The 144,179-nt window shown below is 37.5% G+C and overlaps 7 protein-coding genes across 10 annotated transcripts in view; 1 reads left to right on the plus strand and 6 right to left on the minus strand.

Annotated features, from left to right (window-relative positions):
• LOC136215666 (BTB/POZ domain-containing protein At4g08455-like) overlaps window positions 1–44 on the minus strand; it is an 808-nt gene extending 764 nt beyond the window's left edge. The window contains exon 1 of the mRNA XM_066002947.1: window positions 1–44. This exon is cut by the window's left edge and continues 764 nt beyond it. Coding sequence (XP_065859019.1) covers window positions 1–44 — 44 coding nt within the window.
• A 26,054-nt stretch (window positions 45–26,098) lies between these two features.
• On the minus strand, window positions 26,099–41,393 carry LOC136211056 (uncharacterized). 3 transcript variants are annotated; one of them, XM_066002578.1, is made up of 7 exons: window positions 40,911–41,385; window positions 39,613–40,043; window positions 39,034–39,159; window positions 38,548–38,850; window positions 38,047–38,109; window positions 27,245–27,742; window positions 26,099–26,368 (listed from the first exon to the last, which is right to left on the minus strand). In XM_066002578.1, the coding sequence occupies exons 1-6, from the start codon at window positions 41,280–41,282 to the stop codon at window positions 27,349–27,351; spliced, it is 1,689 nt and encodes a 562-aa protein (XP_065858650.1). In that variant the 5' UTR covers window positions 41,283–41,385; the 3' UTR covers window positions 26,099–26,368; window positions 27,245–27,348. The 3 variants fall into 3 exon arrangements, with proteins under 3 accessions (XP_065858650.1, XP_065858651.1, XP_065858652.1); XM_066002579.1 differs by lacking the exon at window positions 39,034–39,159 and having other exon boundaries at window positions 40,911–41,393; XM_066002580.1 differs by lacking the exon at window positions 27,245–27,742 and having other exon boundaries at window positions 40,911–41,371.
• A 13,860-nt stretch (window positions 41,394–55,253) lies between these two features.
• LOC136219542 (NADPH HC-toxin reductase 1-like) lies at window positions 55,254–70,319 on the plus strand. Its single transcript, XM_066006980.1, has 5 exons — window positions 55,254–55,377; window positions 56,272–56,441; window positions 61,003–61,215; window positions 67,903–68,288; window positions 70,166–70,319. Exons 1-5 carry the CDS (start codon window positions 55,272–55,274, stop codon window positions 70,317–70,319), a joined length of 1,029 nt encoding a protein of 342 aa, XP_065863052.1. The 5' UTR covers window positions 55,254–55,271.
• A 1,182-nt stretch (window positions 70,320–71,501) lies between these two features.
• Window positions 71,502–72,254, minus strand: LOC136219550 (BTB/POZ domain-containing protein At4g08455-like). Its single transcript, XM_066006993.1, has one exon. The coding sequence runs from the start codon at window positions 72,252–72,254 to the stop codon at window positions 71,502–71,504; it is 753 nt and encodes a 250-aa protein (XP_065863065.1).
• Window positions 72,255–78,896: 6,642 nt separating this feature from the next.
• On the minus strand, window positions 78,897–82,351 carry LOC136211057 (uncharacterized). Its single transcript, XM_066002581.1, has 4 exons — window positions 81,752–82,351; window positions 80,733–81,163; window positions 80,523–80,645; window positions 78,897–79,257 (listed from the first exon to the last, which is right to left on the minus strand). The coding sequence occupies exons 1-4, from the start codon at window positions 82,115–82,117 to the stop codon at window positions 79,002–79,004; spliced, it is 1,176 nt and encodes a 391-aa protein (XP_065858653.1). The 5' UTR covers window positions 82,118–82,351; the 3' UTR covers window positions 78,897–79,001.
• A 3,589-nt stretch (window positions 82,352–85,940) lies between these two features.
• On the minus strand, window positions 85,941–92,580 carry LOC136211059 (uncharacterized). Its single transcript, XM_066002582.1, has 4 exons — window positions 92,070–92,580; window positions 90,657–91,090; window positions 90,447–90,569; window positions 85,941–86,969 (listed from the first exon to the last, which is right to left on the minus strand). The coding sequence occupies exons 1-4, from the start codon at window positions 92,445–92,447 to the stop codon at window positions 86,336–86,338; spliced, it is 1,569 nt and encodes a 522-aa protein (XP_065858654.1). The 5' UTR covers window positions 92,448–92,580; the 3' UTR covers window positions 85,941–86,335.
• Window positions 92,581–126,326: 33,746 nt separating this feature from the next.
• LOC136211060 (probable WRKY transcription factor 41) lies at window positions 126,327–133,697 on the minus strand. Of its 2 annotated transcripts, none has more exons than XM_066002583.1 (4): window positions 133,141–133,697; window positions 128,731–129,170; window positions 128,514–128,636; window positions 126,327–126,842 (listed from the first exon to the last, which is right to left on the minus strand). In XM_066002583.1, exons 1-4 carry the CDS (start codon window positions 133,504–133,506, stop codon window positions 126,548–126,550), a joined length of 1,224 nt encoding a protein of 407 aa, XP_065858655.1. In that variant the 5' UTR covers window positions 133,507–133,697; the 3' UTR covers window positions 126,327–126,547. The 2 variants fall into 2 exon arrangements, with proteins under 2 accessions (XP_065858655.1, XP_065858656.1); XM_066002584.1 differs by lacking the exon at window positions 133,141–133,697 and adding an exon at window positions 132,783–133,114.
• Between the last annotated feature and the right edge of the window lie 10,482 nt (window positions 133,698–144,179).

The following is a 144,179-nucleotide window of genomic DNA, read 5'->3' on the forward strand; positions in this document are numbered from 1 at the left end:
TCGATTTCATTATGGGCTGGCTCGTACCGGTGACGACCTCTCATGGCTACTTTCAGGAGGGTACAAGTTAACCTTTTAACTTTAAAATAAATCTTTTACCTTTATATATTAAAATATTTTAAAGGGTTACACTTTTTTTTTCAGATAGAGGACTGTGGTATTTTTTGTCAAAACGAGAAATGTGCTTGTCGACATTTACAAATCCAGAACTGTTAGGTTAACATTGCCAAATTTGACCGTTATCGACCTCAAAATGATTTTTTAAAGAACTTAATGGTATTTTAAGCAAATTTAACTCTTCAACTTTTTAGTTTTGAGGTCATTTAGGTATTGTTTAGGTAAAAGACAAAGCTCCAAGAATAATGTTTTTGAAAAATAAAAAATGTGATTCCATAGTAAATATGATATTAAAAAACTCTAATTCTTGAAAATTTTCATTTTGAGTTTGTTAACCGTCAAATTTGACAATGTCAATCCAAAAGTCATCGATTTACAAATGTCGACAAACACAATCCTCATTTTCATAAAAAAAGTACCACAGTCCTTCATTTGCAAAATATTGTAACCATAGGGTTTTCTTTTGAAACTAATCCTACTTTTTTTTTTTTTTATGGAAAAACTAATCCTACTTTTCAGTAGTCATAAATAAAACGGAAATTAAATATTAAATTTATCAACTCTCTATGTTTCATAATAGATGCCTTTCAACATTAATGCATAAGAATTAAGAAATATAATTAATTTTAATTGGAAAAAATCATTACTCTTATATTAGTCGCATCTACTAATAAATTTTTACTTATTCCCTTTTTTTAGGAAAAAAAGTAATTGTTATTAGGCATCTCGAAAAATTACAATAAAGAAGTACATCAGATTAGCTTGAATCTGCATCGTCGTCAATATCATAGATCGTGATAGAGCAATAATAGACAGTGTTTGAAATTATTTTGGCACAACATCTAGAAGCAAACTCCACCCAGAATCGATTTGAGAGTCTTTTTCTCTGAGAATGACTTCATAATATTTAGATGAGCTAGATCTATGTGATGTCAGAAAAAACTCTTATGTATTTCAGAAGGAAAACATAATAATACTCGTATAGGGAGACAAACCACAACCGCCCATATAGAGAGACACACCACGCCCATCCATATAGGGAGAAATACAAGAAAAAAAATAAAGAACTTCAAATAAAAGAGAAACTATCAAACCTACTATAGTAGTAGAATGATAAAAAAAATTAGGCTTAATATATCATTTGCTCCCTGAGCTTGTCCAAAAAGCTTGATTGACCCCTGAGCTTTTAAAAAATCCTGATATCCATCTCAACTTACATAAAATATTCAGATAGTCCCCTTAACTTGCATAAAATGTAATCAATTATCACTCGGTTGCAAAATAAAATAAGTTACATGCAGAAGATGTGTTGCAAGTGTCTTGAAAAAGTAAAACGACCAATATCAGGTTATGAGGTTCTAATATCAGATATGACAAGTTTTACAGTTGAACAAGTAAGAACTTCATTTTTTATATGTTTTAATCTATTCTGTGAATTAAGTATAACATTCTAAGGCGCATGCAACACACCTTCCTCATGCAGCTTACTTTTTTTTTAACAACCGAGTGATTAATTGATTACATTTTAGGCAAGTTAAAGGGGCTATCGGGACATTTTAAGCAAGTCGATTTGGGATATGCTGAAAGTCCAGGGGGCCAATCAACTTTTTTGGACAAGTTCATGAGCAAATGATGTATTAAGCCAAAAATTTATTCAAGAAAGAAAAAAATTAAAGCAAAGTAAAGAAGGGCTTATCTTCCCGCTAAAAGCCGAAAGAAAAAATCGAAAACCTAGATAAAGTACTCGAGAGTTTTCTTAATAGTTAGAGGTTTTTTTAAAAAGACAATTTAAATAAGTGTATATTTAATAAAAATCAATTGATGTGTATGAATTGAATCAAAACGTTATATCCGATTTGGATTTTTGTCTTACACACGACTGATTTGTTGATTAATGAGTGAATTTGATTTTAAAGTCATGGGTGAAGTTAGAGAAAGTAGCATATTAGAAAAAAACATGTGATTTGACAGATTTACAATTAAGTTTTGGTAGATTTTTGTTGTTGTAAAATGATTAGTGAGGTCAGTTACAATAAAGAATTGAGTTCGGTCATAATAGAATTTCTTTGTTTCGGTTCGGATCCAAGAGGTTGACATAAAAAAGTCTACAATAAAGAATTGATGCAAATGACGCAAGTTAAAAGAAGTTCCTAGTTTCCTGGCGATGCTAGTGGTGGTGGAACACGTTAATTGCTTCGGGAACAAATGTGAACGCCTTGGTATGAAACCTTAAGAACCTAAAAAGGGTCTAATCTTCATCTCCATCTCCATCTCCATCTCCATCGGATCTTTGAAATGTATATCATTTTATAATAGTACCAGCAAGTTATTAATAAGTTTAGGAGGTGAATAGATTATTTTAAATAAATTTAAATTTTCAACCAAGTTCGAAAAACTAACAAGATACTCTATAAATCCACAATGTCATTCGAATGTTTGAGCCATGTTCGATATTTTATCTTAAATAATTTTATCATTTACGGTGCATAGCTAGTAAATTTTAGCTGTGAGCATGAGCTCTAAGGTAATCAAATATTCCAAGAAAATCCTCATCCTACGTATCAATAGGAAAAAATATTTCCTACAATAATATATGTTGAAACACCTTTCCACATGATTTTGATTTGACAAAATTATTTAAGTAATGATAAAAATATTCTAACACATTAAATTTAAATGCTTTGATTTATTACACTAATGTGTTTGTTCAATGTTGAGTTTAATTGTTTATAAGACATTGAGATTAAAAAGCCCAAAGGCCCATAAAGTGGAAGTCAAGCCCAAATTAACACATCAAGACCATTCGGCTCAAGAGTTCAAAACGAAGCCGTATCAAGTAAAACGACGACTCAGCAAGAGAATGATCGAGAAGCCTTCGTGGCAAAAGCTTCAAGTGGAAGCTGCTGAGTTGGACGACAATGCAGTCTGGACAGCGGCAGACAATGTTCAACTTCCAGACAAAGTATTTCTACTTTGGTAAAAGTTCAGAAGGCGCAGGAAGTTGTCTCGTGGACTTTTCCTTAAATGTCGAAACATTCTGCCGAAGACTGACGAAGACAGAAGATGCGTGAATCCTATTGGCCAACGACGCTGAGCACGCCCAGAGTGATAACGACAGGAAACCGTTTCCCTCCAACGGTTATTTCGAAATTCGAAATGACCAGGTGCCTCAAGTGTCACTATATAAAGGCCATCCATTTGCTTCAATCGACGCAGATCTTCAACCAGTCGAAACGCTGACCAAATTCATACTTGAAGTTTCTGTGAGAAAAGCAAAGCAAATACCTTACACCAATTCTTAATCTTTGTATAAAAGTCTAGAGTGATTTCAAATCATCTAAAGTGTCTTAGCAATCGTTGTTTAGGACAAACACTTTATCATTTTTAGAAGAATAGAAAGGAGAGGCTGAGTACTCGGTTATAGTACTCAGCGTAGATATAGGAGTGAGTAGAGGTATAGAGGAAGGTACTCTTGTTATACTCAGCTTCTATCTGTAAAAGGTTTCGTGCTCTACCTTTAAAGAGCTCAGTAGAGAATTCAAAAAGCTCGGCGCGAGTTCCGGGGACTGGACGTAGGCGGAGAGGCCGAACCAGGATAAGTCTGCTGAGTAACATCTTTCTAACCCTTAAACTCCTTTAATATATATTGCTTGCTATAAAACTGACTAAGTAAAGAACTCACGCTGAGTTAAGTTTACTAAGAAGCTGAGTTCAGGAATAAACTCTAAGTGCTATTTCCTGACTCAAGTAAAGAAGCGGACTTAGTCACAAGTTGACTAAGCTTGTGTCTTGAATCTACTTAGTGACGCTGTGTAAACCTTTTCATAAGAAAAGAAGTCAGCCTCAACGGACAAATTTTTTAAATAGTTCCTATCCCCCCCTTGGAACTAACTTGTCACGTTATAAGGGACCAACAAGGGGTATCAGAGCTTAAAAGCTCACTGTGCAAGGTTTAACTACCTTGAGCTGATCCCCACTATAGCTGAGAACATCACTCGGTTTCTCCCAGGAAATCTGACAACTCAGATTTTGTCTGAGGGTCTGTCCATAACTCGGCCTCCTCTATTCTTCTGGTCTAACTATACCTTTTGGAAGAATAGAATGAAAAATTTCATTCAGGCAACAAATATGAGTGCATGGCTATCTATAGTCCAAGGCCCATTTGTTACTGTTGAAACTATTGATGGCCAAACGGTTGTCAAAGCTGAGACTAGATGGACAGAGGATGATCTCAAGAAGCTACAAAATCATGCTTCGGCTATAAACATGTTTCACTGTGCTTTAGATGCTGCAGAATACAACAAGATTTCAGGTTGTGAGTCAGCGCAGGAGATTTGGAAGAAGCTGGAGGTCACCTATGAAGGAACCAACAAGGTGAAGGAATCCAAGGTCAACCAGCACAAAAGGTTGTACGAGCTGTTTGAAATGAATGATGATGAAGGAATCTCTGACATAAACGCAAGGTTCACAAACATCATCAACGAGCTCAAGAGACTTGGAAAGATCTTCACTGAGGAAGAGCAAGTCAAGAAGATTCTTAGGAGTCTTCCTAAAAGCTGGCAAGCAAAGAAAACTGCTGTTGAGGAAGCTCAAGACTTAACCACCTATAAGTATGATGAACTCATTGGCTCGCTGCTGACCCACGAGATATCAATGAAGAACTTCGAAGTGAAGGAGAAGTCTGAAGACAAGAAGCAAAAGTCTCTTGTCATGAAAGCTGACTCCACTGATGGGAGCTCAACAGACGATGAAGAAATGGCTATGTTCAATAGAAAGATGAAGAGGCTGTTCAGAAAGAATGACAAATATTCTAAGAAGCCTTACAAGAAGTTTGATAAGTACAAAGCTGAGTCCAGCGACAGCAAGTACAAGAAGGACAACTCAAAGCCCATTACATGCTTTGAATGTCATCAAACTGACCATATCAAGTCAAGCTGTCCCACGCTAAGGAAAGAAAGAAAGAACAGCAAGAAGGCAATGGTGGCAACTTGGAGCGACAGTGATGAGTCTTCATCATCAGAAGCTGATGCCACTGAGTCAGCAAAGATTTGTTTCATGGCTGACAAACTTGCTGAGCCATGTGTTTCTGAGCATGCTGATCCCTCTATTGCATCTGACGATGAGGAACACTCAACTGCGGTAAGCCTGAGGTGTGCTGAGAAGTCAAAGATGTGGTACATTGACAACGTATGCTCGAGGCATATGACTGGTGATGAAACTCAGTTCATCACGTTTGTGCGTAAATGAGGAGGAAGTGTAAGTTTTGGAGACAACAAGAAGGGTAAGATAGTAGGGTCAGGAACCATTGGTGGTAATCCTACTATTGAGTCAGTCTCCCTAGTCAGCGGACTCAAATATAACTTACTCAGCGTAGCTCAGCTATGTGACAATGGGAGAAAAGTTATATTTGATGACACTGGATGTAAAATATTCGAGGGTAAAACAAATGAGTTAATTTTAACTGCCCCTCGTATTGATAATGTCTTTATGCTGAACTTAGAAAAGAAGTTTTCAAAAACTGTATGCTTAGTGTCAAAGGAAGAAAATTCCTGGCTATGACACAAGAGACTTGGTCATGTAAGCATGGACCTCCTGGCCAAATTAGCAAGAAAGCAATTAGTTGAGGGACTGCCAAAACTTAAATTTGAAAAAGATCAATTATGCCACGCTTGCCAAGCTGGAAAACAAACCAAACAATCTTTTCATAGTAAAAATATTGTCTCAACTAAGCGTCCATTAGAGTTACTACACTTGGATCTCTTCGGTCCAGTCCAGCCGCTGAGCTTGGGTGGAAGAAGATTTTCCTTGGTCATTGTAGATGACTTTTCTCGGTACACTTGGATCATCTTGCTGAGTAGCAAGGATGAAACTTTTGAGACGTTTTCAAATTTAGTAAGAAAACTTGAAAATGATAAAGACCTTAAGTTAGCTCACATCCGAAGTGATAATGGTGGAGAATTCAAGAACCAACAGTTTGTTGAATTCTGTGAAACCAACGGCATTGACCATAATTTCTCTGCTCCTAGAACGCCTCAACAAAATGGGATTGTTGAAAGGAAAAACAGAACCTTGGTTGAAATAGTCAGGACAATGCTGAGTGAGCATAGGCTTCCAAAGTACTTTTGGGGAGAAGTTGTTAACACAACGTGCTACATTCTTAATAGGTCCCTAGTTAGACCTATATTAAAGAAAACCCCCTACGAACTTTGGAAAGGACGAAAGCCCAACATTGGATACTTTCGTGCTTTTGGTTGTAAATGTTTTATCTTAAATACCAAAGACAGCCTGGCTAAGTTTGACTCAAAAGCTGATGAGGCTATCTTTTTAGGCTACTCAACAAACAGCAAAGCATACAGAGTTTTCAATAAACGAACTCAAGTCTTAGAAGAGTCAGTACATGTTGAGTTCGATGAAACTAACCCTGCAAGAAGATACCAGCCGCTGACCGAGGATGATCCACACTCAGCACCCGCTAACTAAGAAACTGCCGCTGAGTCATTTCCTCAAGGGCTGACCAAAGGTAAAAGTGAAACTCAAATTACTTTCACTGACGAATCTACACCTGCAGAGATTGTTGAAACACAACCAGCGCAAGACATCAATCTACCAAAGGAGATTAGGATACCAAGAGGTCACTCAGAGAGTGCCATTCTTGATGCCGCTGAGAATACCCTGATGACGAGGAATCAACTCAGGAGATACCTCAGCAACGTAGCATTCGTCTCTATCCAGGAGCCAAAGAATTTCGCTGAAGCTGAGTATGATGAATTCTGGATGAATGCAATGCAAGAAGAACTTGATCAGTTCAGACGAAATGAAGTATGGGATCTAGTGCCAAAACCAAGAAGCCAGAAGACCATAGGAACAAGATGGGTCTTCCGCAACAAGCTGGATGAACAAGGGAACGTGGTCAGAAACAAAGCAAGACTTGTAGCTCAGGGCTACAGTCAGTAAGAAGGTATTGACTACGGTGAGACCTTTGCCCCAGTGGCAAGGCTAGAGGCTATTAGAATTTTATGTGCATATGCAAGCTATATGAACTTTAAACTGTTTCAAATGGATGTTAAGAGTGCATTCCTTAATGGAGTTATAAACGAGGAAGTTTATGTTAATCAGCCTCCAGGGTTTGAGGATCCTAAATTCCCAAACCACGTTTATAAGCTCAAAAAGGCTCTGTATGGCCTCAAGCAAGCACCACGTGCTTGGTATGAGAGGCTGACCAGTTTCCTGTTGACTAGAAATTATGTCAGAGGTAAAGCTGATACAACCTTATTCATTAAGAGGAAGGGTAAAGATACCCTGCTGGCTCAAATATATGTTGATGACATTATTTTTGGTGCCACTAACGAGTCAATGTGCAAGGAATTTAGTAAGCAGATGCAGACTGAGTTTGAAATGTCAATGATAGGAGAACTCAATTTCTTCCTTGGACTTCAAATCAAACAAGGGAAAAATGGCATCTTCATCAGTCAAACTAAGTATGCTAAGGAGATATTGAAGAAGTATGAACTTGAGAATTGTAAGTCAATGTCTACCCCAATGGGCACTGACACTGTCCTCTGCACTGATGAGAATGGCAAGTCAGTAGACAACAGATTGTACCGAGGTATGATTGGTTCTCTACTTTACTTAACTGCTAGTAGGCCGGACATTCAGTTCTCGGTATATTATTGTGCTAGATATCAATCTAACCCTAAGGAATCTCATTACATAGCAGTAAAGAATCCTTAGATATTTGCAAGGCTCAGTGAATGCAGGTTTGTGGTATCCCAATACTCATGACTTCACACTCATTGGATACACTGACGCTGACTACGGACGAGACAAGCTTGAACGAAAAAGCACCTCAGGAGGATGCCACTTCCTTGGGAGCTGTCTTGTGTCCTGGTTCAGCAAGAAGCAGGCGTCAGTAGCCCTGTCAACCACTGAAGCTGAGTACGTTGCTGCTGAAAGCTGTGTTGCTCAAGTCCTATGGATTAAGCAACAGCTTGAAGATTATGGCGTTCGGACCAAAACCATTGAAGTCAAATGTGACAACAAAAGTGCCATTGACTTATCAAAGAACCCAATCCAACACAGCAGGATGAAGCATGTCAACATAAGACATTGATAGGGGCGTTTCGTCCCTATCTTTTAGCGTGATTTACGGTTTAATTTTAGAAGAAATAAATAAGTTTAATTACAAAAATAAAGCATTTTGATAAAATAAAGAAATAAGAATAAATTTCGTACCTTCAGTTAATTTTCCGTGTTTTTGATTAGTTTAGAAAATAAAAACGTCAAGCTAACTCGGCTCTTAAGATTTGTATTTCAGGTACGAGCAAGGAGCAAAAATCTACTCAAATACGCGGGGCGTATCATCCTTTACGCGGGGCGTAAAACATGGTGTCAGCAATAATTGCCTTATCCGCAGACACCATGTGGAATTGACTCAGCATACGCGGGGCGTATGCCACCCTACGCGGGGCGTATGACACATGTCAGAAATAATTGGCCTAATCCTGAAAGTCAGACTGCATTGTCTCCCGGAGTCAACTCTCCATACGCGGGGCGTATCATCTTTTACACGGGGCGTATCATCCTTTACGCTGGGCGTACTTCAGCTACGCACGGCGTAAAAGCTCCAATTCAAGCTATAAAATCTCAGAAACTCATTTACGCGGGGCGTACTTCAGCTACGCAGGGCGTGTTTGAGACAACAAGACATAGAATTGGTCCACATGCAGGAGATTTCTGACGGAATGGGCATTTACGCGGGGCGTATCATGGGATTTATGTACCAAATAATGTTGCTCCATACTTTTGCTTTGTGAAATTACAAACTTGCCCTTGCTTGATGTCTATAAATAAGAAGCTCTTGAACTTCATTTGAGACGCAAATTACATACTAGAGAGCTACACTATACTCTTTTCTTTCCTTGTAATTTAGATTCAGATTTTGTAAGTTAAACTCTCCCCCTCGAGAGCTTGTTCGTTGTTCCGGCGTTCCATTGACGTCCCGTTCCACCATTCATCACCAAGCTCGAGAGTTCCACCTCCACGACCTAGGAGACGGCTTTGAGTCCGTTTAGCTAGTTCCAAGGGCGAATTCTCCCTTTTTACTTGCTAATTAGCTTGTACTCTTCCTATGTACTAGGCTTGGTTGTATCTCATCTAATCACTTTCCATATTTATAATTTATGATTTATAATCTCTATTTTCCTTTATGTGTTAATGTTTATTGCTTGTTTTGATATTGATAATTGATTATTGTGTAGGAGAACGCGATTACCGCCGCCATTCGGGCTATCTTTAGGGAGTTATATAGGTGTTGCCTTACCGGAAGTGACAAACCGGAAACCGTAGGAATTGACAAGCCACGAAACTTACGGGCCCTAGTTTCTAATTCCCCCGCATTAGACATGCCTTGACTAGGAATCACGTAGTCTAAGTGCTTCACGGGTCAGTTCTACTACACTTGGTCGTCTTTGCAAGAGTAAACTATTATCCGTATACGTTTAGAGTCATTATTTATCATGGCTATAACTTATCATATTCATCCCACTTCATAGAGTTTTAGCTACATAAATCTGTGTCGCCAATAGTGAGGAATAGTGTGTAGTTGTGTCTTACTTAACCCCAAAGTAATTACCGCTTAAATAACATACGAAACCGAGTCGTCTAATACTTGTAGTTATAAATCCCGTGGATTCAATACCTGGTCTTAACCGGATTATTACTTGATACGACGGGGTACACTTGCCCCTAAGTAGTGACGTCTAGTGAATTTAGAGCAATTAGAAAGACCACATCCATAGTACCATAGCACACTCATATCACACTACATCCGTAAACACAGCTAGACGAACCACACATCAGACATCACTTTATTAGAGATCACGTACTCAAAGGAGAGATCAAGCTGACCTATGTCCCAACGGATGAGCAGCTTGCTGATATCTTCACAAAGCCACTGGCTCGTGAGCAATTCAACATACTTAGAGAAGCCATTGGTATGTTTAATCCTCTTCAATAAATTTCAAGTATAGTATGCATGCTGAGTGAATTATCATGCTGAATGATTTATGTTATTGCATGCTGTGTGTTTATCTTAAGCTGGGCAACTAAGCATAAGAATTATTCCTTTGCATAACACTGACTACTCAGAATTTTAAACGCTTGAAATTCTTAACACTGAGTGAAGAGCCGTTGCAAACTTTAATGCAAAGCACGCGAATTAAATAGCCACCTAGGATGACGTATAGGCTATAATTAGAAAATACACGCGCCATATGTGTCATAAATGCCAGAATCTTTGTCGATTGAGAATCTCGAGGTAAAACGGACAACCCAACTCCTTGGATTAACTCAACATCTCTATAAATAGTGGATGAATTCCCACTTTTATTTCTTTACGCTTAGAAATCTTTGGCATTCATACTCTCTCTCTAAAAAATTCCCAAACTTCCCAAAACTTCTCTGAGAATATGACGAACGGTTCTCTAAACATCTCCGGTGCCGGTTGTTGGTCCCTTGTAAGGTTGCAAATATAGTTCCAAGGGGGGGGGTTAGGAACTATTTGACCTTTTTTAAAGATTAGGGCAAATTTCTTTTTCTTAAGAAAAGATTTTATGACAGCGGCGCTGATCAATCGACAAGACTCTGGCTTAGTCAACTAGTGACTAGGTCAGTTCCGTTGCTTAGGTCAGGAAATAGCACTTAGAGTCTATTCCTGAACTAATTCGTTGGCAGCGCACAACTCAGCTTGACCTCTTTTACTTGGTCAGTTTTAGTTTGTTTTAAGCAAGCAGTATAAATAAGGAGTTAAGGTTTAGAAATACTTCACTCAGCAGATTTATCCAGGTTCGGCTTCTTCTAAGCCTACGTCCTGTCCCCGGAACACTTCCGAGATTTCAAATCCTCTACTGAGCTCTTTAAAGGTAGAGCCTCAAACCTTTTACAATATCAGCAATTGAGTATGACAAGAGTACCTTCCTCTATACTTCTACTCAATCCTAATCTCTCCGCTGAGTACTTAAAACCGAGTACTCAGCCTCTCCTTTCTATTCCTAGAAATGATTAAGATTTGTCCTAAACAACAATTGCTAGAACACCTTAGATGATTGAGGATCAATCACTCTAGACTTTTACACAAATGAATAAGCTTGTGGTGTAAGAATTTGCTTTGCTTTTGATGAAGAACTTTTGTACACGTTTGATCAGCGTAACGGCTTTTGCTCAAAGTTCTCTGTTGAATGTGGATTCTGAATGCTCTATTTATAGAGAGCTGTGAGAGCTTCTGGTTATTTCGAATTTCGAAATAATCGTTGGAGGGAAACGGCTACAGGTCGTTTTCACTCAGTCTGTCAGCAGTTCTCTTGGCCAATCAGATTCCAGCATCTTCTGTTCTTCGGTCAGTGTGACAGTATGTTCCTCCATTTTAGGTAACGTCAACCAGACAGCTTGCTGCGTCTTCTGATCTTTACTAAAAGATGAAATACTTTGTCTGGAAGCTGCTTTGTAGTCAGCGGCTGTCTTGTACGTTTTGTCGAGACAGCTCAGCAGCTTCATACCGAAGTTGTCTACGTGGATCTTCTCGATCCTTCATTGGTGAGCTCCGTTTCAATACTCAACGGCAGCGTTTTGAAATACGCGGGCTGAGTGATCTTGGGCTTGTTTGACTTGGGCTTTGACTTCCATATAGGGCTTGGGCCTTATGATCTTTATGTCTTATAACAATTATAAACTCAACATTGAACAAACACATTAGTAACAATAAATCAAAGCATTTAAACTTAATGTGTTATAGAATATTTAATTTCACTTAATTAATTTTGTCAAATCAAAATCCTGTGGAAAGGTGTTTCAACAAACTCCCCCATTTTGATGTTGGCAAAACTAATCAGCAAGGAACTCAGCGTTGAGCTCCTCCATGATAGTTGACCTCATTGATTAAGTGAACTCCCCCGTTAGGGCTGAGCTACTGACTTAGTTTTATTCTAAACATTCTAAGGTTTAATTGAATAAGTCTAAGATCAGTTTTCAGGTATAGGTCAGCTTATGGGTCATATTCTATTTTACTCAGTATTCAGCGGAAGTAATGTATAGTGACAGAGCATAGCGCTGAGTAATTTATTTGTTCAATGGTTTATATTAGACAAGTTCAAACATTAATTTTTATACGCAGCATGCATTCAGATAATACTTAGCATGTAGGATATATAACCAGGATAAGTAACCAAAAGAAGTTAGACATATTTAATTGCTTTCAAAAAAAAAGATAAGAACAGACACATAAGGAATTCTTAACTACTTCTAAATTCCTTCCTAACTTCTTCCCTAACTTCTAACGTCTAACGTTGAGTTCCTTCTCCTGAATTGCCACTTTTCTCCCCCGTTTTGCCAGCAGCAGTAGGCAAATTGACGGATGGGGCAGTGGACTTGGTGAGTTCTTGCAGCAGACGAATTTGACCCTCCAAAGAGTTCATGTGATTGACCATAGTCAACATGAGTTCGGTCATTTTGGTCATTTGAGCTTGGGTTGGTTGCTGCGTCTGAACCGAAGAGAAGTGGTTGATCAAGTCATGAATTTCACGCAGAATTTGGTGAGTTACAGATGGATGAGAGGACTGATCGTGAGTGGACTGGTTATGGATTGGTGGAGAATGAATTTGTTCTTGAAGCAGAGTGTTAACTGAGGCAATGACATGCCGTCCTGATTCAGTAGCACCTAGGTGTGCAAATTTGGTAGGAGTGGGCTCGCACTGAGTGCCTTGAGTAGCATCAGGACTATGGGGTGTGTTGACTTCAGGTGCTGAGTTGCTCTGGTATTGAGTTGGAGGTGGGATTTGAGCTTCTTTTGGACTAGCAGGGGTTTTGGCTTGTTTCTCACTTTGAGGAACAGAGGCTTGTTTTTGTGGAGAACCTTCTTGGGTAATGTGGGGCTCAAGAACAGTTTCTTCTTCTGTTCTCATTTTCTTCTGAGCTGACTCAGCTAGGTCCTGATCAGCTTTCTTCTTGTTTCCTTCCATTAGCCTTACCTTTCTTGGGACAGTACGAATATCCTTCGAGCAGGTTCCCTTTTTCTTCTTCTTCTCAGTTTGAGCAATCTCAGATGGCACAGTAGAAGTATACTCAGTTTGAGGTTCATGTGTTGGTTCTGTACCCTCATCAGATTGAGCAGTTTCAGCCATAACATTAGCTATAGCATTATCCAGATCTGTTAGATTTTCCATTTCTCCAATGGGTTGCTCAATCTCAGCCATAATATCCTCCTTCTCAGTGCTTCCATTTTCGTCATATCCTTTCAGGGGTTGACTATGTGATAGTCCATTCAGCAGACCTGCAGTGATAACATTTCCTGATGAACTTATTTCACCTATAGTCTCTATATTCTTGTCATGTATTATCTTTGTGATGAGAGAACCCAAACAGAGCTTCCTTCCACTTCGTTGAAAAGCTCCGACCAGAAAGACAGGGAGATTGAATGGAGTGCTGGTCAGCATGTGCCAGATGAAGCATTGTTCAAAGTTGGAGGCGGATGAGGGTGAGCTGAGTTTAGGAAAGATGAAGTTGGTCAGCATGAAGTGGACCATCTTCTGATTTTTGCCCATGCAGGTGCTGGGTACTTCTCCTTTGTAGTCTCTGGGTTTACAGAACCCTTTCATCTTTTCTGCGATGGCTTTTGGTATTGGCTCCTTTGTTGTCCTGAACTGGATCCCTGTATTTGGTATATCTAGCAGTGTTGCTAGATATTCAGGAGTTATCACTATCTTTTGACCTTTAACTGTGGTCTCTAAGTAGTCAGAGTCATCTGCATCAACGTGCAGGTTGGAGTAGAACTCTCTCACTATCGTGGGATAGATTTGTCCGGAAAGAGAGAAGAGACCTTTCCATTTGTTCTTTTTGATCCATTCACAGAATGGTTTCTCAGAAGAGACGAAACCAGAGTGAAAGTATCGACTCCTTAGTACTTCATGATTCTTGGCCCAAGAGTGTACCTTGATCATCCTTCTTACCATGCTAGTTGAAGGACCAGCCTGATCAGTGGATTTGAGGATTGGAGAGAAGGTACTTTTGTTTAAGGACATTTTTTTTTGAAGTTCTGAAGCTCTTAAGTGCTTAAGGAAAATTCTGAAGCTTTCTAAAGTTCAGTGCACATGAAGAGAAGGTAGTGGGTTAATATCCACTATTTATAGATTTTTAACTTGGATTTCCATTTGAATTTTGGTCGGTTTTGCCCTTGGGTTGTCCAATCGGCAGAAAATCTGACATTTATGACACTTTAAGACGTATTCGGCGCATGAGCAGTACAGGTGTCATTACGCGTGTGGTGGCATTAAATGCTAATAATTACTTTTACTCAGCGTTTGTTGATATAAACGTTTCATATTCTGAGTAGTCAGTTTTGTTCAACGGATAGTTTTAGAGGTTAGTTACTCGGCATGAGATAACTCACTCAGTGTGCATTTATTTCTGGGCATGTGATTTTGAATAAAATCTTTAGACACAGTATGGTATCACTCATTCAGCATGCATCATATCACATTTTTACTTAGGAATTTAAGACAGTGGATTAAACATACCAATGGCTTCTCTCAGTATGCTGAATTGCTCTCGTGCTAGAGGCTTTGTAAAGATATCAGCGAGCTGCTCATCTGTTGGTACATAAGTCAGCTTGATTTCTTCCTTGAGTACATGATCTCTGATGAAGTGATGTCTTATGCTGACATGCTTCATTCTGCTGTGCTGGATTGGGTTCTTTGAGAGGTCAATTGCACTTTTGTTGTCGCATTTAACTTCAATTGTCTTTGTTTGAACACCATAATCTTCAAGCTGTTGCTTAATCCATAGGACTTGAGCAACACAGCTTCCAGCAGCAATGTACTCAGCTTCAGTTGTGGACAGGGCTACTGACGCCTGCTTCTTGCTGAACCAAGATACAAGACAGCTTCCTAGGAAATGGCATCCTCCAGAGGTGCTTTTTCTTTCCAACTTGTCTCGGCCATAGTCAGCGTCAGTGTATCCAATGAGTGTAAAGTCATGAGTATTTGGATACCACAAACCTGCATTAACTGAGCTTTGCAAATATTTAAGGATCCTTTTTACAGCTATGTAATGGGATTCCTTAGGGTTAGCCTGATATCTAGCACAATAACATACTGAGAACTGAATGTCCGGTCTACTTACTGTTAAGTAAAGTAAAGAGCCAATCATACCTCGGTACAACTTGCTGTCTACTGACTTACCATTTTCATCAGCACAGAGGACAATGTCAGTGCCCATAGGAGTGGATATTGGCTTACAATGTTCTAGTTCATATTTCTTCAATATCTCCTTGGCATATTTAGCTTGACTGATGAATATGTCATTCTTTCCTTGCTTAATTTGAAGTCCAAGGAAGAAGTTGAGTTCTCCCATCATTGACATTTCGAATTCAGTCTGCATTTGCTTGCTAAATTCCTTGCACATAGATTCATTAGTAGCACCAAATATAATGTCATCTACATATATTTGAGCCAGCAGGGTAACTTTACCCTTTCTCTTAATGAATAAGGTTGTATCAGCTTGACCCCTGACATAGTTTCTAGTCAGTAAAAAGTTGGTCAACCTCTCATACCAAGCACGTGGTGCTTGCTTGAGGCCATACATAGCCTTTTTGAGTTTGTAAACGTGGTTTGGGAACTTAGGATCCTCAAACCCTGGAGGCTGATTTACATAAACCTCCTCGTTTATTACTCCATTAAGAAATGCACTCTTAACATCCATTTGAAACAGTTTAAAATTCATGTAAGATGCATATGCACATAAAATCCTAATTGCTTCTAGCCTTGCCACTGGGGCAAAGGTCTCACCATAGTCAATACCTTCTTGCTGACTGTAGCCCTGAGCTACAAGTCTTGCCTTGTTTCTGACTACGTTTCCTTGTTCATCCAGCTTGTTCCTGAAGACCCATCTCGTTCCAATGGTCTTTTGGCTCCTTGGATGTGGCACTAGCTCCCATACATTATTCCTCCTGAATTGGTCGAGTTCCTCTTGCATGACATTCATCCAGAATTCGTCATGCTCAGCTTCGGCAAAGTTCTTCGGCTCATGAACTGAGACGAAAGCTACATTGCCGAGATACTTCCTTAGTTGATTCCTTGTCATCAGCGTATTTCCAGCTGAGTCAAGAATTGCATTTTCTGAATGCCCTCTTGGGACTCTTATCTCCTTGGGTAGATTTATGTCTTGTTCTACTCGTGTTTCAACATTCTCTGCAGAAGTAGATTGGTCAGTGAAAGTAATTTTAGGTTCACTCTTACTCTTGGTCAGCCGTTTAGTGAATGACTCAGTAGCTGGTTCTTGATCAGCAGGTGCTGAGTTTGGTTCATCTTCTATCAGCGGCTGGTATCTTCCTGCAGGGTCAGTTTCATCGAATTGCACATGTATAGATTCTTCTAATACTTGGGTTCTCTTATTAAAAACTCTGTATGCTTTGCTGTTTGTTGAGTAGCCTAGAAAGATAGCCTCATCAGCTTCTGAATCAAATTTGGCTAAGCTATCTTTGGTATTTAAAATAAAACATCTACAGCCAAAGGCACAAAAGTATCCAATGTTGGACTTTCGTCCTTTCCAAAGTTCATAAGGGGTTTTCTTAAGTATAGGTCTGACTAGAGTCCTATTTAGAATATAGCATGCTGTGTTAACAGCTTCTCCCCAAAAATACTTAGGAAGCCTATGCTCATCCAGCATTGTCCTGGCTATTTCAACCAAAGTCCTGTTCTTCCTTTCAACAACCCCATTTTGTTGAGGCGTTCTAGGAGCGGAGAAATTGTGGTCAATGCCCCTGGCTTCACAGAATTCAACAAACTTTTGGTTTTTGAATTCTCCACCGTTATCACTACGGATATGAGCTATTTTTAGGTCTTTTTCATTTTCAATTTTTCTAACCAAGTTTGAAAATGTCTCAAAGGTCTCATCCTTGCTGGTCAGCAAGATAACCCACGTATACCGAGAGAAATCATCTACAATGACCAAGGAAAATCTTCTTCCACCCAGACTCAGCGGCTGGATTGGACCAAAGAGATCCAAGTGTAGTAACTCTAACGGACGTTTAGTTGAGACAATGTTTTTACTATGAAAAGATTGTTTGGTTTGTTTTCCAGCTTGGCAAGCGTGGCATAGTTGGTCTTTTTGAAATTTAAGTTCAGGCAGTCCCTCAACCAATTGCTTTCTTGCTAATTTGGCCAGGAGGTCCATGCTTACATGACCAAGTCTCCTGTGCCATAGCCAGGAATTTTCTTCCTTTGTGACTAAGCATACAGTTTTTGAAAACTTCTTTTCTAGGTTCAGCATGAAGACATTATCTATCCGAGGGGTAGTTAAAATTAACTCATTAGTTTTACCCTCGTATATTTTACATCCAGTAGCATCAAATATAACTTTTCTCCCATTGTCACATAGCTGAGCTACGCTGAGTAAGTTATATTTGAGTCCGCTGACTAGGGAGACAGATTCAATAGTAGGGTTACCTCCGATGATTCCTGAGCCTACTATCTTACCCTTCTTGTTGTCTCCAAAACTTACACTCCCTCCTCGTTTACGTTCAAACGTGATGAACTGAGTTTCATCACCCGTCATATTCCTTGAGCATGCGCTGTCAATATACCACATCTTTGACTTCTCGGCACATCTCAGGCTTACCTGCATTGTAACTAGTTACTTTTAGGTACCCAATTCTTTTTGGGTCCTGACTTGTTAGGTGCAACATGTATAGCATCATATTTTATTTTATGGCGACATACATGGACAGTATGGCCATTCTTTCCACAGAAGTCACAACTGACCTTCTGTTTAGGATTTTTTACTGACTTGTCAGCACCCCAGTGCTGAGCGTGCCAGCACACTTTAGTAGTGTGTCCTAACTTTCCACAAAAGTCACATTGGACTCTTCGCTGGGGATTTCGTCTCTGCTGAGTACCTTGGTACTGTGTACCTTGATATTGAGTTCTCAACGGAAAATTGTTTTTGTTTGGAACCTTTAATTGGTTCTGAATGGTTGTGACATCCTTTCTCAGTTTCTTTGAAACTGACTGGACTTCAGAGACAGACTCATGAATGGTTTTCATATTTTCATGCAAAACTGAGTTGTCCTGAAGAAGATATCTGAGGTCACTCAGTTTGACCTCTTCTACTTCATCACAGCGCCGGCTGAGTGCTTTAATCTTCCTGTTACACTTTTTAACAAGTGTATAGAGATCACTCAGGGCGTTACCCATTTCATTTATGAGTTGAGAGAGTGAGATTACCTCATTAAATTGCTCTTCATTATCTGACTCATCAGATTGGTCAGCATGCTCAGAAATGCATGGCTCAGCAAGTTCGTCAGCCATAAAGCATATCTTCGCTGACTCGGTGGCCTCAGTTTCTGTTGATGAAGATTCATCACTGTCACTCCAAGTAGCCACCATTGCCTTCTTCCCACTTTTCTTGTCTTTCCTCAGCGTGGGGCAGTTTGACTTAATATGGCCATCTTGATGGCACTCAAAGCATCTAATGGGCTTTGAGCTTTCCTTTCTGTATTTGCTGTCGCTTGAGTCAGCCTTATACTTATCAAACTTTTTGTAAGGCTTTTTAGAGTATTTGTCGTTCTTCCTGAACAGCCTCTTCATCTTTCTTGTGAACATGGCCATCTCCTCATCATCAGTTGAACTCCCGTCAGTGGAGTCAGCCTTCATGACAAGTGACTTCTGCTTCTTGTCATCAGATTTTTCCTTCACCTCAAAGTTTTTCATGGATATCTCATGGGTCAGCAATGAACCGATGAGTTCGTCATATTTGTAGGTGGTTAAATCCTGAGCTTCCTCAACTGCTGTCTTCTTTGCTTGCCAGTCTTTTGGAAGACTCCTGAGTATCTTTTTGACTTGTTCTTCCTCAGTGAAGATTTTTCCAAGTCTCTTGAGCTCATTAATGATGTTGGTGAACCTTGCGTTCATGTCTGAGATGCCCTCATCATTGTTCATCTCGAACAGCTCGTACAGTCTCATCTGCTGATTCACCTTGGATTCTTTTACTTTGTTTGTTCCCTCGTAGGTGACTTCCAGCTTCTTCCAGATCTCCTGTGCCGACTCACAACCTGAGATTTTGTTATATTCTGCAGCATCGAGCGCACAGTGAAGCATATTGATAGCCGAAGCATGATTTTGTAGCTTCTTGAGATCATCCTCTGTCCATTCAACCTCAGCTTTAACAACTGACTGGCCAGCAACAACTTTCACAGGTACAAACGGGCCTTGGACTATAGATAGCCAGGCACTCATGTTTGTAGCTTGAATGAAGTTCTTCATCCTATTCTTCCAAAAGGTATAGTTTGACCCGAAGAATAGGGGAGGCCTTGTAATGGACAGCCCCTCAGGTAATATCTGAGTTGTCTGGTTTCCAGGGAGAAACCGAGTGCTGTTTTCACCCATGATATGGATCAACTCAAGGTTGTTAGACCTTTAGTAATGAGCTTTTAGGCTCTGATACCACTTGTTGGTCCCTTGTAAGGTTGCAAATATAGTTCCAAGGGGGGGGGGTTAGGAACTATTTGACCTTTTTTAAAGATTAGGGCAAATTTCTTTTTCTTAAGAAAAGATTTTATGACAGCGGCGCTGATCAATCGACAAGACTCTGGCTTAGTCAACTAGTGACTAGGTCAGTTCCGTTGCTTAGGTCAGGAAATAGCACTTAGAGTCTATTCCTGAACTAATTCGTTGGCAGCGCACAACTCAGCTTGACCTCTTTTACTTGGTCAGTTTTAGTTTGTTTTAAGCAAGCAGTATAAATAAGGAGTTAAGGTTTAGAAATACTTCACTCAGCAGATTTATCCAGGTTCGGCTTCTTCTAAGCCTACGTCCTGTCCCCGGAACACTTCCGAGATTTCAAATCCTCTACTGAGCTCTTTAAAGGTAGAGCCTCAAACCTTTTACAATATCAGCAATTGAGTATGACAAGAGTACCTTCCTCTATACTTCTACTCAATCCTAATCTCTCCGCTGAGTACTTAAAACCGAGTACTCAGCCTCTCCTTTCTATTCCTAGAAATGATTAAGATTTGTCCTAAACAACAATTGCTAGAACACCTTAGATGATTGAGGATCAATCACTCTAGACTTTTACACAAATGAATAAGCTTGTGGTGTAAGAATTTGCTTTGCTTTTGATGAAGAACTTTTGTACACGTTTGATCAGCGTAACGGCTTTTGCTCAAAGTTCTCTGTTGAATGTGGATTCTGAATGCTCTATTTATAGAGAGCTGTGAGAGCTTCTGGTTATTTCGAATTTCGAAATAATCGTTGGAGGGAAACGGCTACAGGTCATTTTCACTCAGTCTGTCAGCAGTTCTCTTGGCCAATCAGATTCTAGCATCTTCTGTTCTTCGGTCAGTGTGACAGTATGTTCCTCCATTTTAGGTAACGTCAACCAGACAGCTTGCTGCGTCTTCTGATCTTTACTAAAAGAGGAAATACTTTGTCTGAAAGCTGCTTTGTAGTCAGCGGCTGTCTTGTACGTTTTGTCGAGACAGCTCAGCAGCTTCATACCGAAGTTGTCTACGTGGATCTTCTCGATCCTTCATTGGTGAGCTCCGTTTCAATACTCAACGGCAGCGTTTTGAAATACGCGGGCTGAGTGATCTTGGGCTTGTTTGACTTGGGCTTTGACTTCCATATAGGGCTTGGGCCTTATGATCTTTATGTCTTATAACAATTATAAACTCAACATTGAACAAACACATTAGTAACAATAAATCAAAGCATTTAAACTTAATGTGTTATAGAATATTTAATTTCACTTAATTAATTTTGTCAAATCAAAATCCTGTGGAAAGGTGTTTCAACACCGGTCTCTCCCATAACCGCTCCGATGACAATCCCACTTCTCCTACTCAGCGTGACCACGCTGGAGTTACTACGCCGAGCAAGAAAGCTCAAGCTGCCCAAGCCACCTCTTCCAAGGGGAAACAACAGCAAAAGGACAAGGGCAAGAAAGTAGCAGAACGCACCTACACTCAGGTCTTCGAGAGTGTGAGGGGGTTTAAGATTGATCACTCACGATGGTTCTCACAGGGATTCGTGAATGCCGAGCAACCTTTTTGTGAGTGGATCAAGAACAATGGTTGGACCGAGCTATTCTCAGTTCGCGATGCTACTTACCCTGAGCTGGTAAGAGAATTCTATGCCAACCTAAAGGTCACCGATGATGACCGGAACTACCTAGCTTCCCATGTTCGAGGAAAGGACATCTTCATCAACCCTGCATATCTTGCTTCACTGTTCAAGCTGAAAAACGAAGGAGTTATACTTCGTAAATCTGGTGACCATGAGAAACCCGACTACGTTCAGACCTTCTGTAAACCTGAGGGTCATGTAGGTGAAATCTCGAGCACTTCCATAGGTCGGCATCAAAAGATGGCCCATTACATACTGACCAATTTCCTTTTCCCTAAAATCAACTGCACCAACTCAGCAACCAATTTTGAGCAGTGTTTTATATGGCACATGCTGACCTACACACCGATAAACATGCCCGTATTCATAATCGGTGGGTTTCTACGAAGTACAGGAACCCTTAGGTTAGGCTCCTTCATCACCCGAATCCTCAAGGATCACAATGTGGACATGATTGCGGAAATCCAAGTTCGGGGAACCGAGATTATAGCTGGTGCCCTATTCGGTTTGGCATATGATCAACCTATTGTGCCGAAGAAAGGAAAAGGGGAAGCTGTCCAGAACGCTGAGGGGGCAGTGACTCGAAAGGGATGAACTCAAAGAAAGAGGAAAGCTGTCCTGAGCACCTCTAAAGCTGCTGCTTCTGCCCCAAAGAAGGTTAAAATTTTATGTGGAGGAACTAAGCCTCAGATTCAACAAGGACAGGGTGGATCTAGGTCAGCTGAGAAAAGACCTAGGCAAGCTGAGCCTGAGATAGAAGAAAGAGAGGTTGATGACCAACCATTAAGGAAGAGGAAGAAGCAGCTCAATTTTGAGTTGAGACCTATCGATGCACTACCAACTGATGTCGTCGTTCCTCCTAACTCACACTATGTACAAAGTCAAGATGTTGACGCTGAGCAACAGTTAGATGATCAGGAAGAACAAGACCAACTGGGTGGTCAGTTTGTCGAGGAAGAACTGGAGGAACAGTTTGAGGAAGAAGAACTGAATGATGAGTCTGAAGAAGAAGAAAGTGGTCAGGATGACACTGAAGAAACAGCTGATGATGAGCACCTTGAACCAATCAACACTAAGTTGGTTGACGAAGAAGAAACTGAGCACACAGCAAATGCTCCCGCTGTTCAAAGGGAAGCTTCACCCACTGACTCCATTGAGTCCATTCCTTGTGAACCTACTCCTCCAAAGCTAAAGAGACTGAGGAAGAAGAAGGCTTTTCAAGCACCCGTCATTGACCTCATGGGTGACTCACCACTAAGGGATGAGATCTCTGACCTTACAGATGTACATCTTCGGTACTTCTCAATCCCTCCTGAGTCTCAACCAGAGCAATAAGAAAATCAAGCCTCTGTTTCTCAGCCGAAGGAACATGCCGACTTAAATGCTTCCGCCAACCAAAGTAATGTTGAGCAAGTGCTCGAAGATTCCACTCCTCAACACATTGAGCAAGCCAAGTAATTACCTGCTCAGGTGCACACTGAACTTCCTCAGCTTCCACAATCCAGTCAGCTTCAGCCTGACACTGAGCAAGTAACACTTTCTACCGATCCTCCACTTCCTTCTAATGATGAGCAGAACCAAACACCGCCTTTATTCGGTTCTACTCCTCCTCCGGCATCTGGGTCAACAAATGATGGATCCTTAAGCTATTTGGATGCCTCTGAGTCTGGTCGAAGAATCGTTGACTTAGCTCAAGCTCTTATCCAAGACCTCCATCAAACCAGTACCAATGCCGTTGGGTTTACTACTGTTCATCTGTCACTCAGCTTCTAACTGAGATCAAAGGTTTGAAGGATCTTCTGAGTGTCATGACTTCGTTGCAATCTCAACAGCCCAGGCAGGACTCTATAACAAAGTTGGCTGAACTCCAGCTGACCATGGTAAACCACATGAACTCACTGCAAGGGCAGATTCATCAATTGTCAGCTGCGAACTCAGCATATGCCACTTCTGCCGAAGTCCATCATCTCTTCAGCCAGCTTCATATTGAGCAAGAGAAAACAAATCACCAGCTTTCCAACTCCTCCCAATGCTCCATTAAGCAAATTAGCGAGGCTGTGCGTCTGCTGAACTTAAACAGGCAAGAGATGGCAACTGACGAGCTTAAAACCAACGAGATTCTGAAGTATTCTCGAGTGACTTTCAACCATGTGCGCCAAATCAACGGTCAGCGTGAGTATTTTGATTCATCTTTGCTAAAAATGTTTCATCAAGCTTTTGCAATGCTCACCGAAACCATACACTGGGTTGGCAAGTCTCAAGCCGCTGTTTTGAGTATGCTGAGTGCGGCATCTATCGGTATTCCTCGAGCTATTGTGGATGACGGTGTCCCAATCTTTGACGGAATGAATGAAAGCACAAGAAGGCTAAAGGCATTTTCTAAACGCCTAACTCAAGCTGCCATTGAAGAAACCTTCATTGCCAAAACCGATGCTGGCAAAACGGGGGAGAAAGAACAAGCCCCAAGAACTCAGCAACCTGAAGAAGCTCCAGGAAGTCAGCAAAGACACAAGGGAAAGGGTAAGCTAAAAGAGCATGAAGCCCAACTCAACTACAAGAAGAAATAGCTTTAGCTTTTCTTACTAGATTTCTTTTTGCTAAAACTTGTAGTCCTTTCCTTGTGTATATCTTTTTTGTGCTGACCTGAATACAAAACCTTGATGCATCTATCCTTTTAAATTAACCAATCTTATGTGATGCTTACTTATGTTTTGTATTGAATAGTAAATCGCATCTTCACTAAATCAACAGTGCTACTTGTCTACATTGCTTTATGACTGCATGCTGTGTTGACCGCTTTTACATGTCTTCTTAAACACATTGAACAAAGAAATACTCAGCGCTCTCTGATATATAAATCTTCCGCATAAAACTGAGTTAAATAGAATATGTTCCATGAGCTGACCTATTTCTGAAAACTGACCTTAGACTTACTCGATTAAACCTTAAAATGTTTAGAGTAAAACTAAGTTAGCCGCTCAACCCTTACGGGGGAGTTATTTGATAAAATTAGGTCAACTATCATGGGGGAGCTCAACACTGAGTTCTTCAACTGAATATTTTTGCCAACATCAAAATGGGGGAGTTTGTTGAAACACATTTCCACATGATTTTGATTTGACAAAATTATTTAAGTGATGATAAAAATATTCTAACACATTAAATTTAAATGCTTTGATTTATTACACTAATGTGTTGTTCAATGTTGAGTTTATTGTTTATAAGACATTGAGATTAAAAAGCCCAAAGGCCCATAAAGTGGAAGTCAAGCCCAAATTAACACATCAAGACCATTCGGCTCAAGAGTTCAAAACGAAGCCGTATCAAGTAAAACGACGACTCAGCAAGAGAAGGATCGAGAAGCCTTCGTGGCAAAAGCTTCAAGTGGAAGCTGCTGAGTTGGACGACAATGCAGTCTGGACAGCGGCAGACAATGTTCAACTTCCAGACAAAGTATTTCTACTTTGGGAAAAGTTCAGAAGGCGCAGGAAGCTGTCTCGTAGACTTTTCCTTAAATGTCGAAACATTCTGCCGAAGACTGACGAAGACAGAAGATGCGTGAATCCTATTGGCCAACGACGCTGAGCACGCCCAGAGTGATAACGACAGGAAGCCGTTTCCCTCCAACGGTTATTTCGAAATTCGAAATGACCAGGTGCCTCAAGTGTCACTATATAAAGGCCATCCATTTGCTTCAATCGATGCAGATCTTCAACCAGTCGAAACGCTGACCAAATTCATACTTGAAGTTTCTGTTAGAAAAGCAAAGCAAATACCTTACACCAATTCTTAATCTTTGTGTAAAAGTCTAGAGTGATTTCAAATCATCTAAAGTGTCTTAGCAATCGTTGTTTAGGACAAACACTTTATCATTTCTAGAAGAATAGAAAGGAGAGACTGAGTACTCGGTTATAGTACTCAGCGTAGATATAGGAGTGAGTAGAGGTATATAGGAAGGTACTCTTGTTATACTCAACTTCTATCTGTAAAAAGTTTCGTGCTCTACCTTTAAAGAGCTCAGTAACATCTTTCTAACCCTTAAACTCCTTTAATATACTGAGAGGCCGAACCAGGATAAGTCTGCTGAGTAACATCTTTCTAACCCTTAAACTCCTTTAATATATATTGCTTGCTATAAAACTGACTAAGTAAAGAACTCACGCTGAGTTAAGTTTACTAAGAAGCTGAGTTCAGGAATAGACTCTAAGTGCTATTTCCTGACTCAAGTAAAGAAGCAGACTTAGTCACAAGTTGACTAAGCTTGTGTCTTGAATCTACTTAGTGACGCTGTGTAAACCTCTTCATAAAAAAAGAAGTCAGCTTCAACGGACAAATTTTTTAAATAGTTCATATCCCCCCTTTGGAACTAACTTGTCACGTTATAAGGGACCAACAATATACTCTTTTCATTTTAAAAATTAATAAAATTGAATTTATATAAAACATAATTATAATAATTCAACATTTTAAATAAATATATATAAAATTTTGGACTTGTATTATAATTAGATTTATTTTGTATAACCTTTAATATTAATATAAAATAGGGTTAATTTTTTTTTTAAACACATGGTTTGACAGATTCACAATTAAGTTAAACACTTGTAATTTTTTTTTACAAAACGAGAACAAACATCTACATTGTTAGCAAATCAAGGATTTCGACTAATGAAGACTTGTTTTAAACATTTTCCAACCTTATACAAGCTCGGGGTTGTTTTAAGGGTGCTAGCCTAGCTGGGATGCCTAACAAATCTCCCTCATTCCCAAACTTTTAATAAAAAAAACATTTTCCAACCTTATGCAACATATAAAAATTGGAGCTTTGAATTTTTTTTTTCAACTATACACAACTTTAATTCATAATAATATCTCAATACAATTTCAAACTAATATAAACTTTTTGTTTATAAAGTATTATCCTTCTAACACTTTTAAAGCAAAACCATTAATCAAGTTTTCATATTCTACTTTCTCTGAAAGATTATTTTCAATTGCTATCACCACTACTGCATGTCTTTCTTATAGCATTGTAGATCACAAATAGGACTACAATAGCTTTAATTTTGAGAATCTTCTTTCTGCATACCCAAAAATCAGAAAAATAGTCAATAAAATTATATATGCAATAATTGTATTAAAAAATAGGGAAAAGTACGAAAAAAATGCATGTTGTTTGCTCAATTTGAAAACAGAGGTATGTGATTTAAAAATTTATAAATAAAGGTTTGTGATATGTTTTATTTACAAAACAAAGTATCATAATTACACAATTAAGTTCTGATTACAACCAAAGACATTTTTATCTTAAAAAAAAATTATTCTTACATATCGGCAAAACACAACCCATGAAAAAAACTTTCTAAATCAAAACAATAAATAATATGGTGGAATATTACGTTTTTTTACTAATTTGACAGTTTATGAACTGAATCGATATTAAAGTTCATTTTACACAGTTGTAATTTGATTTTGGGATCCGTGTTTTGTCAATATATAAATGTAATTGAAAAAATAAAATAAAAAATGTTTTTATTGTCATCAATTACTCAAACGTTTAATTTTAAATACTTTGTTTTGTAAAAAAAAGTATATCACATACCTCTATTTGCAAACTTTTAAACCACATACCTCTATTTGCAAATAAGGCAAACCACGAGCATTTTTTTCGTACTTTGTCCTAAAAAATAACTAAGTCTTTCAAAAACATCAAAATATCAATACGTCCTATTTTATCTCAATACAAAAATTCTCTAAGTAACTTCAACTCCATAAATAATTCATTCCCATCAATATTAGACTCCTCACTAAATTAAAATGCATTTTCAAATTGAATTCAAAAAGACTTTAAACTCATCATTCTATGACTCCAACTTGTGAGAAGTAAACATAAAAACAAAGATATTTTTATATTCTACACATTGCTCAATCGGACACTAGATGCCAAGCTTGCTTACCAAGCAAGGCGAGATTAAAAGCTTCCAGCTGTCGAAATCCAAGACCCCCACACCAAAGTGAATTCTGCGTTTGTCGCTTTTCGAACCCCACTAAAATGAATTCATCATTTTCTACAACATATAACAAAGGAAGATTGGGAGCAGGAAGATGTTCGTGGAATAGGATTGGATAGCTTGGCCAACAGCTTTACGAAACACTTCCCAGCCTTTTTAGGAAAGAAGTTTGCCATCCCAATTAAACAACCTTTGTGAAAGTCTATCACAAAGAAACTGAAAGCTGACCGCTTCCTCCAACCTATCAACGAAGGCAAACCCAAGTATTTACTTGTATTCACTAGAGTCGAAACCCCCAGAATTTCCCTGATATCCTCTTGAAGCCCTATCGAGACATTTGTGCTAAACATAATACCCGAATTTTGGAGGTTAACTGCTTGCCTTGACAAATTTTCATAGAAGTTTAGAATACCTTTCATAGCATGGCTCTCCTCCACATTAGCTCTGAAAAAGAAGAAACTGTCATCAGCAAATAAAAGATGGAAAACTCTAAGTGAGTATCTACTCGCCTTGCAGCCATACAACTCACCCTGCGATTCCGCAAGCTTCGATGGAGCAGACAAGGCTTCCACACATAAGATAAACAAGGAAAGAGAATGTCTAACCGTCGAAGGCCTCGTTCTGGAGTAACAGGTCCAACTCTATCATTATTCACCAGGAAGTGGTAACGAACCGACTAAACACACATCATGATCTAGGCAATAAATCGTTGGTGGAAATCCAAGCGAGTCAGAACCTCCCGCGGGTAGGGCCATCGAATACGGTCATAAGCCTTACTAATATCAATCTTAAATGCCACATCCCCATGTTTACCTTTGATATGTCGCTTCACAATACATACAAGCTCAAAAGCAATAATCACGTTATCGATAATGGAACGACTACGAACAAAGGTAGACTACTCAACATAACTCACTTCAGGCAACATAAGCTTCGACCGATTAGCCAGAACCTTGGCTAGAATCTTATATATGACGTTATAGAAAGAAATATGATGGAGATCCTTCATATTAGTTGGAGAGCTAATTTTGGGGATAAAGGTCACATTAGTTTAGTTCCCATAAGGTGGTGTGGGAAGCACTATGATTCAAATCATTGAATACAACTTGTAATAATGTTCGGGCCGAGCTGATGCCATAAGGTATGAAAAAATATCAGGTTAAGGCCATCCGAGGTCGGGGCCTTGTTTGGGTGCATGGAAAAAGCTACCTCCCGAAACTCCCTCGCCTCAAACGAGGCTATGTGGCATTCATACTATCTGAAATGTAGGGGCTCAAGACCCCAACATTAGCCTCACTATTGGTGTTCACATTAGAGAAAATGTTAGAAAAATAATTAATTACCGCATTCTTCATCTCAGATGGAGTTTCAAACCAAGGATCATTGTCGATTTGAAGTTTAGAAATATAGTTGTGATTTCTTCTTACCGAAGCTACCTGATGAAAGAGCTTACTATTTCGGTCACCCTCCCAAAGTCACGTGACCTTCGACCCTTGCCTCCAATAGTCCTCCTCATGAAAAAGTAGGGCATCCAGCTCATTCCATTCCTGAAGAAGCAAGAACTCTCGGAATCTTTAGCATCAGTCACTAGTGAGGCCAAAGTGTGCTTGCATTGGTTGATTCTAATTTGAAACCAGCCACAATATTCTTCCCCCATTTAGACATTGCCTCATACCTTCCACCAACCTCGAGCACATATCTCCGTCCTTCGACTGATCCCACTCCTCAATAACTAAATGTTTGAACTCACTCTCCCGAAGCCAGTTATTCTCCATTCTGAATTGGCGAGATCGACTAGGAAGTTGTGCATAATTCCAGGGATAATGATCTGAAGCACTAGTGACACTTAAGTTTGGAATTAGGAAATAAGTCTGACCAGTTTGAGTTAACTAGGGCCCTATCCAACCTTTCCTCCACAAAGTTCTCTATACCTCTTTCTTGTTCTCAAGTAAACCCATGTCCAAGCAAAGGAACATCAAACAATCCACATTAATTAATCACATCCCGGGAACCTCTAAATAACCACTCCGGAGCGGGTGCACCCCCACGCTTATATGAAACTAACAATAAATCATTGCAGTCCCTGAAGACACACCAAGGGAGTGAGGACCTCCCTTTTAGAGTACGAAGTAAGTCCCACACAATGTCTGTTGGACCCATCAGGTTCCATAAAAGCCCGAGCACGGCCAAGAAATCCTCGATTCATCAATAATAGCAAGTCAATGTGGAAGAAGAATACATAAAAATAGAAATATCGATTTTATTAATCCAAAATAGGGCTAGGCCTCCACTACGACCTTCACAATCAACATTGAAACAATTCTGAAAACCAAGATTACATTTCAAGCTATCTATTTTATTGAAATTAATAAGAGTCTCCATCAAGAACACAAACGAGGGCATTCGAGTTCGAATAATATCCTTAATGGCCAACTTTGCTCGGAAGTTGCCAAGCCCCTAGTAGTTCAACGAAACACCTATCATGGCGTTCGGCAGGTTTCCCCTTAGGACCTGACCGATTTAACAGTACTAACCAGCAAGCTCAGTGTCTACATGTCCTCTCTAACCTTCTCCTTACCCACTATCATATCCTCACGAGAAGCCCGCTTCCTTTTTCGTTCTTCAATCAGAGCTATTTCTTCCTCCTAATTATTGGGAGACACAACATGCCCCTGTTATTTGTCTCAAAAACAGTTTGCATCATTAATTTATTGTTCATCACACACACGACTACAGTACCATACCCACCAATCATATTCGAGCATGCTCCAGTATTCGAGTTAACCGTTTTCTGGTTGTCAGTCTCCATCTCTATCGAAGCCTCTCATGATCCCCCAACATCCACACCATTGGCAGCCTCCTCCTTCAGCCACTTCTCGTCACCTCCCGCATTCTATGTTCGATCAGAAGCTCTGATCCACTGTCCCCACTGAAGCTTGATCTCTCATTCTGGATGTGCAAACCTCTTAGGGAACATGGAGTCATTGTGCCCTAACAATCCACTAGTGAAGGATAATTCGTACTTGAACCGCACTATGCTCCTTGTCTCATTAGCCAATTTCAGTTTCTTCCATCTCTTCAACGGCAGGCGGGTATCTAGTTCTACCCGTAGGCACATAAAACTTCTCCAGCCTCTTGTGTAATTCTTTGCATCGTAATTGATGAAGGAGCCTAGGATTTGGCCCAACAATCTACCCCACATTCACAGACATGTACCCTAAAGGGACATCATGCACCCAGATCCGGATTGACATGATGAGTAAAGGTACATTCAACGACACATCCACGGTGGTGAACAATGAGGAGATGGCCATTGAAAGTAAAAAGGCGTCTATTAATTATTCGTTTTAGATCCAAAGAGTGGTACCACTAAAACAGAACCTACCTTCACCCATACCTCTGATGGTTATACCCTTACCGGACGCCATATCCTTGCCAAGAAACTTGATGGTTCGATTGACTACGAACCAATTCACTAAGGACATCCACCATCTAACCCTTTTTATTTTAGAAAGCAAAGAAAACAATTCAGTAATAATAAGAAAAATAGGCCCCTTTTTGGTTGGTTGGTTTGGTACCCAATCGTTTGACCTTATAAGGTTGGAAGAAAGGGTTATATAACTAATAATATATTATGTGGAAATTAATAGAGTTTTTTTTTTTAAACAAACAACAACTTTTATTAACTTAAATCAGAAGATAACACATCAATAATAAACGGTGGTGGACAGACCCACTCACCACGAACAGAACTAGAAGTAACAGCTTTAGCTAGGCTATGGGCTGCTAAATTCGCTGATCGTTTAATAAAAGAGATCGAACAGGAGTTCAAATCTCGCAACAAATCACAACACTCACGTATCACATCAGATAAATAAGATAATTGACTTTTTTGGAGCTGAATAGCCCATACCACCATCAGGCAGTCAGACTGAACTTCAACATGGCTTAAGTTATAATTCTTGATCCATTATAGCGCTTCGCGGATTGCCATTGCCTCAGCCAAAGGTGGATCCGTTATCTCAGCAAGGTAACCCATGCTTGCCGCAAAGCATCGCCCCTGATAGTCGCGTAAAAGGAAACCAAAAGAGCAGAAATTATTTAACCCATTTACCCCTGCATCGACGTTACAGATGTAGCAGCCTGCAACCGGTTTCTTCCATTTACACAAAACACTCGTGTATTGATTTTGTTGATCAGGGTGATGTCTTTGCGCTGCCTCCCAAGCCGTCAGTTCAGCAGTGGCGGTTTGAAATATTTCCTCAGGCGTTCGAATTTTATCATTCCAAACTTTTTCGTTTCGTGCCCTCCATAGTTGCCAACAGATTATCGCAATAAGGTTACAATCCATCGTCACATCACCAAGGATATTTGTAAACCAATGGATAAAATTCGTGATTAGATCCAACCGATTGTCTTTGAACAATAATTTCCATACCTGAGCAGCTCGAGGACACCCTATGAACACGTGAAACTCGTTTTTCCCGAAAGCTCCGCACACCGGACAGCAGTTAGGTAGCGAGCTATGACGAATTGCAAGATTATTCAAAGTTGGCAGACAGTTGGTAAAAAATCGCCATAAACAGTTCTTGACTTTCGGGGCAACCTTCAAATTCCATATCAGCTTCCAATTTATTCCGTTCGGATTTATTTGATTCGACGGTGTGAGTCCCCTTGCCCGAAAATATCCGCTCCTAACTGTATAAGCACCAGATTTATCAGATGGCCAGAACCAACCATCTTCAACACGCGTACGCCTGGCCGGTATGGAATAAATGAGTTTGGCATCCCGTGGGCAAAACGAGCTGTTAATAACCTCCTGCTTCCAATTTCCTTGATCATCCATAAGGTCTTTGACAAGTCATGAGGGCAAAGTCGTTATAGTCGAGCTTATTGGGAAAGGGTTTTGATCGTCCGGCAGCCAAGGACTGTTCCAAATGGAACTGGATTCTCCATTGCCTATTTTCCTCCTTAATCCATTGATCAAGATCCCTCGACCCGTAATGATGCTACGCCACACGAAGGAAGGGTTATGCCCCAGGGTAGCCTGTAAAAAATCAACATTAGGAAAATACCTTGCTTTTAGAGTTCTTGCTATCAGAGAATCCGGATTCGTAACAAGGCGCCAACTTTGTTTTGCTAGAAGAGCGAGATTAAATTTATGGATGTCCCGGAAGCCCAATCCTCCGTTAGCTTTCGGCCAACAAAGTTTATCCCATGCCTTCCAGTGGATTCCATTTGATGTTGAGGAGGATGAATTCCACCAGAACCTATTTAGCATATTGTTAATATCATTACAGAACTCCATAGGCATGAGGAATATGCTCATGACATAAGTTGGAATAGATTGCAACACAGCTTTGATGAGGATTTCCTTCCCCGCACGGGATAAATATTTCTCCTTCCAATTATTGATCCGCTTCCAAATTCTATCTTTTAAGAAACTGAATGCTTGCATCTTACTTCTTCCAACAACAATTGGTGCCCCCAAATAGAATCCCATATCCTCAACTTCAGCAACCCCAAGTTCGTTGCATACATCTGACCGATCTTCTATTGACGAATTTCCGCTAAAAAATACCGAAGACTTTTGGAAATTCACGCACTGACCTGGAGCTTGTTCATAGCACCTTAAACAGTCTTGAACCACCCTTGCCTCTCTCTTATTGGCTCGAAAAAACAGATAGCTGTCATCTGCAAAGAATAAGTGAGAGATTTTTGGGGCATTTCTAGCTACCTGAGCACCATGAATTAAACCAGCCTGTTCCTTAGCTGATAATAATGCAGATAATCCTTCAGCACAAATTAAGAATAAGAAAGGAGATAAAGGGTCTCTTTACCTCAGTCTCCGTTTAGGGATAATAGGTCCAATCTCCCTGCCTTCCTGCACGATTTTATATGAGACAGTAGTTACCATCATCATAATCCATTGTATCCATCTTCCGTTAAACCCCATCTTGATAAGCATATTCTCCAGAAAGCCCCATTCAATCCGATCATATGCTTTACTCATGTCTAACTTCATAGCAGCGGTCCCGTGTTTCCCTTGTCTTAGCCCTCTTAACTTATGGATTGTTTCATATGCCACTATAATGTTGTCGGATATAGTTCTTCCTGCAATAAATGCACTTTGAGTTGTAGAAATTATAGATGGGAGGATTACCTTGAGACGGTTAGCCAACATTTTTGACAGAATCTTAAATAATACATTGCAAAGTGCAATGGGGCGTAGATCAGAGACAAATTCAGGCTTGCTAATTTTTGGAATGAGCACGATCAGAGTGTCGTTAAGCGTTGGTGGAAGCCTATTAGCTCGGAGAATAGAGAAGCATGCTTCACATACATCATGTCCCACAATGTTCCAAAAGTGCTGAAAAAAGGCCGGATTGAGCCCGTCAGGTCCCGGACTTTTGTCTGGATGCATTGAAAAGCATGCACTTTTAACTTCTTCCCTAGAAAACGCATGAGACAGTAATTCGTTTTCCTCCGGAGAGACCCTAGATCGAACATACGACAGTAAAGCAGAATCATTGTTGCCCGTACTGGTGAAAATTCCATTGAAATACTCAGACAGTATATCGTCCATCCCATTACATTTTGTGCGCCATATCCCGTTAGAGTCCTTTAGTGCCGAGAAACTGTTTCTTTTCCTTCTGTCAGATGCGTATGCATGAAAATACTGAGAATTTGCGTCATCGTCTCTCATCCAGAGCAACTTAGCTCTTTGCTTCCAAAAGTCATCCTGTTTTTTTAAAGTTGATAAATACGCTTGTGAAGCTTGCTTATATCTCTACATACCATATACATCCCTCCTACCTTTATAGCCTTGCATCTAGGTCCTATAAATATCCAGGGATTGCTTGAAATTCGATTCCAGCAATGAGCTCCACCCCTTAAGAGCCTTAGTACATATCGCAATTTTATCAGATATCGAACTACTCGACTCAGACATCCACGCCTGATGTACAACTACTGCGCAATTAGACTCCCGAAGCCAGACATTCTCGAATCGGAAGCGTTTAATCCCAAAACAACGAAGCCACATTTTACACTCTAGAAAGATAGTTGAGTGATCAGAAGACACAGTTGCAAGGTTCCGGGTTCTAGAGTCAGCAAACAATTCTTTCCACTTTGCGTTGACAAGGGCACGATCGAGAGTTTCTTCAATCCATCTATCCGTGCCGCGCCCGACTTCCTAGGTGAAAGGATGACCGTCCATAGGGATTGGACCTAAACCACTCGCTTCTACTGCTTCCTTAAATCCCTCAACAAGCCAATTAGGTTGACTTCTTCCCCCTCGTTTCTCACGCAAACTCAGCACATCGTTAAAATCCCCAATACAGCACCAGGCTAAACCGTCTTGGTCTTTGAGGGATCGCAGCAAATCCCAAGAGGCCCTCCGTCGCTGTCTTTCCGGGAATCCATAGAATCCAGTAACACGGCAAATTGGTATGTTTGGAAAAGTGATAAAAGCATTAATATGATTAAGAGATGAAGATTGTATGTTGACCGAAATATTCTCTTTCCATAGTAAAGCAAGACCACCCCCATGACCAGGCCCATCGATAATAAAGTATCCACTATAACCAAGTTTTTTAGAAACCGTTATCACTTTCTCTTCTTTAATCATAGTTTCCATTAAAAAAGTAACTATAGGCCTATGAACCCTAACCAGGTCCACAAGAACATTAACTGTACGTGGGTTGCCTAGCCCTACGACAGTTCCAGCTTAGGATACTCATTGGGATAGGCGGGCCTGTGTACCAGGTCCCGCCCCAAAAACTTAAAACTTCTCACAGAGAGAAGACCAAAAACCACTCCACGCGGAGAGACAATTTCAGCTAACTAAATTCCAAATCATTAAATTACGCAAATCAGAGGAAGCATCGCCTCATCGCATGAGCCAATTAATTTTAACCATGACAAGAGTTTAACATACAACAAACCTTCATGCAATGAAATAAGCTAAAACCGATCAAACAGTAAATACTAATTCAAAATATTATAGATCCAAAAAAACAAGCAATCAAATCCACCAATCAGTGATCAGGAGCAGATTCAGATCCCGATCAAATCACAGTTAATCATAAGCATATTTGCCCTTGTAGCAATACATGGTTGGATTAGAAGAAGAGGATGAAGAAGAAAACTAGAGATCTGCTGCTCTTTCTCTTTACGCAGCCGCTAAACCCTAGCAGATCCTAACTCAATTTTTTATATTAATAGAGTTTAGTTGTTTAGGTTTCAAATTGAAGGGGTGCAAAGTCTCTAATTGAGTTTGGTGGCCCTTTAATTTTTGGGGCCTAGGCAAAAGCCCACTTTGAACCTTGGTTTTACGGGCCTGGACTAGCGTCTTTAAAAATGCTGACTTGACAAGCAGTAATTTTGTATTAAAAAAAAATATTTGAAAAGTCAAAATCTTATGTTGATTGGAACCTTACGAGCCTGGACTAGCGTTTTTAAAAATGCTAACGTGACGAGCAATAATTTTGTAAAAAAAAAGTGTTTATTTTATTTGAAAAGCCAGAATTCTTTTGTTGACTGGAACCAACATAAGAAAGACATTACAGGAGCAGAACAAAGCTAAACATAAAGAAGATAACAGGAGAAAAAAAAATAGAACAACGAACAAGAAATTAAGACTGCAAAGGAAAAAGGGGAATAAGAAATAAAAAGATCCATGCATAGATTACAAATTCACTACAAATATTTCTCATGAAGAATAAGAAAGAAGAATTGCAATTCAAGAAGGAAAAAGAAAAAAGAATTGCAATTCTGAAAGAACAGAAGAATCACAAAATTGGAAAAAAGAACAAATGAGAGAGGAAGAACACGGGAGAAAGAAAAATTTAGGACAAAAATGTCCATCGTCATGTCATCAAAATTAGTCGCCAATTCTGTAACGGCAACAACCTCAATCTTGGTTTCGCAATAAAAAAAAACCTCAATATCATTGTGAATCCGGCAAATACTCTTTTTAGATGGAGTGTAATTAAAGTAAAATAATGTAAGGTGAAGTGAAGTGAGGTGTATGAAATAACTTGTTGTTGTGTTTGGATGGAAGGTAAGATAAGTGATGGTTTAATAATGTAATTATATATAAAATTACTTTTATATCCTTTCATTTGTATAAGTAAAATAAAAGACAAAAGGTAATTTTGGAAGAAAAATATATATACCATGATTCTCTATTGCAAGGAAAATTACCCAAAATTCACTCTCACTTACCCTCTTTTACTATGCTTTTTAATTACACCTCAAAACAAACAAGGTTAACTAATTACACTTACCGTCACCTACCTTCAAATAGGGCTGTAAATGAATCGAGCCGCTCAGCTCGGTGGTCGGCTCGATTTGTAAACGAGTCGCTCGTGAGCATGATTTACTGGCTCAGTTCGTAAACAAGCCCAGTTTGAGCAGACCAAAGTTCGCGAGTAGGCTCGATTAGAACATTTATGAATAAATTTCAATTTTGTAGAAAACTATATAGTTTTATGTATCGTTCACAAACATAATAAATGAGTAATAGACGAACTATTTGCAAGCATTTTGTTTATTTATTCACGAACTTTGTTTGTGAGTTTATTTATGTACACAATTAAAGAGCTATTTGCGACCAAACTTCATAAATATAATTAACAATTTACTCGCAAACATTTCATGGTTAGATAATTTTTCTAGAAAACCAGGTTCAAAGAGCATTTTAGGCTCGAAACAAGCTCGAAGCTCGGCTCGAGCTCGTTTATTTTCTAATGAGCTGAGCCGAGCTTGAGCAAGCCAAATCTCGGCTCGGGTTCGAGCTCGTTAATTTTATAGCAAGCCGAACTTGAGCAGACCAAAGCTCGGTTCGACTCGGCTCGATTATAGCCCTACCTTCAAATACCATCATCCGAACAATCTCTAAAAGTAAACATAATTTTGTCAATAATTTCAGGGATCTCCACGGGCAGAGAGGGTATTTCTCTCTCATAATCCCAACTTCGAGAAAAAAAAATCTCCATCCCATTAACGTGGGGAACTTTTTCAGGATTCCTCTTCCGCGTCGAAGTGGATTCCAGACACAAATAAAGTAAGGAGTCCCTACCCTATGACCAATCCTAATATATGGTGAAAAAATAAAGTAAGGCTTACTTTGTAAAAAACAAAGTAAGCATAGTCTAACCCTATATATATATATATATACAATTTGGTTCGGTTTCATTTTAATAACTAGAAAAAGTTTGGTTCGATTAACTGCAAGTTCAGTTCAGTAACTGAAAGGAACGAGCAGAACTGGTATATTACATTTATGACCACTTAATCTTATCCTTACTAACATAATGACTACTCAACTTTAAAACCAGACAAAAATTCACTTAACTTTGCTCTGGGCCAAGTTAGAAACCTCAAAACAATCTCACCACATTTCACATAGAACCACATTTTTGTTTTTGCAAATCACCATTTTCGAAGATTTCTCACTTCAAACAATCACATTCTCTCTTCTAACCAAACAATACCTAAATGATCTCAAAATTAAAAAGTTCAAGAATAAAAATTGATTGAAATATTAATTCCATAAGCTCTACAACGGAGGGTTACTTGTTAGTGGAGTGGTTAAAGGTTAACGTATTTTTATGTTAATAAAAGGCAAAGTTGAGTGACTATTATGTTCAGCTTCGAATTTGAGTAGCCGTCATATTAGTAAGAGCAAAATTGAGTGACCATGAGTTTAATTTACCCGTCGAACAAGAAAAGACTTTCCTAACCTGGGATATTTAACGCCAATAATATCTTTCTCTCCATATTTTATCCAGCTTGGCAATGTGTCTCTGCAAAACAATAAACTGCTCAGCTATGGAATCTCATTAATCCGTACAAGAAAGAGAGAAAGCTTACTATGTGCCAAATTCTAACAATGAAGAGACTTAACTGTGCTTGTGCAAATTGAAAGTTCTAACAAATGCAGAAACTGTGGGGTATATAACTATATCATTGCATGTTGTTTGTATGAAAAATATTTCACAAGCATAACAACCTGATCCAGAGGAGGTGGCTCCAGAATGGAAGGAATGAGCAAGGAGCAGCAAAGAACTGAACTCCACATCCGAAATTGAGAGAGAGTGTGACTAGGCTATATTAGTAAGATTTGTTTCCAATGCATGCAACGCGTTTTAAAGCTCTAAGACTCGAGGAATAGGACTTGGTTTGGACCAGGCTGTTACAATGCTACTATAACTGTTCTCGTTTTACACAAATTCTGTACTTACTCCACGGTTGGGAAATAGGCAGCTGAAGCATTGGTGGTATTTTGAAAGGCAAACAAGAGTTCTTCTGATTTCTGTTGTACAGAATTTTGAAAGCCCAACAAGAATCCTTCTGATTGCTGTTCTTCAACGTTGCTACTGATATTATTTTGCTTCTCTTCTTGTTCTACCGGCAACATCGGTAGTGAACAAGTGTGAATTTCTTGGTATGTAACCTCAAAAATGTTGGGATCCTCATCGGATCTCTGCACTTCCTTTGTAGCCCAGCAGTTCTGGGTGAATGCATAGCTGCATGTGAAATAACATCTGCAAATAAAACATTTCCCATTAGATTTCCAAGTATCACATTTTTCTGACTGAAAAGGATAATCTTGTTAGGCGGATTATTTCCATAAATCGTGTTGTCCCGTCAAAACAGATGATTTAAAGAATACATTTTAGCCACTCTATCAAAACTTCACACGTGTCAAACATGAAAGGAATTGTAACCTGGGATATTTAGTACCAACACCTTTCTGTGCATACTTTATCCAGCTATGGCCATCATCAAGAGGTTCTTCCAGTCCATTCATAGAGCTAATTCTAACATGATTTGTCCATCTAAGCAATCCCTTTCTGAAAAACGTTAGACTTAGCCTTAATTTTGCTTTATATATGTATATAAACATATACATAGGGAGAAATATGGCTATCCGCTATTGGAGGAGAGCAAATTCAGACTCCACATATAGAACCTTGTGACGTTAGCACTAATGTTTTGTTGATGAAGCAATTTTAGACGCCACTAACTACAGATCTAACAAAATCTCATTTCCTGTTAATTTAGTTTCATGTATGCGTCATATAAACTCCACTGGAGTTTAAAGTTGTTCTTCCCCAATAACCGTAGGGCGAGATCTGTACCTTATTAGGTGCCGCAAACGTGGAACCAAATTAACGGAAAATTGACTTCCCTTGGATCTATCAAATTAACAGTTAGTGCTAACATTATACAGTTTTATACATGGAGTCTAAATCATAACATAGCTCTAAATCTGTACTAAAAACACTAATAAACTCATTATGCACCTCTTCTTTGCAGCATGACTGTGAACTGCATCAAAATTCAAACTTCCAGGAGTACCATACATGTAAATTGGAGATTTAGTAGGATCATTGGTAGCAGTAACAGTAGGGGCAGCATCATTTTGCAGCTTATTGATTGACTCACTCCAGTTAAGAATTGATAGGGACTTCTCAAAAGAAGATAAAATTCTCTGTACTAAGTCTTCTCTAATTATATCTGATGATTCTGAGCTCAAATGTACCTTTAACTGTTTCGCTAGCTCCCTCCCTTGGATCAGCTCTCTAACATGATTAGAATTCATGGATTCATCACGTTGTTGCTTATGAATGTTAATTTCAGTATTATTCTTGGAATCCGAATGGACTTCTCCATCTTCTCTGCTTGTGTCTCTCAACAGCAACAGTAATGGGATGTAGGATGAGCTGCTATTTTGCTGCAAGTGAAACATAAACATCATCAGAGTATTGTCTGTCATTTAATTCAAGTAAAATGATAGTTTACAAACTGAAAATGGGGTAAATTACACTGACCGTCATTGAAATTTGGGTATGTTTCATAAGGTCAATTAACTTCTTTTTCTTTCAATAAAAGAACCTCACATTTGAGTTTAATAAAGTCATTCCGACTAATGTCTGCACAAAAACTCACTTGAATACATAAGACGTTTGACTATGTGCCGATGAAGCATCATGTTGGACATATCTGATTTTTTTCTAGCTAACATAGCAGAAACGTGGCACATAGTTGGTATATAGTCAAATGTTTTCTATTCCGGTATATAGTCTAATGTTTTCTATGACGGATTAACGTTCTGTGAGTTTTCTATGACAGGTTAACATTCCGGTGAAAAACATCCCGACCAGAATAACTTTACTTAAAATAAAAAGTGATGTTCAATTCTCTTAGGCTAATCATCAAGGGCCCTTATAGTTGGCCCAAAACACCGATTGATGCATAGACTTCGGTGATGAAAACACGATTGATAACTTATTTAAAGTGACCATGGACTCTATGAACATCCTTAAAGTTCAACGTGTCAATCGATCTTTTAGGTCAATATCAGAGCTGAGTGACTTTTTTTGAAATAGACTCAACTTCAGTGATACTAGATGCATTTTCACCCTGAAAAATGCTTAGCCACTTCCATTTATTTGTTCAAAATCGAACTAATTAGCTAGGATGTAAGACGAGTTCAATTTCAATTTAAAATTTAGTAAATGATTGGTGATATATTGTAAATTCAAACTAAGTAGCTCAGATTTACTAAAAAGAAAATAGAGAAAAAACTAATATGGCGTACCTGCAGGAAGCTAACGACATTGCTAGATCCAAATACGCTATCAACGACGGAAAATCGATGAACATCATTTGGAGGAAAAAACGAAGCTAAGTAACATTGCTCGGAGCATCGCCGGTTATGGAATTTGCAGGCAGCGCAAGGGGCAAAAGCAGCAGGCGGGAAATTACTGGAAGAAGAATGTGAAAGTGGTGGTCGGGGAAGACTTAACGAAGTCTTAAAAGGAGAATTGAAACTGGAATTAGACTGAGAAGAGAAAAACGATGGTGTTGGTGGTGATGATGGTGACGACGGTGGTGTGGATTCCGACGGATCGGAAGGGGACTGAAAGGTAGAAGGAAAGAGGAACGGACTGGCATCGTGATTTTTTGCCATCGATTAGAGATGAATGCAGGGAGAAAAGTGAATATAAATTCGGAAAGTGGTGGTGGAATAGTAGAAATTCCCCCATCCTTTTCACGATCGCTATCAATTAAGCCGTGTTGAAGCTGTGTTCTTCCTCTTTCTCTTTCAAGCTACACAGTACACGCCTGTTTTGACTTTTCAAGTTCTGATGATTAGACCTTTTATTTTTGTCTGTGTGATTGTATGTCCTTTTATTATTAAAATTATAAAAAAAAATTAATATAAGGGACTCTAAAAAAAATCAACCGAACTGAATTAAACTGAACTGAAGGCTATTGAATACTGAATTTAATTTAACTAAATGCTACTAAATTTAACTGAATACTACTTATAGTTTAATAATGGTTTTAATAAATTTAATAATATCAATAATAAATAAATATATTATTAAAGATAAAACTAAATTGAATATCAAATAAAATCCTGGGTTGATAAAATTTTGGCTCGATAAAAGTCTATGAAATTAAATAAAAATGAGTATAATTTAAATTAAAAATACAAATTACATACAAACACAAATTTACATATAATTTAAAGCCTATGAAATTAAATACAAATCTTCATATGAATACAAACTCTTAACTTTTTATTTTAATTAAGGGTTAAAGTGCAAAAATAACGTTTTGGGTCAAGAGTAATTTTACCTCTAACGTCTAAAATGGTACAATTTTATCCCTAACGTTGATAAATTCGGTAAATTTGAGAAATAATTCATAATATGGATGCAATTCCTAATTTTTAAATATGGATGCATATTTTAGTTTTAATTTTTTTATTAAACGATATATACTTTAATAAACTATCATTTTTTGACTTTTATCTAATTTATAGATAATGATAAACTATAATAATAATAATAATAAATAATGATAAATTATAGATAAATAATAATAATAATTATAATAAATTATATATAAATAATTATAATATAATAAATAATGATAAATTACTAAATACTGAAACTGAATGCTGAAACTGAACTGAACTGGACTGGATTGAATTGAACTGAACTGATTGTTACTGAAATTAAGTGATAAAGAACAGGGTCTGAGTCCATTAACATATTTGATACATTTTGTTTTCATTTTAATAAATTTGACGCTTTCATCAATTTCGGATAAAAATACCCTTAATTTTTTTGTTTTTGAAAGAAAAAATACCCTTAATTTTATATAAGCTATCCTCCAACAAAGTCATTTATTTTAATTTTTACAACAAAATTCATCAACTCAACTCAAGCTCTAAGTTCATGTAAATATTTTTTCTTCATTTTTTATATACATTATTCGAATACGCAGTTAGTTAGTTGAATGTCATGGGGGTAGGTGCTGGCTTCGCATCTTGCATGCCGTGTCTTTCAAGAAGGTCCAGAATGTACTTCCGTTGACTGAGAAAAAGCCCTGTAGATATTGGCATCACTTCAACGCCTAGAAAGTATGATAAGTCTCCAAGATCCTTCAAAGAAAATCTGTTAGCCAAGTTTCTGACAAATAAATCAAGGTTAGAAACATTTGGGCCCGTTACAATTATGTCGTCAACATACACAATGAGATAAATGGGATGAGGCATAGAGTGAAGAATAAACAGTGAGGTGTCGGAAACTGCTCTTTTGAAGCCAATACCAAGTAGAAAATTTGTTAGCTCGGTGTACCATGCCCGTGGGGCTTGTTTAAGACCATAAATGGCCTTCTTTAGCTTGCACACATGAGTAGGAAATTTAGAATCAACAAAACCAGGAGGTTGTGACATAAATACTTCTTCATGTAGGGTACCATTCAAGAAGGCATTGTTGATATCGAGTTGGCGAAGATGCCAACCGTTAGTGACTGCTAAGCTGAGCAACGTGCGAATTGTAGCTGGCTTAACTACTGGGCTGAAAGTTTCTTGGTAGTCAATGCCCGGTCTTTGTTGAAAGCCCTTTGCCACTAACCGAGCCTTGTAACGCTCTATTTCTCTTTTCTTGTTGTATTTAATACGAAAGACCCATCTGCAATTTACAAGATTATGAGTTTGTTCCGGAGACACCAAATCCCAAGTGCCAAGTTTCCGAAGTGAATCAAGTTCCTCCTCCATTGCTGCTTTCCAAAGTGGAACCTTTAAAGCTTGGGCTACTGTTTTGGGTTCGATGGGGCGAGGCTGAACCGAGATGGAGTGTGCGTACTTGGGATTAGGTTTTCGAATGTTATTTTTGGACCGTGTAATGATTCCGGGTTGAGTGGTGTTTAGGGTAGTAGTTGAAGTTGGAGGAGAAGGTGGGTTTTGTGGAGTAGTGGTAGTGGAGTGAGATACTTCGGTATGGGAAGAACTTTCAATGGGTGGCTGTTCAGCGAAGGGCATAGAGGTTGACGAGGTAATGAGGCTGTTGACATCGGTGCTAGAGTTGGCAGGTGTAGGAGTGGGTGTTGGGCTAGGGGAAATTGGTGTAGGAGAAGGACTGAAATTAGTATTTGGATGAGGTGGTGGTGGAGGCAGTGGTGTAGTATGTGTAATAATGGGTAATAAGACAGGAGATGGGCACCAAATATTAAGCGAGGGTGTTGGCGGAAGTGTAGGAGACGCAGTTAAATGAATGTACGGGAATTCAGTTTCGACAAATCGAACATGACGAGAGGTGTAAACCTTATTGGTGGATGGATCTAAGCAATGATAAACACTTTGAGTTTTAGAGTACCCAATAAAAATGCATGGTTTGGACTTTGGGTCTAGTTTATGGGAGGTATAAGGTTTAAGCCATGGGTAACATAAGCAACCGAAACTACGAAGTTTGAGATAGTTTGGCGGAGTATCAAATAGACAGTGGTATGGAGACTTTCCTTTAAGAGTGGGCATAGGAAGTCGATTAATAAGGTATGAGGATGTTGTGAATGCGTAGGACCAAAATTCCATAGGAAGGTGAGCATGAGACAATAAGGAAAGACCTGTTTCTACTATGTGACGGTGATGGCGCTCAGCGAAGCCATTATGTTCGGGAGTGTGAGGTGGTGAAGTGAGATGAGAGACTCCATCAATGGTGAGGAAAGAGGCTAAGGCTACATATTCTCCCCCATTGTCAGAGTATATTGTTTTTATTGGTTGTTCAAAATATTTCTCAACTAAGGCCTTGAACCTAATGAACACAGGTTTTGTATCAAATTTCTTTTTGAGAGGATAAAACCAAATGTATTTTGTAAAATGATCGACAAAGATGACATAATATTTGAATCCATCTAAAGAATAAACTGGACAAGTCCATAAATCTGTGTAAACAAGTTGAAGAGGAGCATGAGAAGTTAAAGTTGATTGACTAAAAGGGAGCTTATGGCTCTTATTACATTAGCAAGCATCACAATTAAATGTGAATGAACTGGAAACATGAAGGTTAAATTGAGAAACTAAATTTTTGAAAGTAGCTAAAGATGGATGTCCAAGACGATGATGTCAATCAATGGCCGGAGCTTTGACGGTGGATAAAGCTAGAATAGAGGAGGGAGTTGGTAACTCATACATGCCCTGCCTAGTTGGTCCCTTCAAAAGATGAGCCCCTGTGAGTCGATCCTTGACAACAAAAGAATCAGAAGAAAATTCTATTAGAAGATTATTGTCTGAGCATAATTGAGAAATGGATATGATGTTTCTAGTCATGGTTGGGGCACATAAGACATTAGAAAGACTTAAAGATTTAGAAGCGGTAGGAAATTTGAAGGAGCCTATATGAGAGATGGAGACACCTATACCATTGCCTATAACAATTTCTTCCGAGCCATCATAGGGATGATGCAAAGCAAGATTGTCTATGTCATTGGTGACATGATGAGATGCTCCCGAGTCAAGTAACCAAAAAGGAGAGGAGTTCCCGAGAGTGGTTGTGGCCACATGAGCCTGAGGTGATTTGGAGGTGTTGGATGATGGGGGTAAAGTTGGTCTAGCCTGAGGAAAACGTTCCTGAAATATGGTGCAGCAAAAAAGAGAGTGACCAAAGGCGTGACACCATTGGCATTTGCCTTGATAACCTTGCCCCTTGGGATTGGTTGGTTTCTTTTGGTAGCTGACAGAGGGTTTGGGGTTGTAGTTGGGACGGTATCCAGTATCAGATTGGCGAGGGTAGTAGATTGTGAGTATCGAGTGGTAGTAGCATGGGCAGTAGCCGGTAAGGGAGTTGAAGTCAAATTGGATTGAGTACGCACAATTACCTCTTGGATGAGCAGCTTTTCATGTAGTTCATCAAAAGTAATCAATGTGTCACGAGCATTGACTGCATCTATAATAGATTGATAATTAGAATCAGCCTGTAAACCTTCAAGAATACGTTCAATTAGATCTTCCGGCTTAACTGGATCCCCAAGAATAGCTAGTTGATTGGCACACACTCGGATAGCATTCATAAATTCAGACACTGATTGACTGCCTTTATTGATGAGTTTGAAGTTGGCTTTGAGGAGTTTAGCATGACCACGAGATTGGCGAGCAAATGTGTGTGCTAAGATGTCCCACACTTCCATGGCCGTGGAAGCACGAGAGACAAGTGGTACGATAGTAGAGTCTAACGTACCAATGAGAGCTCCGAACAATAGTTTATCCTGGCGAACCCAAGTTGTATGGGCTGGATTCTTTGTAGCAGCAGCAGTAGTTCCATCACGGATGGTGGAAGGAGGTGGTGGGTGAGAGCCATCAAGGAACTTGAACAAGCCATAGCCCACCAAGGTTGCTTCAAGCTGCAATTTCCATGATAAATAGTTGGTGGTAGTCAATTTGAGAATGTTTGACAGGGAGACAATGGCAAGGGGATTGCTGGGCTCAACATCATTTGGGATTGTATTATTTGCCATAGTGAAAAGCGTAGGCAGATAAAGGGGGAAAGGCAAAGAGGGGGGAAAAAAATTAGGGTTAGGTCGTAACCTGCTCTGATACCATGAGAATGACGAAAGCTGTATTTCATTAAGTGTTTGTAAACATATAAATAGTACAGAGGTTGGCTGTAGGTAGACTTGATACAAAGACAGGATTGCTTAACAAACTAAAAGATATACAGAGATAGAATTGCTAACAAACTAAAAGATATATGCAAATCCTATATTTACGGTTAACAGCAGTAACAGAAGAGATAAAGTTAGACTTTGTCAACTCTTATCTCCAATAATCACCAGGTTGTTATCTGTATTATTCATTATTTTATTATTTTGTTTTTTTAATTCACCTTTCACTTGATTCGAGTTGGTTTGAGTCCTGATACTCCTTCCTTTGTTTCTACCTTCAATCCTGGACAGGTTTGTGATTTCAGGGTTTATGTGTTTATGTTTTTTAGGTTGGGTTTTTAGATTCTTTGTTGCAATTTCAGTACTGATCATTAAACCCTTTTTATTAATCAATTTTATTAATCCAACTAAAAGTTGATGTGAATTCAATTTAATTTCTTCAATTCCACCATGGCTATATGCATATTGAATTATGACTTGGCTAATAAAAAAATATTGAAGCAATTAGGTATTATATCAAATTTCAATCTATTAAGTTTAGCAGCAACATATGCATATTGAATTCTAACTTGGCTAATAAAAAATATCTCTCTTAGTAAACCTTCCTGCTCCTGTACAGTAAAACAATTGTAAGCTCATATTTTCTATTTGGATGTAACAGCCTCATTGTTAGAGTGATCATGTCATCCATATTTCGGGATGTTGTGTAAATGAACTCAGTTTATTTAGGCATTTATAACTTTCAAAAATGGTACCAATTTATGTATTGAGAACGGATTGGACACGCTATTGATATTACTCCGTTAAGTTTTGATTTCTCCATCTGCGTATATCAATTGATAGAACTTAACGAAGTAATATCAATGACGTGTCTCGTTCCGTTATCGAGGCCTAAATTGGCATATTTTTTAAACGTTAATCCTATATTTGTGCTATTTTATACGTGGAGCCTAAATTGATACTTCTAAAAAAACCCGTAAACCTATTTTAGTACCTTATCCCTATTTTTTTTAACAGGCAATAAGACGTGAGAGCAACATCTATATAAGTGTAACATTAATTTCAATTTGTTGAATTTGGAGGTATTGCCTCGTGGAATTTTGAGGCGGTAACTAGATACTATAAGTGTAACATCACTGTTTTCAGCATCCTTACCACAATCTAGCATTTTAATTTATTTTAAACGGTGCTTTGATTTTGTTCTACATTTTTATTTATTGCCTTCACTCACTGATTTTTCTTCGATTTTCATCAATTTACTTCGTTGTTGGATATTGCTTGATTATCATGTTTCACATTGTAAATGAATTGTTGTTCATTTCTTGATGAAGGTTCTGTTTCGGTGTTTTGTGGGGTTGGATTGGTGAGCCTTATAACATGATCATTATGATGAGCGTTACGATAATGATTAATGTTACAAGAATGATGATAATGTGGAAAATGAGGTAGATGTCCCTCGGAATCAAACTCTTGTTAAAGGTGTTCATGAAACATCCAAACAATCTGATGAGTTATAAGGTAGTGTATATAAGAGTGATGATAAAGCTAAAAGGAAAACGATGACTGGTCCATTTTGATGGCTTCCAAAGATATGTTCCATGTCGGTGATTCCGATTGTATTAAAGCAATCAAACCGGGAGTCTACTTTGAGGGTGAATGATACATTCTCAAACAAAGTAGAATGACAAGATTCACTTGGGAAATATGCAATAGAAAATTCGTTCGAATGGAAAATTGTTAGCACATAAGGACATTATCTTTATCTAAATTTTAATAGCCAGAGGGATCTAATTTCTTAATTGTAATTTTTGTCATAATCAAAACTTCATCAAAATTGGGTTGCAATAGGTGCATCTCTAGATCATAAAGGAAGGGAAATTCAATTGATAGATCTACTAGTTGAAAAGATGTAAAGCTTGAGCCTTGATCCCAAACCTTTAGTATCTATTTCTTCTTAACCACCACCCTCTTTCCCTTACTAGTTTCTCCTTTACTATGCTTTCACAGAGGCATGTCCTCAAATTCTCTGGAGGACGTCAGAGTAATCTCTTCTGAGGTCGATGACTTGTGAGAATTCTTTCATTTCAAAAGGTCCATGCAATAAAAAAAATCTGGGAAGAAAAGAACACATACGGTTTGCTAAGGGGAAAATGGAAGCTCTACACACAAGAAAAAATAAGGAAAATTGGAAAGTGAAACTCATCGCCAAAAATATGCTTTTATAAGCATTTCTTGGAGAGGCAGGTGAGAAGTCACCATAATTGAAGAGACTATTAGCACCATCGCTCCTTGGAAATCGTGAACCTTTCTACATTATTTCACCTGAGTTAAAGAGCTCTAACACATGTGTCAAACATTCAGTGCTGGAAAATAAATAGAATGCCTAAAGTAACAATTTCGACCTTTGGTTCGATATTGCTGGAAAATAAATCCCCAACAACAACGCCAAAAACTTATTATCCAAAAAACTTATTACACATGCATAAAAGTGCGAGAAATACTCGTTTATTACCCAAAAACTAATTAAAACTACCCTAAACACCGTACCTAAAGATAAGGGTTTTCGACCCCTATCAAACCTCCTCACCCTTAAAATTTTACTTGTCCCCAAGTAAACTAAAAACTAAACCCGCAATCACAACTATGTTTCCATAGGTTTTATTAATGTCTCAAAGTCAAAGTACAACAACATTTAATAAAAAAATTATAACTGTATTTTATTTATAACTTCTTTTCTTTTTTCCCTTTGATAAAAATATAACTTCGTTTTCTAAGTATAATGTATTCAAATTAAATGAGAAGAAATTTCAAAAATTCAGAAATTTTGGATTTAAGATTCATCATTTCTTTCTCCAATTTTGCAAAAAAAAAATTATAATTTATTTATTTTCGATATTATATATCCTACTTAATTAATGTAGTAATATTTTCCTTAAAAAATGTAGTAATATTGAAACTTTGAATTGCAATCTATTTATAAGAAAGGTAAAAAAAATTATTAATTTATTAATTTTCTTTCATAAAAAAATTTATAATTTTTTAAAAACTAATTTTATAGTATGTACTTTAATTTTGTTCAACTCTTATATCATTCCCTTCAGTTTTGTCCAATTTTAAATATAAAAATTGTTTTGCAGAGGCAATGAAATCAAAATAGATGTAAAATACTTAATGAATTGTATCCTAATTTTAAATTAATGTGTATAATTAATTCTATCTATATCAGCTAAATGTCACTCTAAATTTTACATTTTTTTTTAATCTTTACTATATCTAGTTGAATTTCTCTCTATAGTTATAAACGAATCTCCCAGAGCTTGTTATAGCCACATCAATTCTTACTTTGGGAAATATGGATTTAAAGTCCATATGATCATACTCTCTACATCAAAGGTGATGCTCAAGGAAGATTCATGGTTGTCAATCTCTATGTTGATGATCTTATTTTCATAAGAAATGATGATAAGATGTTAAATGAATGGAAGAATTTGAGATGATAGATTTGGGAGAACTTCATCATTTTTTTGGCATTTAAAGTCATCAATCAAAGAGAATAATCTTTATTTCACAAAAAGCTATGCAAAAGAAGTTCTAAAGAATTTTAAGATAGAGAATGCTAATCTAGTCTCTACTCCATGCATCACAAGATTGAAGCTATCTAAGGAATGTAAAGAAAGGCTTGTAACCATGTTCATTAGTCTTGTTGGAAATTTGATGTATCTAACTTTCACAAAGCCTGACATCGTGTATGATGTTAGCCTTATGGGTAGATTCATGGAGAAACCTTATTCCAATCTGATACAGATCGGGTAACGGGCGATAGTTTTCAATCGTAAACTACCAAAGATATTCTCAAGCTAAACTTGAAGGAGCCGTGAAACCCCCAGATTTACAAGCTAAACTTGAAGGAATTAGAAATCCCTATTGTTAAGAGGGATGAACCCTAAAAACACTCTCAAAGAGAAGATATAATTTGATTGATAAAAAGTTGCATATCCTTACAAAGATGGGGTTTAAATACTCCCCTAAAGAAAACTAAAGACATAATTACCCCTACTAGGGTTACAACTAAAGAAAGAAAATAAAGGGTAAAATAGGTAAGTGTATATTCTTCCTTGTGAAGGAAAGAACTTAAATAGGCAGAATGTATATCCTTCCTTGTTTAAGGAAGGAAAGCTTGCAACTATCCTTCCTTAAATAAGGAAGGAAAGTTCACTCCTTGTAAAGGAAATAATCTCTAGGACCCACCTCCGTTATTCATCTGGTATACGCCATTAGGTGCACATGTTGTTCGTATTGCCCATATCTGAATATGATCTGCCAGGATTCAATGTAGAGTGAGATCCGCCAATCTGGGTCGAAGTAGATATAATAGGTAGATCCGTCGAAGTAGATATACATCGACAGAAATACAATGAATAGATATGCCAAGGTAGATCCACTCAGGTAGATACTGGAAGTAGATACGTCGATGAGTAGATACGCTAATGTAGATATGTCGAAGTAGGTCCGCTCAACTAGATACCTGAAGGAGATACATCAACGTAGACACATCGAAGTAGATCTGCCCAAGTAGATACCTGAAGGAGATACATCAACGTAGACACTTCGAAGTGGATCCGCCCAAGTAGATACCTGAAGGAGATAGGTTGAAGTAGATCTGCCTAAGAAGATACTTGAGGAGGATACGTCGAAGTAGATACACTGAAGTAGATACGTTGAGGAGATCCATCGAAGAGACCCGTAGAGTAGATCCGTCGAAGAGATCCGTCGAGGGGGATCCATCAAAGGAGATCCGTCAAAGGAGATCCATCGGAGAGATCCATCAAAGGAGATCCGTCGAAGAGATCCTTCACAGGAGATCCATCAGAGAGATCCATCAGAGGAGATCCGTCGAAGAGATCCGTCAAGGAGATCCATCGAAGAGATCCGTCAAAGGAGATCCATCGGAGAGGTCCATTGAAGAGATCCTTCAAAAGGAGATCCGCCGAAGAGATCCATCAAAGGAGATCCGTTAAAGGAGATCCGTCTAAGAGATCCGCCCCAGGTAGATACACTTAAAAGAAAAAGATATACTAGAACTTTAAGTGTGTCTTCCTCCTCTTTTGAATCACTTTCCCCACATACCTGATGAAATTTGTTACCTTGCTACTTCCCTAACCTGGACTTGGAATTTCTTGAAAAGATGTCCGCATCATTAGGAGGATTCCAAAAGAATTTTGAGATATGTTAAAGGAACCATTGATCATGGAATCTTTTATAAACCTAATGTACTGGTTAATCTCATTGGTAATACTAATAGTGACTTATTTGATAACATTGATGATGGAAAAAGCACTTCTAGTATGTATTTCATCTTGGTAGTGGTGTAATTTCATAGAGCTCGAAGAAGCAACCAATTATGGCGTTTTCTACTACAGAAGCTGAATACATAGATGCATCTTATGCATGATGTCAATTAATTTCATTATATGAAAATTTGGAAAGTCTTAAGTAGAAGAAAAACAACTCAACCACTTTATTTTGTGACAATATTTCTACTATTTTGATCATAAAGGATCCAGTTCTTTATGGAAGGACAAAGCATATTCGCACTCAGTACCACTTCTTGAGGGAACTTTTGAATCAAGGTGATGTTCATGCTAAGTATTGCAAGATGGAGAATCAAATGGCAGATATTTTTATAAAGCCACTTAGTAATGAGCAAGTTTAATCGATAGGAGGTATTGTTGGTGCTATATCAAATTAACTAGGATAGAATTACAATGAAGAGTCGTGTATTCAAGGAATAGTCGTTTTATTTAATGAAGAATCTTATGTTTTCATAAATATCCGTGTTGTTTAATAAAGAATCATTAGTTTAGTGAAGAGTCGTGTGTTTTTTGTGACAAGTCTTTTATCTTAGTAAAGAGTCATCTTAGACTATAAATATATGCTTTTTAATTAAGTTTAGTAGATGAAAAATACTAATCAGTAAACAGTCCATTTTTCTACTTTGTTTATCTTCAACAATTCTATCATTTCGATATTCACTAACATATAAAGTTCTATTTTGATTATGAAGGATTATCTAAAATCAAAGACAATAGCAGAGCATGAGATCTTGAGATACAATGAAGTTGAGAATGCTAAGCTAGAAGTGGTAACTTTAGCTTGTGGGTTAGTAGGGGGAGATAGTGATCTTCTTTCTTCAGTGCCTTTGAGTGTTTCCTCCATAAGTTCACAGATTACAAGGTTTTTATTTGGGTATAATCATGGATTAATGTTTATGCAACAAGTTTTAGGTTATTCCAATTGTGCACATTGATGATGTTTGTGAAGCACATGTTTTCTGCATTGAAACCCATGAAATTAAAGGAAGGTTCCTTTGTTCTGTCGCTAATCCAAGTAGCTTGGAAATTGCCACTTACTTCATTTCCTGAGTTGAAACTTAGATTTAATAAGCTTATATCTAACGGTGAATGAACAAATTCACTTGCTCATTAAGGTGCATGTGAAAATTGATGGCTTTAACTGAGTTAACAATAATTAACTCTATATTTACTGTAACAGAATAGGGTAAAAAATTTGTTAGAAGTTTGTTAGATTTTTTTTTTTTTTTTTGAAACTAAGTTTGTTAGACTTTAAGTTAGCATTAATGTGCAAACACACCATAAAAACGCAATTCTTTAAATAATGAAAACAACATTTTTATTTTTGTTTTTGTGTTTATCTTTCTCAAACTGAATCCTGTTACCAAGTTGATCATTTTATCCATTAACAAATGGGTAAATTACACCTATGGCCACTCAACTTTACCCATTTTAACATTGTGATCACTGGACTTCAATTTTTAATATTATGGCCACTTAACTTTACACTTTTAACGTCGGTGACCACTCAATTTTAACTAACTCCTCAAAGTGACCGTTAACGACCTCAAAATGAAAATATTCAAGAATTAAAATTGTTCAGAATGACATTTACCATAAAACCACATTTTTTATTTTTCAAAATTATATTTTTTGGAGCTTTCTCTCTCTAAAAATTCACTCTATCTCCTAACAATGGTCGTTTTGAGGCGTTGAGTGACTACCGATGTTAAAAAAGTGTAAAGTTAAGTGACCATAAATGTTAAATGGGTAAAGTTCAGTGGCCATGGGTGAAATTTTCCCATTAACAAATATAATCTGTAATACACTCCTGCACGTGAATGTTAATTGAACTTAAAAGTGTGTACAACATAGACTCGCGTTGCTATGTGTTAAAATTGTTTTTAATGAATGAGAATTGTAAGATTCGAACTCTCCATCACCTAGACTAAGAGACTCTTTTTTTTTTTTTGATAAAATAGACTAAGAGACTCTGATACCATGTAAAGAATTAGTATTGTACATAAAGACTCTTATACTATGTCAAAGAACTGTTAGTACGAAAAGTTTAAACTGATAGTTAAAGCCTAATAATAATTTTTGTTATAATGTCTAACACATTAAACAACAAAGCTTAGAGATTTTTATATGCAAGTTTGAAGTTTAGATGCCATATAGAAAAAAAAAATTGAACGGACATTATATTTTACCTTAAAATAAAATCAATGATTAAATCCAAAATGTCGGTTTTCCACCTATTCACCAATTATTTTGTTACATTTATCCTCTGATCTATCTGTCAGAGATTAATATAAGATATATGATTGAGCCTTAATTATTAGCTCGAACTTTTAGTTCAATCGGTTTCATGACATGGTATCAGAGCCGCTAGGACCAAACGGTCGAGGGTTCGAGTCCCGACAACCTCATTAATAGAATTTATCTTCGAGATTAAAAATTGGTTGAGTCGCCTATTTATTATGAATTACAGGTTTAAATCACTATTTGGACATTGATTGATCCAAGGAATCTTGTCATTTGGCGCTTGATCTATCCAAACTTAATAGAATTATTGGCATACGATGATATTTTTGATAACTAGACTTGATAAATTTTAGTTTAGAAATTTGTTTTCTTGTTTTAATCTCATTAATTATTTGGGTAAATCAATTTTAAAACGTACGGTATGTCAAGCCCATATATCAAAATATCACCACATATCATAAGGAAACAATTTTATTAAGACTTCATCAAAATTAAATAGAATTTCATCAATTTGAATAGTTTATGGTCCAAATGTGACCAAATAATAAATTAGTGGCCAAATATTAAAATTTTAAATAAATCAGAGCCTAAATAACATTTTATACCAAATTACAAATTGTAATTTATAAGTGCATTTGGTCTTGTAATTAAAAAAATAAAAAAAATTTAAAAATCAGTACAATAACAAAATAATAGTTTATACATTGTTTCCAAATATGAAAAAAAGTTAAAAAAAATAAGTACATGTGTTGTCAAAAGAAAGAAAGAAAAAATAAAAGAAAAAATGAACCAATAAATGTTGATCCAAGGAATCATCAAAATTGAGTGAAATTTCATCAATTTAAATAGTTTATGGTCTAAATGTGATCAAATAATAAATTAGTGGCCAAATATTAAAATTTTAAATAAATCAGAGTCTAAATAACATTTTACACCAAATTACAAATTGTAATTTATAAAAAAATAAAAAATTTAAAATTAACTACAATGACAAAGTAATAATTTATACATTCGTGTTGTCAAAGAAAGAAAGAAAAAATATGAGAAAATATGAACAAAAAAAACATTTTCACCATATCTTTACTATTCAGTCTAACAATATTTTTTGTTATATATCTAAATCTATATATCATTTAACCATAATGTTTTTAATAATTATCAAATTTAAAAAAATTCCGATCGGAGGCCACCGTAAGTCGGAGGGCCTAGGCGGCCGCCCCTGGAGCCGGCCCTGCATATAGCCCATTTCAAAAGTCAACATAATATAATATGATCATTATTGTTTTTAGTTTGATAAAGACAAGAAAATAAAGAATTGCTTAATGAAGCTTAATATTCTGCCATTTAAAGAACACATTTACAGAAAAGCAGAAAAGACACAGATCAAAGAGATGAGGAAGGTGTGTGTTACAGGAGGATCTGGTTATATTGGTTCCTCCCTTGTTAAAAAGCTACTGGATAAAGGCTACATTGTTCATGCTACTCTCAGAAACTTAGGTCTTATTCTTCTCCTTAATTCATTATTGTTTATTGCTTTTTTATATGTTTGTATAAATGACAGATCTCGGATTCACTGATAGGGGTGTTTAATTGACTACTGATGTTATATTGAATTTTTTTTTAGTGTTTTTATCGGGAAGAGTTAAAACTCCATACACACATTTAATAGGTTTTCTGACAACCAATGGGTGCTAAAACCCAGGGAGCCATACAAGGAAGAGCTACTGGGTTTGAGCATCACTGGTCGGCGGAAAATATGGAGAAACTTTATGGAAGCTGTGTATGGAACTTTAACTTTTTGGTATAGAAAAAACATCCAAAAACATATTAATTGAGAGCCCATAAGTAATCAGAGAGCACCCAAACATTAATATCAGTGAATCGTGGATCTGTTACTTCTCAAGCTTCCTTCCGTATCTCCTGTGATGTGTTTGAAGAGCAAGCTTGCAAGTTTATGGAAAGATTTAATATGCAATGATAAATTCGTATTTCTGCCAATTTTGAGGTTTCAGTTTTTTTGCGTTTTTTGATCTTATTTTCATTAGAATCGGGTTGAGGATTATAAGTTATGAGCTTTTGCTCATGAACTACAGTCTTTTTGGTCAAATTTCATTGCTTAGGCCTTAAAAAATTTACTACTTTAATGTTATTTTTCATACTTTCCTTTTGATCTTTTTGATTCGGTTTTTCTTTTCCCGTTTAGGATTCTACTTTAGGGTGTTTTGCGTATTTAAAGGATTTTTTATTGTTATAAGGTGCAACTTAGATATTATTAATAGAACAATTTTATGTTTTCCAAAGTTGTATGAATTTTATCATGGGCGATTCAATTATTAGTAACGAATTCTGCTACAATATAATTAATGGAAGTTTTCTTTGAATTAATTGTAGAAGATGAATCCAAAGTGGGGTTGCTGAAATCACTTCCAAATGCAGAAACTAACCTTGTTCTATTTCAAGCTGATATATACAATAACAATGATTTTGAGGCTGCAATTCAAGGTTGTCAATTTGTGTTTCATGTTGCTATTCCTTGGGAAAATGGCCCTCCAAACTCTCAGGTTTTTGGACTCTTTCTAATTTGATCGCAATTTTTTTTAAACCTTTTTGTGTATATATGTGTTATAATTTGAATGTCAATAACCAATTTTTAAGTATTAATTTACAATTTTTTCAAAATTAAACTAGGTTTTGTTTAAGATTCCTAACATGTAAATACAATTTAGATTTAGGGATGCGCGAACAGGTAAAAAAAATTAAAAAATTTGATTTGAGAGGGCTTATCAGGCCAAAAAAAATTAATAATTTGGAGTTAAGGAGAGCCTAACAAGCCAAAAATTAGAAATTTGGATTTAGGGAGATCTAACAGACCAAAAAAAATTAGAAATTTGGATTTAGATAAGCCTAACAAACCTAAAAAAAAATTAGAAATTCGGATTTGAGGAGTATCTAATAAATCCAAAATATTAAAATTTTGAATTTTGGACAAGCCTAACACTTAATGTACCATTTTGGTTAGGGGGGGAGCTAATTCAACATCCCAATAATTTTTTTTTTTTTTTGAGACAGGGGGCCGAAACTACCCGGGATCAAGGTGGTTCCGGCGGCCAGAGGGGCCCGGGCCCCCTGTCTACACCCCTGTATCTAACCGACCCCGGTCATTGTGATCCGAGACCCAACAAAATCACTCAGGTTGGAGCGTCATATTTTTCGTCTAACCTACCGTAAAATCTTGCTACAAACATGTTGTAAGCTACATTGTGCTTCCAAATTTGAAGGTAGACTAGGTTTCTAGAAGAAAAATATAATTATTTCATTCATAGAAAAATAGTAAAAAATTACGATCCATCTTCAATATCATAGATCGTTAGTAATAATATATATTGTTTGAAACTGTTTTTGGTACAACGACGAGAAACACACTCCACCGCAAATAGCAACATGAATGAAACATATAACAACCACGAAGGAGACAGACTACTAAAACTACTCATGTAGAGGAACAAGTCATAGTCACCCATAAAAAAAGAAAGAGAAAAAAAAACTACTAAAACTACCAAATCTACTAAATGAATCAAAAAGGTATTCAATAAAGAAAAAGTAAAACAAAGCAATTACTTCCGACTAAAACCGAAAAAAATCGTAAAATCCGAATGAAGAAAACGAAGAGTTTCTTAGTAGCGAAGTTTGTTTATTTTGAATTGTTCTGGAAGTACATTGTTGACGCAACATTTTTGCTGCATGTAATTTTTTAATTTTATTTTTTTATAATAAAATAATTATTTTTTTACTTATATATTGATGATTTTTTTTTTTTGATCAGCCATAGATGATGTTTTATTTGTTTTAAAATGTTGTTTTTTTTTTATTTGTTTGGTGAACAACTGCACATGCACGTATGCATTTGACATTTCAAATATTATATAATATTTCCAATCTAAGAAACTTGTGTTTAATTTTATAATAAGAAACTAATTAATCATAAGGGTTAATATTGTGACTATTACTAAGAATTTAGCTTTTAACTATTAAATGGTATCAAAGTTTCAATAGGTGGATTTCTGATAACTTCATTTGTTGATTTAATTAGTGTCTCTAATTTAGTCAAGCCCAATTCAAATAGGTGCCAATATAGCGTAGGTTCAGTTCGAGTTGAACAAGATAGTTACATATTAAGTTCGGTTAGATCCATCCAATCGATAAAAAGTCTTTTTCGAGGTTCGGTCAGGGGCGGAGCTAGCCCAGTACCCAAGGGGCCCGAGCCCCCCGGCCATCGGCTCCACTCTTGAATATCCATAGTTTTGCCTCTCGTAGCCCTCCTAATATTAGTATATATAGATTCTATGTAGTAATATTTTATTGTTTAAAAGTAGATGAGATGGTTAAAGATATTTATTTTTTTTTAAAGGTCCTAGGTTCAATTCCCACGACCTCAATTTATTTTAGAAAGTGTTTATTTATTTGAATTTTATTTTTCAATAATTATAAAACTATGTTACCATTATTAATTTATTTATTTATTTTCATAGCACTTTTAAACTCATTTTTATTATGTCTTTTCCATTAAAAAAAATTAATTTCTTATTTTTGAGACTCAATCAACTTAATTTCTAAAATAAATTTTAAAACTAAAAATAAAAAAAAGGTAAAAATGTTATATTTTTTTATAAACTAGCATTGAACTAATAAAAAAATTAAATACATTTAATCTTTTTACGTTGAACACTTTTAATATTTTAGCGAAAACACAAATATGATGATCTTTTAACGCGCTAGAGGTTAAAAATTTTTTGCCAGTCCTTGTAACCCCCGTCCCGGGTCACATTAAAAACACATAAAAATCAACCAAACAATTTAACCCGTCAATAATGTTTACTTAAAATTAAACAAATAATCAAATCCAATAGTATAATAAATCCTACTGAATGTCTATGGAATTGTTAATGGGAATGAGACGATTGTGCTGACCATCCTGAATGCAGGGTAGATCTGAAAATCTAGTAAATAGGAGAACCTCTGAATCTAGCCTGAAAATTTCAACATGTCAATTGATGAGCTGCCTACTCAATAAGCATAATTAGGGATGTTTATATACATATACATATACACCTACAGTTCATATATATTATATATCATGAAATCATTAAAATTAAATAGATGACATCCCAAACCGGACTCTTTATTACACGTAATACCCTAAAGTTATTATATTTATTTTAAGAGCTCTAGTTAAACTTAAGTGAAATATGTCTACTAGTCTTATGGTGTCTAACATCAAAATAGGTATGTGCTATCGTCTACTCTTGCAAGACACACAACCTTGAGACTTCATAATATAAGTACTTTTATAACGGTACTGCTATCGTCTAATCTTGCAAGACACAGTACCAAGCTCAATCCAAAATTTAATATGACCTTATCGTCTGCTCTTTCAAGACAGGTGTATGCGATCACAGTATCAACAAACCTCCAGACCATTGTACCTATCCACTTAAGTTAGCTATTTATGTTTTGTTCTAACTCAAACATAATCCAACACAATTTCATAATTCATAATCTTCTGAACTCATATACACTCACCTTTCTACCACGGTATAATTTCATAACTAATTATCTCGATAGGTAAATCCATGAGCAATCCGATTTTAAGAGAAACAAAACCTTATATTAATAAATTCAACTATAAAGATAACATTTGAAACTCCAATCTCAAATCACCATATATATACATCAAGTATCAATTAAATGATAATCAAATACTCATCATTCGTTCAACATATACTTAATTATTCAATGACAATATATCAATAGACACTCACATAAATATATATAGAGACATATGTATATAATCATAAGCAATTAAGTTTACCTCTCGTTCCAAAAAGCTAATCAAATTATTCGGGTTCTAATTGACCCGTTACTGGTTCCCCGGAGGTTCGCCGGAGCATGGTGGCCGGCCGCCGGAGGTTCGCCGGAGATACCGGAATCGCGAACCGAGACTATCTCGTGATAGCCAACGATTAGGGGAGTCCAAAAGTACACGCCATTCAATATTAAAATTGCCTAAAAGGTCTGGATCTAATACTTTCACGGTGCAAAATACCCGCTCCGGCCACCATATTTTTCAATCAGAAAAATATCAATAGTGGTCTCAAAATGTTCCTCACGAAACAATGAATTTAATGATATAATTTTCGTTTCAAGAGGTGACCGGAATATGGAGTTATGGAGAAAAATATAATCAAAGAAAATAAGAAAAAGAAAGAGAGATGCAGGTCTTCGTTTTTTTCATTCCCCAAAACCTTGAAATCGCCCCCTGTAACTCAAACTAACAATAACTCTATCATTAATTATTTTCATTCCAAAATTAATAATAATACTAATAATAAATATAAAATAATAATTAAATAATTAAATACGTTCACTTAATATAATAAAATTAATAAATTTGCTCTTTTTAATATTATAATAATAATATATACTATAAAATTTATTTTGAAAAATACTCCTTTAAAATTACGGATGTTACAGTCCTAATGGGCTGGATTTTGAAAAATTAGTCCTCCAACTCTAATTTCATGGCTTCGCCTATATAAAATCATAAGTGCATTTATCTTGTATTTTGAAATATAATTAATATATTATTGCTACATTAAGATTCAAATTAATGTAAAGCTTTACCAAAATCCATTAAAAAAACTTTACCAACTAATAAGGTAAAATAAATATTAACCAGACTATAATCTAGTCTGATAAGGATAAAAAGGAAATATAATCAAATTTGTTCATATCATCATTTCGTCTTTCTTACATATTTTTGTTGATTAACTAGATTTAAATAGTATAATAATATAAAATTGAAAGATTTTAATATCAAGATAATAAAAATAAAGCGTTATAATATTAATAGCATTATAGTTTAAGAGTTATATATTTTTCTAGTTCTAACAGATTGGTATAATAATTATTTAATTAAAAAATTTATTTTCGTTAGTAAATTTTCAAAATTAGTTTTTATTATCTCTAACCGAAAAAATATATAATTTATATATAATATATATTTTATTTATCTGATTACTCAATTTATATATACTTATTTTATATATACTTATTTAAAAGCAGTATAAAGACAAAGTTGAAGCAACAGTGAAAGGAGCAAAAGCCATAGTTGAAGCATGTATCAGGTCAAGAACGGTTAAACGTTTAATCTACACAGCAAGTGTTTTGGCTGCTTCCCCATTAAATGAAGATGGAAAGAGCTTCAAATCATGTATCGATGAATCTTGTTGGACCCCTTTACATCTCCCGTTTTCTCATGGAAACGACTGCGTATTGGTATATTTTCTATATTGATTCTTAGATGGGTAAATTACACCAATGGTACCTGAATTATACTCCAATTCACACTTTGATACCTAAATTACATTTTGTTATAAAAATATACCTCAACTAAGGGTAACTGGACAATTTAATACGTTTAACCGGTCAACACCGGTAAACACAAGAGTTTGACCTTTTTTTAAAAAAAAATTGACCAAATTTTTTCTTCCATTCTCTCTCTTAAATTTTCTCTCTCTACACAGCCATGGAAACCACTCTTCTCTCCTCCTCTTCATCTACTTACCATCTCAATCTTATTTCAAAACAAGATTCAAAAACCCAATTTCTACAAACCCATTTCAATCCAATCCATAATTTTTGGCAACAAAAAAAGAAACCGCAGATGCAGTGAAAAAAAATCGGAAAAGAGGAAATCTGAATCTGCTACAATTATGGAGTTGGAATAGCATTTTTTTATCATTTATTTGGTTACAAAAATCAGGTTCGCAAATACCAGTAATTCATTGATAGTCTAATATGAAGCATTTTTAGATCTTGTACACGACGATCAGATTTCAAGATCTCAATCCCATTTTTTGGTAGAGATTGCCACAACTGGTGTTGCTTGATCTTAATTAAACGAAATTAATTTCAAGAATTATTTTTTGTAAATTTCTGATTTGGTCTCTCATTTGAATCGATCCCTCCCTCTCTTCCTGCCTCTCCCTTTGCGTTCCTCTCTCTTTTTGTCTCTCCCACTCTTTCTGTCTCTCTCCTCATCCATGGCTATTGTTGATTAAGAAGCTGCTCATATTGTAAATAAATAAGGCAGCGAAGAAGGTGTGTGAACAGGGAGCCTGGTGCTTACTCCTCGTCGTCTAAACATTTACCCAGCTATGTAAATTATCCTTTCAATTTTCATAAGTTAGAGAGAGAAGGATTATGAGAATTTGAGAAGATGAATGGACAAGATGAATAACGATAGAGAGAATTTGGGAATTAAAAAGATTCAAGGGTAGTATTTATTTTAGTCAAAGGGTATTATTGTATTTTTATATAAGTGGAGTGTATAATAGGTCCCTATTTTTAGTTAGTAATGGTCAAACAGCAGTTGACCAGTCATAAACCGGACAACCACACTTAAATGTCAGGTCACCCATATTTAGAGTATATTTTTGAGACAAAATGTAATTCAAGTACCAAAGTGTGAATTAGAGTATAATTCAGGTACCGTTGGTGTAATTTACTCATTCTTAGACTTGTTTAAATTTCTTTAATAAATTCATATTAGCTGAAATATCTCAATTCTAAAAAAACTTCAAAAAAAAAAAAGAAAAGAAAATGAAAAATAGTTGGTACAAATGTGTCAATTTCTCACATTAGCTCCTAAACTTATATATTTTGGATAATCTAACCCCTGACTGATTGTTATACATATATCACGCTCCGTGAACTGGAATGTGATCATCCACATAAGATGTAATCATCTTTTGAGCCAATTAACGAAGACCGATAGATATATCAGAAAAATTTGTTATTCAATGGCTAGAATATCCAAAATTTACAAAGTACATATGAGTTTTTCCCCCTCTCAATCGCATTTTTGTTGGAGCTAGATTAAATTAATGTGGATAGAAATATAGTGAAGAGTCGTGTATTTAATGAGAAGTCGTGTTGTTTAATGAAGAGTCGTATATTTTAAGGAATGGCCGTGTTGTTATATAAAGAGTCATGTTGTTTAGTGACGAGTCATGTGTTTTTAATGAAGGGTTGTGTATCTTAGTGAAGAGTCATCTTAGACTATAAATATTTGCTTTGTACTTGAGTTTAGTAGAGTGACAAATACTAATTAGTAAACAGTCAATTTTTCTCCTTTATTCTCCTTTGTTTATTCTTTAAATTTCAGTTTATCTTCAATAAATTGGTATCAGAGCTCTGTTCGATTAGAATGAACAACTCTATTCCCCTCTCTTGTGTCCCTCAATTAATCAAAGAAAATTAAGGTAAATAGAGCATCCAAATGAGCCTCATCTTGGATCTTAAGAAGAATTGAAAATAGTTGAAAAATGGTATACTTAAGTTGTAGTTGAAAATGAGGAAATATTAATACAAGTTCAAAAGGAGGGTCCAAGAAAATCAAGGAAGAAAAATCAGCAAGCCTTGTTTTGGATATACCAAGGAGTACAATCATAGGAAGCGAGAGAAAATAGCTTGTGCCACTTCGACGAAACAAGCATGAGAAATTTTGGAGAATGCATTCAAATGAAAAGGTACAAAAGGTTTGGTTGCAAACTCTTCGAGGGGACTATGAAAGTTTGCATAAAATGGAGTCGAAATCTATTTCAGATTATTTTTCGCGGGTATTGTCTATAGCCAACTAGTTAAAAAGGAATGGTGAACCTATGGATAATATTCGTGTCATTGAAAAATTCATCTGACTTTCGAATTCTAGATTTGACTACATTGTGGTAGTCATTGAAGAATCAAAAAATTTGAATGTCATGGCCATTAATGAACTCACAAGATCGTTGCAAGTTCATGAAGAAAGATTAGACAAGAAGAAGAAGGATGTAGATTTGGATCAAACACTTCAATCAACATTGTCTTTACATGAATGAAGATTTCAAAATCCAAAGAGGTAGAAATCGTGGTTGCGAAAGAGGAGGAAATTTTGGAGGCATAGGCTCAAATGCTCGTAGAAGAGGCTATCATACAAACAATGAGAATGGATGGATCGAAGCAAATCAAAGTCAGAATTTTAGAGGTTCACAAAGGGGACTTGGATACGGAAATCAAATAGGAAGGGGTCGTGGCTTTTTTTAATGCTATAATTGCCACAAACTTGGTCATTTGACATATAAATGTTGGCACAAGGAAGAAGAAAAACATGAAGCTAATATGGTGCAAAACAACAAAGAGAAAAATCAAGACACACTTTATTGCTCGTACCTCATTGTGGAGATTGTGAAGATGTATGATACATAGAAAATGGGGCTATCAAACATGTGACCTGTAACAAAATTTCTTTGTTTGATTCTGATTATGAAGAGGTAAAGGTAGGTTGAAAAGCATACAAAGATAGTGGTGTTTGCGAGTTAGAGTTCAAAACAAATCAAGGAAAAATTGAATGATTCTATTTTCTTCATGGTCTAAAAAACAATTTGCTTAGTGTTGGGCATCTTTTAAAGAAGGGGTTTGACATTCACTTCTGTGACATGGCCTATTATTTGTCAAAGAAAAATCAGATCATTGCTAGAGTTGGATTTGCTTCAAATAATCTCACCTCACTTACTCTCCAAAATAAAATATGTCTCGCTTTGTTGGTAATGATCAAAGGAGTTTCAAAATTATGGCATTTGAAGGAAAATGATGGTAATAGTTTTGCCTAAAATTGATCATCTTGATGTTGTTTGTGAAGCTTGTCAACTTGGAAAGCAACACAAAATTCATTTTTATTCTCAATGTTTTCAGAAAGCAAAAAGACTAATATAACTTATTAACTCAAATCTTTATGGTCCGATGACAGTTTCATCTCTGGATGGTAACCATTATTTTATATTTTTCACTAATGATTACTTATGAAGTGTTTGGGTGTATTGTGTGAAAGAAAAATCATAAGTTTTCCATAAATTTATAGATTTTAAGGCTAGAGTGGAGAATTTTACTAGATTAAAAATCAACACATTGAAGACTAAGCGTGGAGGTGAATATCTCTTAAATGAATTTCAAAAAGAGACAATGGTATTCAGCATGAAATGATAGTCCACTATACACCACATCAAAATGGTGTATGTGAAAGAAATAATAAAACAATTATGGAGATGTCTAGTTGTCTTCTCAAAAGGAGGATTGTCAAGAAGATTTTGCATTGAAGTTGTTTCTTGTGTAGTTTATCTTATGAATAGGTCACCAATAAGGAGCTTGGAGAATTGCACACCACATGAAGTTATGGTAGAAAGCACGATGTTCATCATTAAAAAGTATTTAGGATTGTTGCTTACTCTCATATTACAAATGCAATGAGAAGCAAGTTGGATGAAAATTCAGAGAAATGTATTTTCATTGGCTACAGTGAAAGAAGCAAGACATACAAGTTGTATAATCCGGTGACAAAGAAGATTTTGATAAGCTGAGATGTTTGGTTTGATGAAAATTCATTGTTTAAGGAGATGGAAGTTGGAAAGAAAATTTGCCAATTTTTCTGTTTGAACTAGAAGAAGAAGAAAAAGAAGAGGCATTGTTTGACAATGATAAAAATAATGCTCAAACAGGAAGTCCTCTAGCTACACCACGTCCTTCATTAAGTTCATCTTCATCCAGACCAATAAAAAATGAGAAGTCTCCAAGAGATATATGATGAAACTAATCAAGTTGAGCAAAATGATGTATTTTTTGCTTTCTTTGCAGGAGAAGCTCCAATTTCTTTTAATGATGCTTATCAAGAAGAAATAAGGAGGAGAGCCATGAAAGAAGAAATTGACTCGATTGAAAAGAATGATACATGAGAACTTATAGATTTCCATCACACAAAAACTTTATTGGAGTAAATTGGGTGTACAGGAAAAATATGAATCCAAATGGCTATATAAACAAGCACAAGGCAAGGTTGGTTGCAAAAGGGTGTAAGTAAAATGAAGGAGAAGATTTTACAGAGGTATTTTCTCCCATTTCAAGACTTGAAATAGTTTGATTACCTATTTCTCTTACTACTCAAAATATTTGGAAGTTATTCGAAATGGATGTAAAGTATGCTTTATTGAATGGTGTTCTAAAAAAGTATATGTTGATCAACCACTTAGTTTCGTTAAAAAAAAAGGAGAGGAAAGTAAAGTGTACAAGTTGAAGAAAGCTTTGTATGACTAAAGGAATCTCCTAGAGCTTGTTATAGCCGCATCAATTCTTACTTTGAGAAATATGGATTTCAAAAAAGTCCATATGATCATACTCTCTACATCAAAGGTGATGCTCAAGGAAGATTTAAGGTTGTCAATCTCTATGTTGATGATCTTATTTTCATAAGAAATGATGATAAGATGTTCAATGAATTCAAGCACTCGATGATGGAAGAATTTGAGATGACAGATTTGGGAGAACTTCATCATTTTTTTTGGCATTTAAGGTCATCAATCAAAGAAAGGAATCTTTATTTCACAAAAAGCTATGCAAAAGAAGTTCTAAAGAATTTCAAGATGGAGAATGCTAATCTAGTCTCTACTCCATTCATCCTAAGATTGAAGCTATCTAAGGAATGTGAAGAAAGTCTTGTAACCATGTTCATGAGTCTTGTTGGAAATTTGATGTATCTAACTTCCATAAAGCCTGACATCATGTAAGATATTAGTCTTATGGGTAGATTCATGGAGAAACTTTATTCCAATCACTAGGAGGATACCAAAAGAATTTTGAGATATGTTAAAAGAACCATTGATCATAGAATCTTTTATGAACCTAATGCACTGGTTAATCTCATTAGTTATACTAGTAGTGGCTAATTTGATAACATTGATGATGGAAAAAGCACTTCTGGATATGTATTTCATCTTAGTAGTGGTGTAATTTCATGGAGCTCGAAAAAGCAACCAATTATGGCATTTTCTACTACATAAGTTGAATAGATAGCTGCATCTTATGCATGATGTCAGTTGATTTCGTTATGTGGAAATTTGGAAAGTCTTAAATAGAAGCAAAACAACTCAACCACTTTATTGTGTGACAATATTTCTACCATTTTGGTCATAAAGGATCCAGTTCTTTATGGAAGGACAAAGCATATCCATATTTAGTACCACTTCTTGAGGGAACTTTTGAATGAAGGTGATGTTCATGTTGAGTGTTGCAAGACAGAGGATCAAATGGAAGATATTTTCACAAAGCCACTTAGTAAGGAGAAATTTAATTTAAGGGAGGTATTGTTAAGGAAGAGTCGTTTTATTTAAGGGATAATTTCAAATAAAACCCATGTGGTTTCACTAATTTTCAGATAAAGGACTGTGGTTTACTTTTTGTCAAAACGAGGATTGAGGTTTCGGACTTTTAAGAAAACAATGACCTTTTAGATTAATGCTATTAAAATCATTTTTAACGACCTGAAAATGAAAATTTTCAAGAATTAAAGTTGTTCAGTGTCATATTTTCTATGGAACTACATTTTCGATTTTCGAAAATCATCTTTTTTGGAACTTTCTCTCTCTTTACCAAACATCATCTAAATAATCTCAAAATAAAAAAGTTGAAGAATTAAAGTTGCTTAGAATATTAGTAATTCTTAAAATATGTCATTTTTGAAGTTGTCAATGGTGATTTTAATAGTATCAATTGAAAAAGTCTTTATTTTGCTAAAGTTGAAAACCTTAGTCCTTACTTTGAAAAAAAGTAAATCACAGTCCTTTATATGAAAATTAGTGAAACCACAAGGGTTTTATTTGAAACTTACCCTTTATTTAATGAAGAATCATATGTTTTAATAAATATCTGTATTATGTAATAAAGAATCATTAGTTTAATGAAGAGTCATGTGTTTTTAGTGAATGGTCTTTTATCTTAGTGAAGAGTCATCTTAGACTATAAATATATGCTTTTTAATTAAGTTTAGTAGATGAAAAATACTAATTAGTAAACAATCCATTTTCTACTTTGTTTATCTTCAACAATTTTATCATTTCCATATTCACTAACATATAAATTTCTATTTTGATTATGAAGGATTATCTAAAATCAAAGACAATAGCAGAGCATGAGATCTTGAGATACAATGAAGTTGAGAATGCTAAGCTAGAAGTGGTAACTTTAGCTTGTGGGTTAGTAGGGGGAGATAGTGCTCTTCTTTCTTCAGTGCCTTTGAGTGTTTCCTCCATGAGTTCACAGATTACTGGGTTTTTATTTGGGTATAATCATGGATTAATGTTTATGCAACAAGTTTTAGGGTCTATTCCAATTGTGCATATTGATGATGTTTGTGAAGCACATGTTTTCTGCATTGAAAACCATGAAATTAAAGGAAGGTTCCTTTGTGCTGTTGCTAATCCAAGTAGCTTGGAAATTGCCTCTTACTTTATTCAAGAGTATCCTGAGTTGAAGATTGCCAAAGAGTAAGCATTTCTTTCCACTATGTTTTATTATTTTGTCAAAATAAGTATTGAAAAGTTTAGGTCCTGTTTGTTTTACCTACTATTTGTTGTTGCTGTTTGTTGTTTGCTGTTGTGCTTGCTATTGCTAGTTGTTGTTTGCTGTTACGGTTTGCTGTTTGCTGTTGGAAAAGACTGCTTTTCCAAAAAGCAGAGATTCTCTGCTTTTGTAAAAGGCTGCTTTTCAGGTGTAAAAAGCAAACAGGAGGTCACTAACCAAACACTTAATGCTGCTTTTCAAGTGTAAAAGGCAAACATGAATTCCACTAATCAAACACCTAAAACTCTCCATTTCGAACTGAAAAGGCAAACATGAACACGAAAATGAGCACCCAAACGCCCCCTTAGACTTAATACATCGATAGCCTTTTAAATTCGTCTAAAATAGACTGGCTATCGATCTTACTTGAAAGGCCTAATATACATCATTTGCCTTCTGGACTTCTCAAAAATGTTTGATAGGTCTCTTGAACTTTCAAAGTGTCTCGATAGCCTCCTCCCCCAACTTGTTTTACTGTATTCAATTAATCACTCGTTTCCAAAGAAGTAAGGTCCATACAGAAGGTGTGTTGCACGCGCCTTGAAATGTGATTACATAATTCATAAAATAGATTTAAATATATCAAAAAGGAAGTTATTATTTTTTCAACTATAAAATATGTCCTACCTAATATTATAACCTTATACCACGATTTTGGTTGTTTTACTTTTCTAAAAGGCATGTGCAATACACCTTCCTCGTGCAGCTTACTTATTTGTAATCGAGTGATTAATTGATTATATTTTAAGCAAGTTGGGGGGCTATCAGGTCATTTTAATCAAGTTGAAGAGGCTATCAAGATACTTTGAAAGTTCATGAGAGCAGTCAAACTTTTTGGACAAGTTCAGGGAGGAAACGATGTATTAAACCTACTTAAAATGACCTATTAAGTTTGACCGGTTTTGATCACATGAACCTTAATGACCATGAAGTATCTGGTCATTCACCATTAGATCTAGGCTTATTAGAAACCTAAGGTGGAGATTCAATTAGATTTAACAAGCCTATATCTAATGATGAATGACCAAATTCACTTGGTCATTACGGTCCATGTGAACATTCCTGTGAGTTTCATACCCATAAAACTGCTTAAAGTTATATATTCATCTCATAAACTTATTTACAATGATCTACTTACCCTTGAATTTGCTTAAAGTGATACACGCTTTGATTTCTTCAAATCCCCTTTTGTTGGGTCGCATAGGACATTGGGATGGTTAGTTATATTCATGGTTCTCTAAGTATCGCCAATGGAACGATATTATAGAAAATCTTAATTTTACTCATCATCCATTTGCTTGGATTTCAACATATATAGGCATCGAAGATGACACATGGGAGACATCTAATTTTTTTGTCATGTTCACGTGGAAATTTTTTATTTAAGGTGTCACTCACGTGTCATCTTCGATGACTGGAATTTGCTAGAATCCAAGCAAAACGACAACAATTGAAATTATATTAAGATCATGATGGATTTTATGTTAAGAAATTAAGATTTTTTGGTAATAGCGTTCCTTTTCTGATACTTAAATTGCTAAGCATGTAATTAACCCATTAAAAGATAATCATATATCGTTTTATGCAATGTTAAAGAGCTATTTGGTCGTTTTCATAGTTTTAGGGGCAACTACGCTTCTAATGAGTAGATATATAATTAATTAGTAAATTTTCATTTTAGATTTATGGGTTAATCGTATCATTTTAAACAAGAGATGATAGGTCATTTTCAAAATTTTAGGTTGAATGTGCTTTTTATTATTGATACGATATGTAATTAATGAAGGAATTTTGCTTTTAGATTCATCGGAGAAGCTGGAGAAAAAATCACATTTGACTCCTCAAAGTTAATAAAGATGGGTTTTGTATACAAATATGATATGAAGAAAATCTTAGATGGCAACGTAAAATGTGAAAGGCGGCTTGGAGCTCTATCTCAATTAAGTGTAAATTAATAATTGTACATATTAATTACATTGCGGAAAGTTCTCGCAATGTGCCTTTTCAAGTGTTTTCACAAAGTTTTCGTGGAAAAAGGGCAAAGTCGGGAGCATTAGAATGAAGATTTGATATCCGACAATTCTCTTTGGGCAAGATTAATAATGATCTTGATAAGATCACAATTAATCTCTCCGAGATCATCGAATTGTAGCAAGCTCATCTTTTACCCAACAATCCCGATGAGATGGGCAACATCTTAGCGATATTGCTACAGAATTGTAGGCGGATACTTTCTTCATTACACGCGTTTTCAGATCTCGTTATTTAAAATGTTCCTTTTTTCCTCAATAAAATTTCATGAATTATTCACTTAATGAAGTATTAATTTTACTGAATTTAATTCATGTTAATGATAATTAAAACCAGTGGAACCAGTAAAACATTACACGTAATTAATAATAAACATTAATAAGATTTCATTCTCTAATAACCATCATCTAGACACTTTAAATGCATTTACTTTTTTTTTTTTGAAGTCTTTAAATGAAATTACTTTGTCTCCACAACCATGTCAAGTGTTTCAATTAAGTATCAATTCCTCATTCATTATTTTAATCAGTGTGAACTTATAATATACCATTAGCAAGATCTCGTAGAGTAGCCACACTGACATATGAGCAACTCCAATGCAAGTATCTCCAAAAGTTGTCAAAAATTTAACACATCGTCTCAAAATATATTATTTTATTTTCTCTTTAATCCAATCACTTTTGACAATTTTTATTAAAAAAAATGCTCCAATGTTAAGCAACTCCAAAAGTTGGCACTATGGTACTACAACTTATTATTTTATTATTTTATTGAAAAAAAGATGGAAAAAGTGTCAAAAAGTGACAATATTGCGATCAAAAAAAGCAAGTACACATTATCCCTCGGATGCATGACATTACTCCAAGCATCTCCCACCTCACTAAGTACTCATTTAACCACTCCCCCTTAGAGATGGGCTTACAAACTATTTGAAACTCCATCTATCTCTAAAATATTTGACCCTCAAAATTAACAAATTAAATTATCATTTTTCCAACAAAATTTACTAATAAAAAGATTAAATTCCTAAAAGCAAAAATCTATAGCAACATTGGGAAGTGTCAAAATAACAATATCATCCAAAATTCCATCTATCTATCAAATAATTATTGTAACATTTTGATGCATTTAACAAAATAAGCTTCATAAATCTTCACGACGAGGCAAGGATCCTTTTCGAAGAGCTCGATATACTCTTCCCGATCAGTAAGCTTGTTCATATTCTTTGTTATCAATGTCAACGATGCTTCAACCAAATGCTTAGCATTGTATTTGTGTCCAAATGCATAACTCGTAACCGAGTTATCCCAATTCAATTTAGATACCAAAAACTTCTCACACTCAGTCTTAAGATGTTTCACCTCATATTTTTCAGCCAACACTAAAACATCAAAGGCCAATTGATCATCAAAACATGTTTCGGCAGTGTATAAGTAGTTCAGAAAGGCTCTCAGGGCAGCATAAGATACATCGTCAATTTGTATAGTAGCTTCTGGAGTGACCGTGTCCTCATTCTCCTTCTCGAGTATTGACTTAAACACCGGAGAGCGGTTAACTAAAATGGCCTTATGAGCGGGGATTGGGATAGTCGAGTCAGAAGAGGCGATTAAAACGACATCGGTGTGGTTAAGTGGAGAGCAAACTCGTAAGAAGGCAAGTTTAGCTTTAAGATCTTCTATTTCTCGCTCGAGTTCTTCTTTTTTCTCACTCGCTTCGTGATAACATTCCATGCACATGCCGATGTCAATTGTGATGTACTCCTCTTTGCACGATATGCACCACCGTATTTTTTCAGATTTAGATTCTGTTTCGGTGTCGATTTCAAACTGGGCTAGCTCGTACCGGTGATGACCTCTCATGGCTACTTTCAAGAGCGTACAAGTTAACTTTTTAACTTTAAAATAAAGCTTTTGCCTTTATAGATTAAAATATTTAAAGAGTTAATTCCCAAAGAAACCGATGTGGTTGCACTATTTTGCGGATGGAGGACTGTGGTACTTTTTTTTTCAAAACGAGGAATGTGCTTATCGACATTTGCAAATCAAGGACTTTTGGGTTAACATTGTCAATGTTAACCCAAAAGTCTTGCAAATGTCAACAAACATATTCATCGCTCTAAAAACAAAAATACCACACTCCTTCATCTACAAAACAGTTTAGCCATAGAGCTTTCTTTTGGAATTAACTCTATTTTAAAATATCAAACTTTCCTACCTTATACTAGTCAAAACATAAATTAAATATTAAATTTATTAAATTTTTCTACTTCACATTAAATGTCTTTTAACATTAATATACAAGAATTAAGAAATATAATTAATATCAATTGAAAAAATTTGTTACCCTTATATTAGTTATATCTACTGATAAAATTTTATTTATTTCCAAAATAGAAAGACAACTTGTTTTTAAGAAAAAAAAGCAATTCTTTCATTCATGGAAAGAATAGGACATCTCGAAATAATTAAAAAATTACAATCCAAAAGTACCATCAGAATAGCTTGAATCTGCATCTCTAATATTATAAATCATGATAGAGAAATGGTAGACAATGTTTGAAATTGTTTAGGACACAACAACGAGAAACAAACTCCACCCAAAATTGATTTGAGAGTCTTTTTTATCCGGGAATGACTTCATAATATTTCAATAAGTCGGATCTATGTGATGGTAGAAAAAACTCTTCTGTTTTTTAGAAGGAAAACATGATAACACTCACATAGAGAGACAAACCACAACCACCCATATAGAGAGACACAACACGACTACCCATATAGGGAGAAATATAAGAAAAAAGTAAAAAATTCAAAAAAAAAAAAAGAGAAACTATCAAATATACCATAGTAGTATATTGATAAAAAAAATTTAGGGTTAATACATCATTTGCCCATGAGTTTGTCCAAAAATGTTGATTGGCCCCGAACTTTAAAAATATCTCGATAGTCTTCTCAACTTGAATAAAATGTCCATGTAGCACCCTCAACTTGCGTAAAATGTAATCAATCCGTCACTCGGTTGCAAAAAAAAAAAAGTTACATGCAAAAGATGTGTTGCATGCGTCTTGGAAAAGTAAAATGACCAAAGTCGGGGTTTGAGGTTCTAATATCAGAGAGGACAAGTATTAGAGTTGAGCAAGTAAGAACTTTATTTTTAATATGTTTTAATCTATTATGTGAATCATGTAATAATATTTTAAGGCTCATGCAACACACCTACGAAATTCAGCTCACTTTTTTTTACAACTGAGTGATTAATTGATTACATTTTATGCAGGTTGAGTTGCTATCATGACATTTTAAGCAAGTTTAGGGGCTATCAGGATATTTTGAAAGTTAGGGGGTCAATCAAAATTTTTGGACAAGTTCATAGGGCAAATGATGTATTAAACCAAAAATTTATTCAATAAGGAAAAAAATCAAAGCAAAGTAAAGAAGGAAGCTTATCTTCTAGCTAAAATCCGAAAGAAAAAACTGAGAACCTGAATGATGAACTTGAGAGTTTTCTTACCGGTTAGAGGTTTTTTTTAGAAAAACAACTTAAATAAGAGTATATTTAGTAAAAATCAATTAATGTGAATAAATTGAATCAAAACGTTATATATTATAAAACGGATGGAGTAATTTTTATCCTACCCACAACGATTTTCGTTTCTAATCTGTAGTTCCAATTCCATTTGGCGACGGATTTGGAGAACCTACCCTGGACCTTGTAGGGGCGGTTTACACAAAAGAAACTACCTCCATAGACCATTTTTGTTATAGTGATTAATGAGTGAATTTGATTTTAAATTCATGGGTGCAGTTAGAGAAAGTAGCATATTGAATTCATCACAATTAGATTTTGTATACAAATATTATATGAAGAAAAATTTATATGACACCATAAAATATAGGAATAAGGTGAAAAAATACCCTTAATGTTTACAGCCAAGAGCAATTTTACCCATAATATTGGCAAGTTTGATCAATTTAGGCATCATTATAAAACATAGATATTTTTTCTTTATTTTGCACCAATTGTATATCAGTTGGTTCTAAAAAATCATATTTTTGTGATTATAATAGAATTGGAGATTAATATTTTTAAATCCAGTGAAATATTTGAATTTTTTTTGGTTATGATTACTCTTAGCAACCTCTCCTCTTCTTTTGTTAAAGCGTTGTGCCACCCATGTTTCCTTGTTTCCCAGGGCCGGCTTCCAATTCATTTGAAAGGAAATCCTCTAGGATAAGGACTGTTTGGGGACCCCATCCTCGGTCCAACCAAAACCATTTATTTTTTAAGACCTTTGATGCTATCTGATTTCCTAGTCAGGAAAGAAGGCATGCGGAGTCCCGATGATAGATTCATTAGACTCTAGTAGCAGAAATATTCTCCTTTCCTCATGACGAACCTCGATAATTAGCAAACAAAGGCAAAACTCATAATAACGTTTAAATTAGAGCAAAACTTGTGCAGTGTTAATAACTCCAACTAGGTGTTCGGTGACAATTGGCATGGGCACAGATGGAGTTCTTCCAATACGTTAATAATGGGGTCCAAGATAGAAAATTTCATGCATGCACGTAAAAAAAACGGACATAAATTCCAATAAAATCTCCTTCCCCTTTTCGAATGCCATCATTAACGGGTTGTCTCGGGCCACGAAGGTGATATTGGTCTCTAATAAGGCGAGTTAGTTCTAAAGGGGGTGAATTTAACTATTGAGTGATTTACGCCTTTAAAAAACTTTTCTTACTCAAGTCAATGGATACAAAGGGCAATTCTCACCGTTAGAGGCAACTTCAGTATACTGGGCTTTTCAGCACGTTAGTCTACTAAGATTGTTTAAGCTTCTGATAATTCCACTCAGAGGACAACTCTTTAACAGAGGCTCTAAAGAACTTAAGGCAAATGATATTAAAGTTATGCACAGAATATTCAGAATGTTAATGTGAGATAAATATTAGAGCATGCAATATTCAGTAGGAGTGAAAGGTAATAGTATAGAAAGAATTTACACAGCAAATTTATACTGGTTTAGTCTTTTGCCTACGTACAGTCCTTAGAATACCTTCTTTTGAGCTTTAATCCACTATTGAACTCTTTCGGAGGTAGAGAACAAACCTTTTACGATATAGCCTAAGTTTGAGTAAAGTACATTCATTTACTACAACACTCAACTAAATCACTCTTTGCTACTTATAACCGAAACAACAATATAGCTACTAAATTTACAATTGAATAATAACATATTCAGATGTGAAGTGTGTTTTAACTAATCTCTCTCTAATTGATTACACAAATAAGAACTTGCTTTGTGTTTTTGCTCTTTGCTCTAGTTTTTCACTTTTGTAAATCTCTTTTAAGTTTGATTATCAGTTGTGAATCTTGAGCTCGAATTGGCTTTTATAGGTGGAGATTTCAAACTAGCCGTTTGAATCAGAAGGAGACCGTTGTGAATAAACAACTTCTGTTCTTCTCTAGAGCTTCTGGTTGCTTTGCACATATTACCATTTGATGAAACTAGTTGTTTCCTGCCTTCAGAAGATCGTTGACCATTGAGAGCTTGAACCAATAGTCTTCTTTTGAATTCTTATTCCGCAGATTGCAGATTGTCGTTTCCTTTTTTGTGATAACTAAGAGAAACGGGTTTCTCACGGAGTCATCTGTTTCTATATTTTATCCAGAATAAGAAAGTCTTATGTCTGACTTTGCTCATGGGCTTCTGGTTCTAGTTGTAGCCTTTTCGGTTGGCCTTTTATTCTTTTAAGGCCTTTTTTCTATCTTTTGGGATTTAGCCATTAATGCCTTGTACAATATTAATCACCTAAACAAAACATGTTAGAACATAAGGACATTATATTTATTATGAATCTTAATAGCTAGAGAGATCTATTTCCTTAATTGTAATTTTTGTCATAATCAAAACTTCATGAAAATTTGGTTTTAACAGGTGCATCTCTAGATCATAAATGAAGGGAAATTCAATTGATAGATCCACTAGTTGAAAAGATGTCAAGCTTGAGCCTTGATCCCAAGCTTTAAGGTTCTATTTCTTCTCAACCACCACCTTCTTTCCTATACTGGTTTCTCATTTACTCTGCTTTCACAGAGGCATGTTCTTAGATTCTCTGGAGGAGGTTAGAGTAATCTCTTCCGAGGTCGAGAGCTTGTGAGAATTCTTTCATTTTAAAAGGTCCATGCAATAAAAAAGAAATCTGGGAAGAAAAGAACACTTACGCTTTGCTGAGGGGGAAATGGAAGTTGTGCGCACAAGGAAAAATAAGGAAAATTGGAAAGTGAAACTCATCGCCAAAATTCTCCTTTTATAGGCATTTCTTGGAGAGGCAGGTGAGAAGTCACCATCATTAGCATCAACGCAATGATCCACCGACTCCAAGAAGGTAATGTGTCACATGTGATGCAACACCCCTTTTCCTGGTTACAAACGGAAACATCTGAAGAACCAAAGATCTACCGAATGCCAAACCATTCCTCAATGGATTGGGTATGTTAGGGTTTTGGGGATGTTACACTGGGCCTCACGAAGCTTCTGGAAATCGAAGCATAAAGAACTTCGGGAGTCAAATGAGGGATATATGATATCATGCAAATAATATATGTGTACATATGCCCTCTTCTTATTGGTAGAGACGTTTGAATCAATGGGAATCGTGAGATCGAACTAATAAGGAATATCAACCTCTCTCTAAACACGTGGACCAATGGGATACTACTTGAATCCTCTTTGGATTAAAATCCTTCAATCCCGCCTAGGATTAAAGAATCACAAGTTGAGTATGATGGTAATTACCTAAAGCATGCCCATTACTTAGCTATCTTCTGAGGGTTCAAATGAGAACTTGGACTCACAGATTTACCTGGGGTGTCTTATAAATATAACATAACACCATAATCAAGATACATACACACATCTCTTATGATTCACTTTAAAATTCTTAGGTTTTTGTCCTAATCTCCTCTAACTTAGGCATCAGAGTGAGGTTGCAAGTCGACGACGTCACGCTGATCTGCATTTTGTCTTATCCCATGCAACAAAGTACTACTTCATAGATTCTCCCGTATCTAGTCACTTTCTTCACTACTTCCTCTTTCCTTTCCCTCTTCTTCTTTTTCGCTACGGAATCCCCCAAAACCATCAGTGTAAATTGGAGAAAGTTTTGAGTTGGAACAAAGAAGCGAGATTCAACATAAACAATATAAAAGAATTCATGTGTCATTATTTCACTTTTTTTTCTTCTATTTTTCACATTTTCTCGTTTTTCTTATTTTCTTGTTTTATCGCTTTACTCGTCTTCCTTTTTTTTCACGAATCATGTGTTAGATCATTTCTTCACCAAAAAAAATTTCTCCATTTTCTTTTATAGGGGTTTGAATTAGATTACTCCATAACTAGTTAAATCATGTGATCTATTTGCTATAATTTGTTGATTTGATTAAAACCAATCCATAAATAGGTTGTTTTTTAGTTGAGTCATTGAATTAATTTGATTTTTGAAGAATCCAACAATACAAGAATACAGTCTTGATCACATACACCTTAATGAGCATGTAGAATTTTCTCATTTACCATTAGATCTAGACTTATTAGAATCCTAAGGTGGAGATTCAAAGTATCCTAAGGTTTAGATTTAATAAGCCTAAATCTAACGGTGAATGAGTAAATTCACTTGCTCATTAAGGTGCATATGAAAATTCCTGGACAAGAATAATATAAAGAAAAGAAGCTCGCTGGTAACCCCAAAAAACGAATAATGAAGTACAAAAAAAAAACAAAGAAACAAAGACTTGGATTGGGCAAATTTAATTCTTCCGTTCAAACGCTGTAATTTCCAGCGTTTGAAACTCTGGAAATTCCAGTGTTTATGCTGGAATTCCAGCGTTGTTGGATTTTTCCAGCACAAACGTTGGATTTTCCAGCATTTTCTATTTCAGAAAATGCTAGAAAAATCCAGAATTATATTCTTAAAAAAATAAGAAGAAAAGGAAAAGAAGAAGGTCAAAGTCAACATTTTTTTTCGCAAGATACCCCTATATCACGTCACCAAGTTAACAGATTTCATCCATTTGTCTTGATTTTGATAACAGCGACAACCATAGGATTGTGTATATAATTAACCCTATCATTTAAATACAATGATTGAACAATGTGTTAAGTAAAAAAGTAAGGAATAATAAATTATTTACCCAAAACTAAAAATAAGAAAACTTGGAAACAATTGACAATCTTATTTTACATCTTAACCGGCGGATCGCCGGTCTTATATACCAAGAAAAAGTAAGTCTGCCCGGTCCTAATATGAATGAGGAACTCGAAAACTCAACCTCCTTTCGGAACTCTTCTACTCAATTGAATACAAGCTATTCTAATGTGGTAACTTTAGATCAAAACCTCAATCTCCCATCTCTTATCTTTAGTTTCTTTAAGTGTAAAAACTTAAAAATGCGGTTTAGTTTCTTATAGAGGGACAAAACTAGACTATGTAATAATTCCAATATTGAGGGAACTAAACTGTTGAATGAAATAAAAGCTAAAGGACTGAACAAAGTATTATTAGAATATGAAAACTAAACAGTTTGTTAAGTAAGTACTAATAAATTATTTACAAAATACGTAGTCTGTCAAAGTTGTAATCCAAGTGGAGTGGTCGAAGTTCGGGATGCAGGAAACCTGAATCCACGACAGAAAAGTTTCGGATCGGAATAAAAGAAGCAGAAGAGTTTGATTGTTGGCCGTGAGAACAAGTGTGAACTCCGCGGTACGTGATCTCGAAAACGTTCAGATCCTTGTCAGATCTTTGCACTTGCTTTGTAGCCCGACAGTTCTGTGTTTTGCTATATGTGCATCTGTAATAGCTTCTGCAAATACAACAGTTTCCTATTGGTTTGCTAAATATGATAAGTTGATGATCCAAAAGATTGGTATAAAAGATCAATTTTATGAACATCAATTTTTGTTACTACGATACAAAAATTTACAACGACAATCTATTTAACTCGAGTGGACCTTGAATGACCAACATTATTAGATCTAGACTTATAGGGATGCAAATTATAAGGATGCAAATGCAAAGCACCTTTATACCATGTTTGTTTTAGAGATATTGTAGAGACATAAGGGATTGATACAGGTCTTATCCCTCGTATCTTATACAAACGGGATGATATAAGGGGGTGAAATAATTTATTAATGTTAGTCTTCATATTTTAATAATACATTGTTTAGTCATTACTTTTTGTCTTATTCAAGAGTTTAATCCCTTATAAATGGATTGAAGTGTTTAATGATTCAAATATTTGAGAAAATAAAATGTTGAATTGAATAAAGGCTAAGGACTAAATAGTGCATTATTAAAATACGAAGACCAAACAGTGTTTTAGGTAAAAATGTAGGGACTAATAGATCATTTTGCCCTAATTTTAATACGATGAAAAAGTCCATCTTATCCCTCAACTCAAATCAATGTTCTGTAATTTAAGTATAGTAAAATATATTATTTTAACAATAATTCTCGACTATCTTATTTGTATCTCTTTCCTAATCGTTTATCTTTATCCCTAACTCAGCCTTTATTCCTATCTCTATCCCATCAAATACCAAACGCCCCGTTGAATCATAATGAACTGGTTAAGAAACTTGAAAATCTTCTAAAATAAGAAAGTGACTAAAGTTGTTTCTCATTTTTCTTAAATTAATCTCTTGAACGTGCTTAAACTGAGCGTGCTAGGACTTGTTCAAAATCTCTACTAGTTAGTAGATTAATCATGTCACTTTAAGCAAGTTTAAAAGTCTAATAAGACATTTTCAAAGTTCAAAAGGCCAATCGAATTATTTGACCAGGTACACGACACCCCTTGATGTAATTAAGCCCTCTATGGAAACTTTCAAACAGAAAAGGATTCTGACCTATTGGTTCCCTGAAATTGTTTAAAGTGACTTAATGGACTCCAGAACGTGATTAAACTGATATGTCCTCGAACTTATCCAAATTTCTACTTTGCTTTGACACATCGAACTTAGTGAGTTAATCATGACACTTTAAACATGTTCAGAAAGCTAATAAGATATCTTGAACAACTATGAAACCCTCTATGGGAACTTTCAGAAAGAAAAGGATTCTGACCTGGGATATTTGGCACCAAGAATGTCTTTCTGGCCATAGTTTCTCCAGCTATAGCCATCATCATTAGGTCCTTCATACTTAGAGCTAACTCTAACATGTTTTTTCCATATTGCCGATGCCTTCCTGCAAAAGATTAGACTCCCAAGTTAACCCTAATTTTGTTTTATATATATCAAAATTATGACTATTAAACTCAATTAATCTCTTTACCTTCTCTTTGCAGAATCCTTAGGAACTGCATCAATATTAACAGTCGCAGGACTAGCATCCATGTAAATTGGTGACTTAGTAGGATCATTGCTAGCAGAAACAGCAAGGGCAACATCATTTTGCAGCTTAGTCAAACCACTCGAGTTAGGAATCGATAGAGACTTCTCAAACGAGGATAAAATCCTCTCTACTAACTGCTCTGCAGTTGTATCTGACGATTCTGAGCTCAAATGTTTCTTTAGCTGTTTTGCTAGCTCCATTCCTTGAATCAGCTCTCTAATATGATCAGAATCCATGGATGCACCAAGTTGCTTCGTAATGTCGGTTTCAGATAGAGTATTATTTTTGGAATCTGAAAGGAGTTCCCCATCTTCTAGAGTTGTGTCTCGCAACAGCAACAGTAATGGAATGTAGGATGACTTGCTATTTTGCTGCAAGTGAAACATAACATCATCAGAGCATAATCTTCTTTCTCCATTAATTCAAGTAGGATGAGTGATATTTCATATGCCGAAAAATGCTTAGATACTTCAATTCAATTGTTCTAAATGGTGATTGGTCACATAAACTAGTATTCTACAACACAATATGACCAGACTCGGGTATGCTAGTTGAAATTTTATTTCTGATTTCAGTGGCCAAAGGTATAATTCTAAAGCTTAAATGGAAAATCTCTTACCCCATCCCAAGTTTTAGGAACTACATAGTTCATATTCACATATGCCCTTTTCTAACCTACTTGTTTTTTCTTTTTCAACTGAATATCAAAATTCTATTGAGAAACTAACACTTTACGAAAGAACCAACAGAAAACAAGGGCACTCAAGCCCAACTGTCCAAAAATTGCATCTCCAGTTAATCCCAGAAGCTAATCATTTTCCCATCACCAAGAATATAGCTAAAATACTGTTCAAAGAGCTTTGAGTTCAATTTCAATTTCAATTTTCAAATTAAGCAAAATGATTGGCGATCTAATTTAATTTCAAACTAATTAGATCCGAAAACGCTAACATGCGTACCTGCAGGAACTTATCGACATTGCCAGATCCGAAAACGCTATCAACGACGGCAAATTTATGAACATCATTTGGAGGAAAAAACGCAGCTAAATAGCATTTCTCGGAGCATCGCCTGCCATGGAATTTGCAGGCAGCGCAAGGGCCACATACAGCAGGCGGAAAATGGCTTAAAGAAGAATGGGAAACTGATGGTCGGGAACCACTTGACAAAGAGTCATAAGGAGAATTGAAACTGGAATTAGACCGAGAAGAGGATGGTGATGGTGATGGTGGTGACGACGGAGGTGTGGATTCCGACGGAGCAGAAGGTAAGGACCGTAAGGTAGAAGAAAAGAAGAAGGGACTGGAAGCATGATTTTTCGCCATGGATTAGAGAGATAGAGAGAGGAAAGTGAAAATGAAATCGGAAACTGGTGGAGAAAAAGATGCGCCAAAAATTTGACATGATTGCTTCGTCGTCAATGAAATCTGGAACTGGAATCATGATTTGACATGAAGAAAATTGCTCGACACTGTTCATGAAGACCTGAAGACTGAGTCGAGTCTTCAACGTTCCCTTTTCTTTGATCACTGTTTAATAAATCATTTCATTTGCTACTCAAATTGTCCAACAAGTTTGATTCGAGGACTAATACATGACTGGTTCCGAACTTGTAGCAAGGTAATTTTAAAAATATAAAATATAAAAAAAACTTAGTCAACATCCTAAAAATATATTTTTATCTATTCGACATGTGATTTTTTCTCTTTTTCTACCTTTTTAATTTAGGGTAAATAATTTATTAGTCTTTGTATTTTTATCTAACATATTGTTTAGTCCTCTATTTTGGAAAACATATTATAAGGTCTCTATCTTTTGTCAATATTAACAATTTGGTTCTTTTATCTAGTTTTTTTTTTAGATTTTTGACCGAACATATCTTAGCTTTCAGGACAGCTATAGTAGATACAAAATAGTCATGTTACTCTGTTATTTTCTGATTGTCTGTTTATGCCAAATATATCGGTTAAAAAGCTAAAAAAAAAAAATTAGACAAAAGGACTAAGTGGTTAATATTGATAAAAGATAGAGATCTTATAATGTGTTTTTAAAAATAGAAGGACTAAACCGTGTGTTAGGTAAAAAGATTTGGACTAATAAATTATTTACCCTTTAATCTATTATAAAAGTTAATGTTGCAGATTTGAAAGCTCAAATGGATGAGAATCGAGATTTAGTATTATAGTTTTTGTATTTAGTTGTTATGGAATAAGCAAGTTCAGGAAACTGGTGAGACATTTTCAAAATGCAGGGAGCTAATTTACTTTCATGAATAAGTTTAGAGAGCTGGTGATACGAAATAAACAAGTTTAGGAAGTTGGTGAGCCACTAACGAAGTTCATGGAGCCAATTTATTTTTATGAACAATTTCATGGAGGTGGTGATGTATTAGGTCTTAATTCAACTTCTCAACTTTTAAAATGTCCTTATAACCTCTTCAATTTGCATAAATATCCAGTTAGCTCTTTGAACTTGCATAAAATATAATCAATTGCAAAAAAAAAACTAAATTAAATTCGTAAAATGTATTAGACGCATCTTTAAAAAAAAGTAAAACCACCAAGGTTGGTCGGGTATGCGGTTCTAATATTAGAGAAAACAAGTTTTACAGTTGAGCAAGTAAAAACTTTATTTTTAATCTATTTTATGAATTATATAATAACATTCTAATACGCGTGCAATACATCTTCTTTTTTGTAACCGAATGATAAATTGATTACATTTTACGCAAGTTCATGGGCTAACTGAATATTTTATGCAAGTTGAGGAGAATTTCTGGACACTTTAAAAGTTCAGAGGTCAATCAAACTTTTTGGACAAGTACAAGAGACAAATGATGTATAAACAAAAATATTGCTAAGGTAGAGGCTATAGTTTTGACAAAGTAACCGTTACTTTGTGTATTTTTACCATTAGATGATTGAGTATAAAATTAATCCAATGGTAAAAACACATAAAAATATGTACCTTCTAATGTATTTTTCAAAATATGAAGAGTAAAAAGTATGTTACGTAAAAAGATGTGGACTAATAAATTATTTACTTTTCATTTAATATTGTAATTCTCCATTTTTTTTTAATGTTTGTAACTTCTCAATTTATATTCATAAGCCTGTAAATAAAAGTTTCTTTCATGTAATACATACAAATGAAATACAAGAAATAGGCTTACTTCTCTCAATTGTTCTTATTCCATTGCATACGCACAAATTTTGCTCGTTCAATTAATTCTTATTTGAATTTGTTCATCCATTTAATCTCAGATAAATATGTCGAATCTTACAAATGTCGAATTTGTGGTATTTGACATTTTCGGGAAGAATTATTTTATGTGGATGCGGGATGGAGAAATCCATTTAGAGGCCAAGAGTCTCGAAAATACCATCAAAGAAAAAAAAATATGCAAATTTACAAAAGCGACGATTTTTTTCAATTATTATTTTGATGAATGGCTGAAATCAGAATATTTGACAATTAAAGATCCATATATTCTTTGGAAAATTTAAGCCAAAGATATACCCACCAAAAATTGGTTCTTTTACCAAAAGCCTTTTATAACATGATGCAATTAAGATTGCAAAATGTTAACTCGGTAATAAAATATTATTTTGCACTTTTTAAGATTGCATCTCAATTAAAATTAGGTGGAGATTGTGTTACGGATGAAATTATGGCTCTGTTTGAGAAATAGCTTATTGGGTCGAAAAAACTAATTTTCAAAAAGTTGGTTTTAAGAGCTTTTTTGATTAGCTTATTGTTTCATCTCGTTTGAAGGAAATTTTTACCTCTAATTACTACAATTTAATCCCAAATAAAGGTTTTACCATGTCCTTATTTGTCATTTTACACAAACAGCTATTAGCAATCAGTTAAGTTTTACCAAACAAGTTTACATAATCAACTAGTCAAATTAGCTAACCAAAAAGATAATCAGTTAACAGTTAACAACTATTTACCAAACGGGGTCTATGTTGGAGAAAATTTTCTCTACTTTTCATGCATCTAATATGTTCATGTCGCAGCAATATAGATAGAAATGCTTCAAAAGGTATTCATGTCGCAATAAAATAATGAACTTTTTATGAAAAACCACAAGTCTCGTTCTATTAGATCGATTCCATTTCTAAAAGTGAATGCAATAAAAATAGTAGCTGTAAGTATGATCGTGAATATAATCATGGCCGTTGGTCATAAATATGACCGTAGTTATAACTCTGACGCTAATAATAAAATATAAATTCACACAAAAAGTGGAAAATAAATTGATAAATTTAATAAAAAAGAATAATCAATCTAATAAAATAAATTAATTAATAAAATAGGATATTTTTGGATTGAGTCATTGAATTAATTTGATTTTTGAAAAACCCAACAAAACAAGAATAACATGGAGAAAAGAAACTCACTACTAGCCCCCAACAAACCAAGATTTTTGCAAATTTAACTCTTACCCAATTTGTATTGAATTGAAGCTATTATATATCACCTCACTATTAAAAACTAATAGATAAATAATATATTAATCCTATATTTTTTATCTACACGCTATTTAGTCCTTATATTTTAATTATATATTATTTAGTGATTAACTTTCATTCTATTCAACAATTTTATCTTTCTAATATTTGAATTATTAAACAATTTTGCCCCTCCATAAAGGACTATAATGTTGAATAAAACAAAAATTAAAGAGTAAACAATGTATTCCCTTCGTTCCACAATGGATGTATTTCTAGATAATGTTTTTTTGTTACATAATACATGACGTTTTGATTCAATCTATACACATTAATTGACTTTTACCCAATATACTCCTATTTAAGTTGCATTTTTACTTTGAAAATTGATAAAAAAAATAATAATAATTTGTGAATGCAATAAATACAAAGGTAACAAAGTCTTTTAGTTAAAATAAATTGCATTTTGTTACATAATACATGACGTTTTGATTCAATCTATACACATTAATTGACTTTTACCCAATATACTCCTATTTAAGTTGCATTTTTAGTTTGAAAATTGATAAAAAAATAATAATAATTTGTGAATGCAATAAAAACAAGGGTAACAAAGTCTTTTAGTTAAAATAAATTGCATTTTTTAATTCTTGTATCTTAACCTTAAAAAATATGTATTGTACAACAGATAGAGTATTATAATATGTTAAGTAAAAATATAAGGACTAATAAATTATTCATCCAAAACTAAAAATGAGAAAACTTGGAAAAAAAAATTACAATCCCATTTTACATCAACTCTCATACTCACTTGAATACAAGCTATTCTAGTGTGGTAACGGAAGATTAAAACCTCAAATCTCCCATTTCTTAAGTGTATAAAATTAAAATTATATATAGGGGTAGATAATTTATTTGTCTCTACAACATATTGTTTAACTCTTGTACCTTTTAGCTCGATTGTTTTAATGCGATCAAAATCACCGGTTCAGAACAACCCTTTGGAACCCATCGAAATGGATCAGTCATCTTTTTCCTTTTAGCTTCATCATCACTCTCGTATACACTGTCTTGGACCTAATCAGATTATTTAGATGTTTCATGAACACCTTTTCTGGGATTTTGATTATGAGAGACATCTACCTCATTTTCCACATTATCACCATTCTCGTAAGAATAATTATGATCAAAATGCTCATCATAATGAACATTATTATCATAATTCTGATAATCATCATCATCATCATTTCCACTATCATTATCATCATTAACATGCATACGAGTCTCAATTTCGATAGTGGGATCATAACTTACTTCCGGTGGTTCGCTCGGATCAACATGCTCGTCCTCATGACACCGCAATACTTCTGCATCTATTGTTCGCAGACTTAGAGTAACATACAGTGGAATCAAATCGGTTGGATTCATTCGGCAATATTCTATGAATCCCATAACATCATCATCGTCATCAATAGGTGCTACTCTTCCACGCACTTTATTTGGGCCGTATGTTGCTTGCATGGACATTTGTAGGTCGTATGAGGTTGAATCAACACGCATGGCAGTATAAACTCTCTCTTTTAACTTTTGCAAATCAATTTCTATTGACAAAACCATCAACTTCGATTTACCACCGACGTATGTCATCACATTTCTCAATGTGTTCCATTGGCCGTTCCAAGACAAAAAACACGTACACTTCTCTTTGATTGACATACTTCTGCATTTATGAAACAAACACATAATCAAAACAATGTTGTCGCAAATGCTACAAGGAACAAGTAAATGTTACAACAAGCAATTGCCAAAAATGCGCTTAGATGCGACATCAATTGGATGGTATTGTTGTTGCAATTGCACTTGGATGTGACATCGAAATAGGCTGGTATTTGTTGTCGCATATGCGACAGAAGCAATGTTGTTGCAAATGCGGCGACATGTGTCACATTTACAACAACTAAATGCGACATATCGAGAGAAATGGTGAAATTGGAAATGACGGGTTCAACGCAACAACATTCAATGTGTATGTAAAATGAAGAAAGAATGCTTACATGAACTTGAATAATGTATGAATATGATTAGATATTGGGTTGGATTGATAAATTTTGTTGTAAGAATTTGAAATAACTGATAAGGAAAAGGAGATTGTTGGAGATTAGATTATATAAAACTAAAGGTATTTTTATCCAGAATGGATGAAAGTGTCTAATTTGGTAAAAGAGAAAAAAAGTGTATTAAATATGTTAATGGGCCTCATCAATTGGTCTAGATTTGTTATTTGCCCTAGAAAAGAATAGTTAAATAACTCAAATTCCTATTGTATACTACCTATTTTAATAAAAAAAAATTCTATCTTTGTAAATGGAAAAAACCTTAGATTCGCGTTTGCAAACTTTTAAACTATTTCGTGTTTACAAAACCTTTAAACAACATGAATGTCTTTACAAATGTGGAAAAATATAAGGATCCATATGTAATTTTTTATATATACAAAAAAAAAGACTTGGAGGGTGTTTGGTATAGGGAATAAGGATAAAACTGCAAGGCACCTTTATTACTGCGATTTGTTTTAGAGATATTGCAGAGAGATAAAAGGAGGAATACAGGTCTTACTCCCTCAAATCTTATACCAACAGGGTGATGTAGGGTGGTAAGGTCCCTAACCTTTTCCTCAGTGAACTGTTTAGTCATTCCGTCTGTTTGTTAGATTTTGTACCATTTATGACTTCGGAAATGACTAAATTACCCTTTACTAATTACCTTCAAACTTCAGAAGAGGAAATCCAATTTAGATAAAGAAGCTATTTGTATGGAGAACAAAAAAAAGAACAGACCCAATGCTTACGAATTTGAACGATTAAGAAGAAAATCAAGAAGAAGAACACTCAAAGTTGATTTCAGATGCATTAGAGTTTAAAGGAAAGGAAAATAAAGGAAAAGAAGAACACAAATCCAAATTGACTAACAGAATCTTCATAAGAGTCTAAAGGTAGGGACTAAACAGTTTACCGAGAAAAACTTTAGGGACTAAACAGTTCACCGAGAAAAGCGTTAAGGACTTTACCGTGTGTTTTTGAAAATACAGGGACTAAACAGTATGTTTTGTCAAAATATAGGGACTAATAAATTAATTACCCATAATTTATTAATTCCTAAATTTTTACCTAAAACACTGTTTAGTTTTTGTATTTTAACAATACATTATTTAGTTCTTGAACTTTAGTTCAAGAGTTTAATCCCTTATAAGAGCATGTCTAATGGGTGTGATTTGGTTGTTACCAAACTCAAATTGGTAACAACTAACCATTAGACCTCATGTAACTTAATTTAGTCTGTTACTCTTCTTCATAACAACCAAAATATCAACCAAAATTTGCATTTGCCCACGTAAAGAGATAGGAATTGAACATCATGCAGGCAACCCCTAGAGATTGAACATCGCCAGAGCGTCTAACCCACTAAAGCTTCAACTTTTGGCTTTTCTTTTTCTATCAAATTACAATATCAGTCCCCTATTATGAATTAATATTTTTTTACCCTATACAATTCTGAAATAAAATAGCTCTTATTAGGTTGTAACTTTTGATTGTAGTCTATCCTATATGGCACCCCCAAGTTGTAGTCTATCCTATATGGCACCCCCAAGTTATGATCTCCCATTAGAGATGCTCTAAAAGGACTAAACTGTTTAATAATTTAAATATTTCAAATATTAAAATGTTAAATAGAACAAAAGTTAAAGACTAAATGATGTATTATTAAAATACGGAAACTAAACCGTGTTTTAGGTAAAAATGTAGGAACTAATAGATCATTTTGCCCTAACTTTAATAAGATGAAAAAATCAATCTTATCCCTCACCTCAAATCAATGATCTGTAACTTAAGTAGGGTTAATATAGTAAAATATATTATTTTATCTAGGTAAATTATACCAATGGCCATTGAACTTTACTCATTGTAACACTATGACCACTGAACTTCAATTCTTAACGGTATGGCCATGGAACTTTATACTTTTTATCACTGGTGGCCACTCAACTTTAACTAACTCTTCAAAATTACCGTTAACGACCTCAAAATGAAAATATTGAAGAATTAAAGTTGTTCAAATGTACCATGAAACCACATTTTTATTTTCCAAAATCACATTTTTTGAAGCTTTCTCTTTCTAAAAATTCCTTTATCCCTCCTAACTAAACAACACCTAAATGACCTCAGAACGAAAATTTTCAAGAATTAAAATTTTTTAGAATAACTCTTTGAATTTTTTATTTTGAGACCGTCAACGGTCGTTTTGAGGCATTGAAAGGCCACCGATGTTAAAAAGTGTAAAATTCAATGGCTATACCGTTAAGAATTGAAGTTCTGTGGCCACAATATTAAAATGGGTAAAATTCAATGGTAATGGGTGTAATTTACCTTATTTTATCTCTATCTCTGTCCAACATGCCAAACCAACATACCAAACATAGAAAAATAATTCTCGACTATCTTATTTGTATCTCTTTTCTAATCATTTATCTCTATCCCTACCTCAACCTTTATTCCTATCTCTATCCCATCAAATACCAAACAATCTGTTGAATCATAATGAACGGGTTAAGAAACTTGAAAATCCATTTTCTTCTAAAATAAGAAAGTGACTAAAGCTGTTTCTCATTTTTCTTAAATTATAGAAATGTGACAAGAACATAAAATTTCTGTTACCAAGAGTTTCAAAAACCGTAACTTCTCCAAAGCATGGAAACTCTTGGTGATGGATTTGTGTAGTGGATCCTATTTCATGTTGAGTCATATATAAATAGCAAAAATGCATAAAACGTGTCACTGTATCAAGCGCTTAATATATCAAGGGCCAATAAGCAGATTTGACTCTTTGAACTTGGAGATTTTTCATTAATCTCCTGAACGAGCTTAAACTGATGCGTGCTCAGACTTATTCAAAATCTCTACTAGTTAGTTAGTAGATGAATTATGTCAATTTAAACAAGTTAAAAAGTCTAATAAGATATTTTCAAGGTTCAAAGGGCCAATCGAATTATTTGACCAGGTACATGACACACCCCTTGATGTAATTAAGCCCTCTATAGAAACTTTCAAACAGAAAAGGATTCTGACCTATTGGCTTCCTAAACTTGTTTAAAGTGACTTAATGGCCTCCAGGACGTGATTAAAGTGAAAAGGATTCTGACCTGGGATATTTGGCACCACGAATGTCGTTCTGGCCATAGTTTCTCCAGCTATAGCCATCATCATTAGGTCCTTCATACTCTGAGCTAACTCTAACATGTTTTTTCCATATTGCCGATGCCTTCCTGCAAAACATTAGACTCGCAAGTTAACCCTAATTTTGTTTTATATATATCCAAATTATGACTAATAAACTCAATTAATCTCTTCACCTTCTCTTTGCAGAATCCTTAGGAATTGCATCAATATTAACAGTCGCAGGACTAGCATCCATGTAAATTGGTGACTTAGTAGGATCATTGCTAGCAGGAGCAGCAAGGGCAACATCATTTTGCAGCTGAGTAGTCAAGCCAATCGAGTTAGGAATCGATAGAGACTTCTCAAACGAGGATAAAATCCTCTCTACTAACTGCTCTGTAAGTGTATCTGACGATTCTGAGCTCAAATGTTTCTTTAGCTGTTTTGCTAGCTCCCTTCCTTGAATCAGCTCTCTAATATGATCAGAATCCATGGGTGCACCAAGTTGCTTATGAAGGTCGGTTTCAGATAGAGTATTATTCTTGGAATCTGAAAGGAGCTCCCAATCTACTCGAGTTGTGTCTCTCAACAGCAACAGTAATGGAATGTAGGATGAGTTGCTATTTTGCTGCAAGTGAAACATAAACATCATCAGAGCATAGTGTTCTTTCTCCACTTGAAGTAGGACGAGTGATATTTCAGATGCCGAAAAATGCTTAGATACATCAATTCAATTGTTCTAAATCAAGATCAAGGTTATAATCAATGGTGATTGGTCACATAAACCAGTATTCTACAACACAATATGACCAGACTCGTTTACGGGTATTCTAGTTGAAAACTTTCTCTGATTTCAACGGCCAAAGATATAATTCTAAAGCTTAAATGGAAAATCTCTTACCCCATCCCAAGTTTTAGGAACTCCATAGTCCATATTCATATATGCCTTTTCCTAACCTACTATTTTTTTTATCTGAATATCAAAATTTTATTGAGAAACAAAAACTCAACAAAAGAACCAACAGAAAACAAGGGCAGTCAAGCCCAATTGTCCAAAAGAATATTGCATCTCCAATTGGAATCACAACAGTGTTCACTACTATATGGACCATCATATCTAGACTTTATTAGAATTCTAAAAATTAGAATTCTAAAGTGGAGATTAAAATAATGCTAAGTCTTGAATCTAATAAGTTTAGATCCAAGGGTGACCGTCAGGGGTCGATGTGAACACTACTATATGGAATACACCCCTATAAACTACCTCTCCACACTACCTATTTTCTGATGTGTCATTAACAGTGACGTTAGAAACAACATTCCAAGATTGGACGGTAGTTTCATCACTTGGGTCAGGAACCCCAAAGATCAGCGACCTTACAATCCCGAGAAACATCAGTATCTGCCACTACAATATCTGGAAATATATCCCTAAGACTATGTCCTGATCATCCCAGAAGCTAAACATTTTCACATCACCAAGAATATAGGTAAAATACTGTTCAAAGAGCTTTGAGTTCAATTTCAATTTTCAAATTAAGCAAAATGATTGGCGATCTAATTTAATTTCAAACTAATTAGCTAGAAGAAACCCTAACATGGCGTACCTGGAGAAACTTGTCGACATTGCCAGATCCGAAAACGCTACCAACGACCGCAAATTTATGAACATCATTTGGAGGAAAAAACGAAGCTAAATAGCATTTCTCGGACCATCGACGGCCATGGAATTTGCAGGCTGCGCAAGGACCACATACAGCAGGCGGAAAATGGCTTGAAGAAGAATGGGAAAGTGGTGGTCGGGAACCACTTGACAAATAGTCATAAGGAGAATTGAAACTGGAATTAGACCGAGAAGAGGATGGTGATGGTGATGGTGATGGTGATGGTGGTGACGACGGAGGCGTGGATTCCGACGGAGCAGAAGGGAAGGACAGTAAGGTAGAAGAAAAGAGGAACGGACTAGAAGCATGATTTTTCGCCATGGATTAGAGAGATACAGAGAGGAAAGTAGAAATGAAAATGAAATCGGAAACTGGTGGGGAAAAATATGTGCCAAAAATTTGACATGATTACTTCGTCGGCCAAGAAATTGCTGCTGCTCGACTGTTCATGACGACATGAAGACTGGGTCGAGTCAACTGATTGATAGCTCCTTAAATTTGTATAAAATGTAATTAATTAGTAATTTAAATTTGGAAAATATAATAGATACGTTTTAGAAAAAAAAACAAGCAAAATCAAGTAGTAAAAAGAAATTAAGAGAGAAAATCGCGATGAAAGAAAGAGAGCGGCCGAAGGAGCGTGAGGGGGACCGGCAGCGTGAACGTTCGAGGTCTGGTGGAGGGCCGGCGATGGCGGCAACGGTGCGGACGGGGTTGACGGCGGGAGGGGCGTGCGGCGCTGGGGCGGTGGAGGTTAGATCCGAAATCATGGAGCGGCTGGTGGAGGGGATCGAAGGAGGTAGGAGTGTTTCCCTGCGATCGGCCGACGGTCCGCTGTTTGCGGCATCGGTTTGCTCCGATCTGCGGGATGGGATGGAGGGCGGGGCGTTTATGGCAGGCGGGATGGCGTCGACAAAGGAGGTAATGGTTGTAGGCGGGAATGGCGGATCTGGCGAAGGAGAAGGGGGCGGGGTCGGATCGTCCGGCCAGTCGGGTGGGGAGACAGTGGATCCGCGAGGTTTAGGGTTGTGGGTGACGGAATCTGAGATTTTTTGCAATGACCAGGAGGCTGCCGTGGGTGACATTGCGGCGGCATTCAATTCCTCCTTGCGCCCGGGAATTACTAAAATGTCTTGGAGGGATACGGTCATGGGTGTTGTGGAGGAGGAGCCATCCCTTCACGGAGGGATGAGGGATGAAGACTTGGAGGAAATTCTGTCAGATTCGGATGTGGAGGATGAGGAACAAGACGATCCGTTGTGTCCGGTGATTCATTTGTCCTCGGCTGATAAACGATCCCTGCGTTCTAAATGGAAGTTGTCTCTAATAGTGACTGTCTTAGGGAAAAAAATTGGCTTTAATTATTTTGCTCAGAGAATCCGTGCACAGTGGGCTAAAAAAGGGAAAGTCAGTATCACTGACTTGGAAAATGATTATTATGTGATTAAGTTTACATAGGCTGAAGATTATGAAGCTGTTATTAATGGGGCCCCTATATTATATCTAATCATGTTCTGGCCATAAGGCTTTGGGTCCCTAACCTTAATCCAAGGGATTGTTCGGTTAATAGGATTCTGACTTGGGTGAGATTCCTGGGTCTCCCGATTGAGTATTATAATGAAATATTCCTAAAGAAAATTGCTGGACTTGTTGGTAAAGTCCACCATGTGGATAAAACTACTATTGGAGCTGAAAGAGGCAAGTTTGCTAGAGTTTGTATTGATATTGACCTAGCAAAACCCCTTTTGTCTAAATTCTGTTTACAACATACTATATACTATATTGAGTATGAAGGGATCCATAATATCTGTTATGAATGTGGGATGTTTGATCATACTTATGAGGGTTGCCCTAAAAAGAAGAAGGTAAGTGAGGATGTAGTTGAAGCTGTCATGGCCAGGGAAGAGGGTACCCAAGGGGATGGGAGGAATTCCGGCCATTGGATGGTTGCTAAGCGTGCTGGGAGACGAAGGACACGCGCTCCTATGGCCCACAATCTTCCTCCTGACATTAATAATGATCAGATCCTGCTCTAAAATGATTATGGAAGGAAGGAGATATCTAGTCTAAAGAAAGGTGATGCTACCGGCAACCCTTTGGAGGTATGTTCTGGATCTAGATTTGGGGTTCCTCCCGTGGATGGAGATCAAGACCCTAGACCTACTGATGATCAATCAGAGTTGGAAATGCTGGACTTAGAACCTGTAGATCCAGTAGGAAATAATGTGGAGACTGTCAATCCTCTGTTTGAATCCAAAGAAGTGTCCTAGAATTGTCCTCAGGTTCAAGATCCTTAAGTATCTGAGATGAATAAAGAGGTTAGTTTTTCTAAACTCAGTATTGAGGCTAGAAATGGGAAAACCATGGGGGTGAATAAGATGAATATGAAGAAACTCAAGGGTAGTCATAAGAATAACCAAAATTCTTTTGGTTTCTTGGAGAAAAGGGGGTCTGCATGTACCTCTTCTAGGCTCTTAGGAGCCCCAAATAAATATCTGGTTTAGTTGGGCTGGGCATGTGTTTGATGTCCTCTTTTGATGGATTTGTTTGTTTGGAATGTTAGGGGAGCGGCAAGCAAGGCGACCCGTATCCATGTGTTAGACGAGGTGCCGCGGCCTAATCTCCCGGACGGACCGGGGGGTGGACAACCTCATGGCGACGTAAGCGGTGATTGGCGCCGAAAGCAACCAATCATGGAATCAAGCTGCTCGGCAGGACCGGAGCTCGGAGATATGGAAGAGTCGCCACCCACGAATGGGAAAATGAACACCGATCCCTTGCGGGAGACCGGTGTGGGTTCGGGAAACTTAGGTACGAGCCGAGAAGGCTAGCTCCTTTTCGGAGAAAGGCTACTAGGCACCCCGACATCGCCCGGTTATGAACCACCGGCCTCCTACTCAGCATGTTAGGCGATAACGGACTAATCGTATACTTCTTTAAGTTTAAAATTCATTTGAAACCCTTTTCTTTCTCTTTTTAGAAACCATTTTGAGCATATATTATTGAAAAGCCACATCAGTAAAGAATCACCCATTTATGTTTATACATACACAGAGAGGGGGGGGGGGAAGAAGTGATTTATTTACAACCGTATTTAAATGTTATGTTGTGTGTTTATTCTACGCTAACTTATTTCCCCAAAACGAGTTTATTTACATGGTTCGCACCTTAATCGCCGTTGGAACGATTTAGGTGCGTTTTAAAACCCCGTTTGATGAAGCTTACCCGAATCGCCGTTGGAACGACTCGAGTAATTGAAAACGTTAAAGTAAAAGCCTTTTAATAAGAAAACGTGGTTAAACATACAAGTCAATTTTATTTTGTACAAATTCATTAAGAAAGCGATTCAAAATCTCCATTATTAACAAAGAAAACGATTTTGATTACAATGTTCGCTTAATCCGTCGTTGGAACGGACTAAGGTTTTAAAACGTGGTGTTTTGAAGACGATTTGAAATATCAACCAAAATGACTCTATTTATCTACATTAGAGATCTAAGAAAGCTCATTAGTTTAAATAATTTAATTGAAAACTCTTTTTTTGTGATTTATTTCCCCAACTTATTTAATGGACCCTCTAACTATTATAATTACAATAAGACACTTATTTAAAGCAAGACTTATAATCAAACAAGGCCCATTTGAGACATGGACTCATGAATGGGCCCAAAAGAATAGAGAAAATAATTTAGATATATATATATATACAAGTAAATCAAAAAGGAGGATATGAAAACCCAAAAATTAATATAAGAGGAACTTTATGTATATGGAAATAATAGGTACTATATACTTATACTTTAAAAATGCTAAAACAATAAGTAAATCTTATGGATAAGAAAATAATATTTACCCAAAAATAACTTCCTTCAATAATCAACAAAATAACCCAAATGTTCCCAAAACTATACATATATATACATAATTAATATAGTTTAAATACCAAAAATGACATATACTAATATCCATCCATTATTTCTCAAAATATCAAATAACTAATATTTAAACATAGCCTAAGTTAATAAAAAGGAAATACTTATATATATATTTATACTTATATTATAAAATAAAATAAAAATGATATACCAATATTCTAAAATAAATGTATATACTAAAATTCTAAAATAATTTGAAAAACAGGTATTACATAATTATATATATATATACTAAGGATTAAAAGTCTAAAAGTTAAGAAAAAGGGACCGAAATGACATTTTTTACATTTTGGCAGATTTACCGACGGAACATCCGTCGGTAAACAGCATTTAGTGACAGAATTGAAAAATTACAGCAGCACTCCAATATTTTCCAGATTTATTCAAAATCTTTAAATTAAATCTAATTCAATCGTTTTGGACTTCCGAACTACCAAAGATGGATCATAGTCGAAAACGGAAGTTCCTAAAACGATGTTTTTATTTTAAAACGTTATTTGGAAACCTCTTTTAAATTAAAAAAAAACTTATAATTACAACATTTTTGATACCCGGACTACCTTTTTATCGGATCACGGTTCGTATTGGGATATCCAAAACGAGGTTTTTATTTTAAAACGAAACCGAATTTTATTTAACACGAAACGAAAATTAAATAAATACGCTAACTAAATAAAACGTGACAAAATAAATAAATAATTAAAGGAATAAGAACTATAGCATAAAAAAAATAAATAGGAGAGAATAAATTAAATAAAATAAAGAGTCTAGTCCTCGGATAATACCTTTAATTCGGTATCTGACAGTCGAAGCCGATTGATTCCACGAACCGCGAGCTCCCGTTTTTTATGAAAAATTTAGTAAAAATTGAACTTAGGAAATTTAGAGATTTTCAATTTTAGGAAAAAAAAATGTTTTTTTCCCAAAAAATCCACTTCCTCTCTCTAGAAAAATATCTAGTGTGAGAAAGCTCTCCCAAAAAATCCTCCCCCCTCAAAGGCCTTGGGATCCGTGCCCTTATATAGGGAAACGGATCCCGGAACAATGGGCGACGCCCAAAAAAATTTGGGCGTCGCCCATTGTGGTTGGGCGGCCGCCCAACCTAGTGTTGGGCGCCCGCGCCCAACCCTCGTCGGGCGTCCGCCCGACGCGTTGGGCGTTCGCCCGACGTGGTTGGGTGCCCGCCCGGCGACCCTCGGGGCGTGCCCCGCGCCGTCGGACGCGTGCACACCGTGGCCGCCAAGCGCGCGTTCCACGCAGCCAGACGCTCGCACGTCGCGGCCGCTGAACGCGCGCCTCGCGCTGCCAGGCACGTGTGCTCAACGGCCCATGAGGGCGCGCACCGCCAGCGGTCCCAGGCATTGCTCGGACGTCGAGAGCGTGCCACTCGCGGTGCGTCCGACGGACGCCGCGCGCACGTCTCGAGCCGTCAAGCGGGCGTTCGACCATCGTCGTTCGCGTGCGGGATGCCGTTGCGTGCCCGCGCCGTGCCGTTAATTTTCCTCCGCTTATTATTCTTTATATATTTTTCAAAACTTCCGGAATCAATCGCTTCGACCGTCTTGTTTCAGGTTTTCGTCACAGGTCCTCCGACTCGGTGTCTACACTATGTTAAGGATTTAATTAAGCAGTTCAACCCGTCTTGTTTTGCTTTACTGGAAACTAAGATCAGTGGAGCTAAAGCAGATGAGGTGGTTAAATTATTTAGAAGTTGGAAGTGTGTCAGGTCAGAGGCTACTGGCCGCGCTGGTGGTATTTAGCTTTTTTGGAAGCTTGATCGTGTTCATTTTGATATCGTAAAGATGGATAAACAATTTATTCATAGTAAAGTTACTAAAGTTACTTACCCTGGTAATAAACCCCTCTTTATCATTATTGTGTATGCTGATCCTATTCTGGCCAATCGTAAACGTCTTTGGGAGGTTTTGTTTACTTTAAGTACGAGTATGATGGATGACTGGTTTGTTGCTGGAGATTTTAACAATATTGTTATTATGAGTGATCAAAGAGGGGGAGGGAATCACTATATTAATATGTGTCTTAATCATAAGAAGAATATGGATCTGTGTGGACTGACGGATCTTAGTGCTGCTGGTCATAAGTTTACTTGGAAACGTAATAGTACCTTTGTTCGGTTGGACAAAGTTTATGCTAATATTGTTGCTCAGAGCAGGTTCCCTGAAGCAGCTATGTTGAATCTCCCATTCCGTCATTCTGATCATTGTCCTATCTTAGTCAGGTTAGTGAGAGCTCATCGTCCTAGAGGGGAAAGACCTTTTAGGTGTCTAGTGGCTTGGGAATCTCATCCTGAGTTTAAGAACTTTGTTCATGATAATTGGAAACCCCATTCTAATGTCTTACTGGCTGCGGAGGGTTTTAGAAGTAATGTGGAGGGCTGGAATAGGAACATTTTTTGCCATATTATCAGGAGGAAACAGAAAATTCTGAGTAGGATTGAAGGCATCCAACGTATCTTGATGATCAGGTTTGACCATAGTTTGAGTTGTCTTCTTAGATCCCTCCAGAATGAGTTGGAAGCTGTGCTAAGACAAGAGGAGTTACTTTGGTTTCAGAAATCAAGGAAAGCTTGGATTAAAGATGGCGATCGTAATACGAGGTATTTCCATCTTTCTACTGTTATCAGAAGGCAGAAGAATCGGATTGATGCTATCAAAGATCCTAATGGTAATTGGGTTTATGAGGATGAAGAAATCTGTCTCTTGGCCCTCAATTTCTATAAAGAGTTATTTAAAGAAGACCCGGTGGATTTGGTTGGATCTCTGTCTAGGTCTACGTTTCCGACGGTTTGTGAGGATAAGATTATTGAAGCGTTTCACCCTATTGATCAGAAAGAGATTGGTCAGGCGGTGTTTAGCATAGGTGCTACTTGATGGGATCCCGGTCGGCTTTTATCATAAGCATTGGGAAACTGTAAAAGAGGGAATTTACAGTTTTGTAAAAGGGGTTTTTGATGGGTCTGAGGATATTAGGCTTGTAAATAAAACTCTTCTGGTCTTGATTCCTAAAGTGGAGAAGCCTTCCTCTTTCTTACAGATGAGACCTATTAGTCTGTGTAATGTGATTTATAAGGTGGTTACTAAAATCGTGGCTAATATACTTCGGTGTATTCTCCCTGATATTATTAGCCAGAATCAAGGCAGTTTTGTCCCGAGGAGACAGATGATGGATAATATTGTTATCGCTCAGGAGATGGTTCATTCGATGAAGGTCAAAAAGGGTAAGCGTGGTATTGTGGCTCTGAAGCTGGATCTTGAAAAAGCTTATGATCGGATTAACTAGAGTTTTCTTCTAGATAGTCTAGAGAGAGCTGGGATTCCGGATAATTGGAGGAAATTAATTGAGGTTTGTATTTCTTCTCATGTCTTCCAAGTTTTGATTAATGGGGATTTGTCCGAGGAGTTTACTCCTTCCCGGGGTATCCGTCAAGGGGACCCTATGAGCCTGTTCTTATTTGTTATTGCTATGGAGAGGCTAACTCATCTTATCCAAGATGCTGTTAGCACTGGGAGGCTTCATCCGGTTTCCATTAATAAATTATGTCCCCCGGTCACTCATTTGTTCTTTGCTAATGATGTGATGATCTTTGTTGAAGGAAGTGAGGAGCAAATTGGTGTGATTATGGATATCCTTACTAACTTTTGTTCTGCTTCAGGTCAAAAGCTTAACATCCAAAAGTCTAGAATGTTGTGCTCTAATAATATGGACCAAAGGGTCTATAAGAAGATGAGTGAGATTTCCGGTATTCCTCTAACCAAGGCTTTTGGTAACTATCTAGGGGTTCCACTCCATAGTGATAGAGTTTCGAAAGCTTCTTTTAAAGAGATCTTCGATAAAACTAGTAATAAGTGTGCTAATTGGAAAGCTAAATCCCTTTCCCTTGCTGGCCGTCTTACCTTGATCCAATCGATGAGCTGTGCGGCTCCCAATCACATAATGCAAGCTTGTAAGCTTCCGGAGCCTATTCTTAATGGCCTTGATAAAATCAATCGTCGGTTCTTGTGGGGGAACTCGGAAGAGGGGAAAAAAGTTCATCTGGTTCCGTGGAAGGAGGTTTGCCAACCTAAAAATATGGGAGGTTTAGGGATTAGACAAGCCAGGGACAATAATAAAGTGCTGTTAATGAAGCTTCTTTGGAGAATGTGGCAATCCCCGTCAGCTCTTTGGATTCGGTTATTGTGTGGGAAATACAGAAAGGATAGGATTTTTGGGGGCCCAAAAGAGAGAGTTCTTAATTGTTCCTTCTTATGGAAAGGGGTTAATGCAGTGTTTTCTGAGTTTTGCTCTGGGATTGGTTGGTCGGTGGGCAATGGTAGATCAATTAGTTTTTGGAATGACATCTGGCTTGGGAAGAAGCCTTTGTTAGAGGTGTGTACTTCTCCGCTGCCTTTGGAGATTTGTAATTGGAGTATTGCTGATGTGGTGGACTCGGAGGGAGAGTGGATTTGGTCGAGATTTGATGCTTACCTTAATCTGGAAACACTTCTGAAGATTCGGGGAGTTAAAGTTAGTAGTAAGGAGGAAGATGGGGATAATCACTGTTGGTCCCTTACGAACAACGAGGCTTATTCTTGCAAATCTGCGTTTGAGGCCTTCAATCTTAATTTGGATACTCCTCCTTCAGTCGCTTGGAAGAACATTTGGGCCTTGAAAGTTTCCTATCGCATTAGGAGTTTCCTGTGGCTTGGTGCAAAAAATAGGTTGCTTACGAATGTGGAAAGGAAAAGACGCCATTTAGTGGAGGCTGATACTTGTAGTAGATGCAGAGCTCAGGCAGAAACCATCTGCCATGTTCTTAGAGATTGTGCGAAGAGTAAAAATGTGTGGAGGAAAATTCGCCCGGTCCATTTGCTACCTGATTTCTTGGCCTATTCTGATCGTGATTGGTTTATAGATGGTGTTAGTGGTTTGTTATTGCCTGAGCTGGAGCATGGTGCTATCCTCTTTGCCGTTGTCTGTCACCAGCTTTGGCAGTGGAGGAATGTTGATATCTTTGGAGAATGAGCTATTGTTATTCCTAATTTACTTGCTTTTTTCTCTAAAAAAATTAATACTATTATTAAGAGCTACAAGGAGGATAATTTATCTAGTACTATCCAGAGGAATGTGGTTCATCTATTTGGTTGGAGTAGACCGGGTGAAGGGATAGTGAAGTTAAATACTAATGGCTCGTGTCTTGTGGACGGCAGAATTGCAGCTGGAGGTGTTTTGAGAGATGCTGGTGGTGCTTGGGCGTCTCGTTTTGCTCAGAATCTAAGGGTGGGTTCTTCCTTCACTGTTGAGCTCTGGGGGATCTTCTCTGGGCTTAGGCTCGCCAAAAATCTGGGTTTGAAAAGACTACTCGTGGAATCTGACAACCTCGAAGTGGTTAAAATGATCTCTGATAATAAGGCTTTGTGCTTAGGTAGCCAAAATTTAGTTAAAGGGGTCAAAAGATTTTGTTCTTCCTTCGATACCATCAACTTTGGACATGTCTTCAGGGAGCAGAACAGGGTTGCAGACCGCCTTTCTACTGAAGGCCATGTGAAGATGTTGGGAGTCTCAACTTTCTCGTCTCCTCCGGACTTCCTTTTTTCGATGCTTTCGGATGATCTGGTGGGGGTTAGCTTTCCTAGGCTAATCCCGGGTTAGTTTGTGGGGCTGTTTGTTTGTTTGTTTTTCTTTCCTTTTCCTACCAAAAAAACAGAAAAAAAACAACCAAAATCAGATATGATGTTCTTTTACAAATTTTACGGTTATGCAAATAAAAACTTCATTTTTATTCTATTTTGTAAGTTATGTAATAACATTTTAAGAAGTGTGCAACGCATCTTCTACATGGAGTTTGTTTTTTGCAACCAAATGATGAATTGATTACCATTTACGTAAGTTCATGAGACTAACTGAATATTTTATGCAAGTTGAGAGGGTTGTCGGGACACTTTAAAAATTCAGGGGGGTCAATCAAACTTTTTGAACAAGCACATGAGACAAATGATGTATTAAGCCAAAATACTACCAACTAAGGTAGAGGTTATGGTTTTGAGTAACCGTTACTTTTTGTATATTTACCATGATGAGATGTAAAATTAATCTAATAGTAAAAGCATATAAAAATATGGGCCTTATAATGTATTTTTTTTAAATATGAAGACTAAAATAGTGTGTTACGTAAAAGATGTGGACTCATAAATTATTTACCTTTCATTTAATATTGTAATTCTCCATTTTTAACTTCGCAATTTATATTCTTATGTAACCTATATGTTCATAAGCCTCTAAATATAGGTTTCTTTCATGTAATACATATAAGTAAAATACAACAAATAGACTTACTTATCTTCGTTCTTCTTATTCCATTGCATACTTTCTTTCTTATTTCACAACACATTATCAACACGACTTTTGCTCATTCAATTAATCTCTACTTGAATTTGTTCATCCATTTTCGGGAAGAATTATTTTACGTGGATGTTGGATGCAGAAATTCATTTAGAGGTCAATAGTCTCGGAGATACCATCAAAGAAAAAAATTATGCTAATTTATAAAATCGTGCAAAAGCGATGATTTTTCTCTAGACGAAGAGCTGAAATCAAAATATCTGACGGTTAAAGATCCATATGTTCTTTAAAAAAATTTAAGTGAAAGTTGGTTCAATTACCAAAATTCTATTGATCCAATTAAAGTTACAAGATTTTAAATCGGTAACAGAATATTATTTTTCACTTTTTAAGATTACATCTCAATTAAAATTAGATGGAGATTATGTTACTGGTGAAATTATGGCATTGTTTGGTATAGAGTTTTTTGGGATAAAATTAGAAGTTTGAACCACTTTAAAGGTTTGAACTAGTTAACCTTCTAATAATTGTGTTTTGTGAAGAGATGTTTGAAATAGCTTATTAGGTCCAAAAAAACTAATTTTTTTTATAAAAAAAAAACTGCTTTTAGAAGATTTTTCAATTAGCTTATTGTTTCATTTCTTTTGAGTAACATTTTTACCTCTAATTATTACCATTTAATTCCAAATAAAGGCTTTACCATGTCTTTATTTGTCATTTTACAAAAACAGCTATTAGTAATCAGTTAAATTTTACCAAACAAGTTTGCAAAATCAGTTAATTAAATCAGTTAACCAAAAAGATAATCAGCTACAGCTATCTGCCAAACATGACCTTTGTTAGGGAAAACTTTCTCTACTTTTCGTTCATGCATCTAATCTGCTAGTGCATCAACAATATAAACAGAAAGGCTTCAAAAAGTATTCTGAAAATATTTTTTTATATACTTATAGCAGACCAAAATAATGAACTTTTAAATGAAAAACCGCAAATCTCATCCTACTAGATCAATTGCATTTCTAAAAGTAAATGCAACATCATATAATAATAAAAAGGGTAATTAATTTATTAGTTCCTATATTTTGACAAAACATACTGTTTAGTCTCTGTATTTTCAAAAACAAACGGTAAAGTCCCTAACGTTTTTCTCGATGAACTATTTAGTCACTAACGCTTTTCTCGGTGAACTATTTAGTCCCTGCCGTTAGACTCTCGTGAAGATTCTGTTAGTCAATTTGGATTTGCGTTCTTTTTTTCCTTTATTTTCCTTTCCTTTAAACTCTAATGCATATGAAATCAACTTTGAGTGTTATTCTTCTTGATTTTCTTCTTAATCGTTCAAATTCGTAAGCATTGGGTCTGTTCTTTTTCTTGTTCTCCATACAAATAGCTTCTTCTTCTAAATTGGATTTCCTCTTCTGAAGTTTAAAGGTAAATAGTAAAAGGTAATTTAGTCATTTCCGAAGTCATAAACGGTAAAAAGTTTAACAAACAGACGGAAGGACTAAATAGTTCACTGAGAAAAATGTTAGGGACCTTACCATGTGTTTTTGAAAATATAGAGACTAAACAGTATGTTTTGTCAAAATATAGAGACTAATAAATTAATTACCCTAATAAAAATGGTAGCCATAGACGTAATCGCGGTCATGGACATAATCGTGGCCGTGGTCATGGATATGACCGTGGTTTGGCGCTAATAATAAAATGGGTAAATTCCAAAAACAACCCCTGTGGTTTCATGTTGTTCAAAAAAAAAAACCCTTGTGGTTTGTTTTTACAAAAAAAAGGACCGTGGTTTACGCCGTTACCCAAAAAATAGAAAACGGCTTAACAGTGTTAAAATAGAGGGGTAAAATTGGAAATTCCAGATTTTTTTATTATTTTTTATTTTTCTTTACTCTTCTTCTTCTTCTTCTTCTTCTCCTCCTCCTCTCTCTTCCTTCTTCTTCTTTTTTCTTCTTCTTCCTCTCTCTCTCTTCTTCTTTTTTTCTTCATCTTTTTTTTCTTCTTTTTTTTTAATTTCCAGAATTCTGAAAAATTCCAGAATTCTGAAAAATTCCAGAATTCTGGAAATTTTCCAGAATTCTGGAATTTTCCAGAATTCTAGAAAATTCCAGAATTCTGGACGTCTGAAACCCAGACGTTAACGTCTGGATTTCAGACGTTGAACGTCTGAATTTCAGACGTAACGTCTGGATTTCAGAATTTAAAAAAAAATAGAAGAAGAAGAGAGAGAGAGGAGAAGAAGAAGAGAGAGAGAAGAAGAAGAAGAAGAAGGAGGAGGAGGAGGAGGAGGAGGAGAAGAAAATGAGGAGGGGAGGAAGAACAAGAAGAAGAAAAAGAAAAAGAAAAAAGAAAAATAAAAAAAAAAAAATAAAAAAAAATATTTTTCCAACTTTACCACTTGCCACGTCAGCAATTTTAACACCGTTAAGCCGTTTTCCGTTTTTCGGGTAACGGCGTAAACCACAGTCCTTTTTTTTGTAAAAACAAACCACAGGGTTTTTTTTTGAACAACATGAAACCACAGGGGTTATTTTTGAAATTTACCCTAATAAAATATAAGTTCACACCACAAGTGGAAAACAAATTGATAAATTTAATAAAAAGATTAACCAATCTAATAAAATAAGTTATTTTTGGGCTGAATCATCGAATAAATTTGATTTTGGAACATCCCAACAAGACAAGAATAACATAGAGAAGAGAAACTCACTAATACCCCCCAACAAACCAAGATTTGGCAAATTTAACTCTTACCCCAATTTGTATTGAAGCTCTTATATTTCACCTCAAATCTCCCATTTCTTAAGTATATAAAATTAAAATTAAAGGGATAAATAGTTTATTAGTTTCTACATTCTTACCTAACGCATTGTTTAATCCTTGTATTTTAATAATACATTATTAAGTCTTTAATGTTTGTCTATTTAACAGTTTAATAATTCAAATATTTAAATAACTAAATTATTGAATGGAATATAAGTTAAGAAGTAATCAGGTATGCGAACACAGTGATCCTGATCTTCGGTGATGTCGTCTGGCTTGCCGACGGCTCGTCCCTGCGCCGGGAAGGGTCCCTGCGGATACTCCGACGAGCAAGACAGTTAGTGGCTCGAGAAAATCTATTAACTGAATGTGCAAGTGATAGAAAGATTTACCCGCCCCCTAGCTTCCAATGTGAGCTGTGTATTTATAGAGGGTGCTTGGACCCTGGGCCCTTCTGCCTTTTGGGCCTTCCTGGGCCTTTGGGCCCATGATTCATATCCCAAATCAAGTAGTCCCCGCCACCGAAGAGCTAAGTCGAGTATTTAATGCGAGAAGATAGGGTTGTTCATCCGTTTCCCGTAGGGATAAATGGTTGTCAGCCGTAAAGAGGGCTCCTCGGATTAATGTGGGAAAAACCTTTGGGATTACTGCATGCGTTTCTTATTTATAGCGCCGCATTGATTGCGCCTGTACTTTAATTACTCATGCGCCGTAAGAATTTATTGCAAAATTAGAGTTGTGCCGGCGCCTTTTTTTCTCCCCCAACTATAAATACTAGCAGGGATGAGGCGAAATCTCTTTACTTCATTCTTTAAATTTGTTTGAGAGGAAAAAAATCTGCTTGCTTTCGTTTTCTGCGGTCTCTTCCTCCTTCGATCGTGTCAGCCTGTCCCTACTTGTTCGCGCGGTAAGCATCCGGCGGTTATCCGATACCTGTTGCTCGTCGGGAGTTTTCTTGCGTCAGAGTTTGTCGTATCTTTTGCTGAGGTTAGTCGTATAATCCCTTAGCCTTAGTTTTTGCGTTTTTCTTTGCTTTATTTCGACTTCTGGGGAGGGGTATTATGTCAGAGGGTTCTTCATGGGGAGCTCTAAGCAGACTGCCGACGGTTGCCCCTGGTGACTTCATGCTTCGAGATTCTTCGCGGACGCGAACGGTATCGCAAAAAAGGCGAGCTGAAAAGGATAGTGGAGATAGCGCAGCGGCCGGTGCGGTGAAGAAAAGGAAGAAATCCGTTGTTCGCCCGCTGCCTACCGTCGATCGTCCAGCCGGAGGCGTTGCCGCCAGCGTTCTAGAGGTGGTGGTGGTTGTGCCGGAGGGTTTGATTACTGCAGAGCGGCCCCTTGCCGCGATTTACGAAGAAATGCGTGAGAGAGTGTGGACGCGATCTCCAGGTACTTCCGGTAGCGAGGGTAAACGTTTTGAGAGAGCCGAGCGTCCTAAGAGGCCGGAGTCCCTTTCGGTTGAAGATGCCTATAGTATAATCATCACAGCAGACCTGCCGGCGATATCTGCGGTGTACCGACTCGGAGAGCCCTATGAATTAGTAGCTTTGGGTGAAGAGAATAGAGCCCATTCTGCGGGTAGCGCGAATGAGTTCATCATTTACAAAGAGCAATTAGAATCGGGGATGCGGCTGCCGCTCCTGCCCTTTTTTGTGGAGGTATTGAAGGAATATGATTTGTGTCCTGGGCAAATACATCCGAATGGCTGGAGAATGATGGTCGCCTTCTATTCGCTGTGTCGATCTGCCGGGTATCGGGCAACAGGTCTAGTCTTCCGTGAGTTTTTTAAACCGAGCAAAGGGCAGAGATCTCAACATGTCACGTTCTCCCACCAGAAATTCAAAGTGATGGGTGGGTTGAAGGATAAACTGTCTGAATACCGTCACCGCTTCTTTTTGGTGAGGAAGCTTGATGGGGATTTTCCCTTTCGGGTTGTGTGGAACGATGACCCCATGGATTCCAGTCGGTGGCTGAAAACCCGACCGAAGCTCCCATTCGAGGAGAATTTGGTGACGCATTTGAAAGGTCTTCCGACGGACAAAGATCATAAGCAGGACGTAGATGAGTTAGTTCGTCATTTTCTGGCCGCTGGTTACTATATTTGGAATAAATGGTGGATGGCCGAACTCAGAGGGTGGTCGGCTACGGATTTTGAGAAATGGAAACGGGGCTATAACTTCAAAGCTGGGGAGTTGGCGGAATTGGAGGCGATCTCCGTAAATGTTGCCGTTGTAGGTGAGGGGCTGGGATCTTATTCTGCCTTGTGAATTATGTCGTATATAATATGTTGTTTGTTATTCGGAAATCTGATGCTTTCCCCTTTTTGTGCGTGCAGGTCCAGGAGATCCCCGTGTCAGTATGGATTTTGACCCTAACGAATTCAGTGTCGGTCTGGAGACCGCTGATGAGGCATTCAGAGGAGCTTCAGGTTCATTGGTTTCGTATTCCTCGCTCGAGGATGCGAACCAAGTGGTGCAAAGCATGGGGGGGTTCTCGATCCGCGGGAAGATGCTGATGGGGTAGTTGATGTCCCGTAAGGAAAGCCTGTGGCTGATCCAGTTGCCCAAGAACCTGAGGGAAATGTGGGGATGATCGCTCTTGAAGAAGAGACAGGTGGTAGTCCGACCCATGGGGTGCTTGCTCGGAAAAGAAAGAGGGATACGGGGAAAGCCGTTGATGAATACGTGGCTGGGGAGAAGTCCGCTAGGGAAGATGTTGCTGGGGCTAGCGAGGGTGTCAAGAAACCCTATTCTGATGGCGGGACCGAGCTATCCGCTGATGTGCCGGATCGAGTAGGGGATCATCCGGAAATGGTCAAGAGGATGGAAATGAAAATTTCCAAGTTCATGGATTATGTTATGAACTTGTCAGTGCATTCCGATATGATGACTTCCGATCTGGCTCGCGCGATGGCCCGTGTGGCCAGGGTTCCCGGGGAGCATCAGCGGATGGAGGGGGCTTCAAAAATGAACTTGGTCCTTGAGACCTTATCGGCCCTTGGTGTGGTGAGTTCTCCTATTCGCACTTTCAGCCTTGTTTTATTTCTTGCAAGCTTTTTGTCTTCTAATTTTTGTTCTCGTATGCAGTCTATCCAGAACGCAACCCGAGTTTTCGACATGTGCGTTAATGACGAACAAGTTTTTCGTGATATGGAAGAGGGTTTGCGGAGATCTGTCGGTGATCTCGAGGAAGCGAATAAGAACTTGGCGGCTGCGCGGGAGCTTTTGGATCGTCGCGAGGCTGAGATTACCGTTTTGTCTGAGAAGCTGAAAGTAGAGACGGCTGGTCGAGTGGAGCTTTCTCAGAGGTTGAAACAAGATGTCGATGAGATTTGTGCATACTGGGTGTTGCTCAGGATGGCAGTTGGGTGGATTCGTCGAGTAGCGGAGATTTTGAAGGAGAAAATGGGACGGGCGGCAGTGCTGGCCGAGGAGAACGACTCTCTTAAGCGACAACTGGAAGCTGTGCGCAAAGAAGCTGCTGATCTTCACGCTCTCGCTGGTCAGCGCGAGGAGAAACTCATAAAACTGGACCGCATGATGCTGATCACCGCAGCTCATTCCGCGGGTTACAACGTTCCTCCGGAGGTGATTTTTGCTCCGAATGTCTATAATAAGGCTGCCCAGGTGAAGGTTGTTGAGTTTTGTGGTCGTTTCAAGAAGCAGTAGAGGAGAAACTCATAAAACTGGACCGCATGATGCTGATCACCGCAGCTCATTCCGCGGGTTACAACGTTCCTCCGGAGGTGATTTTTGCTCCGAATGTCTATGATAAGGCTGCCCAGGCGAAGGTTGTTGAGTTTTGTGGTCGTTTCAAGAAGCAGTAGGCAGTCTGTACTTTGTTGATTTTGCTTTTCCAAGATGTAATGATGATTCGTACAATCTGAATCTTTTTTGTGATATTGTATTGCTCCTAATTATGTTCTGCCTGTTGATGTGATTGTAGTTCATTGTGATGTCTTTCATGTCTTTTCTTCGTTGTTCTATAAATAGGAGCCGGATTTTTCGGTATGGACTTGCAACACGTCTTTCACCCCTTCGCTTCCTTCTTTAGATAATTTCTTCGGGAGAATGTCGCTTCGGGACGTCGTCGATCCAGCCCGAGTGTTGGAGGTGCAGAAGGCAATATCGGCGATGCCGCATCCCTATGTTTATTGCCCCCCGTCTGAGGAGAATGATACGGAGAGGAAGGTGAGGTACTCGTCCCCTGTCTGGATGAATCGGGACTGGGCCTCGCAAAGGAGAAAAGTGGAGAGTGAGAATTCCGTTCCTTATACCGGATCTGTCACCGATTCCTGTGAGGTTGTTGTCAGCGCATTTTCTACAACAGAAGAAAATATGGTCTCATGAGGGCATTGGGTATCTCCTCCCCGATGAGACCGTCGCTCCGGTGCTCAATCCGCATCCTTCCTGGATCAAAAGTCTTCTAGCCGATGAGATGGAAAGGGTGATGAACTTGCCCCATGAGGTGGAGTACCATCGGGTAGGACGTCATGCTTCACCAACGCGTCCATATGGACCGACGTTCGTCGATCCCATCAAACCGCGAAGCGTGGTTTTCCTGGAGTTTGTGAGGCAGGGTAGCCTGGGTCCCGTTCCTGCTAACCCTAACCATCGCGTGACCCATGTGGGCAAAGCCTGTTTGTATCATAGGCAAAACGGCCATAATACCGATGAGTGCGTGGACTGGAGAGCGATGCATCAAGATTTGATGGATGAGGAGGCAATCCCGGACCCTGATCGTCCTAAACCCATCTGAATGTTTTAGTGTTGTTTATCCGGTTTGGTGTAGCCCTAGTAGTTTTTGTAATGGCTCTATGTAGTAGTGCCTTTGTTTGTGGTGTAAGATCGTCGTTGTCTTTGTAATTTTGCCATTTTATTTCAATCTATGCGTCATGTGAGATGACCTGAAAGTTGAGAGTTTTTTATGTTTATGCTTGGATTAGGCGTATTCCAACTCGTTTGTATTAGGCGTTCGATATGATCGAAAAGCCGTAAAGGTCAGCACTTAAATGCTTGGTTGGCGGAGAACACGATAGGGTTCTTCTCGCCCAAAATCGTTAACCAAATGATAGTTAAATGATGTAGGAGGCGTTTGATATGATCGAAGAGCCTTAATGTTTAGCATTTGAATGCTTAGTTGGCGGAGAACGCGATAGGGTTCTGTTCGCCCAAAATCGTTAACCAAATGATAGTTAGAGGATGCAACCAAAATATTGTGAAACATGATTTGCGTATGTCATTGATAATATCTTTTTAACGTTTGGACATTCCAGCTATTGTCGTAAACCAATCCGTCCAGAGAGGCAATTTTGTAAGCTCCGTTGTGGAGAACAGTGTCGATTTTGTACGGACCCTCCCATGATTGGCCGAGCTTTCCTTGAGCTAAAGGGGACTGCGCAGCTGCGGCATCTCTGAGCACAAGGTCCCCGACCTGAAAAGTGCGGGGGCGAACTCTTCTATCGTGATAGCGCGCGATATTCTGCTTATGGGCCGTGATATGTAACAAAGCATCAAGGCGCTCTTCTTCGAGTCGGTCGCCAGCTTCCTTGAGCTTTGCACTGTTGTCGATCTCTTCAAAATTGGTCTGTCGGGGGGAGCGAAGAATGACTTCAGATGGTGCCATTGCTTCTGACCCATAGGCAAGGAAAAAGGGGGTACGGCCTGTTCCCGTATGCGGGGTGGTGCGGTATGACCATAAGATTGCCGCAATGTGATCGGGCCATACCTTGCCTTGGTCGGTTAACCGTGCTTTGATCCCTCGAAGGAGCGTTCGGTTGCTTACTTCCGTGAGGCCGTTGCTCTGAGGGTGAGCTACCGATGTGTATCGGCCTTTGATACCCTAGTCCGCGCAGAAATCGCGAAACTGATTACAGTCGAACTGCTTCCCATTGTTAGTGATGAAGGAATGGGGGACCCCGAAATGGTAAATAATAGCTCGCTTGAGAAAACTGATGAAGTTGTCAGCGGTTATCTTCGCAAGGGCTTCCGCTTCGATCCATTTGGTAAAATGATCGACTGCCACAACCACGAAATGCTTTTATGCTAAAGCCATTGGAAAAGGGCCGAGCAGGTCAATAACCCATACTGCGAACGGCCATGGTGTGATGATACCTTTGAATGGGGCCGCCGGGGCGTGATGGGTATTGACGTGTAGTTGACATGCCTGACAACTGCGGACCAGGCGCGTTGCGTCGGAATCCATGGTCTGCCAGTAGAACCCCTGGAGCCGGGCCTTCTTCGCAATTGTTCGGGCTCCCTGATGCGAGCTACATACACCCTGGTGAATTTCCTTAAGACAATGATCTCCCTCTTCCTCAGATATACAACGCAACCAGGGATGCGTGGCTGATTTGCGATAAAGTAAGCCATCCTGTAATGCATAACGCCAAGAACACCGGACCACTAGGGATGCCGCTGTCCAATCTGCTGGAAGCGTCCCATCCCGAAGGTACCCGATAATTGGGCTTTTCCATCCTCCTGCTGCGGCGTCTGCCGAGTCGATCTGTAGTGAATTCTCGGTGCGAAAAGCTGGGGCGCTCGTAACCTCGATCAAGGTGAGCAGGTCACTAGATTGTTCGCCTGCTGCAAGAGCAGCGATAGCGTCTGCCTCCTCGTTCTCTTCTCGCGGGACTAACACCAGATCAAGGGTTATTCCTTTGTTTTTGAGATCATTGAGTAGGGACGTGGCGAGGGTCAGGTATTGACACATCGTCGGGTCCTTTTCTTGATAAGCTCCGCTGACATGGCTAACGACCAGCTTCGAGTCCGAGCATATTGTCAACCGGTCAGTGACTATTGTTTTTGATAGTCGGAGGGCGGCGATCAAGGCCTCATATTCGGCCTGATTATTGGTGGTCGGGAAATTCAATCGGACGACGTACCGTAAGCGGAGATTGTTGGGTCCTTGAATAGCTATACCGGCGCCTGCCCGTCCGGGAGCGTAAGACCCGTCGATGCTCATCGTCCAGACATCGTCTGTGCGGGCTGGCGTTGCCGTAAGTTCGGTGTTAGCACGGCCGGTAAACTCGACAATGAAATCGGATAAAGCCTGAGCCTTGATTGTCGTGCGGGGCTCAAAACGGACGTCAAACTGGGAGAGACGAACAGACCAGTTGGTGATACGCCCGGAAACCTTTGGCCTTTGGACGGCCTTTTTTAGCGGATAGTTGGTCCTGACGACGATCATGTGCGCTTGGAAATATGGTCTCAGACGTTCTGAAGCTTGTGTGATGGCGAAAAGGGCTTTTTCCACCTCGGAGTATCGGATTTCGGCTCCCCTCCTCATGAGTTAAAACGACCCCTATTGTTTCATCCGTGATGGTGAAATATAAGTGAATGTCCCGTTCTGGCTTCGGCACCGAGAGCAGAGGGGGGGTTGCGAGGAAAGTTTTTATGGCGTTGAACGCGGCCTGGCAATCAGTCGACCACCTAAAGGGGTTCTCTTTCTTGATTGCTTTATAGAATGGGAGACATCGCTGAGCCGAGCAGGAGATGAAACGTCCCAGAGCGATCATTCTTCCATTGAGCCTTTGCACCCCTTGCAGGTCGCGCAGTGGCTCCATTGCTAAAATGGCTTCGACTTTCGCGGGGTTAGGCTCGATGCCTTTTTCCGACACTACGCAACCCAGAAATTTCCCACTGCGAATTCCGAAGAAACATTTTTCCGGGTTCAGCTTGAGGTTATAGGCTCTGAAGATTTTAAATACTTCTGCTAAATCTCGCGAATGGTCGCTCTCTTCGGTGCTTAGGACCACCATGTCGTCGATGTACACCTGTACCGTCTTACCGATGAGATGGGTGAACATCCTATCTACCAAACGCTGGTACGTGGCCCCTGCATTCTTTAACCCGAAAGGCATGACGTTATAGCAATATGTCCCTTCATGCGTAATGAAAAAGGTCTTTTCGGCGTCGGCAGGGTCCAAAGGGATCTGCTGGAAACCGGCGATGGCGTCAAACTGAGACAAGATCTTTCGACCAGCCGTTTGATCGAGGAGTTGATCTATGTTAGGCAGCGGATAAGAATCCTTGGGGCAAGCTTTATTGACATTCGTGAAATCTACACACATACGGTACTTTCCGCTGGCTTTCTTTACAAGTACAACGTTAGAAAGCCAGTCCGGATAGTTGACCTCGCGGATAAATTTTACAGCTAGGAGTTTGTCAATTTCTGCTTTTACTGCCGCCTGCTTGTCTTTCTCCTGCACTCTCATCTTTTGCTTCATTGGTTCGACAGAGGGGTCGATATTCAGCTTGTGCATTGCTCTCTCAGGTGCGATCCCCGTGATGTCTTCGGTGCACCAGGCGAAAACATCTGAATGCTCCGTTAGGACAGCCTTGATTTCCTCGGCCAGCGGGGAAGCGAGTTTCGTTCCCATTTTCACTATCTTGCTATCCCCAAGGATACAGTCGTCGACTGGTTGAATGGGCACGGGATTGTAACCCCTCATGTCCATCAGACCGTCCTCTAAGTAGAGCGCTGTTCGAGGTTGAGTTGCCTCCCACTGCAACTTTTTGGCCAGCATACGGTCACCCTGGACGGTGATCTTCCCACACGGAGAGGGCAACGTCAAGCACAATTCGGAGATATCCACCGTGGCCCTCACGGCGGCCAGGAGAGGCCTTCCGATAATGGCATTATAAGCCAGGGGGATATCGACCACCATCCATTCCGCGGTATCCTTGACCTCTTCTACCCCTTCGGCCAAGATAGTCGGTAGTGTAATAACTCCCTTTATCGGCACTTCGATTTCAGAGAGGCCGACCAGGGGGAAAGTCCCGGCCCGGAGGGCGGTGCGAGTATTCTTCATTGCGCGGAGAGCCGCCCAAGTGAGCAGGTTCACCGAACTTCCGGTGTCAACAAGCACTCGGTGAGTTTTAAAACCTGCGATGCTAATGGTGATAATAAGGGCCTCCGAGTGGCTAGTTCGGAGTGGAGGCTGCACTGTTAACGTCTGTCCGATCGCCTTTCTCTTTCGGGAGCAGTCGGGCGGTGCGGAAAATGCCGGTGCTCCTTCCCTTATGATGTGTATTTCCCCATAGTACCTTGGCCTCTTTGGCTCCTCTGCTCGCCCCGCCTCCCTATGCTTCGGGCTCTGCTCTCTTTGCCTGCTCGCCTTTGGTGGCGCCCCCTGCTCCGTGATTCGCTCGACCTCTTTCTGTAGTTGATAGCAGTTCTCCGTGGAGTGTCCAGAAGATCTGTGATACTTGCAGTATTCCTTTTCTGCCCGGGTTTTGCCCTTGTCTCCGATCGGAACCTGCTGTGTGAACCGACGAGGCTGATGCTGAGTGGCGTAATGCACTTCCTTGCCCCTGGATCGATCCCTCCTTCGCTCCAGGTTGGTGTGCTCAGCCCGGGCTGGAAAGGGCATCGGAGCCTCCTTGCGGACTCGGACCTCCTCTCGCGATTCCGGGGCCGTTCTGCTTCTATCTTGTTTGTGTGTGTCACCCTTGGCCTTGTCCTTCTCTGTCTCCTCGTATCCGACGGGTCGGTCACAGTCATCGTATCGGACAAACGTTTGTGCCATGGTCATCAGTTCTTCGAAAGATCTAGGCATCTTTCGGAAACACTTCTGCTTTAGAGGCTCGCAAGTGGTCCCCTTTGCTAAGGCGTCGTGGGCCACCTCCAGGTTGAGGCCTTTGACTTGTGAGGCCATGTGATGAAACCTTGATAGGAAATTGCACAGAGGCTCGGTTGTTCGCTGCTTAAGACCGTTGAGGTCCGAACTGATTTTCCTGACCTTTGCCGCTGCGGCAAAGCGGGAGAGAAAAAGGTCCTTCAGGAGATCAAAAGAATCGATGGACTCCGGGGCAAGTCCCCGATACCATTCCTGCGCGCTGGATGAGAGAGTGGTGGGGAAGACCTTGCACATGATGTCTTCGTCCTTTGAGTATAAATTTATGGTGCTCATGAATGACGCCACATGATCATTAGGATCCTCGGTCCCTGAGTATTGGGCCAGTCGAGGAGCTTTCCAGTCACGCGGGAACCTTTTCTCGATAATCCTTTGCACCAGTGGCGTTTTGCTGGAGGTGATGCTCCCTCCCATTACACCCCCGAGTGCCCTTTTATCGAGAAAACGTTGAATTTTCAGTTCCAGCAACTCCTCGCTATCCGCGGCTGTAGTTCCCGCTCGCCGCTCCTCGCCTTCTCTGGTGGCTCCGGCTCCTCTTCCCACGATGATCGCTGCTTCCGGGGCCTGCTCTGGGAAGGCTCCCTCCCTCTGTAACTCTGCCGCCTCCTTGAGGTATTGCCAAATTTTGGCATTCTCCTCCTGCAGGCTTCTCTGCTGGTCAATGATCTTCATCTGAGCCGCCGTGTGTACGGCATGCGTAGTTTGAAAACCTTGGATTGCGCTGAGGAGTTGAGTGGTGTTGAAGGCTTCTTCCTCTTCTGGGCCTACCTCCTCCATCAAAGGCCCAAGGTTTCTAGGGGAGATCGGAAGGTTTTGGATCACGCCTCCGGTGTGTGTCATGGAGCTGGTCGCTCCAGCTTCGGGTACTACAGTTGGAGCCGAGTCATTAGGGGTTTGCATCTCGTTTGAAGATCTGGAGTCACTCGTAGTCCACGCTCACCGCACCAAATAATCAGGTATGCGAACACAGTGATCCTGGTCTTCAGTGATGTCGTCTGGCTTGCCGACGGCTCGTCCCTGCGCCGGGAAGGGTCCCTGCGGATACTCCGACGAGCAAGACAGTTAGTGGCTCGAGAAAATCTATTAACTGAATGTGCAAGTGATAGAAAGATTTACCCGCCCCCTAGCTTCCAATGTGAGCTGTGTATTTATAGAGGGTGCTTGGGCCCTGGGCCCTTCTGCCTTTTGGGCCTTCCTGGGCCTTTGGGCCCATGATTCATATCCCGAATCAAGAAGTAAACAATTTATTATTAGAATAGGAAAATTAAACAGTGTGTTAAGTAAAAATTTAATGACTAATAAATTATTTACCCAAAATGTAGTGTGTTAAAGTTGTAATTGTAGTGCTTTAAAGTTGTCATTCAAGTCTACTGCTCGAACTTCAAAGAAATATGAATCTGAATCAGACATCCAAGAAGCAGAAGCGTTTTGATCTTCAAAGGAATCCAAATCCGAATTTGAGATCCGAGAAGCAGAAGTGTTAGCAGAAAAATTAGACTGTTGGCTGTGAGAACAAGCGTGATCTCCGCATATGTGATCTTAAAAACGTTCAGATCCTTGTCGAATCTTTGCACTTGCTTTGTAGCGCGGCAATTCTATGTTTTTCTATAGGCGCATCTGTAATAGCCTCTGCAAATACAACAGTTTCCTATTAGTTTTTCATATATGGCATTTTACATGATCCAAAAGATTGGTCGGACATCAATTTTGTTACTACAATATTATTTATATAGTTATATCGATTATTATTTGTGTCATTTATATCGTATGTAATCGGATATAGATTAGCTAAAGACGGTTGTGACATGATAACCCATGTTGATGTTATATAAAAGTTATGTTTTTTTTAATCTGATGGTTAACAAAATAGAAATAATTGATTTTTGTTTATTCGTTATGCTCGCGGAGCAGTGGTAGCGTACCGTCTAGTGTAGTGGTTTTCTAAGGACGACTAAATGTGTATTGCGGTGAATGTGCTATGAATATGGATGTGATCTTTTAAATGTTCTAACTCCACTAGACACTACGACTACTTAGGGGCAAGTGTACCCCGTCGTATCAAGTAATAATCTGGTTAAGACCGGGTATCGAATCCATGGGACTTATAATTACAAGTATTAGACGACTCGGTTTCGTATGTTATTTAAGCGGTGATTACTTTGGGATAAAGTAAGACGCAACTACACACTATCCCTAACTATTGGCGACACAGATTTATGTAGCTAAAACCCTATGAAGTAGGATGAATAACGATAAGTTATAACCACGATAAATAACGACTCCAAATGTATACGGATAATAATCTACTCTTGTAAAGACGACTAAGTGTAGTAGGACCGACCCGTGAAGCACTTAGACTACGTGATTCCTAGTCAAGGCGTGTCTAATGCGGGGGAATTAGAAACTAGTGCCCGTAAGTTCCGTGGCTTGTCAATTCCTACGGTTTCCGGTTTGTCACTTCCGGTAAGGCAACACCTATATAACTCCCTAAGGATAGCCCGAATGGCGTCGGAAATCGCGTTCTCCTACACAATAATCAATTATCAATATCAAAACAAGTAGCAAACACTAACACGTAAACGGAAATAGAGATTATAAATCATGAAATTATAAATATGGAATGTATATAAACGGAATACAACCAAGCCTAGTACATAGGAAGAGTACAAGCTAATTAGCACGTAAAAAGGGGAGAATCTGCCCTTGAAACTAGCTAACCGGACTCAAAGCCGTCTCCTAGGTCGTGGAGGTGGAACTCTCGAGCTTGGTGACGAATGGTGGAGCGGAACTTCGATGGAATGCCGGAGCAACCGAACAAGCTCTCGAGGTGGAGAGTTTAGCTATAAAAACTGAATCTATACTACAACAATAATCAAAACAAGTATAGTTTGCTCTCTAGTGTGTAAATTGGTGTGTGTCAAATGAAGTCCAAGAGCTTCCTATTTATAAACATCAAGCAAGGGCAATGTTGTAACTTCACAAGGCACAAGTATGGAGCAACATTATTTGGTGCAGAAATCCTATGATACGCCCCGCGTGAGGTGGTCTACGCCCCGCATAAGTGCCCATTCCGTCAGAAATCTCCTGCGTGTGGACCAATTCCATGTCTTGTTGTCTCAAGCACGCCCTGCGTAGCTAAAGTACGCCCCGCTCGTTTGAGTCTCTGAAGTTTTATTGCTTGAATTGGAGCTTTTTACGCCGTGCGTAGCCGAAGCACACCCCACGTAAATGAGTCTCTGAGTTTTTATCATTGAGGAATTGCCTGGCACGCCCCGCGTGTATGGTGATACGCCTCGCGTACAAAGAGTTGACTCAAGGAGACAGTGCAGTCTGATTTTCAGGATTAGGCCAATTATTTCCGACATGTGTCATATGCCCCGCGTAGGGTGGCATACGCCTTGCGTATGCTGAGTCAATTCCACATGACGTCTGCGGATAAGGCAATAATTGCTGACACCATGTTTCACGCCCCCCGTAAAGGATGATACGCCCCGCGTATTTGAGTAGATTTTTGCTCCTTGCTCGTACCTGAAATACAAATCTTGCGAGCCGAGTTAGCTTGACGTTTTTATTTCCTAAACTACTAAAAAAACACGGAAAATTAACTGAAAGTACGAAATGTATTTTTATTTCTTTATTTTATCAAAACGCTTTATTTTTGTAATTAAACTTATTTATTTTATCCAAAATCAATCCGTAAATCACGCTAAAAGATAGGGGTAAAATACCCCTATCAAGCAGCATACCTAAAAAAGAAAGGTTTTGGAAGATGCATATATACAAATATAAATAAATATATATTTATGTAGAATTTTAATTTCATTACTATTTAGTATTTAAGTTAAAAATATTTTGTTTTTTTTTGTTTTTTTTCCATTGAATTTTAATATTTCAATATAATATTTAAATAATTATATATTGATTTAAAAGTGAATAATTATAAATTAGAAGTTCTTTTCTATGAAAAATTAGAAATACTTAACCAACCGAAATAATATGCTTATAGTTAATCGATTCTAATGGAATGGTTAATAATTTTTAGTTAATGGACTGATTAACCGACAATATATATTCCTATACTCCATTACATAATTGTTGTTTTCACTAAGATTATAGAGCTAGTAATTAAGCTTAAATTTAGGATAAAATTGAACGGTTAAACTTGTTTTAAATACATACAAAATTACTTAATCCATAAACTCATTAAGTTCTTGTTTGTTTCCATTTTTTTTAGGAACTACTTTTCACTTTTTAATTTTAATCAAGCTTGCATTTGTAAACTTTCTAAACTACAGAAACGTGTTTGCAAATGTCAGAAAACACGATTATTATTTTCTTGTCCCACTTGAAAATTATAAGGATGCATATGTAATTTTTTATATATACAAAAAAAATTAGAGACTTGAATGGTGATTGATATAAGAGCAACTTTACTGGTTATAACACACAAACTTAATAAAGTGGTTACACATCAGCTTACAAAATATTCATAAAAAACATCAACTATACCACTCGTTACTTTTAGAGTCCTCTCTATTACTTCAAGATGGCATGATGACAGAATATCAGTATGAAAAAAATTAAAAATTAAAAAAGTTTTATAAATAACAAAAAGTAACCATTTAAAATGTAATAAAAAACAATTAAACCTGCAAAAATGGCAGGTAATGGGACCCAATTTATATGTTACTACTGTTCTAAATGTAGTGGAATAAGGATAAAAAAAATGTAAGACTTGTTTATTCCATGTTTGTTTTAAGGGTTAATTACAAGTAGATGCTCTGTGGTTACACGGATTTACAGATGGGTACATGCTGTATTTTTCATTACAAACGCAACCTTCTAGTTTGCAAAATTTTACATTTTTTGTACTTTTCCAAATTTGTCCGATAACGGCCCCAAAATTAAATTTTCAAGAATTGGAGTTATTTAGTATCATATTTATTATGGAACCATATTTTTAATTTTTCAAAATCATCATTTTTAGAATTTTCTCTCTCTAAACATTAACTTTCTCTCTCATAAAAAAAACACCACCTAAATGACCTCAAACCTAAGAAGTTGAAAAATTAAAGTTGCTTCAAATATCATTTAACTCTTGAAAATTTTCATTTCGAGGTCGTTATTAGCCAAATTTTGACAAAGTGAATCCAAATACAAAATTTTGCAAACCACATGATTGCGTTTGTAAAATTTAGCAAACCATTGAGTTGCATTTGCAAAAAAAATCATAGGTACTCATCTGCAAATCGACAAAACCTAAGGGCATCTATATGTAATTACCTCTAGTTTTAAATATAAGGTAAGGAGATAATGGAGAGATACATGTCTTAATCTTATACCAATAGGGTGATATAAAGGGGTGAGATAATTTTAAGGGTAAATAATTTACTAGCCTCTCCATTTTTACCTAATAAACTGAATTTTTAAAGCCTAATACATCCCCAACACTCCCAAGTTGTCCAAAAATTATAACTGATCCATGAACTTCAAAACGTTACAACTAACCCCCTCAATTTGATTATTTGAAACAAATAAGCCGTCAAGTTGCTTATTGGGAATAAATAACCACTAAACCCAAAAAAAAAAAAACATTCAACATAACATTACAGAAATATAAAAGATATCCAAATTATTTGTTGCTACATCTAACTAATTCGTTGATACATTAACAAAAGAGCAAAATAAAAATAAAACTCCAAAAATCACATATTTTATTAACCTATTTGAGGTGTTATTTTTTCCAAATAAACAAGTAGAAGGAATTAATTGTAACGTTTTGAAGTTCAAGAGTGAGTTGTAGTTTTTGTACAACTTCAGAGGGCTAAGAATGTATTAGGCCAATTCTTAATAATACGGGCATAGTCGGCACTGCAAAACATGAGATAGAGAATGTGAGTCAAGAGATAGAAGAGTTACATGCAAAGGTTGAATCTCTATCCCTAAATGTGAGGGTCCGCAAAAATTAAAATTCGAGACCCAAAACCTTTTGTAGGAATTCGGGACACCAAGGAAGTGGACAACTTTTTGTTCAACTTGGAAAGTTATTTTGCAGCTACAAAGACAAGCCTAGATTCGGAACGTCTAGCAGTCGTACCGATGTACTTGGAGGGGGACGCCAAACTTTGGGGGAGACACAAGACCGGTTCAGGGTCAGTAAACACGTGGAAAGACTTCAAACGAGAGTTAAAATCTCACTTCTCTCCTATAAATGTACAGTTCTCAGTCAGATACAGACTGAATGAACTACAACAGACCGGCAGTATCCGAGAATATGTTCGAAATTTTCAAGCTATTACCTTAGAAATTCCGGAGATGCAAAACGAAGAAAAGTTCTTTAGCTTCACGAAAGGATTGAAACCTTGGGTTCGAAGTGAGGTGATAAGAAGGGGAGCCACAGATCATTTCATAGCAACTACAACAGCTAAAAGCATAGATGATTTTGGGAATAACATAAAGAGGAAGTTCCCTTTTGGAGCAGACTCAGATTCCAGGATTAATAAATGGAACAGACCGTGGAGTGGGGGAGGTGACCGCAACTACTCCTCAGCCGGAAATGAAAGGCGATCGTGGAATGCCAGTAACTCTGAACGATCGTGGAATGCCAATAATTCTAAGCGTCGACCCTACCTAGGAAACAACTCAGAAAGGAGAAATCTCCCACCAAGAATGACAAGTCCCAACACACAAACCCAAAGAAGCTTTCCACAAAGAAATCAGTCATACACGCCGAAGCCGATGACATGCTTCCTTTGCACAGGATCGCACAAGGCAGCGGATTGCCCAAAGAGATCAGCTTTGGCCACACTGCATATGACACGGGAAGAAAAGAGTGTCGTAAGGGAAAGTGAACGTGGACATTCAGAATCCCCAGTAATGAGATCCATTCGATTCATGGGAGCTCTGGCGAAACAAATAAAGGAGACATGAGACAGTTCAGAGAAAGGACTCATGTACGTAGAAATGGTAATCAATGGCAAAAACACGAGAGCCTTGATTGACACGAGAGCCTTGATTGACACTGGAGCCACTGATAACTTCATAACGGACACCGAAGCCTCCCGCTTAGGACTCCATGTGTTGAGGGAGACAGGGAAGATCAAGGCTGTGAACTCCCCAGCTCAGTCGATTAGTGCAACGACCCAACATGTACCTTGCAAATTGGGACCTTGGACAGGCACGATAGGGTTCACAATAGCACCGATGGATGACTTTGATGTAATGTTGGGGTTGGAGTTTCTGAAACAAAGCTTCGCAGTACCCATGGCGTCAGCAAGTTGCCTTCTTTTCATGAACCAGGATTCGTGCATCATACCGGTAACGATGAGCACAATCTGAGAGAATAAGTGCATCTCAGGAATCTAGTTTAAGAAGGGAATAAAGAGGGGGGAAATGTCATATCTAATTGTCCCTAAAGGTGATGACTCAGAAGGTAGTGTCATCGTCCCTTGAGTACTCGAATGAGTGATGAGGGAGTTCCAAGACGTCATGCCAGAGACGTTACCACAAACTTTACCTCCACAACGAGATGTTGATCATGCCATAGATCTACTGCCAGGTACAAAGGCCCCAGCAAAAGCCCCATATCGAACGGCCCCCCAGAATTAGCAGAGTTGAGAAAACAGTTAGATGAATTGTTGAAGGTAGGTTTCATCCGACCATCAAAGGCCCCATACGGTGCCCCAGTACTGTTCCAGAAGAAAGCAGATGGAAGTCTGCGTTTGTGTGTTGATCATCGAGCACTCAATAAGATTGTTGTGCGCAACAAATATCCAATTCATGTAATATCTGACATGTTCGATCAGCTCAGTGGAGCCAAATACTTCACTAAGTTGGACCTACGTTCCGGGTATTACCAATGCCTTTTGGACTAACAAATGCTCCGACAACTTTTTATACTCTAATGAATCAGGTATTCAGGGACTATCTTGACAAGTTTGTGGTGATCTACCCGGATGACATCGTCATATACAGTTCCACCCTCAATGAACATCAGGAACACTTGAGACTAGTTTTCCAAAAATTATGGGAGAATCAACTCTTCATCAATTTATCCAAATGTGCATTTGGTCAGACGAGTATCAAGTTCCTTGGTCACGTCATAGAGGAAGGGCGAATATGCATGGATAATGGTAAAGTACGAGCTATAATTGACTGGAAAACTCCTACGAACGCAACAAAATTGAGATCCTTCTTGGGACTGGCTAACTATTATTGGAAGTTCATTAAAAATTACTCAGAGACAGTTGTCGACCTTACTGACCTGCTGAAGAAAGACAAGCAATGGAAGTGGATGGACCAGTGTCGAAAGGCCTTCGAAAACTTAAAACAAGTCGTCACTGCAGACCCTGTGTTAGCCATCCCGGACATGGGCAAGCCATTCGAAGTTCACACTGATGCATCAGATTTTGTCTTAGGAGGAGTCATAATGCAAGAGGGTCGAGCGATAGCTTTTGAAAGTAGGAAGCTCAACAATGCAGAACGACAATATTCTACACATGAGAAAGAGCTACTAGCAGTCGTGCATTGTCTGCGAGTCTAGCGCCACTATTTGTTGGGATCCAGGTTTATGGTGAAGACAGACAACTCAGCGGTCAGTCATTTTCTGACCCAACAGGGATTGACATCCAAACAGGCACGATGGCAAAGCTTGTTAGCAGAATTCGACTTTGTACTGGAGTATCACTCAGGGAAAATAAACCAAGTTGCAGATGCATTAAGTCGAAAGTCAGAACTAGCAGAGTTGACAAGAATAGTCTCTCTATCCAGCAGACAACTATCATCCCCACTACGACAACAGATCCGAGAGAACCTACAGAAAGATCTGCAGGCAACTGCTATCATCAATCTAGCAAAGCAAGGGAAAACCAAACAGTTCTGGATGAGCGGCGACTTGTTAATAACAATCAAAGAAAGGGTTTATGTACCAACTGCTGCTAATCTAAGGAAGACGTTGATGAAGGAATGCCATGACACGTTATGGGCAGGCCATCCAGGGTGGCATCCCATGCTAGCTCTCCTCCAACGAAATTATTACTGGCCAAGGATGGAAGATGATGTGAGAGAATATACAAAAACCTGCCTAATTTGCCAGCAAGATAAGGCCGAAAGAAAGAAACCTGCCGGACTGTTGCAACCTCTACCAGTACCAGGCCGGCCGTGGGAAAGTATCTCCCTCGACTTCATCTCCAGCCTCCCTCGAGTGGGCGACTTTGACTCCATCTTGGTGGTGGTTGACAGTTTTTCCAAATATGGAACTTTCATTCCAATGCCAAAGGACTCGACCGCAGAAGTGACTGCATAGGCTTTCTTCAAGCAGGTAGTCAAATATTAGGGAATCCCAAAGAGTATTGTCAGTGACAGAGATGACCGGTTTGTGGGAAGTTTTTGGGCTGAATTATTTCGACTCTTGGGGTCGAGCCTCGACATGTCCACTAGTTATCATCCTCAGACTAATGGTCAAATAGAGCGATTTAACAGCATGCTGGAAGAGTACCTTCGCCACTTTGTGAATGCCCGTCAATGAAATTGGCCTTCCTTGTTGGATGTGGCGCGATTTTGCTTTAATAGCCAGAAAAGTTCTGCTACTAATAAATCACCTTTTGAAATTGTTACAGGTCAACAGTCGTTGGTGCCTCGTTTAGTTGACATACCATATACAGGCAAGAATCCAAAAACATACTTATTCACCAAGGAGTGGAAACAGAACGAGGAGATTGCTAAGTCGCATTTGACGAAAGCATCAATGAGGATGAAGAAATGGGCAGATACAAGCCGACGTCCACAAGAGTTCCAAGTGGGAGACATGGTCCTGCTTAAACTTCGACCTGAACAACTTCGCTGCCTACGTAAAAGAGATAGAAGACTTGTTAGAAAGTACGAGGGACCTCTCCCGATCCTAGCTAAAGTGGGACCCGTAGCCTACAAACGGGATCTCCCACAGTGGATGTCATTCCACCCAGTGTTCCATGTCAACAACTTGAAATAGTACTATCCAGATACAGTAGATGATCAGCGTAACAAATCAAAGCGACCTCCAATCACAAAGAAAGCACCTGCCAGCAAAGAAGTGGAAGAGATCCTTGCAGAACGCACAGCAACAGCATCATCTTGACACCTTCACACGGAGTACCTTGTCAAGTGGAGATCTCAAGGAATAGAAGAGACAAGTTGGGAGAAAGCCACCGATCTCCAACCTTTCCATCACAAGATTGAAGACTTCATCAAAACCCGTTCGACAGGGACGTCGAACCTCTGAGTGGGGGAGAGTGTAAAGGGTGATTATCTTTGTAATCACACTATGTAATAATGGGGAGAGAGTGACTCTAGTATACCCTATGGAACATTGTAATGGCCATTGGCCATAGACCTTGACTTGGTATAAGAAACACTATAGGGGGGAGTGACCTGTCACATCGGAGTTGTCACTAGGTTGTCAGCATTCTACCATCTCTAGTAGTTGCCCCCCTACTACTACGGGATGAGACCTCTGATGTAACACTGTTGCTTATTTATGAATGAGATCGTCCGTGTATTGTTTACTCTGATGTGCCTTATGTGCTACGTGTGATTATGGATGAATGTATTGGTTGTCTATGCTCTTATCGTGTATGTGTTGCTATATCGCCTATATATGGCTTATGTCTAACCATTATATGCTTATTGCAGATAGGTTGACTTAACTCTCTTGGCTGGCGTACTTCGGGAAGCACAAGTAAGCGTCACAGGCTCCCTCGACGGGCCCCATGACACTAATCACCCAATTGCAAAAAAAAGTAAGTTAAATTTGTAAAATGCATTACACGCGTCTTTAAAAAAAAAGTAAAACCACCAAGGTCGGATATGCAGTTTTAATATTAGAGAAACAAGTTTTACAGTTGAGTAAGTAAGAACTTCATTTTTAATCTATTTTGTGAATTATATAACAACATTTTAAGGCACGTGCAACATATCTTCCGCATGCAGCTTTTTTTTTTTTGCAACCAAATGATGTAATAAACGTTTTACCATGACCTTATTTGTCATTTTACATAAACAAATATTAGCAATCAGTTAAGTTTTAGCAAACAAGTTTACACAATCAGCTAGTCAAATCAGTTAACTAAAAATGTTATCAACTAACAGCTATTTGCCAAACAAGGCCTATGTTGAAGAAAATTTTCTCTACTTTTCACACATCTAATGTGCTCCTGCAGCATCAATAAAGAAAAGTTTCAAAAAGTATTCTGAATTAGATTTAGGCTTAAAATATTTAGGCTTATTTTAAGGCATTTTTGGGCATCTGAACATAGTTTAGGCTTCGTGCAGGACCTTAACACATCAAATAAGATTGTTCCCATCGTATTTTTTATACTTATATACTTGATTCTTTATTTATTGTATTTATATATTTGTTGTATATTTATTTATATACACTTGTATATATTTGTATATTTTTTATATAACTGTTGTAATTTAATTTGATTTACTTCTTCAGCTTATATGCAATATGATACCATGTGACTTAAATCGGGGTTTCAAAGCGAATAAAAATGTTTCAAATGAATTTTAAACTTAAAGGAATACGTGATTAGACTATTTAGTGTTTAGTAGTGTTAAGTAGGAGGTCGGTATTTCACCAATCGGTAATGGGGTGCCTAGCCACTTTTCCTTGTGAAAATGATAGCTTTCCTATAACGTACCTAATTTTCCAAAACCAACTCTTCTCTCGCAAGGAATCCGGTTAATTTTCCGGTTTAAACCGGGGTGGCGACTCTACTAATCTTCAAACTCCGATTTTGCCGAGCTTTTTTATCCCCAAATTGAATTCGTTTCAATAACACATGGTCGACCAACGGTTTCATCCCCTCGGATCTTCCAGACGAGACTTGAAACCTACAATTAGCAGAACTTATAGATTGTTGGTCGTGAGAACAAATGTGAACTCCGCGGTACGTGATCTCGATAACATTCGGATCCTTGTCAGATCTTTGCACTTGCTTTGTAGCCCGACAGTTCTGTTTGTTTCTGTAGGTGCATCTGTAATAACTTCTGCAAATACAAGAGTTTCCTATTAGCTTTTCATGTATGGTATTTTGCTAAATATAATAGGCAAAAAAGATTATTAGACCCCTTACCTTTAATTTTGTTTGGTCATTGAGCCCTTAATCTTTTATTTGGATCTGATCATTTATTTTTTTATGCTATTAAGCCCCTCAAAATGGATTTTGAATGACCGTTGGATCTTTATTAGAATTCTAACGTGCAGATTCAAAACATCCTAAAACTTGTATTTAATAAGCTCCTAATGACCCAAAAAATAGTTTTGCACATAAAACTCTGTTAACATAGTGTTCATCATTTCATATGCCTTTGACAATTTTTAATTAATATGTGTAAAGTAAATATAGAGTAACTGCAAAACCATATTTTAAATAGATAAATTACTTCCATGGCCACTAAAGTTTGTTTTTTTTAATGCTATGGCCACTAAACTTCAAAATTTAACATAAAAACCACTAAACTTTAGCTAACTCCTCAAAATGACCTTAATGACCTCAAATGAAAATACTCAAGAATTAAAGTTGTTCCGAACGACATTTACCATAAAACCACATTTTTGTTTTGCACAATCACCATTTTTAGGGCTTTCTTTATCTAAAAAAATTCTGACCTCAAAATGAAAAGTTACTTAGATTATCATTAACTTTTGAAATTTTTTATTTTGAAACCGTCAACAATCATTTTGAGGTGTTGAATGGTCACATGTGTTAAAAAGTATAAAGTTGAGAAATTTAGTGGTCATACCACTATAAAAAAGCATAGTAATGGCCAAGGATGTAATTTAGCCTATTTTAAATTGTAAATAATAAATGGGTAAATAATTTATTAGTCCTCATCTTTTTACCTAACACACTGTTTAGTCCCTCTATTTTGAAAAACACATAATAAGATCCATATCTTTTGTCAATATTAACCATTTGGTCATTCTGTCTAGTTTTTTTAGATTTTTAACTGAACATATCTTAACTTTCAAGACAGCCATAGTAGATACAAAATGGTCATTTTGCTCTTGTTATTTTATGTCTGTCTGTTTATGTCCAATATAACAGTTAAAAATCTAAAAAAAAAATAGACAAAATGACCAAAATGTTAATATTAACAAAAGATGGGATCTTATAATGTGTTTTTCAAAATAGGGAGACTAAACAGTGTGTTAGGTAAGAAGAAGGGGACTAATAAATTATTTACCCTAATAATTTTCATGGTTGAGTTGAGTCATATATAAATAGCAAAATTGCATAATTGAAAAACCACATGCATTTTAGCCACTATATCAAAGGACAATATGCTGATTGGCTCTTTGAACTTTGGAGATGTTTCCTTAATCTCTTGAAGGTGCTTAAAGTGATACGTGCTTGGACTTGTTCAAAATCTCTGCTAGTTAGTAGATTAATCATGTCACTTTAAGTAAGTTTAGAAGGCCAATAAGATATCTTCAAAATTCAAAAAACCAATTGAAGTACATGACACCCCTTGATGTAATTAAGCCCTCTATCGGAACTTTCAAACAGAAAAGGATCCTGACCTATTGGATCTTGATGAATTAATCATGACACTTTAAACAAGTTCAGAAGGCTAATAAGATATCTTCAGAGTTCAAAGGACCAACAGAGTTATGAAGCCCTCTATCGGAACTTTCAAACAGAAAAGGATTCTGACCTGGGATATTTGGCACCAAGAATGTCTTTCTGGCCATAGTTTCTCCAGCTATAGCCATCATCTTGAGGTCCTTCAAACTCAGAGCAAACTCTAACACGTTTTGTCCATATTGGACATGTCTTTCTGCAAAACATTAGACTCCCAAGTTAACCCCAATTTTGCTTTATATATATATATATATATCAAAATTATGACTAATAAAATCAAATCTCTTCACCTTTTCTCTGCAGAATCATTAGGAACTGCATCAAAATTAACAGTTGCAGGACTAGCATCCATGCAAATTGGTGACTTAGTAGGATCATTGCTAGCAGGAACAGCAAGGGCAGCATCATTTTGCAGCTGAGTAGTCAAACCACTCGAGTTAAGAATCGATAGAGACTTCTCAAACGAGGATAAAATCCTCTCTACTAACTGCTCTGTAAGTGTATCTGATGATTCTGAGCTCAAATGTTTCTTTAGCTGTTTTGCTAGCTCCCTTACTTGAATCAGCTCTCTAATATGATCAGAATCCATGGATGCACCAAGTTGCTTATGAATGTCAGTTTCAAATAGAGTATTACTATTATTCTTGGAATCTGAAAGGAGTTCTCCATCTTCTCGAGTTGTGTCTCTCAACAGCAACAGTAATGGAATGCAGGATGAGTTGCTATTTTGCTGCAAGTGAAACATAGACATCATCAGAGAATAGTCTTTCTCCATTAATTCAAGTAGAGTGATATTTCAGATGCCGAAAAATGCTTAGATACTTCTATTCATTAAGCAAGATCAAGGTTATAATCAATGGTGATTGGTCACATTCTGTGTCCACAGACAAACCAGTATTCTACAACACAATATGACCAGACTCCTTTACACGTATTCTAGTTGAAAACTTTATCTCTGATTTCAACAGCCAAAGATATAATTCTAAAGCTTAAACGGAAAATTCCTTACCCCTTTCCTAACAAACAACAACAACAACAACAAAGCCTTAGTCCCGAAATGATTCGGGGTCGGCTAACATGAACCATCACATAAAACCGTGAAAGTCAAGTCGTGTCAGCGACACAGATTCGCTCCCTCCAATCCGTCCTATCCACTACCATATTTTCCTCAATTCCCAGTAAACTCATATCACTCTCGATCACCCTCCTCCAAGTTTGCTTAGGTCTTCCCCTACCCCTCACCACTACATCCCTTTGCCACTCTTCGGTTCTCCTAACCGACGCATCAAGCGCTCTACGTCTCACATGGCCAAACCACCTTAGTCGGTTTTCTCTCATTTTATTCTCAATAGATGTGACCCCTACTTTTGTCCTAATTATTTCATTACGCACCCGGTCCTTTCTCGTATGACCACACATCCATCTCAACATACGCATCTCCGCCACCGACATCTTATGGATGTGGCAGTGTTTCACTGCCCAACACTCCGTACCATATAACAATGCTGGTCTAATTGCCGTCCGGTAGAATTTTCCCTTCAATCTATTAGGCATGCCGGGATCACAAAGGAAACCCGTAGCACTCTTCCACTTCGACCAACCAGCTTTAATCCTATGAGCAACATCTCCATCTACTTCTCCATCCGTTTGGATAATAGATCCTAAATACCGGAAGCAATCCGAGGCCTGAACAACTCTCCCATCTAGGGTGATTGTCCCTGCCTCCCTACTCCTACGGCCGCTAAACTTACACTCCAAATATTCTGTCTTACTTCGACTCAACTTAAAGCCTCTAGATTCTAGAGTTTGTCTCCATAGTTCCAACTTCCTCTCCACTCCTTCTTTCGTCTCATCAACCAACACGATATCATCTGCAAACAGCATGCACCATGGTATACCATCTTGAAGTGAACTTGTTAGTTCATCCATAACGATGGCAAAAAGAAATGGGCTTAGTGCGGAACCTTGATGCACTCCAATCGTAATAGGAAACTCTTCAGTCTTCCCAACACTAGTACGTACACTCGTGCATACTCCCTCATACATGTCCTTTATGATGTCAATATATTTCCGCGAAATGCCTTTCCTTATCAAGGCCCACCAAAGTACTTCCCTTGGTACCTTATCATATGCTTTCTCCAAGTCAATGAAAACCATATGCAAGTCTTTCTTCTTATTTCGATAGTGCTCCATTAATTGTCTCATTAGATGGATGGCTTCCATAGTTGATCTTCCCGGCATAAAGCCAAACTGGTTTTCCGAGATCTTCACCGTCCTCCTTAACCTTTGTTCGATCACTCGCTCCCAAAGTTTCATAGTGTGACTCATTAATTTGATTCCCCGATAGTTGGCACAATCTTGGACATCGCCTTTGTTCTTATACAAAGGGATTAAGGTACTTTTCCTCCATTCTGATGGCATCTTATTGTTTCTCCAAATTTTGTTGAAGAACGTCGTCAACCATTCGATTCCTCTTTCTCCCAAACATCTCCAAATCTCAATAGGGATGCCATCAGGTCCTACTGCTTTTTTCAACTTCATCTTACTTAATGCCATTTTGACTTCACCCTTTTGAATTCTCCGCAGGCATTCGTGATTTATCATATCGTGATGGATACTTATATCTCCAACATCTTGTTGGCGATCTCCATTAAATAAGTCATCAAAATAGGACCTCCATCGTTCCTTGATATCCTTATCTCCAACTAGGACTTTCTGGTCCACATCCTTCACACATTTAACTTTTCCGAGATCTCGCGTCTTCCTATCTCTCATCCGAGCAATTCTATATATGTCTCTTTCCCCTTCTTTCGTATCCAATCTTGTATACAGATCCCGATTCACCTTTGCTCTAGCATCTCGTATGACCTTCTTTACTTCCCTTTTAGCCTCTTTGTATTTTTCGTAGTTCTCGTCACTCCTACATTTCCCCAATAGTTTATAGGATTCTCTCTTACTCTTTACTGCTTGTCGTACTTCTTCTGTCCACCAAGATGTGTCCTTACCCAGTGGCATGCTACCTTTAGATTCCCCTAGAACTTCCTTCGCTACTTCCCTTATACTCTGCTCCATCTTATTCCATATCGAATCTATATCTGAATCCATATTGCAAGTCCAAATATCTTTTTTGGTCATCTCATCCACAAATTTTTGTTGATTCTCCCCTTGCAATTTCCACCACTTAATCTTAGTCTCTACTTGAGGTGTTTGTTTTCTTATACATTTCCTACTTCGAAAATCTATCACCACTACTCTATGTTGGGTTGTCGTACTCTCACCAGGGATCACCTTACAATCAATATAACTCTTTCTCCAAGCACTCCTTACTAAGAAGAAGTCAATTTGGCTCGCATTACCGCCACTCCGATAAGTCACTAAGTGGGATGTTCTCTTCATAAACCATGTGTTCATGATACTCAAGTCATAGGCTGATGCGAATTCCAAAATATCATTTCCTGCTTCATTCTTATCTCCAAAACCACACCCCTTTCCTAACCTACAACGTTTTTCTCTTTTATCTGAATATCAAAATTCTATGGAGAAAGAACCAACAGAAAACAAATGCTGACAAGTAGAAAACAAATGCTGACAAGACACAATTACAATCTGAGATATTTGCCCAAGACGAGATTCTACACTTGGTTTTCAGTTTATTCTTAATAACCAACCATAGAATAATAAAACTGAACCTAGACACATATTTAAAGCCACCAAGACACTACATTTTCCCCCAGGAGCAAGCATCTTGTAAGCACCTATCTTCTGCTGTGTCATTAACACTGAAGTTAGAAAAAACATACCAAGCTTGGACAGTAATTTCATCACTTGGGTCAGGAAGCCAACATCCTAGGGGACCCCAAAGATCAGCTACCTTGCAATCCCAAGAAACGTCAGTATCTGGAATTAAATCTCTAAGACTATGCCCATGAATCCACCGATCGTCCAAGAATATAATACTGTTTAAAAAAGCTTTTAACCTTAAGAATTCCCACCCAACTCCAACTAGCATCAAATGGTTTTAAATTCTCCAAAAACTAAACTTCTTAAGCTTATTGGCATGAACCCAAACAGCTCAAAGAGAAGATTTATAAGAGATTACATCCCAAATGTGCTTTCAACATTCCATAACCTCAAATCTCTAATACCAAGCCCTCGCTTCCTTGTATTACGAATGTCAAGACCATGGAACCTGATAGAGAATATGCTAATAGGTTAGCATATTCTCTATCAGAACCAAAGCTCCAGAATAAACAGTACTCCCCTTGCACAGAAAGTTCATGCACTTGTCATCAATCATTTTCGGGATAGATTTAGAAAGCAAAAAGACTGAACACCAACAAACCTGAATGCTTCTGAGAACCGAAATAACCAACTGCATAAGACAAAACTTTGTACCCCAAGTATCAATCCGTTTAGTAATCTTTTTCACCAAGGAAAGACAGTGAGCTCTAGACAATCTAGATGAAATCAAAGGCAAACCGAGTACTTTACAGGTAATTTACCCTCAGAAATGCCACTAAAAGAGAGAGCACTTTTTTGGAAATTGACAATTTCCTAACCTACTATTCATATGGTAAAATCAAGGAAAAATAATTTAAAACGAGATTTGAGTTCAATTTCAATTTCAAATTAGGCAAAATGATTGGCGATCTAATTTAATTTCAAACTAATTAGCTAGAAGAAAACCTAACATGGCTTACCTGCAGGAACTTATAGACATTGCCAGATCCGAAAACGCTATCAACGACGGCAAATTTATGAACATCGTTTGGAGGGAAAAACGAAGCTAAATAGCATTTCTCGGAGCATCGACGGCCATGGAATTTGCAGGCAGCGCAAGGGCCACATACAGCAGGCGGAAAGTGGCTTGAAGAAGAATGGGAAAGTGGTTGTCGGGGAAGACTTGAGAAAGAGTCATAAGGAGAATTGAAACTGGAATTAGACCGGGAAGAGCATAATGATGGTGATGATGGTGACGACGGCGGTGTGGATTCCGACGGGGCAGAAGGGAAGGACTGTAAGGTAGAAGAAAAGAGGAACGGACTGGAATCATGATTTTTCGCCATGGATTAGAGAGATACAGAGAGGAAAGTGAAAATGAAATCGGAAACTGGTGGACAAACATATGTGCCAAAAATTTGACATCATTACTTCGTCGTCGGAGAAAAAACGAAGGAAATTGCTGCTGCTCGATAGCTTCCCGGCAGGTGAGATGGGGATATAAAAAGAAAAGGTAAGTTATTTTAGTTGGGAGATAGGAAATAGGAAAGTGAGAAAGGGAGCTTTAGTTATATCGCTCATGCTATTTAGCAATGTTATCAGAACCGGACCGAACATCAAACCGGATTGATGACTGGGTCACAGATCACTTGATCGAACCGGATGGTTCGAATTGATCGAATCGGATGACGTAATAAATAAATAATATTTATATACATTAAATATATATAATTATTTTAAAATTATTTTTATACATTATATATATCCAAAATAAATTATAACCAACTTTTAGTTTATTATTTTTTTTGTTAATTTGAGTCTTAAATATATAACGAATAAATTAAATTCAGAATAAATTGAAATATATCAACGTATTCTATGTCATAAGATCTTTTTAAAAATATATTATAAACTCAAAACGGACAAATGATGAATGAGAAATTGATGCTCAAAGTGAACCACTTGAAATAGTTTGAAATAAGATAAAATGAAATTAAACATTTACATCTTACGAAGGAAAGAAATGAAAAACTTAACTAGTTTATAAGTAAAGTAGCTTCACAAGCCTTTAACCAATTACTAGGGAAAATGTTCTCTCACGCGCAGTGGTGCAATCGATTAACCATCGGGTTAGGTGCGCACCCGCACGATGTGGGCGACGCGAATGCCGCACAATAATAAGGTTCCATAACTTGACCCCTTTTACAATTAATTTTTATTTTCATTCCCTTTTATAATTATTTTTTATTTTCATTCCCTTTTATAATTATTTTTTATTTCATTGTGTTCCCACCCACCCAGCCCGCCCATTTCATTGTGTTAATTATTCCTATTCTCGCCCAACGAAAATTCCAAAATTCTTGCCAGCCCGCCTAAAACCAATGGATTTTTTTTCCCTACAGACCCGAGGTCACAACGGGTCCCGGTCCAAACCCGGGTCACTCCAGTTATTTCACCATTGAAATAACCGGACAGGCTCGAACCGGCTTCCTCACCGGTTCCCAGTTCGACCGGACGGTCCGGTCCGAGTCTGACAACATTGCTATTTAGACGGGAGAAGTGTAATTTATCTCTCCAATTTTATTATATTTATTTAATTTATTGTATTTTGAAATTTTAGTACGGTGATCTAAATATTTTTTAATATTCACCAAAAAAAATTTTTTTAATATTTTTTTAGGGAAAAAAAAATTAACTTAATATTTTAATATTTGAACTTTTAAAACACTAAATTTGTGCATATATTATTATAGCATCAATATCGAATAAAATTAATTAAACTAGTCGAAAACCCGTTATGAAACTTTTATATAATTTAGATAAATAAATAAATTGATATATTTTTTGAAAGAATATATTAACAATCAGCCCTGCGGGCAGGAATCAAAAAATGGGGCGGTACATTCCACCATTCCCCGCAACCAAACATAGAACCAACAGCACGTGCTAGCACATGGGCCGGCTGGTTCGCTGATCGTTTCACAAAGTTAACCTTACATAGCCTAATATCCCGTAGGATCGTTTGACAATCTGAAATAATTCTTCCCACAATATTAAAACCGGGTTTATCACTTTGAAGAGCAGTGACCAGTAGCTGAACATCAGTTTCTATCTCCACATTCGACCATCCTCGACCCTTCAACCAACACAGCACCTCCCGAAGCGCCATAGCCTCTGCGATAAAGCCATCGCACAGTCCCTCCATCATTCCACAACGCCCAAATAAAAACTGGCTCGCATCATTTCTCACGACCATGCCATAGCTAATCCGCCCTGTACTGTTAAAAACCACAGCATCAACATTAACTTTGGTGTTACCAGGGCTCGGGGGTACCCAAACAGCCGACGCAGGATGAGTAGGCTGGCTAGTCGGTTTGTGAAGGAGCGTTTGCGCCTGCTGCCAATTACGATAGAAAACTACAACATCGTTATAGCAATTCTGTGCCGATAACTCCACGCGATTCCACACCCACTCATTTCTACTTTTCCAGATCGACCAGCAAGTCATGGCAGCGAACTCCAAATTACTTTTGCTTGCTGAACCCTGCAATTTGCACCAAAAATTAGCAAAATCATACGCAATATAGCTGTTGTCACCAAGAGGCATCGAATGCCAGATTTTTTTGGCTTTCCGGCATGCCACTAGCGCATGGTACGAGTCCTCCTAATGAGTCGCGCATCTGGGACAGATAACAGACACCTCAACCCCACGGCCCCGTAAAGTAGACAACGTTGGAATACAACCCGAGAGAGCCTGCCAAACCAGGTTTTTAGCCTTAGGAGGTATGGACAGGCTCCATAGCATCTTCCAATCAATTAGAAGATTTGTGTTCTGAGGCAAGACTTGATCAAAGATATAGTGATATCCACTTTTAACGCTATAATTGCCAGAAATTTCCCATTGCCAGAACCATTCATCAGCAAAATGACAAAACCAGTATAGGTACTCTGTGTATCAGGCTTCGGTCCCAAACACTAAATAGGTCTCTCAATATATCCTCATCCCAAGCAGCAGATTCAGCTAATCATAGACTGGCGACGGGAGTGCCTCGTAGCGATTCTGGAGCCTCGCTTTCCACAAACGGATTCTCATCAGGCAGCCATTGCGAGCCCCAGACACTAGTCTAATCCCCAAAACCAATTGATCTTCGAGCCCCCGCATTTAATACCCACTTTGCCGACATGATACTCCGCCAGACATAGCTTGGGTTATTTCCCATAGAGGCACCCAGGAAGTCCGATTTTGGGCAATACCGGTCCTTGTAAACTTTCGCGAGAAGGGAGTCGGGTTTTGATAATAACCTCCAAGCTTGCTTGGCGAGAAGCGCAATGTTGAACTGATGAAGTTTCCTGAACCCCATTCCACCCTTCGATTTTGGGACGCACAGCCTATCCTAGGATTACCAGTGTAGACCTTTCTGATTCTGATTAGAATTCCCCCACCAAAAAGAGTTCATCATCCTCTCCAGACTCACACAAAGCCCCTAGGGTATGAGGAAAAAATCTATAGCATAAGTTGGCAGAGCCTGCATAACTGATTTCAGTAAAATTCCTTTCCCGACCTGTGATAAAAATTTGCTTTTCCAACTTTTCAGCCTCTTTGAAAAGCATGTTGAAATACCTTTCCACAAGATTTTGATTTGACAAAATCATACATGATTAAGAGGCAATTAAATTTAAATGCTTTGATTTAATTGTACTAATGTGTTTGTTCAATATTGAGTGCAAGAATATATATATAAAGTAAAGACAGGACAAAAATCAGCACAAGCAAAGCTGAGCAAAACGGAAACTCAATGTAAGCGGAGTGGAGTAGAACTCAGAAGCAAAACGAAGCTGACTAAAGATAAAGATTTCTTCAGAAGCGGTTAAACAGAAGGGAGCTGACCAAGAAGGAACTCAGCTCAGAAGTTGAACATCTAAAGATAAAGCTGAGTGACAGTCAGGACAGCATGAAGGATTCGTTCACTAAAGGACAAAGTCTGCCAATCTTCTGCACCAATAATTGGAACCTCGAAGACACACAAAAGACTAATTCCAAGAGACATGGGTCATTGGATTATTGGTAAAAGACAACTGGCATAAAAAGACAAGCCAAACGCAAGAAGACAAACCTGACGCCTGAAGAAAATAGAGAAAGGGAATGGCGGAACAGTCTGAAGCTGACCAAAAATTGTTCCCCAAAAGAGCCGTTTTGGTGTTAACGGTAACAACAATTCAAAGGATCCAAATCTGTAATTTCCTTCTATAAAAGGACAATGAAGAATCTTGGATCATCACTGAAGCATCAAGAGAAAAATACAAAGAGAGAAAATCTTGAAAGCACTCAAATACAAAAAGATCTTACACCAATTTTTCTATTCTCTGTGTAAATGCTAGATTGATTGTTGTGTAATCATCTAAAGTGTTCTTTAGTATAAAAAGAACAAGTTTCGTGATCAATAGGAATATTGAGAGTGTTAAGCTGAGTGCCTGGTTGTAAGCATTCAGTGGTAGAGAAATCTAGGTGCTGGGTTGTAGCACTTAGTAGGAGTTGAGTAGACGAATAGATGAAGGTACTCTTGCATATTCAACTGCCTTGTAATTGGTTTGTGCTCTACCGTTAAAGAGCTCAGTATTGGATTCAAAAAGCCCGGAGGACTCTGGGGACTGGACGTAGGCAGAGAGGCCGAACCAGGATAAGTGATACTGAGTAATCTCTGAACTCTCTCTTATATTGTATGTGTTGTTTGCTATATTTACTCAGCATATAAATTGCCTAAGCTGACCTTGAGTAAATAAGTGGTGCTGAGTTAGAAGCTGACCTCCAAGAGTGTCAATTCTTAACTCACAAGAAAACAACTTTAGTCAACATCTGACTAAAGCTGTCTTGAAATATATCTCACCAAGCTGACCAAAAGCTGAGTTAATAAACTCTCAAAATAACTTCCAGTCAGCTTAATTAAAACACGAAAAAGTTATATTAGTTCCTAACCCCCCCTTGGAACTAATTACCAGGGACCAACAAGTGGTATCAGAGCCTAAGCTCACTACTCAAAGATTTGACAATCTTGAGCTGATCCCTAAAAATGGGTGAGAATAGCACTCGGTTCCTTCCAGGAAACCAAACAACACAGATACTCCCTGAGGGACTATCAATCACTAGACCTCCCCTATTCTTTGGGTCAAATTATACATTCTGGAAGAATAGGATGAAAAACTTTATTCAAGCCACAAACATGAGTTCATGGCTTGCAATTGTTCAAGGTCCACATGTGCCATACAAAACTGTTAACGATGAGAAAATTGTTAAAAGTGAGGCTGAGTGGACAGAGGATGACCTCAGAAAATTACAAAATAATGCTTCGGCTATAAACATGCTTCACTGTGCGTTAGATGCTGCAGAATACAATAAGATTTCAAGTTGCGAGTCAGCACAGGAGATTTGGAAGAAGCTTGAAGTAACCTATGAAGGCACAAGCAAAGTTAATGAGTCTAAAGTCAATCAACATATGAGACTCTACGAGCTGTTTGAGATGAATGAGAATGAAGACATCTCAGAAATGAACGCAAGGTTCACAAATATTATAAACGAGCTAAAAAGGCTTGGAAAGAACTTCACTGAAGAGGAACAGGTGAAGAAAATTCTGAGAAGTCTGCCTAAGAGTTGGCAAGCAAAGAAAACAGCCGTAGAAGAAGCTCAAGACTTGACTACCTATAAATATGATGAGCTGATCGGATCCCTGCTGTTAAGCCCAAAATATACCTAAAATATCATACATAAATACGTTAAATTTACATTAAAATCGTGCTAATTATATTCATTTGGAATACTTTTACGTCTTTATTTACTTCTTTGATGCAAGGTACTTAAATATTTGGTAAAATCCAAATAGGAGCGAAAATGGAGCTAAAACGGAGCTAAAATGGAGGAAAAACCTAAAAAACGTACCAAGAATGCATATCAGCCAGAAGAACGCTCGAGGAGGACGAAAAGCAGTCGAAAGACAGGGAATAATCTCTCTGTCGCGACTGAGATTTTGAGAATCTCAGTCGCGACTTACGGAGGTCAGCTCGGGGGAAAAACAAAGTTTCAAGCTCGCCCCTATACCCCCTATCGCGACTAAGATTTTCAGAATCTCAATCGCGACAGCGAACCTTCCTGCACACAAAACACATGTTTAAATTCGGAAAAATGCGTCTGTTCGTTCGGATAAAAGCGACCCTTCACCAGCAGACACGACCCGTCATTTACAACCCTTCAACAACTATAAATAAGTGATCCATTTCAGAAATCAAGGTTGGTTAGGTTGGAAAAGTTAGAGAAATTAGAGAAGAAAGTTGTTATGTTGAGTTTCTGATTCAGAAAAGAATCAGAAAGTTAGATTTCATTTCTGTAAACAATCGTGTTGTACACGAATTGTATTTAGATTAGTTATAAACACAGTATTAGTTTAGTTTTCATTCTGATAGTGGACGAGACCAGTCTCTATTCCGAAGATCCAGCGAGAAGAATTGACGGCTGAAGCGCATGAGGTTTGACGAACCTACGGAGTTTGAGAGAAAGATTGACGACCCGGATCTCAAAGTTTTCGTTGCAATGCTATCTAAGTTTCTACTTCTCTGTTAACTTGTGGAAATTCACATTTCATTAATGATATACTTATTTATTCAATACATTCTTACTGTTGTTATTTTGATATTGTTCTGACAAAATGATTTTCAAAATGATAAATTGGTGTTTTTATTAAAACGTTCTATTCCATCTTATTCATATAAGAACTTTGTTGAACACTTAACAAATTTAGTTTTTATGGATGACATGATCGCTGATCGCGGCTTATCAGAAATAAAACACTAGTTTGATTAAGGTAGGAATCATCTCAACACCAGGGGGATTTCTATGGTTCGAAGCCATTTAATTGAGTATATCGCTATATTGTTACATGTCCATAATCTCACAAAGTTAAAGTTGTTTACTTTGCTTTATGAAAATAAGATCTATTTTATTCCAATTACGGAAGTATCTGTTTTGTAATCAAAATTCCAAAACGGAATTGTTCTCTAAACTCGATATAATCCTTCTATCTAATCCTAATTTACCAAAACCAATTCCATCAATTAAAACGTATTTCTTTTATTAAACCTAAACACGTGATTAAACCGAATTAAATAAAGTTTTAGTTAAAAAGCGTTCCCTGTGGGTTCGATATCTTTTATTACTACAAGCGTATACCGTGCACTTGCGGAAATCGCTCAACAAGTTTTTGGCGCCGTTGCCGGGGAACGCCAAATTTTTAACAAAAATTTATATTTTTCGTGTTTTATTCCGAACCTTGGTTAACAATGTATTTATTTATTTTATAGTTTTTTTATTTATTGAGGATGGTCACTAGGACTAAATCCTCGTTGTTATTTAACGTTTGCAATTAGATTTTTGCAGATAAAAAAAAATTCAAGTTTTTTTTCAAAGATAGACTGGAGATTTGATCATCAATATAAATTCCCAGAAGGAGTCTACAGAAAAGAAATCCAGTACAGATACATCAGAAGGAAAAGAAAATTTTATGAAACAGGATGTCAGACGTGACAGATGATTCTTCCAGAAAATTTACCTCTTCCCAAACACATTTACCTCTTTTCTATACACTAACCCTTCACCAAAACATCATTTCTCTTTGTAAACAAATTATTCAAATCCTACATTACACCCACATAATTTCTTCTTTTATCATATCATTTCCTTAAACACCTATATTTATCTCTCCAAGAAATAGCCGATCAACTTTTCTCAGACAGATATATTAGAAAGTAGGAATGAGGAATACAGTCCTTGAAATTATCTTATCCCCCAGGAAGGAATTGTCAATTTTTACCATAGTTTCAACAGTTTCAGTTCATGCACGTAGTTCTTGTTCATGCGCAGAACCAGAGGATTTGGAAATCTCAGTTGAGATTCCGGAAATCTCAGTTGAGATTTTCTGTCTTTTTCAATTTGAAATAACTGTAAGGGATTACAGACATCTGATTTCAAAAATTCTGTCAGTTAAATCATAGAGGTATCATTTTGACATCTTTTATTTTTAACAGACACAACCTTTCACTTATGTATCTTTTATATTCCTGTAGGTTCAGAATTCTTTCATTTCATTTCATCTCTTTCAGATTTCTGAATTTCTTTCTTCAATTTTAAAATCCTACAGACACAATCTTATTTCACAAACATGACCAAATCTTTAAAAAAATGCTAGGAAGAACACTTTTGCTCGAAGCAAGAGAGTTGATATATCTTCACGCTATGGAGCATTGTTTCCAATCTACAATCATGATGAGGGGAAACGTTATTTAAGGTTTAGATATGCACAATTTTGTGGCATGATGTATCTGGACGAGTTCCTGAATGAAGAACTTGGGATAAGCGATGACATGAATCGCTATCTGACAAATTTGGGATGGACCAAGTTTGCTTCCATGAAGTTTCCTATAATTGGGAACTGGGTATTAGAGTTTCTGTCTACCGTTCGGTTCGTCAATAAGAGGCGTGTTCGTCTCAGTTTTCGATATGAAGGGAAGATATTCACTTTTGGATATCCTGAACTTCATAATTGGTTTGGTTTTCCACCATGGGACACCACTCCGCATCATCCTAGGAAGAAATATGAATTCTACAGATATATGGAAAATGTTGACAGGATTTTGGAGATTCAATCCAAGTCTTGCCTACAACAAATCAATAAATTCTAACTCCATTTTGTATCTTCACAAATTTCTCTGTCATAGTCTATTTGGTCGAGTCAGAAGCAGTGTTGTCCAGGATACCGATTTATATGTGCTAGGTGATATTTTCCAAGGTAACACAGTTAATTCCTCAAAAATTTTGATGGAGGGATTAGTTGCCGCTTCCCATTCGAAGAATCAGACAATAGGGTTTGGGAATATTATATGTGGAATAATCCTCGGAACCAAAGGATCGGTTTCTATTCCTTAGACTAATAAAGAGACTTTTCCCATACTTGATTACGAGTTCTCGGAAAGTGAGGGAATCGTAAAATGAGTTTTTCGTGTCGGTCCACAATTTCTTTCTCTCACATAAAGAGAAGTTTTTGTTCAAGAACAATTAGAAAGGGCCAGCATAAAACATATTCTAATTCATAGGGATACTGTTTAATTTATAATGTTTGATTGTAATTCTGTACATATGTTTGATGTTCATGTATATAGATTTATTTCTGTTTTTGTGTACATATGTTTGATAAGTAATTAATAGGTCATTATGATTAATAAAGTGCATTAATTATTTCATTAATTTCTTTTAATTAAGGAACAACCCTTGGTTTTCCTTTAATTTAATGTTTCAGTTTTGTTTATCTCAGTTTCAGGAATTAATACATAGCATTAATGTCACTTAATTACATACAGAATTGAATTAGTCATGTTCAAATTGTCAAAAATAGTCCAATTTTTACCCAGAAATTCCAGAATCTCAGTTGAGACAGCAAAGGAGCAACTTTCAGGAAAATTTCGCCCCCTTTGCAAGCTTGCTGTCGCGACTGAGATTTTGAAAATCTCAGTCGCGACTTGCGACTTGAGTGACGGGATTTGGCTGGTTTTTTGCATTTAATCTTATTCCTACTCTAATTCACTACCTATTACTCTATCCTAATCAATACCTATTACTTACACCTATATATACCACCTCTATTTACACCAATCACTCATTTTTTCTCTTCCCAATACCAAGATTCACTCATCTTCCCCATAAATCTTTACCCTATTCATCTTCTTCTTCCCTAAATCACCACCATTATCTTTTACTTTTCCTTTCATCCTTTCATATTTTTTTCATCTCATTCACACAAATTTCACAAACAAATCAATATGCCTAGACAAAAGACCGTTGCAAACAAAGCCAAGGCCACCGAGATCAATCGTTTACAAGTTCAATATGGAGCACCATTCGATCTTACGTCGGAAGCCGAAGGACGCAAATATCGCCGATTCTCTAATGTCCTAATAGAGTTCGTCGACATGCTTTTTCTTGACACCGACACGGTAAACACACTTTCCTTTACCGAGCGTATTGATGAATTTCTTACCGCTCTTGGTTGGAAACGATTTTCTAGTATGCGTTTTCCAAGTCTTAAATCGCATATTATTGAGTTTTTGGTTACTCTAACCTATGACAAGAAGAAAGGAGTTATCTCTTTTCGTAGTGATGGACTTCGTTATGATGTTGGATATGCGGCCATGAACCGTTGGTTTGGTTTTCCTACTCAGAATTTTTATTCCAAACCAAAGCCTTTTTTATTCAAACACAGTTTGGCACACTTTAACCGGTTTAGATGTTTTTAATCCAAAGAATACATCTAGTAAGCTAATTAAGGATGATTGTATATTCTTCTTTCGCAAGTTTTTATCATTCTCCTTATTTGGTCGGGTTGAAAGTTCAAAAGTGCAAGTTCGTGATTTGGTTGTGTTTGATGCTATTTTTAAGGGTTTGACAATTGATAGTATTGAGATGATATTTACTAACTTAGTTCGAGCTTCCAAGTCCCGCAATAAGCAAGTGCCTATGGGTAATTTAATTACCGACATTATTTTGGGCGCTCGAGGTGAATTAGCGGATTATCAAACTATGTCTCATGTTGGTTTACCTTCATTGGATCTCACGGCACTTCAAAGAGCCCATTTATTGAAGAAGTTGGGACCCCCCGCCTTTATATCTTATGCGGATCGCACAAGACGTGTTTTTGCTACGATGAGTAGTGAAGCCTCGGGTTCTCAAGGTTTAGGTGCCCAAGATGATGATGAGGAATTTGACGAAGAAGAAGAGGAGGAGAATGTTGATGTTAAAGCCAACGAGCAAGCAAATGTGGAACCGAATGAAGAAGAACAAGTTGGATGGCAACGTGTTTTGCAACAAATGAACGAGCATAACCGTCATATGAATTTACGGTTAGATGAAGTCGTTGCCAACAATACCGAAATGAGTTCGAGGATAAACACGGTGGATGCCAATATCACTACATTGAGACGTGAG

The sequence above is a fragment of the Euphorbia lathyris genome, chromosome 1, assembly GCF_963576675.1.
Source record: "Euphorbia lathyris chromosome 1, ddEupLath1.1, whole genome shotgun sequence".
NCBI classification, from domain to species: domain Eukaryota; kingdom Viridiplantae; phylum Streptophyta; class Magnoliopsida; order Malpighiales; family Euphorbiaceae; genus Euphorbia; species Euphorbia lathyris.

Coding starts and splice junctions, on each gene's coding strand:
- LOC136219550 (XM_066006993.1), bottom strand. CDS start 72,254: ATGAGAGGTCATCACCGGTACGAGCTAGCCCAGTTTGAAATCGACACC.
- LOC136211056 (XM_066002578.1), bottom strand. CDS start 41,282: ATGGCAAAAAATCACGATGCCAGTCCGTTCCTCTTTCCTTCTACCTTT. Junction 39,160..39,612: donor AGTCATGCTGCAAAGAAGAG/GTGCATAATGAG, acceptor AACGTTTTTCAG/AAAGGGATTGCTTAGATGGA. Junction 38,851..39,033: donor GTTGGTACTAAATATCCCAG/GTTACAATTCCT, acceptor TTTTATTTGCAG/ATGTTATTTCACATGCAGCT.
- LOC136219542 (XM_066006980.1), top strand. CDS start 55,272: ATGAGGAAGGTGTGTGTTACAGGAGGATCTGGTTATATTGGTTCCTCC. Junction 55,378..56,271: donor TGCTACTCTCAGAAACTTAG/GTCTTATTCTTC, acceptor AATTAATTGTAG/AAGATGAATCCAAAGTGGGG. Junction 61,216..67,902: donor ATGGAAACGACTGCGTATTG/GTATATTTTCTA, acceptor TTGATTATGAAG/GATTATCTAAAATCAAAGAC.
- LOC136211060 (XM_066002583.1), bottom strand. CDS start 133,506: ATGGCGAAAAATCATGATTCCAGTCCGTTCCTCTTTTCTTCTACCTTA. Junction 129,171..133,140: donor ATGTCTATAAGTTCCTGCAG/GTAAGCCATGTT, acceptor TTTCACTTGCAG/CAAAATAGCAACTCATCCTG. Junction 128,637..128,730: donor AATGATTCTGCAGAGAAAAG/GTGAAGAGATTT, acceptor AATGTTTTGCAG/AAAGACATGTCCAATATGGA.
- LOC136211057 (XM_066002581.1), bottom strand. CDS start 82,117: ATGGCGAAAAATCATGCTTCCAGTCCCTTCTTCTTTTCTTCTACCTTA. Junction 80,646..80,732: donor AAGGATTCTGCAAAGAGAAG/GTAAAGAGATTA, acceptor AATCTTTTGCAG/GAAGGCATCGGCAATATGGA. Junction 79,258..80,522: donor CTTGGTGCCAAATATCCCAG/GTCAGAATCCTT, acceptor TTGTATTTGCAG/AAGCTATTACAGATGCACAT.
- LOC136211059 (XM_066002582.1), bottom strand. CDS start 92,447: ATGGCGAAAAATCATGCTTCTAGTCCGTTCCTCTTTTCTTCTACCTTA. Junction 91,091..92,069: donor ATGTCGACAAGTTTCTCCAG/GTACGCCATGTT, acceptor TTTCACTTGCAG/CAAAATAGCAACTCATCCTA. Junction 86,970..90,446: donor CGTGGTGCCAAATATCCCAG/GTCAGAATCCTT, acceptor TCATAAATGCAG/AAGTATGTCAATCAAAGAGA.